Genomic DNA, 144,179 nt, shown 5'->3' on the forward strand with positions numbered 1-144,179 from the left:
CAAGGAGACTAACAAAATTAGTATGAGAACCAAGCATATTAAATTTAGCAAAGACCTTTCTAGCCTCTCTTGCTAGACCACCAAATTCTCTAAGAAGGGTTTCTAAAACAAAATCTTTCTTTTCCCCCTCTTCCAAATCACCAAGTGTAAGAAACATGTGTTGGATTATAGGATTGAGATTAACAAATTTAGTTTCCAACATGTGAACTAAAGCAGCGGCAGCAATTTCATAAGTGGGAGCAAGTTCTACCAAGTGTCTATCTTCAAAATCTTCAGTGGTACTGACATGAGTGAAAAATTCTTCTATATTGTTTCTCCCAATTATAGACCCGCGTCCTACCGGTATGTCTTTTGTGGTAAAATTAAAAGGAAACATGTTGCAATAAGTAAAATAAATGCAAGTAACTAATTTTTTGTGTGTTTTTGATATAGCAAACAAGACAATAAATAAAGTAAAACTAGCAACTAATTTTTTTTTGTGTTTTGATATAAGTGCAGCAAACAAAGTAGTAAATAAAATAAAGCAAGACAAAAACAAAGTAAAGAGATTGAGAAGTGGAGACTCCCCTTGCAGCGTGTCTTGATCTCCCCGGCAACGGCGCCGTGAAAATATGCTTGATGGCGTGTATTTCACACGTTCGTTGGGCAACCCCAAGAGGAAGGTATGATGCGCACAGCAGCAAGTTTTCCCTCAGAAAGAAACCAAGGTTTATCGAACCAGGAGGAGCCAAGAAGCACGTTGAAGGTTGATGGCGGCAAGATGTAGTGCGGCGCAACACCAGGGATTCCGGCGCCAACGTGGAACCTGCACAATACAACCAAAGTACTTTGCCCCAACGAAACAGTGAGGTTGTAGTGACCTCACCTGAAAAAGTGAGTCTCTGTGCAACCGTGCTAGTCCCTGGATCGAACTGCTAGCACACACAGTTTAAGATGAAATACCAAGTAGCAAAGGTCTTCATTACAACCTAAGATCCAGCGGAAATAAAATGGTTCGATACAAGTTGCATAGCTCTCAGGCTAGCACAATTTCAGAGTTTAAAGCAGACAAGGAAAACATAAAGCATGGAGCCATCTTCCTTCATGAAGCCACAGGCAGACATGTTGGGCAAAGACTCGTGAACCTAAACAATCATCTTCAACTAGAGAAGTAACCTGCAACATAAAACGTTACAGCCCGAAGGTCAATACATTTGGAATTGTATTGGCAAGATGACACTATGGTGGACACAAGTGGCAACCTAACACTTAAGTGCACATTTGGCTGGTAGAGCTCAGGCATATTTGCATAAAGCCAATTTTATCCTATCATTTGACAAAACATTTTCTTTCATACTAATTAAGCGGTACCATTGATAGACATCAATGAACCTGGACACCACCGATAGACATCGGTGAGCCACGACACCACCGATAGACATCGGTGAGCCTTCCTAGTTCATATGATCAACTTGGTTTGGGCGACCTACCCCTGCGAGACACGAGACCATAGACATGGCACAGGACCTGCTAGCCGATAGTCACTTTCACCAATTGACATATCCCTGTTCACCCATCAAATTTTATTTAAGAAATTGGAATGAGGAGACTTTCGAACAGGATCCTTGTCAGTTCGCTCAAATTGTCCGTAACCGGGGACACGGCTAAGTACTTAGTTTTACACTCTGCAGAGGTTGTACAAATTTACCCACATGACCTAGTCTGCTCTTCTTCCATGATGCACATTTTGCTCAAATGGACAGATGTTGACTAGGACAAGACTTTTCCGAAGTAATCCCCCAGACCATTCTCTACGGACCCGTACCAACCTACAATCCCCTACATCATCTGTCACGTAGGATCCGGGTTCTCACAACATACTCCATCAAGCCGAGCCCATATTAGCATGTGGCTGTACGGTAAGCTAATGAGCAAGGTTGTCTATTATCTCTTTGTTCCTGGGTGGCCGTCCACAAGTGCGATACACCGGCGGTTCAGAGGTTCGACGACATGACCCCAGGGAACCACTCAACATAACCCGAGCAATACCAATTCCACCCAGGTAATTCATTAAACTTAGTTGTTTTCCGTATCTCACTATCAAAATCATTTTATAGCATAGCTGAGCAACAACTAAATTTAATGGCGACAAAGAATTCAAGTAGGGGTAGCTAGACTACTGGGATTGCATAGCAAAGCATAAGACCCTACACATGTATACTACAAAAATCTCTACTGTGCATAGATAAAAACTGGGACTTTTGGTGTGTGTCACTTGCCTGGATAAGGGTGAGAGTTGGCACAATCTTCACAAGCACAACCGTTGCAGTCGGCACAATCACAATCTACAATCCGATAACATTGCACCATAAGCACAATGCAAGACATAAATGCACAAACATAGACATGAGATGCATATGCGGTTTACACAAGTGCACTCCATTTATTATTCTCTGGTTGTCACTATATGCATGATGCCATGGTCAAGTTTTACGGTTGGTTGAATTATTGTGAACCGTCTATGTCGCACTAGCGAAGGGCAACTACCATTAATTGCAAATGGTACTTTGGTACAGTAGAAAAATGATGGTTTTGGTGCTACTGGTCAGATAGTTCTATTTGCGAGCATACGCAAAAGGAATCACTCGAAAAGAGTATGTAGATCTCATTTTATGGACACGGTACTCTAGTTAGGCATTTAAATTTGAATGAAACTCAAACTACTGCAAGTCCGTATTTTACTGTTCCAAAATGTTCCTTATAGTTTTAGGATTCCAACGGTATATGATTTGTAATTTTTGGACCTACAGAACTCTGGTTATGATTTTTACGAAGCGCGGACTATCGAAATCCTGTTTAAACGAAACCTAGGGTGGTCACTAGACATGTGGCACTTTCTCATTGGTGGATACCTCTTCGTGCGGATCAGGCTCTACTAGCCGTTGGATCTACTTAACATGGACGGCTGAGATCCATTGGCTGGAATTAGAAAGAAGAAAAAGGTAAATAAGGGAATACCCAGTGGCGCCGACCGGACGCACGCGTGGCGGCGACGTGGCGGTGACGTGGCCGGCGGCGAGGTGGTCGATGGCGGCGCGGCTCAGATGGCGGACGGCGTCGTGTTCCCGGCGTCTCCTAGCCTAGCAGAATCGTGGACGAGCTCCGGCTCAGCGTGGCAGGGGCGCGGGTGGTGGTGGCGCCGGCTAATTCTCCCTCGGGCGCCCGTGGCGTGCGGCCGGAGGCGGCGGCGGCTGAGCTTGCTCCGGCGAGCAATCAGCGCAGCCTGGCGGCGTCTCGGGAGAGGGGGAGTAGTGGAATTGGAAGAGGAGGGACGGGGCTATAAGGGGGCGGCCTCAGACGGTTGGGGGAGGCGCGGGGAAGTGGGGGGAGGATGGGGAGGCGAGGTGGCCGGGGCCTCTGCGTGCCTGCGCGTGTGTGCGTGCGCGTCGTGGGGAGGAGCGGGGCGAGCGGCGGTTGGGGACGAAGGGGTGGGGCGCGTGCGGGGGCCTGGCCTGGCTGGGCCGGTCGGCCGTCTGGTCGGCCCAGTTGGGTCGGCCTCTCTTTTTTGTTTTTTTTTTCTTCTTCTATCTCTTTCTCTTATTTGAAAATGCATTTGAGTCACCAAAATTAATCGGAAAAATACAAATAAAATATCGTTGGAAACCTTGTGAAAAGGCCTTCACTATGAGACCACTTTTGAAGCAAAATAAAATCTTTTACAAAACCAAAAATTGGCATACATGCCTATGTGGCTATATTGCCATTTTGGGGTTCGGGGTTTTGAAACGAATTTGAATTTGGATTTTCCCTATAAATGCAATGATGACATGATGCTTATGAATGCAATGCATGATGTTTCGAAATTTTGAAATTTGGGATGTTACAAACCTACCCCCCTTAAGATGATTCTCGCCCTCGAGAATCGGAGTGGCTAGCAAATAGGTGTGGATGGTCTTCTCGAAGATCATCTTCTCGCTCCCAAGTAGCTTCTTCCTCAGTGTGGTGATTCCACTGGACTTTGCAGAACTTGATTGTCTTAGTACGAGTAGCTCTTTCTGCTGTCTCTAGTATCTTGATTGGTTTTTCTTCGTATGTGAGATCACTTTCCAACTGTACTTCCTCAAGTGGTACTGTATCTCTCAACGGAGTCTCTGCCATATCCGGATGGCACTTCTTCAATTGGCTTACATGGAACACACTGTGAACTGCAGCTAGAGATTCTGGCAGTTCCAATTCATATGCTACTTCACCTTTGTGAGCCAGGATCTTGAATGGTCCTACAAAGCGGGGTGCTAACTTTCCTTTGACTCCAAATCTCTTCACACCACGAAGTGGTGAGACTCTAAGGTATGCTCTATCACCTATCTCATAGGTCACTTCCCTACGCTTGGAGTCAGCGTAGCTCTTCTGTCTGGATTGGGCTATCTTCAATCTATCTCTGATTAGTCTGACCTTCTCTTCGGCATCCTTGATTAGGTCTGGGCCAAATAAACTCCTTTCTCCTACGCCACTCCATAACAGTGGGGTGGTGCATTTTCTTCCATATAGTGCTTCAAATGGAGCCATTCCAATGCTTGCTTGGTGACTATTGTTGTATGAAAATTCCGCGTATGGTAAATTTTCATCCCAGCTAGATCCATAATCCAACGCACAAGCTCTTAACATATCTTCCAAGATTTGGTTTACTCTCTCAGTCTGTCCATCAGTTTGTGGGTGAAATGCTGTGCTGAACTCAAGTCTAGTTCCCAAAGACTCATGTATTTGACGCCAAAAGTGAGAAGTGAATTGAGTACCTCTATCTGAAACAATGCTCTTGGGAACTCCATGCAAACAAATGATTCTGCTCATGTATATCTTAGCTAGCTTGGCACTTGTATAGGTGGTCTTCACCGGTATAAAGTGAGCTACTTTAGTCAGGCGGTCCACTACGACCCAAATTGAATCATATCCTGATCTAGTCTTTGGCAATCCGGTGATAAAGTCCATGCCAATATTTTCCCACTTCCACTCTGGTACTGGCAAGGGTTGCAACAATCCTGCTGGTTTTTGATGTTCTGCCTTGACTCTGCTACAAACGTCACACAGTGCAATATACTCGGCAATGTCTCTCTTCAAGTTAGTCCACCAGAACCTTTCCTTTACATCCATGTACATCTTAGTGTTACCAGGATGAATGGAGTATGGTGAATCGTGTGCTTCTTGAAGAATTAACTTCCTAAGTTCTGGGTCTTGAGGCACACAAATACGCTTCTCGAACCATATGGCTCCTTGCTCATCCTCATGAAATCCCTTTGCTTTGCCTTCACTCATATTGGCCTTGATTACTTCTATTTCCTTGTCTAACTTCTGAGCTTCTCTAATCTTATCCATTAGTGTTGGCTGAACTTCAAGCGATGCCAGATAACCTTCAGGCACAATCTCCAGTCGGAGATCTTTGAAATGTTCACATAACTCTTCAGGTAGTTCTCCGGCGGTGAGACCGTTTACATAGGTCTTACGACTCAGCGCGTCGGCTACAACATTAGCCTTTCCCGGGTGGTATTGCAAGTTCATATCATAATCCTTTATTAGTTCTAACCATCTTCTTTGCCTCATGTTCAGTTCCTTCTGAGTGAAAATGTACTTCAGGCTCTTATGGTCTGTGAACACATCACAATGCTTTCCCATCAGATAATGTCTCCATACCTTGAGAGTATGCACGACAGATGCTAGCTCTAAGTCATGAGTTGGATAGTTTCTCTCATGACGTTTGAGCTGCCGCGAAGCATAACTCACCACTTTTCCATCTTGCATTAGAACACCTCCAAGTCCTTGGCGAGAAGCATCGCAATACACTTGGAAATCCTTATTAATATCCGGCAAACATAGAACCGGTGCACTTACAAGGCGTTGCTTCAGCTCTTGAAAACTAGCTTCACACTCATCAGTCCATATGAATTTCTTATCCTTCTTCAACAGTTCTGTCATGGGCTTTGCAATCTTGGAGAAATTCTCAATAAATCTCCGGTAGTATCCAGCGAGTCCTAAGAAACTCCGAATCTCTCCTGCATTCTTGGGTGACTCCCATTCGGTCACAGCTGCAACCTTGCTTGGGTCTACTGCGACTCCTTCTGCTGAAACTATGTGTCCAAGGAATCCAACTCTGTCCAACCAGAACTCGCACTTGCTGAACTTGGCATACAACTTGTGCTCTCTGAGCTTTTCCATGATTAGGTGCAAATGTTTCTCGTGCTCGGCATCATCTTTTGAATATATCAATATATCATCGATGAATACCACCACGAACTTGTCTAAATATTCCATGAACACCTTGTTCATCATGGTCATGAAATATGCCGGAGCATTAGTTAGTCCAAAGGGCATAACAGTATACTCATACAGACCGTATCTAGTTGTGAATGCGGTCTTAGGTATATCCTCCTCCCGGATCTTCAATTGGAAGTAACCCGATCGAAGATCTATCTTGGAGAATACCTTTGCTCCCTTCAATTGGTCGAACAAGTCATTGATGTTCGGCAATGGGTACTTGTTTTTAATCGTCATCTCATTCAACGAACGGTAATCCATCACCAATCTTTTGCTAGAGTCTTTCTTCTCAACAAACAGTACAGGTGCTCCCCAAGATGATGAACTGGGTCGGATAAATCCTTTCTCGATTTGTTCCCTAAGCTGTTTCTTTAACTCCTTCAGTTCCTCAACATCCATTTTATAGGGTCTCTTGGCTATGGGTCCAGTTCCAGGCAAAAGTTCAATGAGAAACTCAACATCTCTATCAGGTGGCAATCCTGGCAACTCTTCCGGAAACACATCCGGGTATTCTCTCACAACTGGTACATCCTCTAGGCTAACCCCCTTAAGAGAGTTGACCTTACTACCTTTAAGCTCAAAGGTTGAGTTGAAACGGATTCGTTTCTTTTCTGGGGTTGTGAGTGTAACAGTTTTCTTTGTACAATCTATTATGCCTCCATAGGCGGTCATCCAATCCATTCCCAGGATTACATCTAAACCTTGGGATTCCAATATTATCAAGTCGACTGGGAACTTATGCTTTCCAATTTCTAGGGTCAGTCGTCTGCATCCAGCACTTACTAACATCTCTCCTCCTGGGGAGCTTACTCTAAGAGGGCACCCTATTGTTTCAGTGGGTATTTTATTCTTATCCACAAATGCTCTTGAAATGAATGAATGCGATGCACCAGTATCAAATAGGACAAGTGCTGAGGAGTTGTTAATCAGGAACATACCGATTACTGCGTCGGGTTCATCATATAGTTCCTCCACATTGACGTGGTTAACATGTCCCTTCCGGAATGGGTTCGGCTTCCTTGCCTCTTCGGCCTTCTTTGCTTCCTCAGACTCCTTCTCAGGACATTCATTGGCATAATGTCCCGTCTTCCTGCACTTGAAGCATTCAACCTGACTGATATCCTTCTTTACAAAGCGATGACCATTGTTGTTGTTGTGGCCATTGCCATTTCCATGATGGCTGCTATTACTCTTCCCAGAGTTGTTGTGGTGGTGATAGCTCTTATGGCCATTGTGATGGTGGCCATTTCCATTGCGGTGCTGATGCTTACTTCCTCCATCATTGTTCCCATACTTGTGATATCCAGAACCTCCACTGCCTTCACCATAAGAGCGCATCTTATGTGGTGGTCCTGAACCATGCTTGTCGTAGCCATGCTTTCTCTTCCTTTTCTCCACTTGCTTCATGGTGTTCTCCAGGGTTATAGCTTTGTCACACAGTGACTGGTAAGTAGGCACATAAACCACGCGACGGTTGAATCATCAACTCGTCATTCGGTCCCTTAAGAAACCTTTCCTTCCTCTTGGCATCCGTGTTGCTATCATCCGGTGCATAGCGTGCCAAGTTGCTGAACTCTTCTATGTATTCGGACACACTTGCGATGACCTTGTCTAAGATTGAGGAATTCAGTCCTCTTCAGGTCCATCACTCCAGAGGAAATGTGGGCGGTACGAAAACCTTCTTCAAAGATTGCCCAAGTCACCTCCGCTATTGGATGAGTGATTTGGAAATTCTCCCACCAACTAGCTGCGGGTCCTTCCAGGAGATGAGCAGCAAATCTGACCTTCTCAGCGTCAGTGCATCCTATGGTCACCAAGTCCTTGTTCACAGAACGTAGCCAATCATTGGCCACCATGGGTTCTGCTGCCCTTGAAAACTTCTCAGGGCGAAGCCTCAGGAACCTAGTCAGCATATCCACATGAGGTGGTGGTGGTGGCGGGGGTGGATTGTTGTTGTTGTTGTTGTTCTGCATGTTGTTGTTCAACTGGGTTATGGTTTGAGTCACTGCTTGCATCAGCTGAGCCTGCGCTTCCATCATTTGTTGAACATACGCTGGCACTTCAGGCTCTCGACGGGGCGGCATGCTGTGGGGTTTGAGAGGTAAGAATAGAATTCAGAAATAGAATCTAAGGGAAATAAAATCCTACCCTCACACAACACATGCACAAAACAACCTTAAACACACAAGCATTCACATATCAAATATTTAGTTTTGAAATACGTGAATCGCAAAACGTCTCGAAAATGGAAAATAAAACACACTAGCTTGCCTACCTCAGGTGGTCGGCAAACTCAACTCGAAAGCTAAGCAAAACGGAAATGGTGGTCACTCTATTTGTCTTGAGTGCTTCAAGTTTATCTTCCACTTCCTTGAGGTCTTCAAAGTATGGACGTCTAAAAGATGAAGATTTGTTTTGAAGATGAAATAGGTGAGAATACAAGAAAACCAATTTGCAAACATTTCTTTTCAATAGAAAATAGATTAGATAGATAAGATGGAATTTCATCCTAAGGTCTTCCTATTTCTAATCCAAACCTAGGGTTCACGAACCTATGGGCAACACAGTGCTCTGATACCATCTGTAGTGACCTCACCTGAAAAAGTGAGTCTCTGTGCAACCGTGCTAGTCCCTGGATCGAACTGCTAGCACACACAGTTTAAGATGAAATACCAAGTAGCAAAGGTCTTCATTACAACCTAAGATCCAGCGGAAATAAAATGGTTCGATACAAGTTGCATAGCTCTCAGGCTAGCACAATTTCAGAGTTTAAAGCAGCAAGGAAAACATAAAGCATGGAGCCATCTTCCTTCATGAAGCCACAGGCAGACATGTTGGGCAAAGACTCGTGAACCTAAACAATCATCTTCAACTAGAGAAGTAACCTGCAACATAAAACGTTACAGCCCGAAGGTCAATACATTTGGAATTGTATTGGCAAGATGACACTATGGTGGACACAAGTGGCAACCTAACACTTAAGTGCACATTTGGCTGGTAGAGCTCAGGCATATTTGCATAAAGCCAATTTTATCCTATCATTTGACAAAACATTTTCTTTCATACTAATTAAGCGGTACCATTGATAGACATCAATGAACCTGGACACCACCGATAGACATCAGTGAGCCCTGACACCACCGATAGACATCAGTGAGCCTTCCTAGTTCATATGATCAACTTGGTTTGGGCGACCTACCCCTGCAGACACAGACCATAGACATGGCACAGGACCTGCTAGCCGATAGTCACTTTCACCAATTGACATATCCCTGTTCACCCATCAAATTTTATTTAAGAAATTGGAATGAGGAGACTTTCGAACAGGATCCTTGTCAGTTCGCTCAAATTGTCCGTAACCGGGGACACGGCTAAGTACTTAGTTTTACACTCGCGAGAGGTTGTACAAATTTACCCACATGACCTAGTCTGCTCTTCTTCCATGATGCACATTTTGCTCAAATGGACGAGATGTTGACTAGGACAAGACTTTTCCGAAGTAATCCCCGAGACCATTCTCTACGGACCCGTACCAACCTACAATCCCCTACATCATCCGTCACGTAGGATCCGGGTTCTCACAACATACTCCATCAAGCCAGAGCCCATATTAGCATGTGGCTGTACGGTAAGCTAATGAGCAAGGTTGTCTATTATCTCTTTGTTCCTGGGTGGCCGTCCACAAGTGCGATACACCTGGCGGTTCAGAGGTTCGACGACATGACCCCAGGGAACCACTCAACATAACCCGAGCAATACCAATTCCACCCAGGTAATTCATTAAACTTAGTTGTTTTCCGTATCTCACTATCAAAATCATTTTATAGCATAGCTGAGCAACAACTAAATTTAATGGCGACAAGGAATTCAAGTAGGGGTAGCTAGACTACTGGGATTGCATAGCAAAGCATAAGACCCTACACATGTATACTACAAAAATCTCTACTGTGCATAGATAAAAACTGGGACTTTTGGTGTGTGTCACTTGCCTGGATAAGGTGGAGAGTTGGCACAATCTTCACAAGCACAACCGTTGCAGTCGGCACAATCACAATCTACAATCCGATAACATTGCACCATAAGCACAATGCAAGACATAAATGCACAAACATAGACATGAGATGCATATGCGGTTTACACAAGTGCACTCCATTTATTATTCTCTCGGTTGTCACTATATGCATGATGCCATGGTCAAGTTTTACGGTTGGTTGAATTATTGTGAACCGTCTATGTCGCACTAGCGAAGGGCAACTACCATTAATTGCAAATGGTACTTTGGTACAGTAGAAAAATGATGGTTTTGGTGCTACTGGTCAGATAGTTCTATTTGCGAGCATACGCAAAAGGAATCACTCGAAAAGAGTATGTAGATCTCATTTTATGGACACGGTACTCTAGTTAGGCATTTAAATTTGAATGAAACTCAAACTACTGCAAGTCCGTATTTTACTGTTCCAAAATGTTCCTTATAGTTTTAGGATTCCAACGGTATATGATTTGTAATTTTTGGACCTACGGAACTCTGGTTATGATTTTTACGAAGCGCGGACTATCGAAATCCTGTTTAAACGAAACCTAGGGTGGTCACTAGACATGTGGCACTTTCTCATTGGTGGATACCTCTTCGTGCGGATCAGGCTCTACTAGCCGTTGGATCTACTTAACATGGACGGCTGAGATCCATTGGCTGGAATTAGAAAGAAGAAAAAGGTAAATAAGGGAATACCCAGTGGCGCTGACTGGACGCACGCGTGGCGGCGACGTGGCGGTGACGTGGCCGGCGGCGAGGTGGTCGATGGCGGCGCGGCTCAGATGGCGGACGGCGTCGTGTTCCCGGCGTCTCCTAGCCTAGCAGAATCGTGGACGAGCTCCGGCTCAGCGTGGCAGGGGCGCGGGTGGTGGTGGCGCCGGCTAATTCTCCCTCGGGCGCCCGTGGCGTGCGGCCGGAGGCGGCGGCGGCCGAGCTTGCTCCGGCGAGCAATCAGCGCAGCCTGGCGGCGTCTCGGGAGAGGGGAGTAGTGGAATTGGAAGAGGAGGGACGGGGCTATAAGGGGGCGGCCTCGGACGGTTGGGGAGGCGCGGGGAAGTGGGGGGAGGATGGGGAGGCGAGGTGGCCGGGGCCTCGCGTGCCTGCGCGTGTGTGCGTGCGCGTCGTGGGGAGGAGCTGGGCGAGCGGCTGTTGGGGACGAAGGGGTGGGCGCTCGCGGGGGCTTGGCCTGGCGCGGCTGGGCCGGTCGGCCGTCTGGTCGGCCCAGTTGGGTCGGCCTCTCTTTTTTGTTTTTTTTTTCTTCTTCTATCTCTTTCTCTTATTTGAAAATGCATTTGAGTCACCAAAATTAATCGGAAAAATACAAATAAAATATCGTTGGAAACCTTGTGAAAAGGCCTTCACTATGAGACCACTTTTGAAGCAAAATAAAATCTTTTACAAAACCAAAAATTGGCATACATGCCTATGTGGCTATATTGCCATTTTGGGGTTCGGGGTTTTGAAACGAATTTGAATTTGGATTTTCCCTATAAATGCAATGATGACATGATGCTTATGAATGCAATGCATGATGTTTCGAAATTTTGAAATTTGGGATGTTACAGAGGTTGTCAATCTCACCGGCTTGCTGTAACAAAGGATTAACCGTATTGTGTGGAAGATGATTGTTTGCAGAGAAAATAGTAAAAACAAGTATTGCAGCAGATTTGTATTTCAGTATTAAAGAATGGACCGGGGTCCACAGTTCACTAGAGGTGTCTCTCCCATAAGATAAAAGCATGTTGGGTGAACAAATTACAGTCGGGCAATTGACAAATAAAGAGGGCATAACAATGCACATACATGACATGATAAGTATAGTGAGATTTAATTGGGCATTACGACAAAGTACATAGACCGCCATCCAACCGCATCTATGCCTAAAAAGTCCACCTTCGGGTTATCGTCCGAACCCCTTCCAGTATTAAGTTGCAAAGCAACGAGACAATTGCATTAAGTATGGTGCGTAATGTAATCAACAACTACATCCTCGGACATAGCGCCAATGTTTTATCCCTAGTGGCAACAAGCACAACACAACCTTAGAACTTTCTCGTCATCGTCCCGGTGTCAATGCGGGCATGAACCCACTATCGAGCATAAATACTCCCTCTTGGAGTTAAAAGCAAAAACTTGGCCAGAGCCTCTACTAGTAACGGAGAGCATGCAAGATCATAAACAACACATATGTAATAACTTGATAATTAACATGACATGGTATTCTCTATCCATCGGATACCGACAAACACAACATATAGAATTACAGATAGATGATCTTGATCATGTTAGGCAGCTCACAAGATCCAACAATGAAGCACAATGAGGAGAAGACAACCATCTAGCTACTGCTATGGACCCATAGTCCAGGGGTGAACTACTCACTCATCACTCCGGAGGCGACCATGGCGGTGTAGAGTCCTCCGGGAGATGAATGCCCTCTCCGGCAGGGTGCCGGAGGAGATCTCCAGAATCCCCCGAGATGGGATCGGCGGCGGCGGCGTCTCAGGAAGGTTTTCCGTATCGTGGTTTTTCGCATCGGGGGTTTCGCGACGAAGGCTTTAAGTAGGCGGAAGGGCAGAGTCGGGGCCCGACGAGGGGCCCACACCACGGGCGGCGCGGGCCCCCCTTGGCCGCGCCGCCATGTGGTTTGGCCACCTCGTGGCCCCACTTCGTATGCTCTTCGGTCTTCCGGAAGGTTCGTGGCAAAATAGGCCCCCGGGTCTTTGTTTCGTCCAATTCCGAGAATATTTCGTTACTAGGATTTCTGAAACCAAAAACAGCGTAAAACAGGAACCGGCACTTCGGCATCTTGTTAATAGGTTAGTTCCAGAAAATGCACGAATATGACATAAAGTGTGCATAAAACATGTAGGTATCATCAATAATATGGCATAGAACATAAGAAATTATCGATACGTCGGAGACGTATCAGATACACCCCCTATACTTGTGGGTCATCACCCCACAGTAGCTGCGGGAGCTTGGTGGCCTACAACCAGGTCCACGACCACAAGATTGCATGCCCGCACGCCCCTTGCGCTTGCACGGAGCCCGGCTGCGACTTCGTCGCCCCGCCAACAACGCTCGTCGCCCACTTCGCAGCGGCCCACTCGATCCAAGTGCACAAGCTCCCGCCGTACAACACGACCAAAGTGTTCCAGGTGCCGGTGCCGATGCCGGGTTCGCCGTGCCTGCGGATCATCGCTGAAGGGGAGGACGGCGCCGTGTTCGTCCTGATCATCGGCGTGCTCGGTTCGACTTCGACCACCATTGTGTCTACCGTGTGCGTTAGGGCGGCCGCGTGCGTGTGGCCTCTGTACACGACAAAGATGTGGGCGAAAGGGCCGGCGTCGTGCTCGTTGGCGCACGTGAGGAGCAGGGCGGACACCGTGAGTGTGTCTTTGGAGGCGTCGAGCTGCGCCTTGCCGGGCGACGTCGCGTTTGATGAACTCACGTCGTTCCTCTCGGTGCCGCCGCTGTACCTGGTGCTTGGTGGACCTTCCAAGCTGCTATGTTTCTACATTTGCATCGAGAAGGAGAACAATTAATCCTCAAAATAAGTACCCCTACTCCATATGATGATACGTACTAGTATAGTGCTAATCCGGATGTAACCTCTAGTAAAGTACTAACACTGTCTGAGTTGTACTATTATTTCAGTTTCGCTTATATTGTTGGGTAACATCATCAGGAACATAACTTGAACTTATTGGTTTCAAATCTGTGACAACAAAAGAAAAAGAACAAGAAAGGGAGTACTATGTAACTGTTTTTCGTCCTGCTAATGCAACCTTGAGGTGACAGGGACAACTTTGTACAAAGCATCGTGCTCATATAAATATACGTACAAAATCATCATCAGTACCTCGATAGGTGCCATGTCCATTGATAGACTAGGTCACTGGGAGATGGATATTACTACTGGATAGCTATCCTGACGTGATAGGATGCCTACATACACCCTACTCGACAGGTGACGATACCTTCCCAACGAAGGTATCCAGTCCCATCCATTGATTATTTTATTATAGACGGAGAGCATTCTAGAAGAGATGTCATGTCTTGGGGCAGAGGTTCGGCTTAATCATGGTTTAGATATGGCCACGACTTTTGTCATTTAAGGCACCACCTATGGGAACCAAAAGATTACTGAAACAACAACTACATTACTTGACGCTAATGTAGATGTATCTAGACATATTGTAGCTATAGATACTTCCATTTTAGCATCAAGTAATGTGGATCGGAGGGAGTAATACAATACAGTATACTCAGTATAAGGTTAACTTTGGCACACACTGGGACACACATATTTGTTAGAAGTACACACATGCAAGACAGAGCATAGAGTAAAATAATTACTATTTACTTAGAGCATCTCTAGTGGTTCCTCTAAATGAGGACCTCTATATCTCCATATAGATGACCATCTATAAAGATTCCCTTTTAGATGTTCTAAGTTTTTCAGTGGAACCTCTATATCTAGACCATCTATATTTTTGATATAGTCACTGTCAAGTGGACCTCTTGATCTCAGAGGTGTGTGGGGACGTGTGCGTGGGGAAGGGTTTTGCTTTGGATGGTCCTCGCTCCGTCCTCCAAATTGGAGGATGAGTAGAGGAAATGGATGGTCCTCTATATTTAGATGGCCATTTAGATGAGCCACTGGAAGCATTTTTTCAGCTCATGGTCATCTATACACATTTAGAGGATCATATAGAGGAGCCACTAGAGATGCTCTTATGGGCAACCAAAAGCTTGCACGTGTCCACTATATATATGGGCATGGACTACACTTATTTCTTGTGGATGAGGATAGCTGTTGTGGACAACACAGTGCATGCTGTTAGAGTGAAACGGCACACTTATTATGGATCGTAGGGAGTATGCAAGATTAAAAAAAGATCTACCATACATATTATTATTATATACTTTTTTTGCGAATCTTATTTTATACTTATCAGTTATGTACTCACGACACTGGGAGCATACACGCACGATCGTACATACTACAGTAGTACTGTACTACTTTTAACACTACTTGCAAGATAAAATATAGCTGGATGTACAGAACTACTTATCACTGGGTGCATACACACACGATCGTATACATACTAGTATTGTACTACTTTTAACACTAGGCTATCCTTTTCAGTGGTCTTCCTCTTCAGCTTCCACAGCCTGTACCATGCTGCTCTTCTTCTTCTTCTTACTCCCGCTGTCCTGGAATTCCGCCAATTTTTGTTGACCCTTCTCAAAGTTCACTATTCGCCTGTATACCTCATATGTCGCGTATGCTTCGATGCTTGCATACATGATATGCTTCATGGACAAGGGCACCTGCTTCCACAGCTTGTGTTCCTCGTGCGTAAGTTTTTTCATGATAGATTTGTACTGGCTGTCTATAATGGCCGCAGCATAGTCAGCCAACGAATCCTTATTGTTACTAGTGGAATCGGTAGGCTTCCACCTTTTCTGGATGTCCACGAAATTCGCCACTGAGAGGTTGCAACGCCCAAGCCTGGTAATGTCGTGCTGATGTCAACACCTGCAAATGTTACGTCAGGCCTGCCAAGAAAGTCAGCGAGTTTGGGGCATGGCTGGTTGGCCGAGGAAATCTGGTACAGGAGGCAGTCCGTGCCCATGCACAACTGTATGAGGGAAGCCCTCTGTTCAGGCCCATAGATGTACTCTACGTCTAGGCCAACAATTTTGTACGAGTCTTCTTTCTCCAAGATCAACTCGATTTTGTTGATGTGTTCCTCCACCTTAGACGCCATATTGGTATAGTCCGCCGTAATGGTGGTTTTTCCATGAGCGAGGAAAGAGTGCCCGTGGTAGAACGCTTCCATGGAGGGTAGCGAGAGGGGCACATCCGAGAGTGTCAGGGAGAAGACGAAATGAGGAAGACGAATGTTAACCGCCACGCCAGGGCCTGGAAACCGCTAGATGCATGCATTTGGACGGTTTTGAAGATGACGGGCCATAGGGCACGAATGCAGTTTCCCTGTTAAAATAATAATAACCGCCCACGTAGTTAATTAATTGAATGCTTATTTGTTTCTCGAGAGGAGCCTAGTTTTTTTCTACTACGAAACTCTGAAGATCTATTAAAAATCATCACCATTAGTACAAAGAGATTAAAAAGTAATATTACCTTCGTCTAAAAGGAGGTGTCTTAGTTTTGTCTAATACGGATGTATATAGACATATCTTAGTTGTAGAAATTACAAATATGTCTTCCTTGCACCACTTAGCTACCACTACAAACACTAACGCAAGGTAGATCAGCATCATGCAATGTAGACATTACAGTATTGTTGTACACATATTATACAATATCTAGTCTTCCCTGGTCTATGATTCAATATCTAGTATACTGTACTGCTTATACACCAGGGAGATTCAAAATACGAGTTGAGCGCCAAACCTCCCGCCTCCATACACATATTTCGAATTCCCATTCGACCCCTATTACCAATGACGCAATGGCAGACAAGTGAAGCCGACGTGGGTTGGGGTCTCGTTCGTAATTTACACATCCCCTCTGATATATATAGTCTACTGATGTCTACGGGTGCTTCTATTCTTGTAGACAGTGTTGGGCCTCCAAGAGCAGAGGTTTGTAGAACAGCAGCAAGTTTCCCTTAAGTGGATCACCCAAGGTTTATCGAACTCAGGGAGGAAGAGGTCAAAGATATCCCTCTCATGCAACCCTGCAACCACAAAGCAAGAAGTCTCTTGTGTCCCCAACACACCTAATAGGTGCACTAGTTCGGCGAAGAGATAGTGAAATACAGGTGGTATGAATAAGTATGAGCAGTAGTAACGCAGCGAGTAGTAACGCAATAGAAACAAGTAAACAAGCAGCGATAGCGATATTTAGGAACAAGGCCTAGGGATTAGACTTTCACTAGTGGACACTCTCAACTTTGATCACATAACAGAATAGATAAATGCATACTCTACACTCTCTTGTTGGATGATGAACACATTGCGTAGGATTACACGAACCCTCAATTCCGGAGTTAACAAGCTCCACAATTCAATGTTCATATTTAAATAACCTTAGAGTGCATGAAAGATCAACACGACTAAACCAAGTACTAACACAGACATGCACACTCGTCACCTTCACACTATGTAGGAGGAATAGATCACATCAATACCATCATAGCAATAGTTAACTTCATAATCTACAAGAGATCATAATCATAGCCTACGCCAAGTACTAACACGGATGCACACACTCGTCACCATTACACCGTGCGGGAGGAATAAACTACTTTAATAATATCACTAGAGTAGCACATGGATAAATTGTGATACAAAACACATTGCAATCATAAAGGGATATAAATAAGCACTTCACTATGCCATTCATAACGGTGAATAAGTATTCTGTGAAATATAGCCTAAGAGACCCACACGGTGCACACACTGTCACCTTTACACACGTGGGACAAGGAGTCTCCGGAGATCACATAAGTAAAACCCACTTGACTAGCATAATGACATCTAGATTACAAGCATCATCATATGAATCTCAATCATGTAAGGCAGCTCATGAGATTATTGTATTGAAGTACATAGGAGAGAGATGAACCACATACCTACCGGTACAGCCCCGAGCCTCGATGGAGAACTACTCCCTCCTCATGGGAGACAGCAGCGTTGATGAAGATGGCGGTGGTGTCGATGGAGGAGCCTTCCGGGGCACTTCCCCGTCCCGGCGGCGTGCCGGAACAGAGACTCCTGTCCCCCAGATCTTGGCTTCGCGATGGCGGCGGCTCTGGAAGGTTTCTCGTACCGTGGCTTTTTCGTCTCGAGGTTTTAGGTCAGGGACCTTTAAATAGGCGAAGAGGCGGAGTCGGAGGGGCGACGAGGCGGCGACACCATAGGGGGGCGCGGGCCACCCCCAGGCCGCGCCACCCTGGCGTCTGGTGGGCCTGTGCCCCCTCTCTGGCGGTTCTCGTGTGTTCTGGATGCTTCCGGGCAAAATAGGAACCTGGGCGTTGATTTCGTCCAATTCCGAGAATATTTCGTTACTAGGATTTCGAAACCAAAAACAGCAGAAAACGAGAACCGGCACTTCGGCATCTTGTTAATAGGTTAGTTCCAGAAAATGCACGAATATGACATAAAGTGTGCATATAACATGTAGAAATCATCAATAATGTGGCATGGAACACAAAAAATTATCGATACGTCGGAGACGTATCATCTACCGCCTTCCTTTCGTCTTCCCCATTTCCGCCAAAAATCTGTCGCAATACTCCAGGCCCATCATCTCTCACCCGCCGGACCACCGCACCGGAATATCCCAGCCGTACTTAGCCGGCCTACCACCTCACCTACCTTAGGTTACCGACTCCCTCGTCCGCAGCACCAGATCCGCTTCACCAACGCCGCCGTGTACTGCATCGGATCTGCTTCACCGACTGCTTCGTCCGCAGCACCAGATCCGCTTCACCAACGCCGCCGTGCACTGCACTATCTGAGTTCACCGACTCCCTCGTCTGCCGTACCTGATCCGCTTCACCAACGATGCCATGCACTGCACCGGATCTGCTTCACCGACTCCCTCATTTCAGATCTGCTTCCCCGAAACCATCATCGACCGCCCCAGATCTGCTTCCCCGACGCCGACGCCCACCGCAACCACAGCACCCCCGCCGTCGTCGACGTGACCCGCAAGGATGCTGAGTATGACTACATGAAGGCGCCGTCGAGGTAACCAGACCCCCTCCCCCCTACACGTTTTGGGCTGTTACCATATAAGGTTCAAGCATGTCTTGGTAAACTAGAATGTGTATATATACATCTGAATCTAGTCATAACTGAGATTTATATTAGCATGTAAGTATCTAGAATTGGTTTACTGTCATGCAATCCAATCTAGTTAAACCCGTGTCAATCTATATCTATACCTAATAATATCTATACCTAATAATAAAGAAAATAAGGTTTCTTGTTGGTCCGTTTTTTACTGCCCTTGGTTATTACCTGAAATTACAGAAGTTGCCACCGCTTTGTCAAAAGGAACATAACGGTTCGCTCCGGGCAATACATCACCACCGAAGACGCCATCTAGCTTCTCTTGCGGCGGCCAGATCCGCCGCCTCCCGGCCCTCTCTCTGTGCTTTCCCCTTGGTTTCTCTCCCAGATCAACCTTAGAGCATGTCTAATGGAACCCTTAAACCCTTATAGCTATAAGGGTCGAGAATTGGCAAAATTGGAGGGGTTGGAGGTGTGAGAAACAGGAGGCATTTAGTGGAACCCTTAAACCCGTAAAAAACGGTTACCTGTACAGGTTATGGTAGGGGTTGGCCCCTCCAACCCTTACATGTACAGGTCGGAGCACGGGTTGGGGCCTCGACCTCTAATTTTTTTTACAGATTTAGGGGTTTAGGGGTTCCACTAAATGGCATTTAAACCTTTAAATCCGTAAAAAAACGGTTGTATCTCTACTACTTATAAAGGAGCAAACATGAATTTCCCTAACTGCACCCCACAACGTACACGGATGCACTAAAACCCAACAATCAGGCCCACTAAACATACCAATTATAATCTCTACTACTTATAAAGGAGCAAACATGAATTTCCCTAACTGCACCCCACAACGTACACGGATGCACTAAAACCCAACAATCAGGCCCACTAAACATACCAATTATAATTAGCCTGATCAAATCTCTTTGGTCCACTTAGCAAATTAGGATGACGGACATACTCTGCCGCAGAGGAAAATACGAAACCACGCGCGCCCGTCCCTGATGATCGCTACACAAAAGGAAACTGATTAATTCCCACGATCCACGATCCCTTTCTCCCTCGACGTCGTCCTCCCTAATTTGACTCGCCACCGCCTCAGACGCCCCCGGCAGCACGCCCCTTTCTCCCTGGAGCTTTACCTCCCTGGACGGCGCGCTCGCTGCCACCGTGTCACACGCCGTCGGTTGCACCGTTGCCCTGGAGGGCGCTCTCGCTTCATAGGCTGCCGGCAGCACCGACAACGCCTCCCTCGACGGTGCCCTCGCTGGCACCGTAACCCACGCCGCTGCCTGGACCGCCGCTGCCTGGACCGCCACAGCCTCCCTATACATCGTCGTGCCTGCTGGAGTGCTGGCGGATCCCTTTCTCCCTGCCGTTCTCCCTGCTCACGCCGCCGGCAGCACGTCCCTTTCTTCGAGCTTTACCTCCCTGGACGGCGCGCTCACTGCCACTGTGTCACACGCCGTCGGCAGCACCGTTGCCGCCTCCCTCGACGGTGCCCTCGCTGCCACCGCAACACACGCCGCTGCCTGGACCGCCACATCCTTCCTGTACAGCGTCGTGCCTGCTGGAGTGCTGGCGGCAGCTATCACCTTCCTGCAAGTTCAGCCAGGTCAAAAATCATACCCCATTTACAAATACAATGAACTTCATCAATGCCAAAAAATGCAATCTCTAGCTTTTCTGCAATATCTTTGACGGTTTCATCATTTTGAGCATTGTAATAACATGCCAGCCATCCCTTTGCCCTCCACATGATACTCCTACTAGGTTAAGAAGACAACTATTTATCCTGGTACTGTCTATATGTAACATTATCCATGCGTTTGTCGATTTAGTTAATGGCATGCATATTCATATGAACAGTATTGTTGCTGTAGTACTCCTTGGGTAAGCTTTTGGGATGTCATCTCCTAATCATGATGTGGAACGCACCCCTCTTCAGGATATAAGCAACAAGAGGTCCTTGGGTAAGTATCGGCAATCAGTGTTGTGTCAGTGCTATCGTTCATGTGTTGCTAAATAATGGTATGTATGTACACAGATCCTAAAGAGTTGAAAAGACAGAGGGACAGAGAATATTATGCACGATATAAAGATGATATTCAGAAAAGACGACGTGAAGCCAGTGAAAAGAAAAAGGCTTCAACAGCCCTCATTACTGACGAGCAAACTACACCACATACACCTCTGTCCATGTCCCAAAGCAATGTACACCCTATGGAACAAAAGAGACAACGGGAGAGGGAACGGTATTCACAAAATAGGGATGGGATATTAAAGAGGCAACGTGAAGCTTACAGTCAGAAAAATGGGGCTTCTACTCCTGACGATATCAATGTCCAAGAAAATGAGACACAAACACCAGTATCTCTTGGTAATGACAAACAACAACTGCATACCCACCTACTTTTTTATTACTAATGAGCTTTTCTGCATCTATGCAGATCCTAAAGAGATAAAGAGGCAAAGGCAAAGGTTATATTATGCACAAAATAGAGAGGAAATATTAAAACGACAACGCCAATCACGTGAGCGAGAAGAAAAATGCATCTGCCCTCCTCAACGGAGGTGACACAGTACCTACAGGACAGTCAGCTGTCACCCAGCTACATAACAACTCATGTTCAGGTTCTGTAGTACCACACATTCTTGACTGCACATTGTTACCTTCCAAGTTGTTAAGCTTCCAAGATGTTAATTACTATATGCTATGCAATTTTCTTGCAGGCTTGTCAAATCTACAAAATTGTTCACGTTCACTTATAGGCATCCGACACGAAAAGGAGAATAATGCAACAGAGGAAGATGAGTCAGGTTGGTTGCACAGGAATAGTTCATACCAGATGCAACAAATTGCAGGAAGGATGCGACCTGTGGCGATGCCTCCTGGTCAGAAACTGCAAACAATTTCCACCATCGTAAGGGATATTACATATGGTAATGTCATTATGCTCAACAGTATACTGTTCCTATAAATAAAACTATTTGCAGCTTTACGGTGGATCTTACTATGGTTGTAACACAATGCAGATCCCATCACCCAAATGTCCGGTTTTCAAACACCCCAACTTGATACAGTTCTGAACCTAACTAACACAGGATGCACACTTGATGATGCTGGTTAGTACATTGGTTTATCTATTACTCCAAGATAAGAGCCATTGTTTATTTAACGATGATTCTCTTTCATTTATTCAGGTACAGAGCCTTTTATTGGCTCCAATCAACCTCAAAATACCCCAGCTAATTCTACGAGTCGAGAAATGGAAACATCCCTCAATGCTGGTCAAACCAATGAAAATCTAAAAAGTAATATTCACAACCGTACATCTACTATAATTCTGGTCTTTTTATGCTGTACTGATCTGATGATTTTCAGTAGCGGGCAACGACCAGCCGGATGATCCATATGGAATATTTGAGCCCATTGTTCACCAAACCAATTTGGAGGGTACATTTATATATTGTCTTGCACACTTCAAAATCTTCACCAAAACAATTATGTTTGAACAATATATTAACTCATATAATGCTTGGGGACGGTGCAAGGTGAACAAGCTGCATCCCATGAGTCTGATGAAGAAGCTAGATTATTTAGTGAACAAGGTATGTCCATTCTGTATTTTCAATTCAAATTGCACAATGTTGTACTATGAGTTTTAATTAAATATATTTCTCTTCTGTGCTAGATGTTCCATTTGAATCGTATCAGCTTGAAAGTCATCCTTCACGAGCAACAAATGTAGTAGATAATGACGAATTCATATACCGAAACTTACCTACAAAGCATCATGTGTTACGAAAAGTACCGGACTGCATACATTGCGGGGCATTACGGTTTCCATATGAGGGGCCTGCATTTTGCTGTAGAAAAGGAAAAGTCTCAATTGTTACTCCAGAGGTTCCAGAAGAGTTGAAACGGTTGTTTACAAGTCAAGAGGATGATGATGCTAAATATTTCAGAGAGAATATTCGGTATTTCAACTCGCACTTCTCCTTCACAAGTCTGGGAGTCACCCTTGATCGACGAGTCAGCACAGCTGCAAGAACTGGCGTATATACATTTCGGGTGAGTGCTGGTTTGTACCACGCTCTTAATAATCTGGTGGCAGCTGGTAATGGCCCTCGACATTTGCAGCTCTATATTTATGATACAGATGAAAACTTGATTCACAGGGCTAAGAGATCGCCAAATCTTAATATAGAGATCATACGGAGGATTTTGGGAATACTGGAGCGTAACCCTTATGCGCAGGTTTTCAAAAGCCTTGGGTCTGTCCCGAATCTAGATGAATATAGGATCTCACTAAACACAGATATCAAACTGGATCAACGAAGATACAATGCGCCCACGGCTTCTCAGGTGGCAGCGATATGGGTTGAAGGGAGTGACCCACAAAATTCCTTTGACAGGAGTGTTGTCGTGCATGCAAAAGGAGACCGACCCCTGTATATTAGAGCATACTATGGGTGCTACGACCCATTGTCATATCCTCTATTCTTCCCACATGGGGAGACTGGTTGGAATCGTTGGATGCCATTTGTTGGGCCTTCCGATGACACGACCCAACATTCATCTGATAATTCTGCACGACAAGTGAAACAAGCCTTTGATTTACCTAAAGGTATGGTGTGCATTATTAATTTATATACTTACTACTAATGAATGATTCAAAAGAAAACTTATGTTTCCTTCCATCTAGCAGATGATGACTTGATTAGAGAAGAACAATTTGTGAATTTTGCACCACTTAAAGACCATGATTTACCTCCAGGTATTGGTCCTCAATTATAATTTTGTTATTATTATGTGTCTATTGTTGGAATATTAATGCTGTTTAACAATATTCAGATGATAATACGATGCCAGAAACAGTTGTTACTGATGCACGATATGAAGACCATGACACTGATTTACCTGAAGGTATTGGTCATAAATGCTAGCTTAAAATTATTATGAGTCCAAAACAAATTTTAAATATTTATGTTTGACAAACTTTTAGATGACAATGAGGATAACCCAGATGAGGATTTTGGTGACAATGAGGAGAATGCAACACAATCCAGGAAATTTGTTAGTGCGAGAGAGTACTACTGCTTCAAACTGCAGGTCAGGAAGAAGCTTTTTAACATCATTTTGTTCGGGGGGGCGCCTTTTCCAGCAGTGGGCTGTTGACATGTATATCAAAATTGAGACTATGAGGCTTGACTGGTACTCAAAGCCGGCAAATCAGAAGATTATACGTGCCGACCTCTACCAGGTAGGGTGCTTCTGTTTCTTCGCATACATTATATAAATGTTGCATGCTTTTCTATAACCTTCTGTACTTTTATTATAGGGTCTTGTTGACACGGTCGTTGCTGGTGAGTCACGCGGTGATCGGATTGGCAAAAGAATCGTGCTTCCACGTAAATTTCCTGGTGGTGACCGCGACATGCAACGGAGGTTCCTGGATGCGATGGCAATAGTTCAGCGCTGGGGTAAACCAGACTATTTTGTCACGATGACTTGCAATCCCTATTGGGAGGAGATAACCGAGAAATTGTTTCCTGGGCAATTGCCACAAGACCGTCCAGACCTGGTGGCGAGAGTATTCAAGGCGAAACAACGAGATTTGATGGACTTACTAATTAAAGGTAAGCATTTCGGAGAAGTTGCAGCTTATGTACATGTCACAGAGTTTCAGAAAAGAGGTCTCCCGCATGAACATATACTTCTAATCATGAAAGCGAAAAGCAAGTTAGCGACCCCAGATGACTATGATCGGGTGATATCTGCAGAGATGCCTGAAAAAGAGAAATACCCTGTTCTGCATGATCTGGTCGTCAAACACATGTTGCACGGACCCTGCGGTGAGTTGAAGAAAAGTTGTCCTTGCATGATTGATGGACAATGCCGGTTTCATTACCCACGAGAATTTTGTGATGCCACACAGCAAGGGAAAGACTCATATCCCATCTATAGAAGGAGGGACAATGGGCGTGGAGTCAGGATCAGAGGAGCAGATTTGGATAACAGATGGGTCGTCCCTTACAACCCCTTTCTGCTTATGCGATACAACTGTCACATTAATGTTGAAGCATGCTCGAGCATCAAGGCAGTCAAGTACTTGTTCAAATACATCTATAAAGGGCATGACAAAGCATCCTTTGCATGCGAGCAGGATATCATCAATGATGGTGGAATCGTCAATGAAATTCGACAATATAGGGATGCACGCTTTGTATCTCCTCCAGATGCGATGTACCGGCTTTATGGTTATAAATTATTTGGTGTAAGTCCATCCGTATTGCAGCTCCAGCTTCATTTGCCAAACATGCATACAGTCGCATTTAAAGCGTGTGAAAATCTGGAAGATGTTGTCGCTCGACCATCTTCTTCCAAGTCAATGCTTACTGAGTACTTTGAGATGAACCGGAAGTTTCCGGCAGCACGGAAATGGTTATACAGAGAGTTTCCAGAACATTATAGGTGGATTGATGGAAATAAGAAATGGCAGAATAGAAAAAATAAGAGATCACAGATTGGAAGACTTGTGTACGCACATCCTGCTGACGGAGATAGGTACTACCTGCGTGTGCTCTTAAGTCATGTCCGAGGAGCCACTTCATTTGATGATTTAAAAACTGTAAATGGCAAGCTATGCGATTCCTTTAGGCAGGCATGTGAGCACTTAGGCCTCATTGAGCACGACAAAACCCTTGATGATTGCATGACTGAGGCAGCCACATTTCAGATGCCTTGTGCCCTAAGAAGGTTGTTTGCGACTATACTGGTATTCTGTGAGGCAACAGAAATCCGAAAAATGTGGGACAAACATCTAACATCAATGTCTGAGGATTACCGTCTTAATCAATCAAATGAGGCAGCAATAGAACAGATCGTTCTTAGAGATATCAAGGATATGTTGCAATCCATGGGAAAGGATATTACAAGCTATGGACTTCCGGATCTGGTTGAGAACGATAGTTCTTATGATGCAGAGTATAGAGAGGTAGTAGAGGAGAGACAAGTCAAAGTAGACAAAGAACATCTAGATCTATTTGGCAGTTTGAATGGTGAGCAGTTGGCTGGTTTCAATGATATAATGGATCATGTGACAAACAAAAAAGGTCAGATATTCTTCGTTGATGGTCCAGGAGGTACCGGAAAGACGTACTTATATAAGGCATTGCCTGCGAAGGTGCGTTCCATGGGTCTAATAGCGATTGCAACTGCTACATCAGGTATAGCAGCATCGATAATGCCTGGAGGCCGTACTGCACACTCCAGGTTCAAAATTCCAATCAAGCTCAAAGACAACAGCATGTGTAGTTTCACAAAGCAGAGTGGTACGGCGGAGTTGCTAAAACAGGCATCCTTGATAATTTGGGACGAAGTCGCTATGACCAAACGTCAAGCAGTTGAAACGCTTGATAGGTCGCTCCAAGATATAATGGAATGTCCTTTGCCGTTTGGCGGAAAGGTTGTCGTCTTTGGTGGGGATTTCAGGCAGGTTCTTCCCGTTGTGACACGTGGGACTAGAGCACAGATCACAGATGCTACACTTCTGAGATCCTATCTATGGGAGAAGACACGCAAGATACGCCTCACGCGGAATATGAGGGCACAGGCTGATCCTTGGTTCTCCGAATACCTTCTAAGGATCGGCAACGGAACAGAACATACAATTGGTGATGACTATGTGCGTCTCCCAGATGACATTGTGATCGGATATACTGAGGATGACAAAGCTATTAACACACTCATCGAAAGTGTCTTCCCATCGCTGCATGCAAACGCTAGATCGAGAGGATACATGAGCGCACGTGCAATCCTTTCAACCAAAAACGAGCATGTTGATGACCTGAATGACAAGATGATCTCCAGGTTTCCAGGTGAAGAAAGGTTATACCATAGCTTTGACTCAATCGAGGATGACTTGCAGAATAATTACACTATTGACTTTTTGAACTCGATCACACCAAATGGCCTGCCCCCGCATGTTTTGAGATTAAAGGTCAACTGCCCGGTCATTCTGCTCAGGAACCTCGACCCTCATAATGGCCTATGCAATGGAACACGGCTTATGATCAGAGCCTTCCAAGATAATGCAATCGACGCGGAGATTGTTGGTGGTCAGCATGCTGGAAAGAGGGTATTCATACCTAGGATCCCTATGTCGCCCTCAGAGGATATCTCACTTCCCTTCAAACTCAAGAGAAAACAGTTCCCCATCCGCCTGAGTTTTGCGATGACTATTAACAAGGCACAGGGCCAGACCATACCAAACGTCGGTATTTACCTTCCCGAGCCTGTATTCTCACATGGCCAGCTATATGTCGCATTGTCAAGGGGAGTGTCAAGAAAGACGACACGGATTTTGGCTAAGCCGAACAAGGAGGTTGATAAATCTGGGAAAAGCACCAAAAACATTGTATATAGAGACGTTTTAGAGGGGTGAGGCAGGTGTGTTATTCTTTCACGTTTTTTCATTCCAGCTGGTCTGAATTCAGCAACACTTTTTGCTTTCATATATATTTCTGAACTGGTTTCTTGTGCAGATCTGACCATGGCGGGTTGCTAATGATACTATTAGTTTCTATTTCATTATATGTGAATTTCCTTTGGTGAAGATAAAATGATTTCTACGGTCAGGTATGCTTCTACTTGGTAAGCTGTCAAATTCCCATTTATTGTATCACAGTGTTAGCTTTCTTCCTCGTGGTTATTTTTTCTGGCAAATAATGGCAGTTTATTATCACGAAAAAGATGGTGTTTTTAGTTATATACTATTTCTTTCCTTTGTTGCAGAAACAAAACATATTATTTCATTGAGACGATGCCCCAGTCTGTAGCTGCTCTATTTTGCACAGCTTGCAAAACATGGGAAATAAATGGATGAAATAAGCTTATACCTACAGTTCTGCTGATGTAGCCAAGAGTTCTCTGTACTCATTCGATGTAGTGCTTAAATTTGTGTCAATATGTGCCATGGACTTCATCTCTGAATAAATCTCATCTGCAACTTGTAATAGACAGCAGATAGTTCATATAGGTATTATGAAAATACTATCTACATAGAGGAATATTATAAGGCATGTAGTCACCTTGGATATATGTGGTGGCTTTCTGGTAATTATATATGGTCTCTCTCGGGCTTTTCTGTGCTCATGCTTCCTGGCAAAAATGAGTTAAGCCCCCCTTGTTCTTATATGGAGATAATTCTAGCAGTGTTGCAAAATTAAACATGCGAGCATATAAAGAAAATAAAAAATGATGCCCTGTTTCCTTTAGCATGGTATTATCTCATCTAACAGGAACAGCGGCAGGGTTACTTGGGAAGTTAAGACAAAATGGTGATGCCATATGTGAAGTGTGAATCAGATTGTGGGTAATCAGATTGAGAAACCGTTCTAAAAGAAAACCAGCCTGCTAAAGTACTCCTAGCCCGGTCACAGTACACACAGCTTGCCAACAAAATGCTCTCGATCTACATTGTGTAGTTCGTTTTATGTACATGAAATGCTCACAAAATCCAGCGGGCTGCTACATCCAAATCTTCCATCCAATGTGCTAGAATGTGTTAATGCCAAAATGCTAGATTTTCTAACACATCTAACGGATACGCACAACACCAACTCATCCTTTGCCATCTAAAGTTACTACAGATGCAACTCGGTTAAACTTGTTGTACCTAAATCTATATGCCAATCAGTCTACCGCCGAACTATTAAAACAAGTAAATGTTAGGCTGCATCTGGTAGTGCTACAGATCGAATCGAAATTAGTACTTCAACCAAAATTGAACAAAGAAATTCATGTAACATCTCCACCAGCATGTCTAGGTGTGCACCATTCTGCTACTACAACAAACCAGCCTGACGGCAGGACGATATTGAGGTACCTCTTCAAGCAGCAACACGAGTACGACGATGTGGATGACCTTCGTCGGCGCCCTGGCGAGCATGCCAAGATTAAGCGCCGCCTGCTCTCCAGTCTCCACAGGATGTCCACTGCCTCCTCGGGCTCTTTCATGACCGCAATCCACGACGAGGGCAAAGCAGAGAGCAGGGGATGCCGCCGGAGCGAGGAAAGGGCGGCAACAGCAGGGAGACAGGGGAGGGGGCTGGTCGTCGCGCGCGGCAGCGGTGAGGAGGAAGGGAAGGGGCGGAAACCGCTGCAGCGGTGGGATGCATGGGAGGAGGAGGTCCTGTCGCCGGCGGTGGGGACGTAAGGGAGGGGGCGGCCCTCGGCCCCGGCGGCCGGGATGCTGTGCCGATGAGGAGGGGACGGTCCACGCGGCTTGAGGATGAGGAGATGGAGACACTAGAGAGGAGCTTCAGAGTGGGGTATGTCCAGTTCGTATTTTCTTTTCGTTTTTTTAACAACTTTCTTTTTCGTAAGGCGTATCATTAGCGACAGCTTCTCTAAAAAAAAGCATTAGCGACACCTACCATCTATTTTCTTTTCAACTTATCCAAGTTTATTCGTCAACTTATACAGAGAAAAGTATGCATGACTATTAATATCAGGTTTTTGAAAGTAGACCAAGAGCAAAGATTTTTTCCGTTTTCAACTACACGGATTTTGGCTAAGCCGAACAAGGATGTTATCTAGATGCATCCAAATTTTTACAAATCTCAGACAACTTTCGTGGAACGGAGAGAGTATATTAATTTTCTCTTGAATTGGTGAGTTCGTAAGAACATGACAAATGAAAATGCAACATATATCCCTTGGATTTCAGCTCCCACGCTTACACCGGTGTAGGACATATTTAAGTGGCTCATTTAATCAAAACTACGACAAAAATCAACTCAATTTAAAACAAATGAAATGTAAAAGATATATTTTACTTAATTTAAGTAGATGGGAGTATTGTATTTTAAAGACGTGCGTTGCACGTGCAAGCTTACTGGTACAGATTTAAGGGTTCCATTAGACATGCTCTTAGGCTGTCCGGGTCGGCGCCATAGACCGTCCACTGCCGGCCCAGAAATACCGGCCGCCACCCATCCCCAAATCTTTATCCCCGCTCGTGAGCTTGAGTTTGGCGGTATGTGCGACCTCGACCCCGAATCTTCTTCCTGTGAAGCAGTTCTCCAGCCCACTCTCGCGTTGACCAGTGAAGCAGTTCTTTGTATTGGAGACAATCCTGCCCATGGCCGCGGCGGAGTGCTTTCGCCTTTCTGGGCTGTTTTTTCGGGTGAGATGGGCAGGAATTCTTCGGCGGCGCTGCCTATGGTCATGGGGCAGAGCAGGAGGGTGGCTGTCGTACTCATACCAGTTGTAAAGGGCTAGCGTTAGGTGCTAATTCGTGCCAGAAGGAAGATGGCTGCGATACTGCTGAAGTGCAGATAATTCTGCACATGCGGTTTGGGGACTGACGACACTATCCTGAATTTTACATTTTCCTCGTTGCACATGTAGGCCAATTGATCTATCATTTAGATTTAGCTAGGTTGCAAGATGGAGGAAAAAAAGGCAAATGAGAGACCGTACGTATATTAATGGACAAGGGGCCATCTTTCAGGGTGTGCCACTGGTCATTGGTTGCCAGGTTGAGCGCTGGGGAGAAAAGCGACAAGCAGACACCCCGCGTCGTCCTCCCTGGGCGGCTCGGGGGAACCCTAGCTAGCGCCGCCGCCGGCCCCCCTCCCCTGCTCCCTCCCTCCGCCGTTGGAGGAGTCCACCGGGCAAAGCCCGCGCTGGAGGATGGCGGCGGCGGGGTTCCTCTCGCGCGCGACGGTCTCGGTCTGCGGCGGGAGCCCGCGGTGGTGGGAGATGGCTCGGCCTCGGCGGCTCGCCGGCGTGGCGGCGGCCTAGCTCGGCCCCCCTCCGCCCCCCGGTGGTCCAAAGCAGCGTGGCGGGCGGAGCTCCGGCTCCTCCCAGATGTGGCGGCGACGGCGGCGGCTCCCCTGCTGCAGTCCGGCGAGGGTGGGCGGGGTGGCGGCCCCTCTCCCCTGCTTCTTCCTCTGCGGGTGGTGGTCGGCGGGTTGCTGCTGGTTGCTCGTCGCGGCGGCTTCCCGAGGTGCCGGATCCGACCGTGGCGGGCTCGGTTCGATCCGGCCCGTCGGTTCCCGCCGGCGGTGAGGTTGGTGGTCCTACGTGGTGTGGCGTCGTCGCCGCGTGGGAGGTGCTTGTGCCGGTGGTTCGCAGGCCGGCGGCGTTGTGGGTCTCCCTCATCTCCGTTCGGCAACGTGGGAGTGCGGAGGTTCGGCTGCTCCGAGCGAAAGCTGATGGCGCGGCAGCTGCGGATGTCGCTATCCTCTTGGGGGCCTTCATGGAGCCTTCGACCTCCTCCGCTCCCGGAGCATAGTTTTCGGGCGAAAGCCTAGGCCGTGTTGTGCAGGGCCGGACGACGGCGTCGATCCACGTCGCTTCCCTCTTGGGGGCGTCGTCTTGAAGACTTTGTTCCCCAGCGTGCTTTCCTGAGGCTGGACTCGCACGGCATCATGGCGGGTGGCCGGCGATGTGTGAGGTCCGTGTGGTGGCTTGTGTGGCAACGATGGCGGTGTTGAGCGATGGTTTGGTAGCGTCAAGACCTTGGCTTCGGCGAGCGTCCGAGTTTCTTCGTCTTGTGCTTCGCTTGCGGTGGAGTCGGAGCTGCTATGGTTTGTCGAGAGTCTTTATTTGTGCAGCGTACGATGACCTGCAGGGTGGCCCATTGGCGATGATCTTCCTCGGTGCAGGTCTTGCGCTTATCCTCTTCAGAGCTCGTCATCAGAGTCGGAGCTGTCTGTTGCTTCACGAGGAGTCGCTTGTTTGGCGTTGGCCGGCTTGAGCTTCACGGTGCCGCTTCGGCGAGGTCTTGGTGGTTGGTTCTTCGGTGAAGTCGGAGTCGCTGAAGAGTGATGACGATGACGTTGAAGGTCAACCACGATGACTTCTCGCTTCGGCGGCCTGTGTATCTTGTGTGGGTTGCCAGAGTGGCTCTGTGTCCCTGCGGCGGTCGTGCTCCATGACGGTCGACGGGGCACTTGTTTCGGTTTTCGGCCGGTTTTCCGCTAATAAACTGGCCAAATTCTGTACTTCTTCTTTATTAATGAAAATGGCAAGTCTTTTGCCTCGTTTCAAAAAAAATTAATGGACAAGGAAAAAAACATAGTGATATAGTGGAAGTATGTAATTCAGAAACTATCACTAACATAATTTTGCCTGGTCATGCACGATTTAAATATTTCCAGAAATATATCTATTTGTTTTTCTATTTTGCTATTCGGACACAACCTATGATTGGATTTATTTAGGAACTTTTTTTGTTACGGTTGATGCAATGGCTATCGAATTTTATTCAAATTTAAAATAAAGCAGCGAATGGAAGTACAATTTTCTCTTTCGGTTATTTTTACATGGAGGTCTGAACAGGTTTGTTTATAGTGAGGTATGGAGTAGAGACATGCTAATTTTAAAAAGATCATTAATTTTTAGTGGTAGCGAAATCTCCGATCTGAGGTCGTGGACGAGAAGAGATCATGCACGAGGCGACGGCGTTGTCACATTTGCCGCATTATCAAGGATGATTGCGTCGAAAATGACGCCCCACTCCCAAATATCATCCCTACATAGGTCATCGATTGCAACATGCAAGGTGCCGCTAGAGGAACCAGCTCCGCCGGCACCACCATGTCCGCAGAGCAGGATCTCGAGAGAGGTTAGACGATAGTTTCATCAAAGTGGAACATGACACTTTCCCACGAGATGTTGTTTGCCTTGTGTTTCCCGTTGCAACGCACGGGCAAATTTCTTTCTATCTATATCTATACCTAATAATAAAGGGAGAAACGTTTCCTTGGTTTGGTCCGTTTGGTCCGTCCGTCGCTTGGATCGTTCGTCCGTCCGTCCGTCGTGTGCGTCCTCAACTCTCCTTCGGTCGTTGTTAGGTAAGATCAGATAAGCTGAATTAAAGTCCAAATAGGAAACCAAATCCTCGCAGCACGTCTCAGGACAATAAAAAGCCGCCTGATTCGCTGGGCATCAGAAACTCTCAAACGAATCGATCCTAGCGGCAGAATCGGAACGCACTGTCGCCCCCGCCAGCTCGTTCGTCTGCGGAGTTGGAGAGTACCATCCCAGCGCTGCAAAAAGCACCGCCTTCGGCAGCTGTTCGATCGCCTCATCGCCTGCTAACCGAACTACCTTTTATCTCGGACGACCTCGATGACCACGTAACCTCTCGCCGACCGCACAAGCTTCCGTCATGCCTAGATATGTGACATCAGAGATTATGATACGTCAAGGAGTCGATGTCTAATCGCGACCAGGCGGCGTAGAAAGTCATCTTGCCGATGCCTGGACTCCTGATAGTGCGCCATGGAAGAGGCCGGCGAGCGCGGCGATGTGGAACCTGGGCTATATATGGTAGGAGGAGGCACGCGTCAAGACCTTCCGGCAGGGCTTCGTGCACGATTACTTGCCGACGAGCAAGGACCTCCGGCTCACCCATACGCCATACTCCACGCTTGTGGCCTCCGGGCAGATGAGCCAGGTCCTTGAACCGAGCAAGGGAGTCACGTGGGAGTTTCGCTAATGTCGGCGGCGGCGAGGATTACAGAGACCGGAATAATTGTCTCAGGGTCGTTGCCGGACATCACACTTTTTCGCAGCGCCGGCCGATACTTCCGCTTGACCGAGAAACTCAACACGGATCCCATAAAGACCGAGCACGATTCCTCCTTGATTTCCGTCTAATTTCTCGCCACTCGCCCTTAAAAATCTTCAAGGTCTGCATCGTCGGCTGTCACACCCAGGGTCTCCGGAAGCTCCGCCCAAGGCTCATCCTGTAGGATCAACCACGCGGCGTCATCTTCATGGCCTGCGCCGGCGGAGGCCTTGTCACATGTGTCAAGCGATGCAGCCTACAGACGGTTCCAAGGAAATTCTCGAGGACACCGCCACGGATGGCACCATCTCCTTCTCGCAGCTATCCAATCTCCCAACTGTGTGCAACGAGGAGTACTATGAGGTATCTTGTCATGGATTTCAGTTAATTTCCCGGTTACGCAAGGATGCCAGTCTACGAGATTGTCCTCAACTATTTCTGCTGGTAGAGATGGTTCAGAAGTACGACGAGGATTTCAGTTAATTTCCCGGTTACGCAAGATGCCAGTCTACGAGATTGTCCTCAACTATTTCTGCTGGTAGAGATGGTTCAGAAGTACGACGAGGCTTACGCCTTGAAGAAGGAATATAACCGATCGGTCGCACCAGCGCACGGAGACGACCGGCTATAATCTCCTCTGGATGACTTTCGTGAACTACTGTCCAACGATCTGGGCAGTGCCCAACCCTTTAGTGAGCGCGCGGCCGAAGTGGCTCTCCATTGGCGAGTAGGGCATCCAGCTAGGTCAGAAACGGCGTGGGGCCAGCTGGCGGCCACTAGGCGCGCTGCAGTGGCGCGGAGAGCCGCGAGGGAGCCAGCGGGTCGTATCACGTGAAGGATGAATGAAGAGATAAGTAAGGATGTTCATGATCTATGGTGACCAGGGAGCATTCGAGTAAAACTTGCCAACCCTTTAAGTAATTTAATTGTTCTTCCCAAATTTCTCATTTGGAAGGGAATCGATGCGACAAAAGAGATTGATAATCCATCGTGTTTGCTTTTCAGGAAGGGACGGAAATTGATCTTCCTCATTCATGAAGGTACCAGAATTGTGTTTTGCGAATTCCATATTCAGAAATTAAAATATGGTGATCAGGTTTTACTGGGTTGGCCTTAGTCACACTAACGCCTTCCACCAGACTGCCGAACTCCCTCAGATGTAATTGTCCCTCAGATGTAATTGTTGTTACTGCAGTAAGGCAACTCGCCACGTAGTACGTATAACATCATATTGGAATGTTTTTTTTTTCTTTATTTGCATATTTCACTAGCACATTACCAAGTGACCTTATATGAATACAAGAGGAAGGGGCTGCTCAATACATTAAAATTTATAATTTTGGGTAGTTTCATCCGCTGGATCTACAAGGTATAAGATTTGGGATTACATAGAAAAAGGTTTTCTCCACAAAACAAACTTGAATCTTTACGTTGCTGGTGAAAGTTATCAGTCGATTTTTTTTATTGATCCACACTATTGTTTCATCTCATCATGTTAGAATTTTAAGGTGCTTCCAAATTTGTCAATGATTTAAAGTGGCGGGCAGAGATGTAGACGCGCTAAACTAGGTTGGTTTATGCGACAAGCCACAACTGTACAAACTAAAACTTAATTTTATATGTCTCAGCAGAGCGTATTTTCACGATCTCCCGTTGCAACGCACGGGCATTTTTCCTAGTCTCTACTAATAAGTTACGAATCGGTGGCGTTGGTAGGTAAAAAAACCGGAACAAAATTTGGTACGTTAAAAAGTTTGATTCGTAAGTCAAAAAAACCGGGTGGAAGCTTCTTCTCGTTGGCTGTTCCGTATATTGGGTGGATTCGTTTTTGTCCGTCTGTCCAACAAAAACCAACCCACGCAACCACGCACACACGGCACGACTCCTCCACGTTCTAAGGACAAAAAAGAGACCAGTTGATCAACGCTCCCATGACTCCACCACAAAGACCACTCGATGCGTATGAGTTCCAAGATCCACATCGTATACGACAATGTCTAATCTTTCCATATACAACGATGCATCCTTCCCGACCTGAAGCAACAACACTTTGACTTTGTATCAGTTCCGGTCTCCAGCTGGTCAATGCTTGCTTGACCTATGCTATCGCTCTTATATATCCCCATCCACCGACGTCGTGGTGTTCAGAGAACCACAATTCCTCGTGTATGTAGATCGGTAACTACCACCGATTATCTCGCCTAGCGGCTCGTAACGCCCCAGTGGTGGTGCCAGCAAGAGAGCTCCCGACGCGAGCCTCCATGGCGTGCTCACCTCGGCTCCGCTTGTGACGAGCCTCCACGGCAGCAAAAAGCGATAACCCGAGGCCGGCGCCCAATACCGCTTCTACGGCGGTGGCGCCTAGCCTACAGAGGAAGAGAAGATCGATGACGAGGGAAGTTACACAACAGGAAGGATCTCGACGGCGGGCATGTCATGGCTGAATGTAGGACGCCAGGATCGTGTCCGAGATGGAGACCAGAAACTACGTGTGGTTGCTCGATAAGGAGGTCAGTTGTACGGCTCCACCACCTGGCCAGGGCGCCCGCTGCCGCCGGAGAGGAGGGCCAGTGCACAAGGAGATGAGACGGTTTCAGCTTGGCCCAGTATTCGTTAGCTCAGAGTTTTGACCTTCAAAGAACGAGTTCGTGATGCATGAATGAAACCGGTGCTGTTGCCTCGCCGGCAGCCCAGCACAGCGGCACGCTTTGACGCGGAATTCGGGAGATGATTTCTGTAACGAGAAGGATATGTATGATCTGAATTTTCTTTCGACATAGGATATGATGGTACGTACAGTACTAGCATTGGCATGTCAGTAACTGATGACTATTTTCTCTTCTAATGGGAGGAATTATGCGCCTGTTTTTCCATCGCAAAAGCTCTGAACAAAGTGTCTCCAAACTCCAAACCTTTGAACAAACATGACGGGCATCGATTCATGCATGTTGTGGTGCTGCAATAGTCCCCGGAGTTCACATAGAGGAAAGACGTCACTATTGGGGATAGATTTGGCTACTGGAAACCACCGGTGATTCCAGTTGTTCAGCTTTTCTAAATACTCCTTTTCCAGCTTTAATTTTAGAAAAGATATCCATAAGAGAAGATGGATTTTTAAAAGTTCAAGCAAGTTTTATGTTTGATTTTTTTGTAATTAGCTAAAACCAAAGGTTTTGCAAAGTTTTGAACACATTATTGTTATTTAATTTTTATTTTAAAACAAGAAAAAGGGCAAAAGAATTTGTACAACTGAGAAATAGTTTTTAGGGATTTTATTGTGAGACATGCACATAGAATTTGTGCCAAAAGTGGACATATAGAGGTAAATGTTTGGACTTCACCTGAGAAGAGAAGCCACCGCTCCTACTATGTCGACAGAGATAATATTGAATGGGCGAACTAATACTATGATCACGCACGCAGATCAATTTTGGCATCAGGTATTCTACGCGGCAACTGTAAAACAAAAATCAATACATATCATCGTGCATGCACCCATAACATAATCTACAAGGTCAAAAAGAAATTCCGCAGCAACGCGCGGGCATCACGCTAGTACCTAATAATAAAAGCAAAATAGCTTCTTGTTGGTCCGTTTTTTAATACCCTGATTTTCGGCTAAAATTACATGCTCCTGCCACCGCCAAGTTATATAACGTTTCGTTTTAGAAAAAAGTCAGGAATAAATATCCCGTCTTCTTCCCCCATCTCCTCGATCTTTCTCCCAACGCAGCTCACGCCGCTGCATCGGGCGGCGACGCTGGTGGCCAAAAAGGACGGGATCCTACGGCAGGCGGGCGCGCAGGCATCGGTCCGGAACGCGTTAGCGGGGGACTCCTTCGGACGCCTTCTCGCCGACACGCACAAGAAGTTGTCGTCACAGTTGCGCTCACCGGAATCCGTGCGCACGGACTCCCAACTTGCCGTCTACCAGATGCTGCTCGGCGGCTACTCGAGGACGCGCTAATCTTACACTGCTTCAAGGAGGCCGTGGGTTCGCTTCTTCTTCCCACCCCGACCAAACGAGCAGTTCTCCTAAAAAACAGAGCTCGATAGGATTCTCCATCCCGCGGCCACCAAATCGATCTCCAGAAAGCGGCGCCGCCTCCCTCATCCGGTGGGAGGAATGGAACCGCCCGCTTTGAAACCCCTGCCCATAAATCCGGGAGATCGTCCCTCAGTCCCTGTCACCGACGCCTGCGGATTTGATCTTGACCTGTGGTGCTAGATCGGATTTTGCCTGCCAGGAACGAACCCAACCACCACTGTGGCTTTTCTTCTGTGTTCTTTTTCGAATTTGTTTCTCCCTGGTCAAACGGCGGCGGCAGGCCCGAGCGCCGCAGTGTCTCATGCGCTGCTGCTCTTACCTACACATGTCCTACTGCTGCTACCGATCTGGACTCTGGTCTAGCGTTGAGGAGTCAAACATCAACGAGCCTCTGTTAGAGGTAGACCCAGTTCAGTCCGTCGGTCAGTTCTAATGCGAGCAAGATTAAAATCCGTAGTCCAAACTAGCTGATGTGAATGGAACATGTTTATTTACTTGGTACTGTTGCGCTATATGAATCTCAGATTATAGAGAGCGGAACTAGCTTAATTTCAATGGATCGTTTGTATTTAATTGGCGATGTTCGTGCTAGATGAATCTCAGTGTATAAAAGATTAACACTTTGTGCTTTGTGTACTTTTTGGGCATTTGCATAGGACAAATTGTGTGTTCTTTTTGCATTTCTATACACCAATATACATATAAACTAGAACATGAATTTAAACAATGTACTATTTGAAATGCGAAACTAAGTAATTGATTGAAAAAAAACCGCTCATATATTTGGTTATGAAATAATATGGTTTGAATGGAGGATTTTGTTGTTGTATTTTGTTTTCAGAATCCAAGAAATAGACATGTCTACCGATAAATATGGGAGGGCTCCATAAGTCGTAACAAATCAACAATATTTACATGTGGGAAAACACACATCCGAGCATGCTGTACAATTTGCTGGCACATCACAATAACAATCACATTTTTCGGATGATACTAGGTGAATTTTGTTTTCAGATGATGTTTTTTTAGTAGTTAAATTTTTCGTGATTTTTATTGCTAAACAGGGAACTAAGATCCCGGTGCAACGCACGGGCATATTTCCTAGTATAATAATAAAGAAACTAAGGCAAAATTTTCGTCCAACGCCCCCCCCCGCGAGTTAATACTGATTCGTCCGTCTAAAAAAGCATCGACAGAGAAGTCCCATAGATCCAGCTCCGCCCCGCTCTCAATGCGCGTGGCAGATGGCAGAAACCTGCGCATTTGCCCATGCCACTCCTCGAGCTCTCTGTCTTGATGTGCTTCACACACCTTGATGTGCTTCACACACAGGGCTTATAATACTAGGAAGCTTGTACATGACCCTTTAGATTGTTGCCATGTGCCAGAATCCAAACCCTATACCATACTTCTAGAATACTCTACAAACTCTAGATATTTCATACTACTCGTAAATATCTTACTCTAGAACATTCCCCATTCTACAATTCTCTCTACATACCTTGGATACTTCATGACTAAGCTAGCTACTTTACTAGCCAACCACATTGATAAGATTACTACTAACAATCTCCCCCATAATCTTTTCATATAAACTATCTTTACTACGTATTAAAGTTTAAACAGGTCGCGGTGGTTGGTGATGGTACGTCAAACGTGTATACAACTCACCCGAACATAAAAAGTAAGGTCAGCGTGACCGGCTCCATAAGGAGTTCTTATCAGGATTAGTTAGGTCACAACCAAAATCCAATCCGTAGCACTAGGTAGTAAAATCACTATCCCTTTCCTAATTCTAATCGGTAAAACAAGCATAGATCGGTTCAGCCACACATCTTTTTCGTTCGCTCTCCTTTTTATTCTCTAAGGAACCCTCTCCTTAACGAGCGTAGATTGATGGAGATGGCTTTTGTACCGGTCAATCTTTATATCGGCAGGTGATGAGTGTATGCATGTACATGTGAGCGTCTATGATTGTACTGTGTGTTGCAAAAAAGAGTATTAATTTTTATCTTGTTCATATTAAGACTAGCAAAGCGTTCCCTGCTCTATAAACTCTCAAGAAACACCCCTATAATATCTATCTAGTTCGTCCTAATGTTAGAACAGTAATTGCATGCTATGTAATTCATCTATTTTTTTTTAGGAAACCTACATGTTTGTTTTCTTTTCTTATGCGCAGGTGACAGGTTGTGTGCTGGGACCATAGCCGCTGTCTGTTTTGTTCGTTGCAAAATGTTGTTTTATATTCCGCCATTCTGTGCTCTTCTGTGTTCACAAGGTTTTACATTATAATTTCCATATGTTTTGTTGTAAACATTGACGGTAAATGCCAATTACTATTTCCTTTCTGCTATCCTTTTGCCATCCTGTAGTACATGTGTGAACTCATTGCTCTGGTACATTTAAATTCTTCATTGTTTTTGATCTTCAAGAGCTGTAACCCTAACTCTTTGCTGTAATTTCATGTTGCACTATCACATGGAACACAACAAATCGTGGAGTGAATCACTGATTGCGCGTAATTAACACGTCCGTTGGGAACCCCAAGAGGAAGGTATGATGCGCACAACAGCAAGTTTTCCCTCAGAAAGAAACCAAGGTTATCGAACCAGTAGGAGCCAAGAAGCACGTCGAAGGTTGATGGCGGCGGGATGTAGTGCAGCGCAACACCATGGATTCCGGCGCCAACGTGGAACCTGCACAACACAACCAAAGTACTTTGCCCCAACGAAACAGTGAGGTTGTCAATCTCACCGACTTGCTGTAACAAAGGATTAGATGTATAGTGTGGATGATGATTGTTTGCAGAAAACAGTAGAACAAGTATTGCAAGTAGATTGTATTCAATGTAAAAGAATGGACCGGGGTCCACAGCTCACTAGAGGTGTCTCTCCCATAAGATAAATAGCATGTTGGGTGAACAAATTACAGTTGGGCAATTGACAAATAGAGAGGGCATGACCATGCACATACATGATATGATGAGTATAGTGAGATTTAATTGGGCATTACGGCAAAGTACATAGACCGCTATCCAGCATGCATCTATGCCTAAAAAGTCCACCTTCAGGTTATCATCCGAACCCCTTCCAGTATTAAGTTGCAAACAACAGACAATTGCATTAAGTATGATGTGTAATGTAATCAATAACTACATCCTCGGACATAGCATCAATGTTTCATCCCTAGTGGCAACAGCACATCCACAACCTTAGAACTTTCTGTCACTGTCCCAGATTTAATGGAGGCATGAACCCACTATCGAGCATAAATACTCCCTCTTGGAGTTAAGAGTAAAAACTTGGCCGAGCCTCTACTAATAACGGAGAGCATGCAAGATCATAAACAACACATAGGTAATAGATTGATAATCAACATAACATAATATTCTCTATCCATCGGATCCCGACAAACACAACATATAGCATTACGGATAGATGATCTTGATCATGTTAGGCAGCTCACAAGATCCGACAATGAAGCACATAAGGAGAAGACGACCATCTAGCTACCGCTATGGACCCATAGTCCAGGGGTGAACTACTCACTCATCACTCCGGAGGCGACCATGGCGGTGAAGAGTCCTCCTCGGAGATGATTCCCTCTCCGGCGGGTGCCGGAGGCGATCTCCTGAATCCCCCGAGATGGGATTGGCGGCGGCGGCGTCTCTGGAAGGTTTTCCGTATCGTGGCTCTCGGTACTAGGGGTTTCGCGACGAAGACTATATGTAGGCGGAAGGGCAGGTCAGGGGGCCACACGAGGGCCCCACACGCCAGGGCCGCGCGGCCAGCACCTGGGCCGCGCCGCCCTGTTGTGGCGGCGCCTCGTGGCCCCACTTCGTAAGTCCTCCGGTCTTCTGGAAGCTTCGTGTAAAAATAGGCCCCTGGGCGTTGATTTCGTCCAATTCCAAGAATATTTCCTTACTAGGATTTCTAAAACCAAAAACAACAGAAAACAGCAACTGGCTCTTCGGCATCTCGTTAATAGGTTAGTGCCGGAAAATGCATAAATATGGCATAAAGTATGCATAAAACATGTAGATATCATCAATAATGTGGCATGGAACATAAGAAATTATCGATACGTCGGAGACGTATTGATACGCGTACAGCACGCGTCCGTTGGGAACCCCAAGAGGAAGGTGTGATGCGTACAGCGGCAAGTTTTCCCTCAGAAAGAAACCAAGGTTTATCGAACCAGGAGGAGCCAAGAAGCACGTTGAAGGTTGATGGCGGCGAGATGTAGTGCGGCGCAACACCGGGGATTCCGGCGCCAACGTGGAACCCGCACAACACAACCAAAGTACTTTGCCCCAATGAAACAGTGAGGTTGTCAATCTCACCGGCTTGCTGTAACAAAGGATTAGATGTATAGTGTGGATGATGATTGTTTGCAGAAAACAGTAGAACAAGTATTGCAGTAGATTGTATTCGATGTAAAGAATGGACCGGGGTCCACAGTTCACTAGAGGTGTCTCTCCCATAAGATAAATAGCATGTTGGGTGAACAAATTACAGTCGGGCAATTGACAAATAGAGAGGGCATGACCATGCACATACATGATATGATGAGTATTGTGAGATTTAATTGGGCATTACGACAAAGTACATAGACCGCTGTCCAAGCATGCATCTATGCCTAAAAAGTCCACCTTCAGAGTTATCATCCGAACCCCTTCCAGTATTAAGTTGTAAACAACGGACAATTGCATTAAGTATGGTGCATAATGTAATCAATAACTACATCCTTAGACATAGCATCAATGTTTTATCCCTAGTGGCAACAAGACATCCACAACCTTAGAACTTTCTCGTCATCGTCCCGCATTTAATGGAGGCATGAACCCACTATCGAGCATAAATACTCCCTCTTGGAGTTAAGAGCAAAAACTTGGCCGAGCCTCTACTAATAACGGAGAGCATGCAAGATCATAAACAACACATAGGTAATAGATTGATAATCAACATAACATAGTATTCTCTATCCATCGGATCCCGACAAACACAACATATAGCATTACGGATAGATGATCTTGATCATGTTAGGCAGCTCACAAGATCCGACAATGAAGCACATAAGGAGAAGACAACCATCTAGCTACCGCTATGGACCCATAGTCCAGGGGTGAACTACTCACTCATCACTCCGGAGGCGACCATGGCGGTGAAGAGTCCTCCGGGAGATGATTCCCCTCTCCGGCAGGGTGCCGGAGGCGATCTCCTGAATCCCCCGAGATGGGATTGGCGGCGGCGGCGTCTCTGGAAGGTTTTCCGTATCGTGGCTCTCGGTATTGGGGGTTTCGCGATGGAGGCTTTAAGTAGGCGGAAGGGCAACGCGGGGGGCCACACGAGGGCCCCACACACCAGGGCCGCGCGGCCAAGGGCCAGGCCGCGCCGCCCTGTGGTGTCGGCGCCTCGTGGCCCCACTTCTTTTCCCCCTCGGTCTTTTGGAAGCTTCGTGCAAAAATAGGCCCCTGGGCGTTGATTTCGTCCAATTCCGAGAATATTTCCTTACTAGGATTTCAGAAACCAAAAACAGCAGAAAACAGCAACTGGCTCTTCGGCATCTCGTTAATAGGTTAGTGCCGGAAAATGCATAAATACGACATATAATGTGTATAAAACATGTAGATATCATCAATAATGTGGCATGGAACATAAGAAATTATCGATACGTCGGAGACGTATCAGCATCCCCAACCTTAGTTCCTGCTTGTCCCGAGCAGGTAAACGATAACAAAGATAATTTCTGGAGTGACATGCCATCATAACCTTGATCATACTATTGTAAGCATATGTAATGAATGCAGCGATCGAAACAATGGTAATGACATGAGTAAACAAATAAATCATAAAGCAAAGACTTTTCATGAATAGTACTTCAAGACAAGCATCAATAAGTCTTGCATAAGAGTTAACTCATAAAGCAATAAATCAAATTAAAGGTATTGAAACAACACAAAAGAAGATTAAGTTTCAGCGGTTGCTATCAACTTATAACATGTATATCTCATGGATATTGTCAATGTAAAGTAATATAACAAGTGCAATATGCAAGTATGTAGGAATCAATGCACAGTTCACACAAGTGTTTGCTTCTTGAGGTGGAGAGAAATAGGTGAACTGACTCAACATAAAAGTAAAAGAAAGGTCCTTCAAAGAGGAAAGCATCGATTGCTATATTTGTGCTAGATCTTTGGTTTTGAAAACATGAAACAATTTTGTCAACGGTAGTAATAAAGCATATGTATAATGTAAATTATATCTTACAAGTTGCAAGCCTCATGCATAGTATACTAATAGTGCCCGCACCTTGTCCTAATTAGCTTGGATTACCGGGATTATCATCGCAATACACATGTTTTAACCAAGTGTCACAAAGGGGTACCTCTATGCCGCCTGTACAAAGGTCTAAGGAGATAGCTCGCATTTGGATTTCTCGCTTTTGATTGTTCTCAACTTAGACATCCATATCGGGACAACATAGACAACAGATAATGGACTCCTCTTGAATGCATAAGCATGTAGCAACAATTAATGTTCTCATATGAGATTGAGGATATATGTCCAAAACTGAAACTTCCACCATGATTCATGGCTTTAGTTAGCGGCCCAATGTTCTTCTCTAACAATATGCATGCTCTAACCATTTAATTAGTGGTAAATCTCCCTTACTTCAGACAAGACGGACATGCATAGCAACTCACATGATATTCAACAAAGAGTAGTTGATGGCGTCCCCAGAAACATGGTTATCGCACAACAAGCAACTTAATAAGAGATAAAGTGCATAAGTACATATTCAATCCCACAATAGTTTTTAAGGCTATTTTGTCCCATGAGCTATATATTGCAAAGGCGAATGATTGAAATTTTAAAGGTAGCACTCAAGCAATTTACTTTGGAATGGCGGAGAAATACCATGTAATAGGTAGGTATGGTGGACACAAATGGCATAGTGGTTGGCTCAAGGATTTTGGATGCATGAGAAGTATTCCCTCTCGATACAAGGTTTAGGCTAGCAAGGTTATTTGAAACAAACACAAGGATGAACCGGTGCAGCAAAACTCACATAAAAGACATATTGAAAACATTATAAGACTCTACACCTTTCTTCCTTGTTGTTCAAAACTCAATACTAGAAATTATCTAGACTTTAGAGAGACCAAATATGCAAACCAAATTTTAGCAAGCTCTATGTATTTCTTCATTAGTAGGTGCAAAGTATATGATGCAAGAGCTTAAACATGAGCACAACAATTGCCAAGTATCAAATTATTCAAGACATTTTAGAATTACTACATGTAGCATTTCCCGATTCCAACCATATAACAATTTAACGAAGAAGATTCAACCTTTGCCATGAATACTATGAGTAAAGACTAAGGACATATTTGTCCATATGCAACAGCGGAGCGTGTCTCTCTCCCAAACAATGAATGCTAGGATCCATTTTATTCAAACAAAAACAAAAACAAAAACAAACCGACGCTCCAAGCAAAGTACATAAGATGTGATGGAATAAAAATATAGTTTCGGGGAGGAACCCGATAATGTTGTCGATGAAGAAGGGGATGCCTTGGGAATACCCAAGCTTAGACGCTTGAGTCTTCTTAAAATATGCAGGGGTGAACCACCGGGGCATCCCCAAGCTTAGAGCTTTCACTCTCCTTGATCATAGTGTATCATCTCCCTCTCTTGATCCTTGAAAACTTCCTCCACACCAAACTCGAAACAACTCATTAGAGGGTTAGTGCACAATAAAAATTTACATGTTCAGAGGTGACATAATCATTCTTAACACTTCTGGACATTGCATAAAGCTACTGGACATTAATGGATCAAAGAAATTCATCCAACATAGCAAAAGAGGCAATGCGAAATAAAAGGCAGAATCTGTCAAAACAGAACAGTTCGTAAAGACGAATTTTAAAGTGGCACCAGACTTGCTCAAATGAAAATGCCCAAATTTAATGAAAGTTGCGTACATATATGAGGATCACGCACGTAAATTGGCATATTTTTCTGAGCTGCCTACAGAGAGGCAGGTCGAAATTCGTGACAGCAAAGAAATCTGTTTCTGCGCAGTAATCCAAATCTAGTATGAACCTTACTATCAAAGACTTTACTTGGCACAACAATGCATAAAAGTAAGATAAGGAGATGTTGCTACAGTAGTAAACAACTTCCAAGACTCAAATATAAAATAAAGTACTGTAGTAAAAACATTGGTTGTCTCCCATAAGCGCTTTTCTTTAACGCCTTTCAGCTAGGCGCAGAAAGTGTATATCAAGTGTTATCAAGAGATGAAGCATCAACATCATAACTTGTTCTAATAATAGAATCAAAAGGTAACTTCATTCTCTTTCTAGGGAAGTGTTCCATACCTTTCTTGAGAGGAAATTGATATTTAATATTACCTTCCTTCATATCAATGATAGCACCAACAGTTCATAGAAAAGGTCTTCCCAATATAATGGGACAAGATGCATTGCATTCAATATCCAAGACAACAAAATCAACGGGGACAAGGTTATTGTTAACCATAATACGAACATTATCAACTTTCCCCAAAGGTTTCTTTATAGCATTATCAACAAGATTAACATCCAAATAACAGTTTTTCAATGGTGGCAAGTCAAGCATATTATAAATCTTCTTAGGCATAACGGAAATACTTGCACCAAGATCACATAAAGCATTACAATCAAAGTCATTGACCTTCATCTTAATGATGGGCTCCCAACCATCTTCTAGCTTCCTAGGAATAGAAGCTTCACGTTCTAGTTTCTCTGCTCTAGCTTTTATGAGAGCATTTGTAATATGTTTTGTGAAAGCAAAGTTTATAGCACTAGCATTAGGACTCTTAGAATGTTTTTGCAAGAACTTTATAACTTCAGAGATATGGAAATCATCAAAATCCAAACCATTATGATCTACAGCAATAGGATCATCATCCCCAATGTTGGAAAAAATTTTAGCAGTTTTATCACAGGCAGTTTCAGCAGTATTAGCAGTTTCCGGCAGTTTTGCAGGCTTTGCATTAGAAGTGGAAACATTGCCAACACCAATTATTTTACCATTAATAGTAGGAGGTGCAGCAACATGTGGAACATTAGCATTGCTAGTGGTGGTAATAGTCCAAACTTTAGCTACATTATTCTCTTTAGCTAGTTTTTCATTTTCTTCTCTTTCCCACCTAGCATGCAATTCAGCCATCAATCTAATATTCTCATTAATTCTAACTTGGATGCCATTTGCTGTAGTAACAATTTTATTTTCAATATCCTTATTAGGCATAACTTTCGATTTCAAAAGATCAACATCAGAGGCAAGACTATCAACCTTAGAAGCGAGAATATCAATTTTATTGAGCTTTTCCTCAACAGATTTGTTAAAAGCAGTTTGTGTACTAATAAATTCTTTAAGCATAGCTTCAATTTCAGGGGGTGTGTTCCTATTATTGTTGTAGGAATTTTCATAAGAATTACCATAACCGTTACCATTATTATAAGGATATGGCCTATAGTTATTACTAGAATTGTTCCGATAAGCATTGTTGTTGAAATTATTATTTTTAATGTAGTTTACATCAACATGTTCTTCTTGGGCAACCAATGAAGCTAACGGAACATTATTAGGATCAACATTAGTCCTATCATTCACAAGCATAGACATAATAGCATCAATCTTATCACTCAAGGAAGAGGTTTCTTCGACAGAATTTACCTTCTTACCTTGTGGAGCTCTTTCCGTGTGCCATTCAGAGTAATTAATCATCATATTATCAAGAAGCTTTGTTGCTTCACCAAGAGTGATGGACATAAAGGTACCTCCAGCAGCTGAATCCAATAGGTTCCGCGAAGAAAAATTCAATCCTGCATAAAAGGTTTGGATGATCATCCAAGTAGTCAGTCCATGGGTTGGGCAAATTTTAACCAAAGATTTCATTCTTTCCCAAGCTTGAGCAACATGTTCATTATCCAATTGTTTAAAATTCATTATGCTACTTCTCAAAGATATAATTTTAGCAGGGGGATAATATCTACCAATAAAAGCATCCTTGCATTTAGTCCATGAATCAATACTATTCTTAGGCAGAGATAGCAACCAATCTTTAGCTCTTCCTCTTAATGAGAAAGGAAACAATTTTAATTTTATAATGTCACCATCTACATCTTTATACTTTTGAATTTCACACAATTCAACAAAATTATTGAGATGGGCAGCAGCATCATCAGAACTAACACCAGAAAATTGCTCTATCATAACAAGATTTAGTAAAGCAGGTTTAATTTCAAAGAATTCTGCTGATGTAGCAGGTGGAGCAATAGGTGTGCATAAGAAATCATTATTATTTGTGGTTGTGAAGTCACACAACTTAGTATTTTCAGGAGTGGCCATTTTAGCAGTAGTAAATAAAGCAAACTAGATAAAGTAAATGCAAGTAACTAATTTTTTTGTGTTTTTGATATAGAGTGCAAGACAGTAAATAAAGTAAAACTAGCAACTAATTTTTTTTGTGTTTTGATATAATGCAGCAAACAAAGTAGTAAATAAAATAAAGCAAGACAAAAACAAAGTAAAGAGATTGGATTGTGGAGACTCCCCTTGCAGCGTGTCTTGATCTCCCCGGCAACGGCGCCAGAAAAATGCTTGATACGCGTACAGCACGCGTCCGTTGGGAACCCCAAGAGGAAGGTGTGATACGTACAGCGGCAAGTTTTCCCTCAGAAAGAAACCAAGGTTTATCGAACCAGGAGGAGCCAAGAACTACGTTGAAGGTTGATGGCGGCGAGATGTAGTGCGGTGCAACACCAGGGATTCCAGCGCCAACGTGGAACCTGCACAACACAACCAAAGTACTTTGCCCCAACGAAACAGTGAGGTTGTCAATCTCACCGGCTTGCTGTAACAAAGGATTAGATGTATAGTGTGGATGATGATTGTTTGCAGAAAACAGTAGAACAAGTATTGCAATAGATTGTATTCGATGTAAAGAATGGACCGGGGTCCACAGTTCACTAGAGGTGTCTCTCCCATAAGATAAATAGCATGTTGGGTGAACAAATTACAGTCGGGCAATTGACAAATAGAGAGGGCATGACCATGCACATACATGATATGATGAGTATTGTGAGATTTAATTGGGCATTACGACAAAGTACATAGACCGCTGTCCAGCATGCATCTATGCCTAAAAAGTCCACCTTCAGGTTATCATCCGAACCCCTTCCAGTACTAAGTTGTAAACAACAGACAATTGCATTAAGTATGGTTCATAATGTAATCAATAAGTACATCCTTAGACATAGCATCAATGTTTTATCCCTAGTGGCAACAGCACATCCACAACCTTAGAACTTTCTGTCACTGTCCCAGATTTAATGGAGGCATGAACCCACTATCGAGCATAAATACTCCCTCTTGGAGTTAAGAGCAAAAACTTGGCCGAGCCTCTACTAATAACGGAGAGCATGCAAGATCATAAACAAAACATAGGTAATAGATTGATAATCAACATAACATAGTATTCTCTATCCATCGGATCCCGACAAACACAACATATAGCATTACGGATAGATGATCTTGATCATGTTAGGCAGCTCACAAGATCCGACAATGAAGCACATAAGGAGAAGACAACCATCTAGCTACTGCTATGGACCCATAGTCCAGGGGTGAACTACTCACTCATCACTCCGGAGGCGACCATGGCGGTGAAGAGTCCTCCGGGAGATGATTCCCCTCTCCGGCAGGGTGCCGGAGGCGATCTCCTGAATCTCCTGAGATGGGATTGGTGGCGGCGGCGTCTCTGGAAGGTTTTCCGTATCGTGGCTCTCGGTATTGGGGGTTTCGCGATGGAGGCTTTAAGTAGGCGGAAGGGCAACGCGGGGGGCCACACGAGGGCCCCACACACCAGGGCCGCGCGGCCAAGGGCCAGGCCGCGCCGCCCTGTGGTGTCGGCGCCTCGTGGCCCCACTTCTTTTCCCCTCGGTCTTCCGGAAGCTTCGTGCAAAAATAGGCCCCCGGGCGTTGATTTCGTCCAATTCCGAGAATATTTCCTTACTAGGATTTCGAAACCAAAAACAGCAGAAACAAAGAATCGGCTCTTCGGCATCTCGTTAATAGGTTAGTGCCGGAAAATGCATAAATACGACATATAATGTGTATAAAACATGTAGATATCATCAATAATGTGGCATGGAACATAAGAAATTATCGATACGTCGGAGACGTATCACGTATCAGCATCCCCAAGCTTAGTTCCTGCTCGTCCCGAGCAGGTAAACGATAACAAAGATAATTTCTGGAGTGACATGCCATCATAACCTTGATCATACTATTGTAAGCATATGTAATGAATGCAGCGACAAAAACAATGGTAATGACATGAGTAAACAAATTAATCATAAAGCAAAGACTTTTCATGACTAGTACTTTCAAGACAAGCATCAATAAGTCTTGCATAAGAGTTAACTCATAAAGCAATAAATCAAAGTAAAGGTATTGAAGCAACACAAAGGAAAATTGAGTTTCAGCGGTTGCTTTCAACTTATAACATGTATATCTCATGGATATTGTCAATGTAAAGTAATATGACACACTACTAGGAAAAGGCCTAGCCGTAAGACTGCCAGCAGTGGCGCACCATGACTGCCGTGCGCCACTACTACTTAGCAGTGGCGCACCACAAAACGGTGGGCCACTGTTACAAAAGTAGTAGTGGCGCACTACTTCTGAGGTGCGCCACCACTAAAAATCGGTCAGATCCCACCCCTCCTCTAAACTTAGCAGTGGCGCAGCTCTTACTGGTGCGCCACTGCTACATTAACTAGCAGTGGCGCACCTATAAGTGGTGCGTCATTAGTAAGTGTGGATCTATATTATAAATGAGATCAAGAGTTAGCAATAGCGAACCACATAAAGGTGCAAATAGGTGCGCCACTGCTACCTAAAATAGTAGTGGGGCACATACATGCGGTGCGCCACTGTGCTGTATGAAATTTGCACCGGCTGGCACCCACCAAGTCCCACGCCACGCGGCACTCCGTCCCCACCTACCGCAGATGGCCACATGCCTCCACACCCGACGCTCCTCTCCTCTCTCTCTCCAATAATTCCCCTCTCTCCTCACATGACCGCAGATGGTCGATCCTTTTTCCATCTGCTCTCCCATCTGCTCTCCCCTCTCTCCTCTCTCCACAAAACTGCCGACGGCGAGCGAACCACCGGGAAGCCGCGGGAGACTTGTCTCGGCGTTGCAGACGTGGGGTAGCTTCGGCGTTCCAGCCGCCGCGTTGGAGAGGCGGGGCAGTCGAGGTGGGGGTGGACGGTCTTGGAGGCGTCGGAGAGAGGGCATCAGAGGCGTGGTGCTGCGTCCAGAGCACGCCGTTCATCTGCCGCCCGCCAGGCTCCGTCGTTCCTCTTCGTCTGCCCCTTTCCTCTTCATCTGCGCCTCCGTCGCGTTGCGCCGCCCGCCGGGCTCCGCCGCCACCTAGTGCTCTCCCCCGCTGCCCGCCCCCTAGTGCTCTCCGTCCCAGACATGGTCGACGCCGGAGGGATGTGCTAGGTGCCCCTCAGCCGCGCCCCCCGCCCGCTCCGTCCATGGAGCTCCTGCGCCTCCCGTCAACTGCAAGGACGCCACGGTCGCCGCCATCGAGTCCTGCCTGGTGTCCGGCGGAGGAGCTGACCAGCAGCACGGCGTCGACCAGATCGATCTACGATGACCGCGTTGGGGGCAACCGTTCTTGATTGCGTTTTTTCATTTTGTTTAGGGACCTAGTTGCAAAGTTTGCCAGATGGAGACGTAGCTGATTTTGGTTGTATTTTTTAGTTCTGTAATAAATCCGATTGATAATAAAGATTTTGGTTGTATTTGTTTAGTTCTGTAATAAATCTGATTGATAATAAAGTAAAAAGTGTTTTTTATATACGTGGGACAAGATAGATTCTCTGCCTGCCACAACCAGATCATATGGCCTTTTTTATTTTTTACTTTACTAACCGAGCAGTGGCGCACCCTACAGGATGCCTAGTGGCGCACCCTTTAAATACGACAGTGGCGCATGTACACCTTAGTAGTAGTGCGCCATTACTACCTAGATTACCAGTGGAGCATCTAGAGGTGCGCCACTGCTAGCCTGTTAGCAGTGGCGCACCACTAGTACGCCATTAATGGCAAAAATTGGTGCGCCACTGATAGCCTGTTTTCTAGTAGTGACAAGTGCAATATGCAAGTATGTAGGAATCAATGCACAGTTCACACAAGTTTTTGCTTCTTGAGGTGGAGAGAGATAGGTGAACTGACTCAACATAAAAGTAAAAGAAAGGCCCTTCGCAGAGGGAAGCATTGATTGCTATATTTGTGCTAGAGCTTTGGTTTTGAAAACAAGAAACAATTTTGTCAACGGTAGTAATAAATCATATGTATCATGTAAATTATATCTTACAAGTTGCAAGCCTCATGCATAGTATACTAATAGTGCCCGCACCTTGTCCTAATTAGCTTGGATTACCGGGATTGTCATCGAAATATACATGTTTTAACCAAGTGTCACAAAGGGGTACCTCTATGCCGCTTGTACAAAGGTCTAAGGAGAAAGCTCGCATTTGGATTTCTCACTTTTGATTATTCTCAACTTAGACATCCATACCGGGACAACATAGACAACAGATAATGGACTCCTCTTTAATGCATAAGCATGTAGCAACAATTAATGTTCTCATATGAGATTGAGGATATATGTCCAAAACTGAAACTTCCACCATGGATCATGGCTTTAGTTAGTGGCCCAATGTTCTTCTCTAACATTATGCATGCTCTAACCATTAAATGAGTGGTAAATCTCCCTTACTTCAGACAAGACGGACATGCATAGCAACTCACATGATATTCAACAAAGAGTAGTTGATGGCGTCCCCAGGAACATGGTTATCGCACAACAAACAACTTAATAAGAGATAAAGTGCATAAGTACATATTCAATACCACAATAGTTTTTAAGCTATTTGTCCCATGAGCTATATATTGCAAACGTAAAGGATAGAAATTTTAAAGGTAGCACTCAAGCAATTTACTTTGGAATGGCGGAGAAATACCATGTAGTAGGTAGGTATGGTGGACACAAATGGCATAGTGCTTGGCTCAAGGATTTTGGATGCATGAGAAGTATTCCATCTCGATACAAGGTTTAGGCTAGCAAGGTTATTTGAAACAAACACAAGGATGAACCGGTGCAGCAAAACTCACATAAAAGACATATTGTAAACATTATAAGACTCTACACCGTCTTCCTTGTTGTTAAAACTCAATACTAGAAATTATCTAGACTTTAGAGAGACCAATTATGCAAACCAAATTTTAGCAAGCTCTATGTATTTCTTCATTAATAGGTGCAAAGTATATGATCCAAGAGCTTAAACATGAGCACAACAATTGCCAAGTATCAAATTATTCAAGACATTTTAGAATTACTACATGTAGCATTTCCCGATTCCAACCATATAACAATTTAACGAAGAAGATTCAACCTTCGCCATGAATACTATGAGTAAAGCCTAAGGACATATTTGTCCATATGCAACAGCGGAGCGTGTCTCTCTCCCACACAATGAATGCTAGGATCCATTTTATTCAAACAAAACAAAAACAAAAACAAACCGATGCTCCAAGCAAAGCACATAAGATGTGATGGAATAAAAATATAGTTTCGGGGAGGAACCCGATAATGTTGTCGATGAAGAAGGGGATGCCTTGGGCATCCCCAAGCTTAGACGCTTGAGTCTTCTTAAAATATGCAGGGGTGAACCACCGGGCATCCCCAAGCTTAGAGCTTTCACTCTCCTTGATCATATTGTATCATCTCCCTCTCTTGATCCTTGAAAACTTCCTCCACACCAAACTCAAAACAACTCATTAGAGGGTTAGTGCACAATTAAAATTTACATGTTCAGAGGTGACATAATCATTCTTAACACTTCTGGACATTGCACAAGGCTACTGAAAGTCAATGGAATAAAAAAATCCATCAAGCATAGCAAAACAGGCAATGCGAAATAAAAGGCAGAATCTGTCAAAACAGAACAGTTCGTAAAGACGAATTTTATTGAGGCACCAGACTTGATCAGATGAAAATGCTCAAATTGAATGAAAGTTGCGTACATATCTGAGGATCACTCACGTAAATTGGCATAATTTTCTGAGTTACCTACAGAGAATTAGGCCCAGATTCGTGACAGCAAAGAAATCTGTTTCTGCGCAGTAATCCAAATCTAGTATGAACCTTACTATCAACGACTTTTCTTAGCACAACAATGCACAAAACTAAGATAAGGAGAGGTTGCTACAATATTAACAACTTCCAAGGCTCAAATATAAAATAAAAGTACTGTAGTAAAAACATGGGTTGTCTCCCATAAGCGCTTTTCTTTAACGCCTTTCAGCTAGGTGCAGAAAGTGTATATCAAGTGTTATCAAGAGACGATGCATCGACAGCGGGGTTTGGAGTTTTCTCAACTATGCATTGTATCTTATCTATGTAAGTTTCAGAGGCTCCCTTTTCATTAGTCTTAGGCTTGCTATTTTCATCAAACAAATTTTCGGGAACAAACCAAGCATAATTATTTTCTAGTGCCTCGCATATTCCTAAAAGTTTGCACGATATTGAGGTTTTAATATCCCCCTCATAATTAACTTGATTAGTATACTTTTGTCTATCTTTTTCCATTTTTTCAAGGTTACTGGCAAAATTGGTATAAGAGCCTAGCATATTATATTTAGTGAAGACTTTTCTAGCTTCTCTTGCTATTCCCCCAAATTCTTTAAGAAGGGTTTCTAATACAAAATCTTTCTTTTCTCCTTCTTCCATATCACTAAGTGTAAGAAACATATGTTGAATTACGGGATTGAGATTAACAAATCTAGCTTCTAACGCGTGTACTAAAGAAGCAACATCAATTTCATAAGTAGGAGCAAGTTCTACCAAGTGTCTATCTTCAAAATCTTCAGCCGTACTAATATGAGTGAAAAATTCTTCTATATTATCTCTTCCAATTATAGACCCTTGTCCCACAGGTATATCTTTTACAGTAAAATTAAAAGGAAACATGTTGAAATAAGTAAAGCAAATGCAAGTAACTAATTTTTTTGTGTTTTTGATATAGAGTGCAAGACAAGTAAATAAAGTAAAGCTAGCAACTAATTTTTTTGTGTTTTGATATAATGCAGCAAACAAGAAAGTAAATAAAATAAAGCAAGACAAAAACAAAGTAAAGAGATTGGATTGTTGAGACTCCCCTTGCAGCGTGTCTTGATCTCCCCGACAACGGCGCCAGAAAAAGAGCTTGATTGCGCGTAATTAACACGTCCGTTGGGAACCCCAAGAGGAAGGTATGATGCGCACAGCAGCAAGTTTTCCCTCAGTAAGAAACCAAGGTTATCAAACCAGTAGGAGCCAAGAAGCACGTCGAAGGTTGATGGCGGCGGGATGTAGTGCGGCGCAACACCATGGATTCTGGCGCCAACGTGGAACCTGCACAACACAACCAAAGTACTTTGCCCCAACGAAACAGTGAGGTTGTCAATCTCACCGGCTTGCTGTAACAAAGTATTAGATGTATAGTGTGGATGATGATTGTTTGCAGACAACAGTAGAACAAGTATTGCGATAGATTGTATTCAATGTAAAAGAATGGATCGGGGTCCACAGTTCACTAGAGGTGTCTCTCCCATAAGATAAATAGCATGTTGGGTGAACAAATTACGGTTGGGAAATTGACAAATAGAGAGGGCATGACCATGCACATACATGATATGATGAGTATAGTGAGATTTAATTGGGAATTACGACAAAGTACATAGACCGCTATCCAGACATGCATCTATGCCTAAAAAGTCCACCTTCGGGTTATCATCCGAACCCCTTCCAGTATTAAGTTGCAAACAACAGACAATTGCATTAAGTATGGTGCGTAATGTAATCAATAACTACATCCTCGGACATAGCATCAATGTTTTATCCCTAGTGGCAACAACACATCCATAACCTTAGAACTTTCTGTCACTGTCCCAGATTTAATGGAGGCATGAACCCACTATCGAGCATAAATACTCCCTCTTGGAGTTAAGAGTAAAAACTTGGCCAGAGCCTCTACTAATAACGGAGAGCATGCAAGATCATAAACAACACATAGGTAATAGATTGATAATCAACATAACATAATATTCTCTATCCATCGGATCCCGACAAACACAACATATAGCATTACAGATAGATGATCTTGATCATGTTAGGCAGCTCACAAGATCCGACAATGAAGCACATAAGGAGAAGACGACTGATGTCTACGGGTGCTTCTATTCTTGTAGACAGTGTTGGGCCTCCAAGAGCAGAGGTTTGTAGAACAGCAGCAAGTTTCCCTTAAGTGGATCACCCAAGGTTTATCGAACTCAGGGAGGAAGAGGTCAAAGGTATCCCTCTCATGCAACCCCGCAACCACAAAGCAAGAAGTCTCTTGTGTCCCCAACACACCTAATAGGTGCACTAGTTCGGCGAAGAGATAGTGAAATACAAGTGGTATGAATGAATATGAGCAGTAGTAACGGCGCCGAGAAAAGTGCTTGTCTGGCGTGCAGTTGATGGTAGTAAAATTGCAGGAAGTATTGATACAGTAAAACAGTAAACAAGCAGCGATAGCCGTATTTAGGAACAAGGCCTAGGGATCATACTTTCACTAGTGGACACTCTCAACATTGATCACATAACAGAATAAATAGATAGATGCTAGACTCTACACCCTCTTGTTGGATGATGAACACCACTAACTGTGTAGGATTACGCGAACCCTCAATGCCGGAGTTAACAAGCTCCACAATATTCAATGTTCATATTTAAATAACCTTAGAGTGCATGACAGATCAACATAACCAAACCAAGTACTAACATAGCATGCACACTGTCACATTCACACTACGAAAGGAGGAATAGATCACATCAATACTATCATAGCAATAGTTAACTTCATAATCTACAAGAGATCACAATCATAGCCTACACCAAGTACTACACGATGCACACACTGTCACCATTACACCGTGCAGGAGGAATAAACTACTTTAATAACATCACTAGAGTAGCACACGGATATATTGTGATACAAAACACATTGCAATCATAAAGAGATATAAATAAGCACTTCACTATGCCATTCATAACAGTGAATAAGTATTCGTGAAATATAGCCTAAGAGACCCACACGGTGCACACACTCGTCACCTTTACACACGTGGGACAAGGAGTCTCCGGAGATCACATAAGTAAAACCCACTTGACTAGCATAATGACATCTAGATTACAAGCATCATCATATGAATCTCAATCATGTAAGGCAGCTCATGAGATTATTGTATTGAAGCACATAGGAGAGAGATTAACCACATAGCTACCGGTACAGCCCCGAGCCTCGATGGAGAACTACTCCCTCCTCATGGGAGACAGCAGCGTTGATGGAGATGGCGGTGGTGTCGATGGAGGAGCCTTCCGGGGGCACTTCCCCGTCCCGGCGGCGTGCCGGAACGAGACTCCTGTCCCCCGGATCTTGGCTTCGCGATGGCGGCGGCTGCGGAAGGTTTTCTCCGGTTTCGTCGAACGTGGTAGGGTTTTCACGACGGAGACCTTAAGTAGGCGGAAGGGCAGCCTCGGAGGGGGCCTGGTGGGCCCACACACTAGGGGGCGCGGCCCCCCTCTGGCCGCGCCAGGGTGGCGTGTGGGGCCCCCAGGGCTTCCCTCTGGCGGCTCTCGGGTGTTCTGGAAGCTTCGTCCAATTATAAGACTCTGGGCGTTGATTTCGTCCAATTCGATGAATATTTCCTTACTAGGATTTCTGAAACCAAAAACAGCAGAAAACAGGAACTGGCACTTCGGCATCTCGTCAATAGGTTAGTTCCGGAAAACGCATAATAACGACATATAATGTGCATAAAACATGTAGATATCATCAATAATGTGGCATGGAACATAAGAAATTATCGATACGTCGAAGACGTATCAGCATCCCCAAGCTTAGTTCCTGCTCGTCCCGAGCAGGTAAACGATAACAAAGATAATTTCTGGAGTGACATGCCATCATAACCTTGATCATACTATTGTAAGCATACGTAATGAATGCAACGATCAAAACAATGGTAATGACATGAGTAAACAACTGAATCATAAAGCAAAGACTTTTCATGAATAGTACTTTCAAGACAAGCATCAATAAGTCTTGCATAAGAGTTAACTCATAAAGCAATAAATTCATAGTAAAGGTATTGAAGCAACATAAAGGAAGATTAAGTTTCAGCGGTTGCTTTCAACTTGTAACATGTATATCTCATGGATAATTGTCAACATAGAGTAATATAACAAATGCAATATGCAAGTATGTAAGAATCAATGCACAGTTCACACAAGTGTTTGCTTCTTGAGGTGGAGAGAAATAGGTGAACTGACTCAACATAAAAGTAAAAGAAAGGCCCTTCGCAAAGGGAAGCATCGATTGCTATATTTGTGCTAGAGCTTTGGTTTTGAAAACATGAAACAATTTTGTCAACGGTAGTAATAAAGCATATGTATCATGTAAATTATATCTTACAAGTTGCAAGCCTCATGCATAGTGTACTAATAGTGCCCGCACCTTGTCCTAATTAGCTTGGATTACCGGGATTATCATCGCAATACACATGTTTTAACCAAGTGTCACAAAGGGGTACCTCTATGCCGCCTGTACAAAGGTCTAAGGAGAAAGCTCGCATTTGGATTTCTCGCTTTTGATTATTCTCAACTTAGACATCCATACCGGGACAACATAGACAACAGACAATGGACTCCTCTTTTATGCATAAGCATGTAGCAACAATTAATATTCTCATATGAGATTGAGGATATATGTCCAAAACTGAAACTTCCACCATGATTCATGGCTTTAGTTAGCGGCCCAATGTTCTTCTCTAACAATATGCATGCTCTAACCATTAAATGAGTGGTAAATCTCCCTTACTTCAGACGAGACGGACATGCATAGCAACTCACATGATATTCAACAAAGAGTTGATGGCGTCTGATGCGTGTAATTGACACGTCCGTTGGGAACCCCAAGAGGAAGGTGTGATGCGCACAGCGGCAAGTTTCCCTCAGTTAGAAACCAAGGTTTAATCGAACCAGTAGGAGTCAAGAAGCACGTTGAAGGTTGATGGCGGCGGGATGTAGTGCGGCGCAACACCGGAGATTCCGGCGCCAACGTGGAACCTGCACAACACAACCAAAGTACTTTGCCCCAACGAAACGAGTGAGGTTGTCAATCTCACCGGCTTGCTGTAACAAAGGGTTAACCGTATTGTGTGGAAGATGATTGTTTGCAGAGAAAACGAGTAAAACAAGTATTGCAGCAGATTTGTATTTCAGTATTAAAGAATGGACCGGGGTCCACAGTTCACTAGAGGTGTCTCTCCCATAAGATAAAAGCATGTTGGGTGAACAAATTACAATCGGGCAATTAACAAATAGAGAGGGCATAACAATGCGCATACATGGCATGATAAGTATAGTGAGATTTAATTGGGCATTACGACAAAGTACATAGACCGCCATCCAACTGCATCTATGCCTAAAAAGTCCACCTTCAGGTTATCGTCCGAACCCCTTCCAGTATTAAGTTGCAAAGCAACGGACAATTGCATTAAGTATGGTGCGTAATGTAATCAACAACTACATCCTCGGACATAGCGCCAATGTTTTATCCCTAGTGGCAACGAGCACAACACAACCTTAGAACTTTACGTCACTGTCCCACGTGTCAATGCAGGCATGAACCCACTATCGAGCATAAATACTCCCTCTTGGAGTTAAAAGCAAAAACTTGGCCAGAGCCTCTACTAGGAACGGAGAGCATGCAAGATCATAAACAACACATATGTAATAACTTGATAATTAACATAACATGGTATTCTCTATCCATCGGATCCCGACAAACACAACATAGAGTATTACAGATAGATGATCTTGATCATGTTAGGCAGCTCACAAGATCCGACAATGAAGCACAATGAGGAGAAGACAACCATCTAGCTACTGCTATGGACCCATAGTCCAGGGGTGAACTACTCACTCATCACTCTGGAGGCGACCATGGCGGTGTAGAGTCCTCCGGGAGATGAATCCCCTCTCCGGCAGGGTGCCGGAGGAGATCTCCGAATCCCCCGAGATGGGATCGGCGGCGGCGGCGTCTCGGTAAGGTTTTCCGTATCGTGGTTTTTCACATCGGGGGTTTCGCGACGGAGACTTTAAGTAGGCGGAAGGGCGAGTCGGGGGCTCGACGAGGGGCCCACACCACGGGCGGCGCGGGCCCCCTTGGCCGCGCCGCCATGTGGTTTGGCCACCTCGTGGCCCCACTTCGTTTGCTCTTCGGTCTTCCGGAAGGTTCGTGGCAAAATAGGCCCCCGGGTCTTTGTTTCGTCCAATTCCGAGAATATTTCGTTACTAGGATTTCTGAAACCAAAAACAGCAGAAAACGAGAACCGGCACTTCGGCATCTTGTTAATAGGTTAGTTCCGGAAAATGCACGAATATGACATAAAGTGTGCATAAAACATGTAGGTATCATCAATAATATGGCATAGAACATAAGAAATTATCGATACATCGGAGACGTATCAAGCATCCCCAAGCTTAGTTCTGCTCGTCCCGAGCGGGTAAAACGATAACAAAGGTAATTTCGAAGTGATATGCCATCATAACCTTGATCATACTATTTGTAAACATATGTAGTGAATGCAGCGATCAAAACAATGGTAATGACATGAGTAAACAAGTGAATCATAAAGCAAAGACTTTTCATGAATAGTACTTCAAGACAAGTATTAATAAGTCTTGCATAAGAGTTAACTCATAAAGCAATAAATCAAAGTAAAGGTATTGAAGCAACACAAAGGAAGATTAAGTTTCAGCGGTTGCTTTCAACTTGTAACATGTATATCTCATGGATAATTGTCAACATAGAGTAATATAACAAGCACAATATGCAAGTATGTAGGAATCAATGCACAGTTCACACAAGTGTTTGCTTCTTAAGGTGGAGAGAGATAGGTGAACTGACTCAACATAAAAGTAAAAAGAATGGTCCTTCAAAGAGGAAAGCATCGATTGCTATATTTGTGCTAGAGCTTTTATTTTGAAAACATGAAACAATTTTGTCAACGGTAGTAATAAAGCATATGAGTTATGTAAATTATATCTTACAAGTTGCAGGTCTCATGCATAGTATACTAATAGTGCCCGCACCTTGTCCTAATCAGCTTGGACTACCGGATCTTTGCAATGCACATGTTTTAACCAAGTGTCACAATGGGGTACCTCCATGCCGCCTGTACAAAGGTCTAAGGAGAAAGGTCACATTTTGGATTTCTCGCTTTTGATTATTCTCAACTTAGACATCCATACCGGGACAACATGGACAACAGATAATGGACTCCTCTTTAATGCATAAGCATGTGGCAACAATTATTATTCTCATATGAGATTGAGGATATATGTCCAAAACTGAAACTTCCACCATGAATCATGGCTTTAGTTAGCGGCCCAAAGTTCTTCTCTAACAATATACATGCTCCAACCATAAAGGTGGTAGATCTCTCTTACTTCAGACAAGACGGACATGCATAGCAACTCACATGATATTCAACAAAGAATAGTTGATGGCGTCCCAGAAACATGGTTATCGCACAACAAGCAACTTGATAAGAGATAAAGTGCATAAGTACATATTCAATACCACAATAGTTTTAAGCTATTTGTCCCATGAGCTATATATTGCAAAGGTGAATGATGGAATTTTAAAGGTAGCACTCAAGCAATTTACTTTGGAATGGCGGATAAATACCATGTAGTAGGTAGGTATGGTGGACACAAATGGCATAGTGGTTGGCTCAAGTATTTGGGATGCATGAGAAGTATTCCCTCTCGATACAAGGTTTAGGCTAGCAAGGTTATTTGAAACAAACACAAGGATGAACGGTATAGCAAAACTCACATAAAAGACATATGGTAAACATTATAAGACTCCATACCGTCTTCCTTGTTGTTCAAAACTCAATACTAGATATTATCTAGACTCTAGAGAAACTAAATATGCAAACCAAATTAGCAAGCTCTAAGTATTTCTTCATTAATGGGTGCAAAGTATATGATGCAAGAGCTTAAACATGAGCACAAAAATTGCCAAGTATCAAATTATCCAAGACATTTTAGAGTTACTACATGTAGCATTTTCCAATTCCAACCATATAACAATTTAACGAAGAAGAAACTTCGCCATGAATACTATGAGTAGAGCCTAAGGACATATTTGTCCATATGCTACAGCGGAGCGTGTCTCTCTCCCATAAAGTGAATGCTAGGATCCATTTTATTCAAACAAAACAAAAACAAAAACAAACTGACGCTCCAAGCAAAGTACATAAGATGTGACGGAATAAAAATATAGTTTCGGGGAGGAACTCGATAATGTTGTCGATGAAGAAGGGGATGCCTTGGGCATCCCCAAGCTTAGACGCTTGAGTCTTCTTAGAATATGCAGGGGTGAACCACCGGGGCATCCCCAAGCTTAGAGCTTTCACTCTCCTTGATCATATTGCATCATACTCCTCTCTTGATCCTTGAAAACTTCCTCCACACCAAACTCGAAACAACTCATTAGAGGGTTAGTGCATAATAAAAATTCACATGTTCAGAGGTGACACAATCATTCTTAACACTTCTGGACATTGCATAAAGCTACTTGGACATTAATGGATCAAAGAAATTCATCCAACATAGCAAAAGAGGCAATGCGAAATAAAAGACAGAATCTGTCAAAACAGAACAGTCCGTAAAGATGGATTTTATTAGGCCACCAGACTTGCTCAAAAGAAAATGCTCAAATTGAATGAAAGTTGCGTACATATCCGAGGATCATGCTCGTAAATTGGCTTAATTTTCTGAGCTACCTACGAGGAGATAGACCCAGATTCGTGACGAGCAAAGAAATCAGTAATCGTGCGAGTAATCCAAATCTAGTACTTACTTTTCTATCAAAGACTTTACTTTGCACAACAAAACATAAAACTAAGATAAGGAGAGGTTGCTACAGTAGTAAACAACTTCCAAGACACAAATATAAAACAAAAATACTGTAGTAAAAACATGGGTTGTCTCCCATAAGCGCTTTTCTTTAACGCCTTTCAGCTAGGCGCAGAAAGTGTATCTCAAGTAACATCAAGAGATGAAGCATTGATATCATAAGCTCCCCCATTTGCAGTGGTACTAGGGGCTTTGTCAATTTTAGGCCTATAATAATATTTCTTTGGTTTAGGCACTTTAGAGGCATACATAAACTTTTGCTCCTTTCCCACATAAGCTTTCTCTCTAAACGGTAAAGATGAAAAGGTTGAACCCAAAGTTCCCATAACTTTTTCAAGTTCGCCAATCCTATTAATTTGATTGTCGTGATCAACACAAGTTCCTAGGACACTAATTCTTTCATCAATTCCTCCTAAGGATTTATCAAGTTTAACAGTTTTAACAAGTAACATCTCCAACTTAGTTTCAACACTAAAAATTTTCTCTATGGTTTCCAATTTTTTCATAACATCCTCAAGGGAGGTTTCAATTTTAATTTCATTAACAGGTGGTGTTCCAAATAAACTCTCAATAATGCAGCTAGCCTCTAAAGCGGGAGCACCTAAGAAGTTACCCCCCGCAAGACAATCAAGAACATATCTATTCCAGCTAGAGATACCAACATAAAAATTCCTGAGTAGGATAGTGGTGGAGTGTTTCTTAGTGCACCTATTATGGGCATCACTAATTCTATACCAAGCATCTTTTAAACATTCTCCTCCTTGTTGCTTAAATGAACGAACTTCAACTTCAGGATTACTCATTTTAGCAGTAGTAAATAAAGCAAACTAGATAAAGTAAATGCAAGTAAACTAATTTTTTTGTGTTTTTGATATAGCAAACAAGACGAGTAAATAAAGTAAAACTAGCAACTAATTTTTTTGTGTTTTGATATAAGTGCAGCAAACAAAATAGTAAATAAAATAAAGCAAGACAAAAACAAAGTAAAGAGATTGAGAAGTGGAGACTCCCCTTGCAGCGTGTCTTGATCTCCCCGGCAACGGCGCCAGAAATTTGCTTGCTGTCCACAACTGGCGCGTGGTTGACGAGGGAGGAAATCCCTGTGTAGAAGCTTTTCGTTCCCCGGCAACGGCGCCAGAAATTTGCTTGATGCGTGTAATTGACAGGTCCGTTGGGAACCCCAAGAGGAAGGTGTGATGCGCACAGCGGCAAGTTTCCCTCAGTTAGAAACCAAGGTTTAATCGAACCAGTAGGAGTCAAGAAGCACGTTGAAGGTTGATGGCGGCGGGATGTAGTGCGGCGCAACACCGGAGATTCCGGCGCCAACGTGGAACCTGCACAACACAACCAAAGTACTTTGCCCCAACGAAACGAGTGAGGTTGTCAATCTCACCGGCTTGCTTGTAACAAAGGGTTAACCGTATTGTGTGGAAGATGATTGTTTGCGAGAGAAAACGAGTAAAACAAGTATTGCAGCAGATTTGTATTTCAGTATTAAAGAATGGACCGGGGTCCACAGTTCACTAGAGGTGTCTCTCCCATAAGATAAAAGCATGTTGGGTGAACAAATTACAGTCGGGCAATTGACAAATAGAGAGGGAATAACAATGCGCATACATGGCATGATAAGTATAGTGAGATTTAATTGGGCATTACGACAAAGTACATAGACCGCCATCCAACTGCATCTATGCCTAAAAAGTCCACCTTCAGGTTATCGTTCGAACCCCTTCCAGTATTAAGTTGCAAAGCACCAGACAATTGCATTAAGTATGGTGCGTAATGTAATCAACAACTACATCCTCGGACATAGCACCAATGTTTTATCCCTAGTGGCAACAGCACAACACAACCTTAGAACTTTACGTCACTTGTCCCGGTGTCAATGCGGGCATGAACCCACTATCGAGCATAAATACTCCCTCTTGGAGTTAAAAGCAAAAACTTGGCCGAGCCTCTACTAGTAACGGAGAGCATGCAAGATCATAAACAACACATATGTAATAACTTGATAATTAACATAACATGGTATTCTCTATCCATCGGATCCCGACAAACACAACATAGAGTATTACAGATAGATGATCTTGATCATGTTAGGCAGCTCACAAGATCCGACAATGAAGCACAACGAGGAGAAGACAACCATCTAGCTACTGCTATGGACCCATAGTCCAGGGGTGAACTACTCACTCATCACTCCGGAGGCGACCATGGCGGTGTAGAGTCCTCCGGGAGATGAATCCCCTCTCCGGCAGGGTGCCGGAGGAGATCTCCGTAATCCCCCGAGATGGGATCGGCGGCGGCGGCGTCTCAGTAAGGTTTTCCGTATCGTGGTTTTTCACATCAGGGGTTTCGCGACGGAGACTTTAAGTAGGCGGAAGGGCAGAGTCGGGGGCCTGACGAGGGGCCCACACCACAGGGCAGCGCGGGCCCCCCCTTGGCCGCGCCGCCATGTGGTTTGGCCACCTCGTGGCCCCACTTCGTATGCTCTTCGGTCTTCTGGAAGGTTCGTGGCAAAATAGGCCCCTGGGTCTTTGTTTCGTCCAATTCCGAGAATATTTCGTTACTAGGATTTACGAAACCAAAAACAGCAGAAAACGAGAACCGGCACTTCGGCATCTTGTTAATAGGTTAGTTCCAGAAAATGCACGAATATGACATAAAGTGTGCATAAAACATGTAGGTATCATCAATAATATGGCATAGAACATAAGAAATTATCGATATGTCGGAGACGTATCAGCGTCCCTAGGAACATGGTTATCGCACAACAAACAACTTAATAAGAGATAAAGTGCATAAGTACATATTCAATACCACAATAGTTTTTAAGGCTATTTTGTCCCATGAGCTATATATTGAAAAGGCGACTGATGGAAATTTTAAAGGTAGCACTCAAGCAATTTACTTTGGAATGGCGGAGAAATACCATGTAGTAGGTAGGTATGGTGGACACAAATGGCATAGTGGTTGGCTCAAGGATTTTGGATGCATGAGAAGTATTCCCTCTCGATACAAGGCTTAGGCTAGCAAGGTTATTTGAAACAAACACAAGGATGAACCGGTGCAGCAAAACTCACATAAAAGACATATTGTAAACATTATAAGACTCTACACCGTCTTCCTTGTTGTTCAAACTCAATACTAGAAATTATCTAGACCTTAGAGAGACCAATTATGCAAACCAAATTTTAGCAAGCTCTATGTATTTCTTCATTAATGGGTGCAAAGTATATGATGCAAGAGCTTAAACATGAGCACAACAATTGCCAAGTATCAAATTATCCAAGACATTTTATCAATTACTACATGTAGCATTTCCCGTTTCCAACCATATAACAATTAATGAAGCAGTTTCAACCTTCGCCATGAACTTTAAAATCTAAGAACACATGTGTTCATATGAACCAGCGGAGCGTGTCTCTCTCCCACACAAGCATTTATTCAAAAAAAAACAAAAACAAAAACAAAAACAAAAACAAACAGACTCTCCAAGTAAAGTACATAAGATGTGACGGAATAAAAATATAGTTTGAAGGGAGGAACCTGATGAAGAAGGGGATGCCTTGGGCATCCCCAAGCTTAGATGCTTGAGTCTTATTGAAATATGCAGGGATGAACCACGGGGGCATCCCCAAGTTTAGACTCTTCACTCTTCTTGATCATTGTATATCATCCTCCTCTCTTGACCCTTCAAAACTTCCTCCACACCAAACTCGAAACAACTCATTAGAGGGTTAGTGCATAATCAAAAATTCACATGTTCAGAGGTGACACAATCATTCTTAACACTTCTGGACATTGCACAAAGCTACTTGGACATTAATGAAACAAAGAAATCCATCCAATATAGCAAAAGAGGCAATGCGAAATAAAAGGCAGAATCTGTCAAAACAGAACGATCCGTAAAGACGAATTTTAAAGAGGCACCAGACTTGCTCAGATGAAAATGCTCAAATTTAATGAAAGTTGCGTACATATCTGAGGATCATGCACGTAAATTGGCAGATTTTTCTGAGTTACCTACAGAGAGGTGGATCGAAATTCGTGACAGCAAGAAATCTGTTTCTACGCAGTAATCCAAATCTAGTTTCAACCTTACTATCAAAGACTTTACTTGGATCAACAAATGCAATAAAATAAGATAAGGAGAGGTTGCTACAGTAGTAACAACTTCCAAGACACAAATTTAAAATAAAAGTACTGTACCAAAATAAACACATGGGTTATCTCCCAAGAAGTGCTTTCTTTATAGCCATTAAGATGGGCTCAGCAGTTTTAATGATGCACTCGCAAGAAATAGTAGTTGAAGCAAAAGAGAGCATCAAAAGGCAAATTCAAAACAAATTTAAGCCTAACATGCTTCCTATGCATAGGAATCTTGTAAATAAACAAGTTCATGAAGCATGATGCAACAAGCATAGAAAGATAAAACAAGTGTAACTTCAAAAATTTCAGCATATAGAGAGGTGTTTTAGTAACATGAAAACTTCTACAACCATATTTTCCTCTCTCATAATAACTTTCAGTAGCATCATGAGCAAACTCAACAATATAACTATCAAATGAAACATTCTTATCATGAGTCTCATGCATAAAATTATTACTCTCCACATAAGCATAATCAATTTTATTAGTTGTAGTGGGAGCAAATTCAACAAAGTAGCTATCATTATTATTCTCATCATCAAATATAGGAGTCGTATTGTAACCATAATCAAATTTATCCTCCATAACAGGCGGTACTAAAAGACCAATATCATTATAATCATCATAAATAGGAGGCAAAGTATCATCAAAGTAAATTTTCTCCTCAATGCTTGGGGGACTAAAAATATCATGCTCATCAAAGCCAGCTTCCCCAAGCTTGGAATTTTCCATATCATTAGCAACAATGGTGTTCAAAGCGTTCATACTAATATGTTCCATAGGTTTTTTAATTTTTGCATCAAACCATCCATGTATTAAATCAGGAAATAGAATAAGAAGCTCATTGTTGTCCATTATGCCTAACTAGTGTAAACAAGAAACAAAAAGATGCAATTGCAGGATCTAAAGGAAATAGCCTCGAGCACACACACAACGGCAACAGAAAAGTGCTTTACCTGGGACCGGAGTATGAGTGCCTTTTACCTTTCCTCCCCGGCAACGGCGCCAAAAAATAGCTTGATGTCTACGGGTGCTTCTATTCTTGTAGACAGTGTTGGGCCTCCAAGAGCAGAGGTTTGTAGAACAGCAGCAAGTTTCCCTTAAGTGGATCACCCAAGGTTTATCGAACTCGGGGAGGAAGAGGTCAAAGGTATCCCTCTCATGCAACCCTGCAACCACAAAGCAAGAAGTCTCTTGTGTCCCCAACACACCTAATAGGTGCACTAGTTCGGCGAAGCGATAGTGAAATACAAGTGGTATGAATGAATATGAGCAGTAGTAACGGCGCCAGAAAAGTGCTTGCTGGCGTGCAGTTGATGGTAGTAAAATTGCAGGAAGTATAGATACAGTAAAACAGTAAAAAAGTAGCGATAGCAGTATTTAGGAACAAGGCCTAGGGATCATACTTTCACTAGTGGACACTCTCAACATTTATCACATAACAGAATAAATAGATAGATGCTAGACTCTACACCCTCTTGTTGGATGATGAACACCACTAACTGTGTAGGATTACGCGAACCCTCAATGCCGGAGTTAACAAGCTCCACAGTATTCAATGTTCATATTTAAATAACCTTAGAGTGCATGACATATCAACATAACCAAACCAAGTACTAACATAGCATGCACACTGTCACCTTCACACTACGAAAGGAGGAATAGATCACATCAATACTATCATAGCAATAGTTAACTTCATAATCTACAAGAGATCACAATCATAGCCTACGCCAAGTACTACACGATGCACACACTCGTCACCATTACACCGTGCGGGAGGAATAAACTACTTTAATAACATCACTAGAGTAGCACACGGATATATTGTGATACAAAACACATTGCAATCATAAAGAGATATAAATAAGCACTTCACTATGCCATTCATAACAGTGAATAAGTATTCTGTGAAATATAGCCTAAGAGACCCACACGGTGCACACACTATCACCTTTACACACTTGGGACAAGGAGTCTCCGGAGATCACATAAGTAAAACCCACTTGACTAGCATAATGACATCTAGATTACAAGCATCATCATATGAATCTCAATCATGTAAGGCAGCTCATGAGATTATTGTATTGAAGCACATAGGAGAGAGATTGACCACATAGCTACCGGTACAGCCCCGAGCCTCGATGGAGAACTACTCCCTCCTCATGGGAGACAGCAGCGTTGATGGAGATGGCGGTGGTGTCGATGGAGGAGCCTTCCGGGGGCACTTCCCCATCCTGGCGGCGTGCCGGAACAGAGACTCCTGTCCCCCAGATCTTGGCTTCGCGATGGCGGCGGCTCTGGAAGGTTTTCTCTGGTTTCGTCGAACGTGGTAGGGTTTTCACGACGGAGACCTTAAGTAGGCGGAAGGGCAGCCTCGGAGGGGGCCTGGTGGGCCCACACACTAGGGGGCGCGGCCCCCCCTCTGGCCGCGGCAGGGTGGCGTGTGGGGCCCCCAGGGATTCCCTCTGGCGGCTCTCGGGTGTTCTGGAAGCTTCGTCCAATTATAAGACTCTGCGCGTTGATTTCGTCCAATTCCGAGAATATTTCCTTACTAGGATTTCTGAAACCAAAAACAACAGAAAACAGGAACTGGCACTTCGGCATCTCGTCAATAGGTTAGTTCCGGAAAACGCATAATAATGACATGTAATGTGCATAAAACATGTAGATATCATCAATAATGTGGCATGGAACATAAGAAATTATCGATACGTCGGAGACGTATCAACGACCATCTAGCTACTGCTATGGACCCATAGTCCAGGGGTGAACTACTCACTCATCACTCCGGAGGCGACCATGGCGGTGAAGAGTCCTCCGAGAGATGATTCCCCTCTCCGGCAGGGTGCCGGAGGCGATCTCCTGAATCCCCCGAGATGGGATTGGCGGCGGCGGTGTCTCTGGAAGGTTTTCCGTATCGTGGCTCTCGGTACTGGGGGTTTCGCGACGAATACTATATGTAGGCGGAAGGGCAGGTCAGGGGGCCACACGAGGGCCCCACACGCCAGGGCCGCGCGGCCAGCACCTGGGCCGCGTCGCCCTATTGTGGCGGCGCCTCGTGGCCCCACTTCGTAAGTCCTCCGGTCTTCTGGAAGCTTCGTGTAAAAATAGGCCCCTGGGCGTTGATTTCGTCCAATTCCGAGAATATTTCTTTACTAGGATTTCTGAAACCAAAAACAGCAGAAAACAGCAACTGGCTCTTCGGCATCTCGTTAATAGGTTAGTTCCGGAAAATGCATAAATATGACATAAAGTATGCATAAAACATGTAGATATCATCAATAATGTGGCATGGAACATAAGAAATTATCGATACGTCGGAGACGTATCAATCACCCCTATAATCCAGTAAGTACCTTTCATTTTTGTATTGATATGCTTATCGTGCTGGGAAACAGTTTGTGTTTAACACATTTACTCTCCATATAGATAGGATAACTGGTTTGAAATAAATCATGCTATTTATATGACTGCACGTCTTCGTTCATTTTCCTGCTAGCTTCTCAAACTTCTTCTATTGCATGTCTAATCATTTTTTGTTTGATCATGATCCAATTTAATTGTTCTTCTTAACTTAAATGATCTGGCATTTTATTCCAGCCACATAATGTTTGATTGCTCATGCACTTCCTCATACTATTATGTTTTCTGGATTTCATCCATACATGATAAGAATGTTTTGCTTCGTGAATATGAGTCAGATGATGATTCAATTGGTTATTAGTCCTTGATTCATTGAGTTGACTGATGATTAAAACATATAAACCTTGCCACTTTCTGGCATGCTTGTTGTGGGATATAATGAGCATATTTGTTTTTTGTAAGATTTTCTGATTTCACTGTTGATTAAACCAATGCCACCTTCTGTAGTAGGAAATCCACCTTCAGTGGGTATCATAAATAAGATATGTTGTTTCTTTTTGGCTGACCCATCTTTTATTTTTAGGCACAAAATGGTTCATTTGTTTGTTTCTCCTTCCCTTATATTGGGCTCATGGGTTAAACATTGAAATAATATGTCAGTTTATATGAATCCCAGAATGGCTGCTGTCTAATGTTTCTTAATTGGTCCTGCTCGTTTATATTTGGCACCAAATGGATATATTTCTCGTTTATCTGAGGCATTCCCATGGCTGGCCGATGATTAAAATAATGAAATTTAGGGGGTTGGAGATTCTCCAACTGCACATGTCTGGCTAGTTTTGTCCACATGACCACTTTTGTGGAACTTAAGGGATCTGAAGCACCCCTTCCAAGTGTCAATTTTAATTGACAGACTTCTGTTATGCAATTTCCTGGCTTATTTTATTAGGCACAGACTATCTAGTTACTTGATTTATTTTGTTCATATTTGCCATCCGGTTGCTGTGCCTATTGCAATGGGGTTGATAGCTTGCTTTGTTATATTATGCCTTATGCTTTGTGAAAATCTGCCATCTGTTTTAATGCTTTGCAAAAATCTGTGACAACTAATATGGTTGTTTTCTCAAATTGTATGGTTCTGTAACCTGCACTGTCTTGTATTCAGCCCCTGAATAGAGCAAGGAAGGCAGATGGCAGGGCATGTACATGAAGTGTCCAGGTCTTTCCACAGCACAGCTGTGACAATGCCAATTCATCTGATAGTCAGATGGTATCTACTATCCCAGCCATTCCAGCGCAAACAATCGCTGCCTTTGCACATGAATCAATTGATATAATTCAGCAGCAAAGAGATGAAAGAGATTCAAATATTGACATAACAGTCAATGAGATACATGAATTGAAAAATAGGCAAGCTTGGATTGAGCAGATCCTTAATAATCTACTCTGCAGATCTAATGGAAAGCCAACTGTTACTTGCACTCCGATGAATTGTACCTAAAAGAAATGCAGTTTTGCCGATGATGCCATTTGTATGGCTTGTATCATTTGAGTTATTTCGACTTGTTGTGGTATTTGAGAATTTTTTCTGTTAATGTAACACTTGAGCTTTTTTCCTATTATTGCTATAGTTTGCAATAATTGTAACAAATTTTCAATGTAATGGTTATTTGATCTTGAGCTTTTTTCCTGTTATTGCTATAGTTTGCAATCATTTTAACAAATTTTCAATGTAATGATTATTTGATCTTGCACTCGGCCTTAAACAAAACTACTAGTATGGTCTCACAATTTTTATCATTATACTTTGCAAGATTTAGCGGATGCCCCAAATTCAGAGCATCTCCACCGGCGGCCCCGATAGCGATTTGGGGGCCTGCGTCGTTTTAGGGCTCGCACCGGTGCGCTCCCAACAGCGCCCTCCATTTGGTCGAGCCCAATAGAATCGCCGTCATCCCATGTCGGCCCCTTCGACAAGGGCGCGAATTGGGCACCCCGACTGCCTCGCGGAACGACGGTTTTCTCTGGTGGGGGCGCCTTGTCCACGAGAGGACGGGACGGTTCGCATCGGCCGCGACACGGAAAGGTTGGTCGTCGGCGTTTAAGGTCATGTAAGAGGTAGTTATATGTGATTTTGGTGATGTGGATGAAAAAGAATGAGGAGAGAGAAGGACTATGTGGTGCCGATTCAAAGAAACCGGATCAAGCAGTACAATTGGGACCCATCAGAAATATGACATGCATATTTTACTTACTCCATTGCTGTGTGAACAGGGTATCCTAAAGCAAGTGGCCCACTTCACCAAGCCATGCACATTAAATTATCAATTTCCATCACAGATGAGTCGAACCAAATTGTTGGTTCGCTTTTCCTGTCAGAACCTATGCATCGATGCTCTGTTATGCGTGGAACCGATTCAATGGACATTTTGGTTCGCTTTTTATACACATAGTGCATGGTCTAAAGTTACAGACAGTCTGTAGGCTTCTTACAAACAGCTTACAGACACCATTTTTGTTGTTGTATGAAGGGTGTCTATAACTTATACTCATATATAGCTATGACTAAAAATAGATAACTTACAGATAGACTGTTGTATACACTGTCTATAGCATTGTCTATAGATGACATGGAGTAGTATTACAGACAACATCCGTCTAAATCAATGTACATGCCCTAATGGCCTCCCGCGTGGAAACCGAGGCAGCGACTGGCCACGAGGGCAGCGACTGGCCATGCGGCGTCCAGTCGCCTTAAATGTGGGCAGTTGCTACCGCTAGATAGGACGTACGCCGTCCACCACCGCCGCTCCATTCTCTACTCTCCACATCAAGATGACCGCCGTCTGAAGACCACCTACTCGATGCTTGGCCTCAACGGCCGCGCGCTGCCTCCACCACCACCGGAGCCGCAGCCGGAGCCGCAGGCCGACGACGAGCACAGCTCCGACGAGGACGAGGCCCCACGGTTCGAGGCGTGGCACGATGTCTATGTAGCAGAAGCGGAAGCAGAGGTGGCGGAGGAGGCACCGCAGTAGGGCGAGCCGCCGCAGGCCCCCGCCGACCCGGAGCAGGCGGCGATCCTCGCGTCGCTGAACGCACAACGATACCAGCAGTTCAGGGAGGAGGAGCGCGAGTTCTTCAACGACGTGAACCTCGAGCACGTCCTCGAGATATCGCGCCAGCGAGCGGCCACGGAGGAGGCGGGACGCCACCTCATGGAGGCAGAGCGACAAAAGCTCGCAGAGCTCAACGCTCATCGCAACTACGACGCGTTCGCTCGCCAGCAGGCGAGGCGCGCAGAGATCGAAGCTTCTCGGGAAAGGCTGGAAGCGCGGGGACAGCGCCGCCGGCAAGCCCCTGCGACGCCGGCCGCCATGCTCCACCGCCAGATGCGCGAAGCAACGGAGGAGAAGCGGGCATGGACACAGGCGGCAATGGCGAAAAACAACGACGTGGCAGGGCCGTCGAGCGCCCCAACCGACGGCCAGTAGACCAGGATTAAGTTTATGTTTAGTTATGTTTAAATTCGAACTACTTTGGTATAAATTTCGTATGAATTTGGGTTTTTAGATGTCAATTTAAATTTTAAAATCTATCGGGGCTGCCGTTTTGGGGCCGCCGGTGTGGGAGCAGCGTCCCCAAGGATGTTGTGCCGGTGGAGATGCTCTTATAGATAGATCATGATCATGGTAACAGAAAAAATCGTCAACGTGATGATGATTTGATGTTGCACTCGACCTTGAACATAAGTACTAGTACGGTCTCACAATTTTTTTAATCATTATACTTTGCAACATTTAGCAGGTGCGCTAAATTCAGACATAGATCATGATCATGGTAAAAAAATTTCAACATGATGATGATTTGATGTTGCACTCGGGCTTGAACAGAAGTACTAGTACGGTCACTCAAAATTTTAGCACTATACTTTGCAACGGATGCACCAATTTCAGAGATAGATCATGATCATGGTAACAAATTTTCAACGTGATGATGGTTTGATGTTGCACTCGGCCTTGAACTGAAATACTAGTTCTCACAATTTTTTATCATTATAATTTGCAAGATCTAGCGGATGAGCCAATTTCAGAGATAGATGATGATATTGGTAGTAACCGGTATTTAATGTGATGATGATTTGATTTTGCACTCGGCCTTGAACAGAGGTACTAGTACGGTCTCACCATTTTTTATCATTATAGTTGGACCTTAGCCAAATTCAAAATCTCATGGCGGCAAAACTTCCCGCCCACAAAATACAAAAATTTCACACGCTTCCAAATTCCCATTCTACCCCTGTGGAGATGACAGCAAAGTCGGTTGGTGGGGGGGTATGCCCGTCATTTTTTCGATCACCACCTCCCTAGCCCGGAAACCCTCCCAAAAAAAATTCATTTCCCTCAGACCACCCATCGGAACTTCCCAAGTCCCTCTCTCTCCCACCTCCACGACCACCGGACTGGAACATCCCCGCCGGACTTCCCTCGCCTACCCGAGGCCTCGCGATCCTCGTCATCCGGCTGCCTGCCGGAGCCACTTCATCGACGCCGTCATCAACCGGACCGGATCATCCCCGCCGAACCTCGAAACCATATGCTCATCCAGCAGTCTACCGCAGTCGCTTCAGCTGCGGTATCGTCCACCCCACCGGAGCCGCTTCGCCGGATCCGTCTTCCACCGCATCGGATCTTGCTCACCGACACCGCTGTGCATGAACCGGATCTGCTTCACCGGCGTCGTGCATGATCTAAACTCTTCTACTGTCACTTTTCTATTGCTTTCCTGCAAGTTTTTGTTTAATCTTGCGGGAACCTGTTTGTGCTAATGACGCGCCGTTACGTTTTTGCAGATGAGATGAGTAACCATGAAGTGTAATGGCCGTCTCTCCAACCCCAAGTAGCACATGTAGCGTACTTCATCACCGGATCTATCAACCCCAGGAAGATCTGATGTGACTCCCACAAGTGCTTCTCCTAATGTAAGTCCCTTGTTTTAGCGCCATGTTCTGGGTTCAGATGCTTGTTTGTCTGAAGCTCTTTTAGTTCATTCCTAGATATGACCGTAACACCTTGCTATTTTCTAGTTCATTGCTAACTTTATGCGATTGAACATTTTCGTTTGCATTCCCTGCTCTGTAGATGTAGCCATCATAACTTCTATCTTGCTCAGTCGTTGTTACAAAAATTATAGGCTGCTACTATTTTGTTCATGCCAATCTTGTTCTCCCTGAACATGTTGGTTTGCATTCCCTGTACTACAGGTGATGCCATTGTTATTTCTATCTACTTTGTCGTAAGCTAACAAAGTAACTGCCTGCTATTAGTTCCTGCATCGTAACTTTTATATTTGGTTTACATTCCCTGCTCTATAGCTTTTGGCATCGTAACTTCTATATTTGGTTTACATTCCCTGCTCTATAGATCTAGCCATCATAACTTTTTCTTGCTCAGTCGTTGTTAAAAATTATGGCCTGCTACTATGTTGTTTGTGCCAATTTTTTACTCCATGAACATGTTGGCTTGCATTCCATGTACTACAGGTGATGTCATTGTTTTGTATCTAGTTCATTGTAAGCTAACAAAGTAAGAACTTAGTTTGGCATGATATCACTATGCTATCTAGCCTGTAGTACAAATAAACTTGTCATACTACTAGATAATAATTTTGTGTGCCATCTTGTTCTTCAAAAGCTACATTATTGACTTGTTTCTCTGACTTGGCATGACGCTCACATATGGAATGTTGAACATATTGGTTTGCATTCCCTCTTATACAAGTTCACAGGTGATCCCACTATATTTTGTATCTGGTCCATCCTAAGCTCCAGCATTAACTATCCTCTATGTGTTGCTCATTACAAGTTTATATCCCGAAACATCTTGATTTGCATCCCCTTCACTATAAGTTCGGGAGTATTATTTAGTTCACGGCCAATTTGAAGTAATTGCACTTGGCACATGTTGGTTCACATTCCCTCCTCTTTAGCTTTTGCCATCGTAACTTCTATTTTTGGTTTACATTCCCTGCTCTGTAGATGTAGCCATCATAACTTCATCTTGCTCAGTCGTTGTTACAAAATTTATAGCCTGCTACTATGTTGTTCATGCCAATTTTGTACTCCCTGAACATGTTGGTTTGCATTGGACTCAACAGTAGTAAGTCTGCTGTTTCATTTTAACGTGCTCTATTATATTGGCTGTTGGTATGCGGCATGCACCCTTTGTTTGCTTATTGTGCGCATTACAATGATCTTGTTATAACGATGAAATGATGAGTTCCAAATTCTTTGGCAAACAATATTGTAGTGTCTTTGCCTTTCCATTGTTGCTGTCTTAACTTGTAATGTCTTTGTTTCAGATATAGGTGGTGCATGGACAACTTAAAAGATCGCCGAATGGCTTCATTGAATTGCTAAGTTTAATTACCATTCAATTTCTCTGGGTTCTGTAATATTTTTTCAAAGCCTTGCAGCTGATGTAATATTTAGTTAGTTTTTATAGTTCTTTCGCGCATTTTTTCTATGGTGCTCGTGGTAAGTGAGGCTATCCGACAGAAATCATGTGCTGCGTAAATATTCTCAGTATCTAAATCACAAATTCCCATCCCTTAAACGCCCCAATTAAGCGAAATCACATATGTGCCGACACGCAAAATCCTAAAGCGCCTATTATGCCGGCATATAAACAACAACTAAACGGGCTGGCCCACTACTTATTGGGCCAGCCCACTTGATTTATGGTGGACCCCACCCTCTAATGGGCCGGCCTTGTAACAGAAAAGTGGGCCCCACAGGCTTATTGGGCCGGCCTGCTAATTCGTCGGGCCAGCCCACCTGATTTACAGTGGACCCCACATACTAATTGGGCCGGCCCGTTAGCACGATATTGGCCCCACAAGCTTATTGGGCCGGCCCACTAACTTGTTGGGCCAGCCCAATAGCTTTTGTGGTGGACCCCACATACTAAATGGGCCGGCCCTTTAACAGGGAAGTGGGACCCACCTGTGTTTTTGGCCTGACCCACTATCTTGCTGGGCCGACCCACTTGATATAAGGTGGACCCCACATACTAAATGGACCGGCCCTTCAACAGGAAAGTGGAACCCACCTATGTTTTTGGCCCGACCCACTTGCTATATGGTGGACCCCACATACTAAATGGGCCGGACCTTTAACAGGGATGTGGGACCCACCTGTGTTTTTGGCCCGACCCACTTTCTTGTTGGGCCAGCCCACTTGCTATATGGTGGACCCCACATACTAAATGGGCCGGCCCTTTAACAGGAAAGTGGGACCCACCTGTGTTTTTGGCCCGGCCCACTATCTTGTTGGGCCGGCCCACTTGCTACATGGTGGACCCCACGTACTAAATGGGTCAGCCCTTTAACATTAATGTGGGACCCACCTGTGTTTTTGGCCCGGCCCACTGGCTTGTTGGGCCAGCCCATTTGATCTATTGTGGACCCCACGTACTAAATGGGCCGGCCCGATAGCAGGATAGTGGGACCCACATGCTAATTGGGCCGGCCCAATAACTTCTTGGGCCGGCCCACTTGCTTTAAGGTGGACCCCACTTGGTAAATGGGCCAGCCCGATAATAGGAAAGTGGGTCCCGCATGTCTTGTGGGCCGGCCCTTTTCCCTGTTGACCGGTCAAACGAGTGCTTTCGGCCCGGCCCACATGCTTAGTGGGCCGGCCCATTAAAGTTTTGACCGATCAACCTTAGAGGTTAGGCCCGGCCCACGTAACTAATGGACCAGCCCGGCTATATAGTTGACCGGTCAAACTAAGTCAGCTGGCCCGGCCCGCAAACTTAATGGGCCGGCCCGCTTAAGACGTGGCAGGCCTCGTGTGGGCCTACCATCTACCACGGGGTTTCAGCCGGTTAACGCCGTTAACTGCCAGTTAACGGCGTCTGCCACGTGTTAGTTTGCATGACGTCAGCAGTCAACGGGCTCCCGGAAACACTTCTGCAACGGTCCGATTTTCCGTGGCGGAAGGGTGCCCAAGCGCGACGGACCGAAAAAATCATCATAGGACTTTGCCTGACGCAGTTTCGACAACAGAACCCATATCGTCGGGTTAGGCCCATAGGCGGCGAAAAATACCCATTAGCGGACGATTTTGGGACGTTGTCTATCAGAACTTTTCTTGTAGTGTTAAGCGGCAGCGCGCAAGCACTAAAAACCTATAGAGACACTCTACAACATTCGTCTAATCAGAGAAGATGAGAGAGCGCATAAACTAACAGTTCTATACTCTGCAAACATAACACAGCCAATGTGTTCCCCTTCGCAAAGAAGTACTGGCAAAGGCACCCACATTGTTGACAAGTTTTAACCAGGTATTATTTAAGTTGTTTTATCTTACTATGCAAGTTATTAGTATTGAAACAACAGGTGTAAGTTGTCTATGGTCGAGTCATACAGCTCCAAGTCGTCCATAACCGCGGACACGGCTTATCGATAAGATTGTAACCCTGTAGGGGGGCCCAAATGTGCCCACACGCACGATCAACCCACTTACGACAGGTGGGTATCACGACACGCACTCTCCTTCACTACAACAATGTCCAGGAAGCCACCTAACTAAGTTAGCCCGTTTCAGAGCCCGATCAAAACTCTGAGGCGGACCTAGCTGTTGCGAGAACGGCTAAGAGGATCAGAGCCAACTAGAGGATGACCTCTTAACAATACGTGCCGCACCTACGGACGTGCAAGAGACAACGGGAATACAAGGCACACATGGCTTCCCCAAAAGTAATAGCATATCATCTGATTACAAAGAAACAAGCTCGGACGCCCGAGAGAAAGAAAGCATTCAAACTAATTGTGGCCACTGGACAAAGCTGTAGATTCCGGCAGTGGTCGAGGGGAGACCCGGTAAGCATACCCACGTGTGGTTAGAGCGCTCAGTCTCGGAACGGATAACAAGAACTCGGGGTCCTAAGATATTTAGGAAACACAAGTGAGCCGTCACAAAACGATCAGCTGACCCACCGATGTCTCCGCTAAACAATTTTCAACAACTAAAGTAACCATGATTCTTCCCAACATATAAATCGAGAAGATAACAATAACGGTAACGAGATAAAACAGCACTAGCATGCACTACGACTCGCAAGTCAGACCCGATAACCAAACAATAGCTGTAGGAGGTGGTGGTGGCAATATGGGCTGCTTGAGATAACATGTGGATAGGACACGTGACAAGAACGCAACTTAAGGCTAGCATGAGGGAGAAGGCAAAATAAAAATAGGTGAGCGACTCCTGCAGGGACAAGAGTATAGGGGAAATGCTTGCCTGTTAAAGCTTGCCGAGGAACATCCGGAGAACTCATCGGAGAACTCGTCGTATCTCACATCAACACTTCGTGATCCTATCCGGGAAGAAGCAGATGCTGGAACACACACAATGTATGCAAGTCTTACTACTACGGATAAAGAAGATCCAGCATGATCAAGATGATATGCATGACCTGGCAAAGATGATGCGATGCAATTTATCCATTTAAGCGGAACCGGAATCCCGACACACAAATTAGGTTGGAGTTGCATTTTCTACCGACAAAGTTAAGTGTTGATTAGCATGGCATAACATGTCAGGGGTGCTCTACTCAAAATTAAATGGAACCGGGACGAAATATTAATCCCGCACAATTCCATATTTAGCCATAGGTGTATCGCTATTTATCCGAACCCACATATGCTATGTGACGCAACATGATATGATTGATGTTGATGCACAAGATAGATGCAACAAGTTATATGGGCATTTATAAAATAGGTTGGTTAGGCTTGGGGGCTCACGGTAACAAGGATGGTCGCCGGATTCGGATTCGGAGAGGAAGAAGATGAAGCGAGGTCTCGGACTTTGAATCCGTGAAGGAGAACCTGGATTGTCGGTGGCGAACTTGGTTTGGCGCCTTGGGGTTTTCGTCTTCAACAGTCGGTGTCGAACTTGACATGGAGCCGAACCGAGCGAAGGTGGCGGTCTTGGTTTCGCGAGAAGAGCTCGATCATTTTCACACAACATCTTCACCTCAGCACCCAAGAGCATCATGCGATCAGCTGCGTCGGAAGAACTTGGCTGCGTGCACAGATTGAACCACATCACTCACTTGAACAAGAACATCACCAACTTCAACACGATTATCTCAACAGCACACGTGCACCAACATCTCCACAGCACAACACCAAAACCATCGAGTTACAAGGTGGGGTCGACCGGGAGCTGCCGTGTGCACGCGGGCGAGGTCGAACAGCGGAGCCAAGCAGCCGGCGCTGAGGTGGTTGACGGGGGCAGGGGCGGCCACTCGCGCACGGGAAGATCTTGGGCGTCCCTCCGCTACGTTGGGGACGCGGGTCGAGGGAGGATGAGTGAAGGGGAGGGAGCAGGGCGAACGCGAGGAGGCGCCTGGCACGAGGGTGCAGCGTAGAGGAGGAGCTCGCAGAGGCAGGGAGGTGGCGCCGTTGTGGTCCCTGGCGGTGTAGAAGGAGGAGGCCGCGGCGCGGCGCGGCGGCGTCGTGGCCCTTGGCGGCGCCGGAGCTCGGGGATGCGGCGTCGAAGAGGAGCGGCGAGGCGCGCTCGACGCGGGCGGGCGGCGGCCAGAGGAGGATGGGGCGGCGCGACGCGCTTGAGGAGGCAGAGGGGTGCGTGGCCGGAGTGGTGAGAGGTGGCGCGTCGGGCGCGGCACGCAAGCGAGGAAGCTCGGGGTCGAGGAGAGGGAGGGGAGAGGAAGAGAGGAGCGTGCGGCGATGGGATGGTTGGTGGAGGGACCGGAGGGAGAAAAAAGAAGGAGGAGGGGTTTCTTTGCAAAACGGCTAGGTCCGGCGGCGGGGGTATGGCGTGCAAAAGTGCCAGGACACCGGTTGGGAAGGTTAGGGTTTGGGGATAGGTGGCCTTGGGCCGCCTGGGAGGCACCCGGCTGGGCCTTGGTTTGGCCTAGCCGTTGGGAGGCTTCTCCCTCTTTTTTTATTTTATTTATTGAAACAATTTTCTGGTTTTTTATTTCTTAGTTGTTTTAATACCATTTTAAAATAGTTTAGGACCACATGAAATACCATAAACATATAGTTTTAGTTTGAGGATAAAGAGGGAATAATTTTGACAATAAAATAATGTTTTAATAAAATAATTTTGTAGGCAAAATATGCATGGTGACATGAGGATGCATAAAAGAAAAGTGTAAGGGTATTTTACCCTTATCCATTATTTTGGTAACAATGACACCATGCTAGAGTACTTGGCCTAATATGTTTATAAGGATAATCTCAGGTATTAGGCAAAGAGGCACAAATGGTGTATCAAAGGAACAAGAAGGCTAAAGGAGACCCCCCACTTCAACAACAATGGAAAAGGGGTCTACAGCAGAAATCCGGTCTGCTGCCCGGTCAAACCGGCCCAGCGACCGGCCAGTCCGGCGTGCTGCTCAGTCAACCGGTCGCCAACCGGGGCGAGTCCGGCACACGGCCCGGTCGACCGGTCGCCAACCGGGCCCCAAACAAGGACATAGAAGATCCGGTTGCCGACCGGTCAGCCGGCCTACAGACCGGAGAGTCCGGCGTGCGGCCCGGTCGACCGGTCGCCAACCGGGTGCCAACCGGCCGCCAACCGGAGGAGCTCCAGGACGACGCGAAGTGAATCCGGTCTCTGGTCCGGTCCGACTGGACTCTGCACCGGGCAATCCGGTCTGTGGTCCGGTTGACCGGGTTTGTCGAGAGAAAGCTGAGGTGGCAAGTGACCAACGGCCATATTTTGAAGAACACTATAAATAGGCCTTCTCCTACCTCTGAACAGTTAGGCACTACACTACAAGCTGTTCTTGAGCTCTCTCTCTCTCTTACTCCATTGCTAGAAACACCAAAGCCTCAGATCTCCCTCCTCCTCCACCCAAACTCAAATCCCTCCGGGGAATCGTTAGAGGAGGACCTGATCTACCTTTCTACCAAGCCAAATCTCATTCCCCCTTGTATTCATCGAGAAGCTTGCTTCCTACGGTTCCTTGGAAAACCTAGGTGGACAAGAGGAGTCCGGAAGCATCCGGGCTGTGGATTTGCTCCGGGCAAGATTGTGAAGGTTTGGAGGCTACCTCAAAGTCTACCACAAGTGAGTGAGCTATTCCTTCGTGGGATAGGCTCCGGAGAATAGGGTGAGCCTTCGTGGCGTGGGGAATCTTTCGTGGGATCTCCACCCCTCCAAATGTGACGTACCTTGTTGCAAAGCAAGGGAACACGGGAATCCATCCTCGTCTCCGTGTGCTATCGGTTATCTCTAACCGAACTCCTTACTTGTGATTTAACTGCCTGTGAGAGCCTTCGTGCTCGAGTTAGTTGTATCCTCATATAGGTTGCTTCACCTAGTTTGCATTAGGCTCACCTTTATATTCCGCAAAGCCTAATATTGCAAAGAAAGAATTAAAACTTGTAGAAACCTATTCACCCCCCTCTAGGTTTACCATCTCTATACTTTCAATTGGTATCAGAGCATGGACTCTTATTAAGGGCTTCACCGCCTTAAGAGTGAGATGGTAAACTCTTCGAGGGTCTAGATGACGACTCTAACCTTTCGGTTAAAGAGATGAAATCTAGACTCTTGGCATATGATGCCGAGAAGAAGAAGAAGGAGGATGAGCTACAAAACCAAATGACAGAAATGTCTGCCATGCTTAAGAACTTGACTAGTGGACCTCCTCCTAGTGCGGCTTCGGCCTCTCTAGGGAATTTCCATGAAGTTAATCATGACTATCCCAAAAACACTTCACCCATGCCTCATATAAACCATAGTGGGAATGTTCCCCATTTTGATGGAACTCACTTTCCTTTTTGGAAATCTTCTATGGAATCTCATATTCGCAGCTGAAGTGTGGAGTTATGGGAGATCATTGTTCATGGATACCGGGAGCCACAAGATCCCATTCGGTTGACCTCCACCGAATTCTACAACTGTCAACTCAATGCCTCCGCACGTGACAAGATTAGAAGTGGCATCAACCGCAAGATTCTTGATCAAGTCAATGACATCGACTCCGCTAAGGAGTTGTGGGATCGGATCGTAGTACTCCAAGAGGGAACCGATTTGATCCAATCAGCTCTTTATGAGACCGCAAAGCAAGAGGCTCACCAGTTCATGATTCGAGATGGAGAATCCGTGGCCGATGCCTATGCTAGGCTTGGTGCTCTTAGAGTAAGAGTCAAGGGACTTGGTGTTGAGAAGTACAATGATGGCTTCGAGATGAATGAAGCATTCATAAAGTCCAAGGTCATTGCTATGATTGCCGTCAAGCAAGAAGACACCAACCTTGCACTCAACTTGCGAATCATGACCAAGAGTGCCGATCTCAACTCCGATGATCTAGTCTCCTATGTGGCCGCCAATGAAAACATGGCCAAAGCGGGAAAGAGGCTCATGGCAATGAACCGTGTTGATGAAGCCTCACACAACCATGAAGCGTCACACAACCTTGCTCTCAAAGCTAGGGCCGATCATGGAAGCAAAGAAGACTATGAAATTGAAGAAGAAGAAGAAGAGATGACTTCAACTAGTGACATTGCTACCGACTTTGCTTTCTTTGCCAAGAAATACAAGGCAAAGTTCCCAATGCTCCTCAATGACAAGAAGACGAAGAGAACTTGCTACAATTGTGATGAAGATAGCCACTTTGCAAATGAGTGCCCTTATGAGAAAAGGGTAGACAAGCCAAGATTCATCAAAGGGGTCAAGCCAAGATTGAAGCCAAACCCAATCAACGATCGATACAAGAAGAACAAGGGAAGAGCCTTTGTTGGGGCCGAGTACTTGTCCGATGATGAAGAGGAAGATGAGGAGAAGGAGGCCGGGGTGGCCGGCTTGGCTTTCTCTAAGCCCGGGTCACTCTTCACATATGACTACTCCGAGGACTACTCCACGGAGAATGATGTTGGTTCTTCCTTCATGGCTAGAACAACTCAAGATGATGACTCCGATGACTCTCCCTCCTCTACAATCGTTGGGTCGTGTATTATGGGAAGGGAAACCAAGGTAATGGAACCTCCACATTCCCTATCTAGTGTTCTTGATGATGAAAACGAAAATCAAGAAGAATTAATTGTGCTTAAGGAACTCTATGATGTTAGATGCACCCTTCGTGGTGAAGCTCTTGTCAAGTTTGATTTCTTGATGGACTCACTCAAGGAAAAGGATGAGTCCATTGAGGAATTAGAATATCATTTGAATGATAAGGAACGGAGATTCAATCTCCTAAGACAAGAGCTAAAAACCGAAAGGTGCATATCTCAAGGTCTTAAGCAACAAATTGAAACTTATGAACTTGATAAAATTAAGGACCTAGAAACTATTGATAGGGCTCAATCTTTGACTCAAGTGCTCCATACCTCAAAGGAGGAACTTGAAGTTGCTCATGCTTCTCTCACTATGGATCTTGACCACCTTGAAAGCGCTAACAAGCTTGTTAAGGATGAGCTCAAGAAACTTGGAGAGAACCATGACCTACTCCAAGAAACCTACACAAAAGCACTTGAATCAATGAAGGATGCCATTGTTGTTGAAAAGCATGCTAGTTCCCCTACCTCTTTTACTAGTGAGCATGCTAAGCTTGTTGAGGAACATGTTCGTTTACAAGAGGAACTCTCTTTGCATGTTGAGACCAATGCATATCTTGAATCCTTGGTGACTAAATATGGTCTCGACTATCATCCTAATGAATCCTCTTGTGAGCATGCATCTATTCTTGAGGAAAATGTTAGGTTAACAAAGGAACTTGCAAAGTTCACCACCACCAAGAACAAGATGGGATTGGATGACCTCTTGAGTAAGCAAAGGTCAAACAATCAAAAGTTTGGACTTGGATATGTTCCCAAGTCTCACAAGAAGAAGAACTACAACAAGGAGAAACCCGCTCAAGATAAGAACAAGAAGGTCACTAATAATGGCAAAGCCTCAAAGGGCAAAGCCACTAGTGGTGACCGCACGGAGCAAACGATCACTATTCATTATTTGTTGATTATTATGGTGATGTATATGCTAACTATGTTGGCCCTCCTAATGGCTATGCTTATAGAGGGTACTCAATTTGGGTACCAAAAGATATTGTTTCCATTGCAAAGGAACCCATTAATCGATGGGTTCCTAAATCCTCTATTTGATTTTGTAGGGGTATTCCTCCGGTGGTCCAAAATGGGTGTTTGATAGTGGATGCACAAATCATATGACCGGAGGAAGAGGTGTGCTTGATCAATTCATTGAAGATATCAACAAGAAGTCAAGCATTACCTTTGGTGATAACTCAAAGGGAAAGGTACTTGGGTATGGCAAGGTAGCAATCTCTAAGGACTTGTGCCTTGAGACGGTTATGCTTGTTGAATCCCTTGGCTAGAACTTACTCTCTATATATCATCTTGCCGATGTCGGTTACAATTCATATTTTACTAGTTATTGTGTGAAAGTCTTTAGGAGTGGCAATCTCAAATTGGTCCTCGTTGGATATGTGGAGAACAACCTTTATGTGGTTGACCTCTCGAAAGAGAGCTCCTCTCACTCCACATGTCTAATGGCGACCAAGCATGACGAAGGTTGGTTGTGGCATCGCCGCCTTGGTCATTTCAACATGAGGAATCTCAAACAACTCCTAAAGGGTGAACACATTGTGGGACTAACCGGCATTTCTTTTGAGGAAGATCGTGTTTGCAGTGCATGTGCAGCCGGAAAGCAACTCAAGAAGAGACATCCTATCAAGAGTGTCGTCACCACATCTAGGCCTTTGGAGCTCCTCCATTTGGATCTCTTTGGGCCATCACATTATGATACTCTTGGTGGGAGCAAGTATGGACTTGTCATTGTTGATGACTACTCAAGATACTCTTGGGTCTTCCTCCTTAAGTCTAAGGATGAGACCCATAGGGAGTTCATCATCTTCGCCAAGAAAGCTCAACGTATGTATGAATCCGAGATCAAGGCGATAAGAACCGACAATGGCACCGAGTTCAAGAACTACACCATGCGAGAGTTTGTCGATGATGAGGGCATCAAGCATGAGTTTTCGGCGCCATACACCCCTCAACAAAATGGTGTTGTTGAAAGGAAGAACCGGACTATCATTGAGATGGAAGAACCATGTTGAGTGAATTCAACTCACCCCACAACTTTTGGGGAGAAGCCATCTCTATGGCCGTCCACTACTCCAACCGGCTCTTCCTCCGTCCCCTCCACAACAAAACTCCATACGAGCTTCTTACCGGTAACAAGCCTAATGTCATGTACATTCGTGTCTTTGGATGCAAATGCCTTGTTAAGAACAACAAAGGAAAGCTCGGTAAATTTGAAACTAGAACCATAGAGGGCATATTTGTTGGTTATGCGGAGAACTCTCACGCCTATAGATACTACAACCGGTCCACCGGGACTATTGAAGTATCTTTTGACGTGGAGTTCTTGGAGGATAATGGCTCCCAAGTGGAGCAATTTGTTCCATGTGTTGCAGGGAATGATGATGATCCATCTAGTGCCATCAAGCATATGGGCATTGGACACATTCGGCCCATGGAAATTCATAATGATGATCAAGATGATGGAATAGAAGTATCAAGCACGACTCAAGTGGAGCCTAGCTCAACTCAAGCCGAACCATCAAGTGCAACTCAAGAACCATCCTCCACTCAAGATGAGGCACATTCCGAAGAACAAGAAGAAAGTCCTCATTCCACGGAGCAAGACCATGATGATGATCAAGAAACATCCTCAACTCATGATCAAGCTCAAGTGGTCCCTCATGATCAAGCACTAGCGAGAGATGAATTCATTCATCATGAAGGAACCATTCGGAAGATCAAGGCCGCTACAAGGGCAAGTGACATGAAAGTAGATCATGTCCTTGGTAGCATCTCAAGGGGAGTGGTAACTCGTAAACACCATGCATTACTTATCACTTATTGTCAACACCATGCTTTTGTGTCTAGTTTTGAACCACTCAAGGTACATGAAGCCTTGGTTGATCCGGATTGGGTAATTGCCATGCAAGAAGAATTGGAGTGTTTCACTCGTAATGAAGTGTGGTCTCTAGTTGAGAGACCCAAAGATCATCGCATCAATGTTATTGGGACCAAATGGGTATTCAAGAACAAGCAAGATGAGAATGGCATTGTCATACGAAACAAAGCAAGGTTAGTGGCGCAAGGGTTTGCCCAAATAGAAGGTATGGATTTTGAGGATACCTTTGCGCCAGTAGCCCGTCTTGAAGCTATTCGTATTTTGCTTGCATTTGCATCTTTCCACAATTTCAAACTATATCAAATGGATGTGAAAAGTGCATTTTTGAATGGTCCCCTAAAAGAAACCGCATATGTGGCTCAACCCCCGGGTTTCGAAGACCCATGCCGACCCAACCACGTGTATTTACTCCATAAGGCACTCTACGGTCTCAAGCAAGCTCCACGTGCTTGGCATGAGTTCCTTAGGGATTTCTTACTACATGATGGGTTTTGCATGGGCACGGTCGATTCCACCCTTTTCACCAAACGGGTTAAAGGGGGTGGCCTATTTATATGTCAAATATATGTTGATGATATTATCTTTGGTGGAACTAACCCCAATCATAACAAAGCTTTTGAGCTATTGATGACTAGGATATTTGAGATGTCCATGATGGGAGAGTTGAAGTTCTTCCTTGGCTTCCAAGTGAGGCAACTTGCAAAAGGCACCTTCATCTCTCAAGAAAAGTATGTGAAGGACATGCTCAAGAAATTCAACATGACCAATGCAAGCCCAATGAAGACACCCATGCCCGTAAAGGGGCAACTTGGCTCATGTGACGGTGAGAAGGATGTGGACATAAAGGTATACCGCTCCATGATAGGATCCTTGCTCTACCTTTGTGCCTCTAGGCCGGATATCATGCTAAGTGTAGGGATGTGTGCTTGTTTTCAATCCGCTCCCAAGGAGAGCCATTTAATGGAGGTCAAACAGATTCTAAGATACCTTGTTCTCACTCCTACTCTCGGGCTATGGAATCCAAAGGGGTCAAACTTTGAACTCATTGGCTATTCGGATTCCGATTGGGCCGGTGATAAGGTTGACCGGAAGTCTACCTCCGGGGCTTGCCAATTTATTGTTCGGTCATTGGTGAGTTGGTCATCCAAGAAACAAAACTCCACCGCTTTATCCACTGCCGAAGCCGAATACATATCCGCGGCATCTTGTTGCATTCAATTGTTATGGATGAAGCAAACCTTGAAAGACTATGGTGTGTCTCTTGGTACGGTGCCTCTTCTTTGTGACAATGAAAGTGCAATTAAGATCGCCAATAACCCGGTTCAACATTGTTGCACCAAACATATTGACATTCGCCATCACTTCCTACATGATCATGTTGCCAATAAGGATATTCATCTCACTCATGTGGGAACAACCTACCAATTGGCGGATATTTTCACTAAGCCTTTGGATGAAGCCCGCTTTGTTAACTTGAGAGGAGAACTTGGTATTCTTGATCCTAAAAACTTGGATTGATTAACTTCTTGCACTATATTCTTGCATTTATCTTGCTATCTAGCTTAGAGGAATAGCACATATGGGGATAGTCATCCCACCATGTCTTGGTATGATGCATACCTATGTGTGCAACATAAATAGACCCAACGTCATTATATGGACCCAAGCATGTCTCTTCGAGGTCTCATGACATTTGCGCTTTCACATAGGGGGAGTAATCCCCCGCCCCTCATTGAGCCTTCATTACAACTTGATTTGACTATATAAGGCCAAATGATCTTATTGCAAAAAAAATATTTAAAAAATGACTTATGATTCTTGATATATATTTCGAATCATGCCCATTGTTGCTATTTACATCTTGTTTGGATTTTCTCTCCAATGGGTATGCCTAGAGAACTTTGTGTTTCCAACCCCATGTCTATGCTTATCTCATCATCATCTATCTATCTATATGTACATGTCATCATCTGAGCATTCACACACATTTACACAAAGCATAGGGGCACAACGAGGCAAAAACGAGACAAAACTGGGTGGCCGGCCTCTGGGCCGGATCAGCCGGCGCCAGGTCCGATCGACCGGGCGCCCGACCGGCCGTGCGGCTTATATGTGTGGGAGAGGATACCCCTTGGGGGTCTTCTTCCTCATTACCCCCCAACCTCCACACCTCCATTGCCGCCGCCCCCATCACCTCCACCATGCTCTAGGGCCTTCCCACCACAAGAAATCTCTCAAACTCCACCAAACCATAGATCGGGGCCCTTGGAGCAACTCCACCAAAGGATTTGGTCCCTCTCAAGCTATTTTGGGAAATCTTGGAGTTCTTGGGTTTCAAGCCCTACCTAGTGTTCTTCTTGCTCTCTTGATCAAGAAGGACCATGTCTTCGGGTAATGTGATCTTCCTTTCTCCCTATTCTCTAGTCCTCATCACACATTGCAAATTCTTGGCAAAGATTTGGGGAAATTTTAGGGTTAGGGTTAGGGTTTGTAAGTCCTCATGCCTTTAGAGTGTCTCAAAACACAATGCACTTAATCCGCTCTATTGCTATAGTCTATATTCAAGTTTATGAGTTTTTGCATGATTTTGTGGTACAAAATCTGGGCACAACTTCACAATTCGACAGATCCGTTCACCAGCCCGGTCAACCGGCCGCTCAACCGGCCGGCCCGGCGTGCGGCCCGGTCAACCGGTCGCCAACCGGCTCGTCCGGTCTGCAGCCCGGTTGGACCGGCCTGTGCGCCGGATCGCCCAGTTTTCACACAATCTCATCAATACACTTGGATATATGCTATGTTTTTTTGGCTTCCCTCTTATTGATGACATGTACACTTACCCCACTACTATCATCGCTCTATTTTCTCATTCACAGGTAGTTGGAGTGGTGAGGCACGTGGCAATGTTGCCAAGAGAGGACGGACTACTGACAATCCTCCCCGCCGTTCTAGTGGTCGCGTACCCCCTCAAGCTCATCAGGGTACTGACATTGGCAGCTCGGCTGGGGGTAGAAGCAAGTCAGTTGGTGGCAAGAAAAAGGATAAGCATGCCGCCCAAGAGGATGATGAAATAGTGCCAAATTTCAATGTTGCAAATGCAAACCGTGTTGAGTGGCAGGAAATGAGGACGGTGAATCCGTATCGCTTTGAGCAACGGACTTACACTCGTGGGGACAAGTTCTTCTGGACCAAGACACAAGCAACCCTATGGGATGGTTTCTATGATTCTCACGAGTCTATGAAGAATGGTGAAGTTGTGATGCCCAAGGCCATCAATCCTGACGAGCTTGCCTTGCATGAAGCCACAAAGTACCGCTTTGTGGTTGAAACCTTGAAGGGTATGGGATTATATGACCTTGTGTGCCTAAAGCCCGATGATGAACAAGAGGATCCTACCTTTTGTCCCCTCCTAGTCCGTCAGTTCCACTGTACCGTTTTCTTCCATGATGATGAGGACCGCACCATCACCTGGATGACTGGCAGGGAGAAGTACTCATGCATCTACTCTCAGTTCCGTGCAGCCATGGGTTGTGGTGGTGACAGTGCTCCAGGGTACAAGATTCATTCACGGTCTAAGCTTACTAAGGGTGACATCTCCTTCTGCTATCCTGCGAACCCTACACCTGGACCTCCCACTATCTCTGGGATGTACTACTCATATCTTGTCCTTGCCAAGATGTTCCGTGAGAGCCTCATCAGCAAGTCTGGCGACACCAGTGAAGTCAGGAACTATCACCTAAATCTGATGTACTATTGCCATCCTGATAGGGTAACGAAGATTGATGGTTGTGATCTTATCCACTGTGAACTGAAGCGTGAAGTTATGGACCGCATGACTCCCAACTATGCTCAGTATGTTCAGCGGCTCATCAACTACATTGTTCCCGCTCCTCTCAACACTCTTGGTGAAAGAGTCATCATGGACCCATTCAGGATACCCACTCAGGAGGCCACTCGTCCGGACGTTCCCTCCATGATGCCCTCCACTGAGCGCCGTTCCAAGGAACACCATGATCATGATGCTAGCTCCAGCTACTCTCGGCGCTCCAAGCATGGTGCCGCTCGCTTCTTCTCCAGCATGTGGCAAATGTGCAAGAACACCAATGATGTTGCACATCAGAGCCTTACTGTGAACCAGGAGACACGGAGGCAACAGAATGAGTTCATGGCCTCACGGAACCACCCTGTTCCTCCTAATGGACCGGAGATGGAGCCTGTGGTTGCACCTCAGTGGGAGATGCCTCTCCTTACCGACGAGATGATCCAGAATTTCGACTTCTCCATGTATGCTCATGGTGGCCTTCCTCCTAGGACTGCTCGTGCTCCTACCCCTGGTGATGATGATGGTGATGAGGATGAAGGTGATGCGGATGCACACTGTGATGGCGAGAGCTCCTACTCCTCCGGGCATCAGTTCTATTGATGGGTGCGATAGCATCTCTTCTCTTTTCCTCGCCTTTTTGGTGTTCCGATGCCAAAGGGGGAGAAGAGAGTAGAGTCTAGGACCACGGGGTTCTTTGATTGCCACAAGCCATGGGAGTTGCCTTATTTGGATTTTATATTGCTTGTGCTTATTTGCTTTGATTTTTCAAGAACCATTTGCTACTTCCAATAATTCGTGTATGGATGTGTATGGACGACTATTATGTGTGCTACTCTATGTTAGGATGATTATGTGTGCTATGCTTATATATCTTGATATGCACATCTCCATACCATGCTTGTTTCCTAAAGATATTGGGGGAGCTTCTCATGTTCCACAAATGGTGCACTTTGCATTCAAACGCAAATTCTCCAAGTGCACACATTATGGGGGAGCTGTCGTAATATCTTATATGGAATCAAGGTTTAGAGCTTATCATAATATCTATTTGTGACTCTAGCTCGGTTTGTCATCGTATACCAAAAAGGGGGAGATTGTAAGGGTATTTTACCCTTATCCATTATTTTGGTAACAATGACACCGTGCTAGAGTACTTGGCCTAATGTGTTTATAAGGATAATATCAGGTATTAGGCAAAGAGGCACAAATGCTGTATCAAAGGAACAAGAAGGCTAAAGGAGACCCCCCACTTCAACAACAATCGAAAAGGGGTCTACAGCAGAAATCCGGTCTGCCGCCCGGTCCAACCGGCCCAGCGACCGGCTAGTCCGGCATGCTGCTCAGTCAACCGGTCGCCAACCGGGGTGAGTCCGGCGCACGGCCCGGTCGACCGGTCGCCAACCGGGCCCCAAACGAGGACATAGAAGATCCGGTTGCCGACCGGTCAGCCGGCCTACAGACCAGAGAGTCCGGCGTGCGGCCCGGTCGACCGGTCGCCAACCGGGCGCCAACCGGCCGCCAACCGGAGGAGCTCCAGGACGACGAGAAGTGAATCCGGTCTCTGGTCCGGTCCGACCGGACTCTGCACCGGGCAATCCGGTCTGTGGTCCGGTTGACCGGGTTTGTCGAGAGAAAAGCTGAGGTGGCAAGTGACCAACGGCCATATTTCGAAGAACACTACAATAGGCCTTCTCCTACCTCTGAACAGTTAGGCACTAAACTACAAGCTGTTCTTGAGCTCTCTCTCTCTCTCTCTTACTCCACTGCTAGAAACACCAAAAGCCTCAGATCTCCCTCCTCCTCCACCCAAACTCAAGTCCCTCTGGGGAATCGTTAGAGGAGGACCCGATCTACCGTTCTCACAAGCCAAATCTCATTCCCCCTTGTATTCATCGAGAATCTTGCTTCCTAGGGTTCCTTGGAAACGCTAGGTGGGCAAGAGGAGTCCGAAAGCATCCGGGCTGTGGATTTGCTCCGGGCAAGATTGTGAAGGTTTGGAGGCTACCTCAAAGTCTACCACAAGTGAGTGAGCTATTCCTTCGTGGGATAGGCTCCGGAGAATAGGGTGAGCCTTCGTGGCGTGGGGAATCCTTCGTGGGACCTCCACCCCTCCAAACATGACGTACCTTGTTGCAAAGCAAGGGAACACGGGAATACATCCTCGTCTCCGCGTGCTATCGGTTATCTCTAACCGAACTCCTTACTTGTGATTTACTTGCCTGTGAGAGCCTTCGTGCTCGAGTTTGTTGTATCCTCATATAGGTTGCTTCACCTAGTTTGCATTAGGCTCACCTTTATATTCCGCAAAGCCTAATATTGCAAAGAAAGAATTAAAACTTGTAGAAACCTATTCACCCCCCCTCTAGGTTTACCATCTCTATACTTTCAAAAAGCAACGACGAAAAACTAATAGGGGTATTACCGAGGCCGTTACAGTTCTCCCCTCGTATGCACCGTTGCTACAGTTCGTCATTTTGAAGAATCTCGTGATGATCGGATGTGATAGATTCTACGTTCACATACAACGGGTGTAAGCCATGTTGCACGCGCAGAAATACTTGGGTTTACTTGACGAGCCTAGCATGTACACACATGGCCTCGGAACACAGGAAAACGAAAGGTTGAACACGAGTCATATGGGTGATATGATCAACATGTTGATGTTCACCATTGAAGCTACATCATCTCAGGTGATGATAGGTTTTGGTGTAGTGGATATGGATCGTGTGCCACTAAACAACTATGAGGGATGTCATATTAAGTGGGAGTTCATTAGTAATTAGATTAAAACATGAACTAATTATCATGAACATATTCTAAATAGTATTTTGAATTAAAATTTGTAGAATTGGCATCCGTTTTCTACCATGCGCTAGTCTTGTAATTGAGATAGAAATACTGTTAAGTCTGACAAGTAACTTTACAGACTGGTACCGTATTGTTAAAGAATCAAGAAATGATTAAGTCCTATTGCAAACTTTTAGTAAACCTCGCATTGCTGATTCGAAGAACATTGGTTTCAATTAGTACCTAAAATCATCTTGTCTCCGTGAAACTTGAAGTTCAAATCTATTTGAAAAGTAAGGAGCTGGAATTTTTTTCCAGAAATAAGCTAGTTATGAGATATATGTGATATCTAAGACCTTATTGCAAGATGATAGAATATAATCTAGTGAGACTACATAAACTCATAAGTTTTATGGGGATGTACGAAGGTTGAAGACGCCAGGCGTCCCAATCCTCCAACTAGTTGGGCACTAACGATATTCACATATCCATGAAGTGATCGTCCCTAGTATGCACCGTTGCTAAGACTCGTCGTTTCGAAGCATCACGTGATGATCGAGTGTTATAGATTCTACGTGTGCATACAACGGGTGCAAGCCAGATTTGCACATACGAGTACTAAGGTTAAACTTTACGAGCCTAGCATGTACATACATGGTCTCGGAAAGTCGTCATGATTTGATGGATAAAAATTATGAGTGAAATTGTTCATCACATTAAAAGGTTACTAATAGTGAAATCTGGAACATTTGTCATGTGATGATCAACTTCAAAGTAAGAACCTCAAGGTTATTAGTATTTGACCAATGGACCTAGAAGTTATTGAAGGTGAAGTGTTTTTTGGGAATGAGGAAAGCTAAAAGAGAAACTACAAAAGATTTTGGCAGAAAGAAAGAAAAGAGTAGAAAGTCTAGATCAGGTGTATATAGATGATATACATGTTATGAATGTATTCCTTGTTTGGTCACACAATGAAATTCTTGGATATAAGTACCATATTGGTTGGTATGAGATGTCATACAACACAACGCAATACAAGAATACAATGGCCTAAGTGACTGATAAGGAATGTGGTAATAATGCATGTCTGGACAAAATAAAGTGTTATTATGTTCGTCGTTGGCATTCTATCTAGCCCTTCAGATTTATAATAAAGAACTTCATAATTGTTGTTTTTGTTCTGGTAAAATAAAAACAATGAGTTGTTCAAAGTTATGATCGTACTCCATGTACGATGGATAAGTTATTATAAATCTTTATGGTAAAACACACATGCATAACACTGACGCTAAAATTCCATAAGGCAAATGATTTGAATTCCACTTATTTGTGGACCCGCCATTTAGGTCATGTTAGAAAGGAACGCATGAAGAAACTCCATGCAAATGGATTTTTGGAGTCATTTGATTTTTGAATCGTTTGGCGCTTGCAAATCTTTTCTAAAGAGAATGACTGGAATACCGTTCATAGGCCAAGAGTTGAACGGGCAACTAACTTAGTGGAAACATACATGATGATGCATGTGGTTCACTGGGCATAGTTGTGTGTGGGAGATTCTTCTACTTCATGAAAACTTCCAACAATGAATTGAGTATATATATATATGTGTGGATATATTCGATAAGGAAAAATTTGAAACATTTGAATGGATTCAAATAAATTTCATAATGAAGTGGAAATCATCGTAATAGAAAAGTCAAATATCTATGATTGGATTATGATAGAAATATTTGAATTACGAGTTTTAGCGAACATCTAAGAGAGTTATGAAATTGTTCTACAACTCACGTTTCTTGGAGTATCATAGTAATGATGGAGTATCCGAAACACGTATCCAAACCTTGTTGAATTAATGATGAGATAAAATAAAATGACGCCATTATATTTTGTGGATTATGCTTTAGAGACTACCGCTTTTACACTAAATAGAGTATCATCATAATCCGTTGAAATGACACCATACAAGTTATGGCATGGGTATAAACCCTAATAGTCCTTTCTTAAGTTATGGTATGCATAGCATAAGTAAATAAGTTTACACCAAAATTGAATAAATGTCTTTGTTGGTTATCCCAGAGAATTGATTGGGAATTCATTCCACTATGGAGACAAAGACAAAAGTGTTTGTCGATGTTTCTACTTATTTCCAAGAAATTGTTTCTAGCGAAGTATTTGAGTGGGAGGACAATAGAACTTGATAAGGTTGATGAACCTGAGCATGATGATTAGAGTAGCACAGCATCAGAAATGGTTCTGGAAGCGGCCACGATGATCATGGCTCCCATGTCTACAAAGTGTTATAGTCATGAAGATCGAAGTACCTGTTGAACCTTGTAGGTATGGTTTACTTTGTGACCAAATAAATGATTTGTGAACAAAGGATTGATTTTGAACAATGATAAACCAACTACATACAAAGAAGCTATGATGGGCCCTGACTCCGTTAAAATGGTTATGAGCCATGAAATCCAAGATAGGTGAATACTTTTTGAAAGTAAATGGATCTATAAAATTGACGGATTTGGATGGGATATCCTTAAAGAAGCTCGACTTGTCGAAAAGTTGTTTACGACAAAGTTCAAAGAGTTGAGTACGATAAGATTAGATCTTCCGTAGCGATGCTTATAGTCTATGTGGATTATTCTAGTAATCGCTACATATTTCTTTTATGGGATATGCTAGTAGGATGGCAAAATACATTACTTAATAGAAGTATGTATTACAGATGTATACAAGATACAAACAAGAGTTTTGTTGGTCCGTGGAATACTAGATAGGTATACGAACTTCAATTGGATGAAGTGAGTATCGCGGAGTTGGAATCTTCACCGGATGAAATAGTCAAAGAGTTTTTGATTTCATCAGAAACGATGAAGGATCTTGCATTTGCAAGAAATTAAGTGGGAGCGCTGAGACATATTTATAATACTTTATGTAGATGACATATATTTGATTATAAATGATGTAATTATATACTTGATTAAAAAGGTTTCATTGAGAATTAACTTCAATGAAAGGATATGAACTGAAACATATTTAGTGTCAATATCTATGAAGATAGATTGAAACATATAATAAGTTTAAAGTACATAGAATGATTATTGAAGTAGTTCAATATAAAAATATTAAGAAGGTGTTCTTTTCCATGTGAAGGTTTAACAAGACTTGAGTGTATTTGACACTCGATGATTAAAACCACATTAGTGATTTTAGATCACGAATAAAATGTACAAAATTAGATGTCTGATACGTCTCAAACGTATCTATAATTTCTTATGTTCCATGCTACTTTATTGATGATACTCACATGTTTTATACACATTATATGTCATTATTATTCATTTTCTGGCACTAACCTATTGACGAGATGCCGAAGAGCCGATTGCTTGTTTTCTGCTGTTTTTGGTTTCAGAAATCCTAGTAAGGAAATATTCTCGGAATTGGACGAAATCAACGCCCAGGGTCCTATTTTTGCATGAAGCTTCCAGAAGTCTGAGGGAGAGACGAAGTGGGGCCACGAGGCGCCTCCACAACAGGGCGGCGCGGCCAGCAAGGGGCCCGCGCGGCCCTGTTGTGTGGGGCCCCCGTGACGCCCCCTAACCTGCCCTTCCGCCTACTTAAAGCCTTCGTCGCGAAACCCCCAGTACCGAGAGCCACGATACGGAAAACCTTCCAGAGACGCCGCCGCCGCCAATCCCATCTTGGGGGATTCAGGAGATTGCCTCCGGCACCCTGCCGGAGAGGGGAATCATCTCCCGGAGCTCTCTTCATCGTCATGATCGCCTCCGGATCGATGTGTGAGTAGTTCACCCCTGGACTATGGGTCCATAGCAGTAGCTAGATGGTCGTCTTCTCCTCATTGTGCTATCATGTTAGATCTTGTGAGCTGCCTATCATGATCAAGATCATCTATCTATAATCCTTCATGTTGTGTTTGTTGGGATCCGATGAATATTGAATACTATGTCAAGTTGATTATCAATCTATCATATATGTTATTTATGTTCTTGCATGCTCTCCGTTGCTAGTAGAGGCTCTGGCCAAGTTGATACTTGTGACTCCAAGAGGGAGTATTTATGCTCGATAGTGGGTTCATGCCTCCATTAAATGCGGGACGATGACGAGAAAGTTCTAAGGTTGTGGATGTGCTGTTGCGACTAGGGATAAAACATCGATGCTTTGTCTAAGGATATTTGTGTTGATTACATTACACACCATACTTAATGCAATTGTTTGTTTTTTACAACTTAATACTGGAGGGGGTTCGGATGATAACCTAAAAGTGGACTTTTTAGGCATAGATGCATGCTGGATAGCGGTCTATGTACTTTGTCGTAATGCCCTGATTAAATCTCATAGTACTCATCATGATATATGTATGTGCATTGTTATGACTTCTTTATTTGTCAATTGCCCAACTGTAATTTGTTCACCCAACATCTGCTATCTTATGGGAGAGACACCACTAGTGATCTGTGGACCCCGGTCCTATTCTTTACATCTGAAATACAATCTACTGCAATTGTTCTTTACTTTTCTTCGCAAACAATCATCATCATCCACACTATACATCTAATCCTTTGTTTACGAGCAAGCCGGTGAGATTGACAACCTCACTGTTACGTTGGGGCAAAGTTCTGTGATTGTGTTGTGCAGGTTCCACGTTGCGCCGGAATCCCTGGTGTTGCGCCGCACTACACTCCTCCGCCATCAACCTTCAACGTGCTTCTTGGCTCCTCCTGGTTCGATAAACCTTGGTTTCTTTCTGAGGGAAAACTTGCTGCTGTGCGCATCACATCTTCCTCTTGGGGTTCCCAACAAACGTGTCAACTACACGCATCAAGCATTTTTTTCTGGCGCCATTGCCGGGGAGATCAAGACACGCTGCAAGGGGAGTTTCCACTTCCAATCTCTTTACTTTGTTTTTGTCTTGCTTTATTTTGTTTACTGCTTTGTTAGCTTCTTATATCAAAAACACAAAAAAATTAGTTGCTATCTTTACTTTATTTACTGTCTTGTTCTCTATATCAAAAACACAAAAAAACTAGTTACTTGCATTTACTTTATTTACCTTTACTTTATTTCACCATGTTTCCTCCTAAGTTCACTCTGAAAGACATACCGGTAGGACGAGGGTCTATAATTGGGAGAGATAATATAGAAGATTTTTTCACTCATGTTAGTACCGTTGAAGATTTTGAAGATAGACACTTGGTAGAACTTGCTCCTACTTATGAAATTGTTGTTGCTTCTTTAGTACACATGTTGGAAATTAAATTTGTTAATCTCAATCCTATAATCCAACACATGTTTCTTACACTCGGTGATATGGAAGAGGGAGAAAAGAAAGATTTCGTCTTAGAAACCCTTCTTAAAGAATTTGGTGGTGTAGCAAGAGAGGCTAGAAAGGTCTTTATTAAATATAAGATGCTTGGCTCTTATACCAACTTTGCTAGTGTCCTTGAAAATATGGACATGGAGAGAATAAGGTACACTAATAATATTAATGATGGTGGGGAGATTAAGACAACAATACCTTGTAAGCTCCTAGGAATGAATGACGCTCTAGAAAATAACTATGGTTGGCTTGTACCTGAAAATTTGTTTAACGAGGATAGCAAACCTAAGAATAATGAAAAGGGAGCCTCTGAAACTCACATAGATAAGATAAAATGCATAGTTGAGAAAACTCCCAACACCTATGTTGATGCTTCGTCTCTTGATGTTACTTGATACACACTTTCTGCGCCTAGCTGAAAGGCGTTAAAGAAAAGCGCTTATGGGAGACAACCCATTATTTTACTTCTGCACTTTATTTTATATTTGAGTCTTGGAAGTTGTTTACTACTGTAGCAACCTCTCCTTACAGAAACTCAATTCGGCTCCCGGGTCCGTATGATCCCTCAACCATAAAAACATATTTCCAAGTGTTAAAAAATGTTGATAAAAAAATTTACATGTACATCTCCATAATATATGTGTATTCGTCAAGTTTCACGAAAAAATGATATTTTTTATAGTCTAAATGAAAAAGAGAAAATTTATCTTGTGATAAGTCTTTGTTTCAGCACCGAATTTTCTCTTTTTTACACACGCCACATGACATGTTGATTTTTCATGAAACGACTTTGTGAGCGCGTAGCACATGAAGATGTACGTGCAAAATTTTTGTTTCAATTTTTTGACATTTTAAAATGTGTCTAACCTTATCTTTATTTTATTGCATTGTTGTGCCAAGTAAAGTCTTTGATAGTAAAGCCAATACTAGATTTGGATTACTGCGCAGGAACAGATTTCTTGCTGTCACGAATTTGAGCAGTAGTCCCTGTCGAAAAATCAAAAAATCTGCCAATTTACATGTGTGATCCTCAGATATGTACGCAACTTTCATTCAGTTTTGGAATTTTCATCTGAGCAAGTCTGGTGCCACTTTAAAATTCGTCTTTACGGACTGTTCTATTTTGACAGATTCTGCCTTTTATTTCGCATTGCCTGTTTTGCTGTGTTGGATGGATTTCTTTGTTCCATTAACATCCAGTAGCTTTGTGCAATGTCCAAAAGTGTTAAGAATGATTATGTCACCTCTGAACATGTGAATTTTTGAATTATGCACTGACCCTTTAATGAGTTTGTTTCGAGTTTGGTGTGGAGGAAGTTTTCAAGGGTCAAGAGAGGAGGATGATACAATATGATCAAGAAGAGTGAAAAGTCAAAGCTTGGGGATGCCCCCGTGGTTCATCCCTGCATATTTTAAGAAGAGTCAAGCGTCTAAGCTTGGGGATGCCCAAGGCATCCCTTCTTCATCGACAACTTATCAGGTTCCTCTAGTAAAACTATATTTTTATTCCGTCACATCTTATGTGATTTACTTGGAGCGTCTGTTTGTTTTTGTTTTTGATTTTGTTTGAATAAAATAGGATCCTAGCATTCTTTGTTTGGGAGAGAGACACGCTCCGCTGTTTCGTATGAACAAATATGTTCTTAGCTTTATCTTTAATGTTCATTGCGAAATTTGAACTACTTCATTCATTGTTATACGGTTGGAAACGGAAAATGCCGCATGTGGTAAATGGTTTAATGTCTTGAATAATGTGATACTTGGCAATTGTTGTCCTCATATAGATCTTGTTTAAGCTCTTGCATCATGTACCTTGTACTCATTAATGAATAACTACATAGAGCTTGTTAAAATTTGGTTTGCATGATTGATCTCTAGAGTCTAGATATTTTCTGGTTGAGGTGTTTGAACAACAAGGAGACAACATAAAGTCTTATAATGCTTACAATATGTTCATATGTGAGCTTTGCTGCACCTTTTATACTTGAGTTTGCTTCAAACAACCTTGCTAGCCTAGCCTTGTATTGAGAGGAATTCTTCTCGTGCATCCAAATCCTTGAGCCAACCACTATGCCATTTGTGTCCACCATACCTACCTACTACATGGTATTTCTCCGCCATTCCAAAGTAAATTACTTGAGTGGTACCTTTAAATTTCTATTCTTTGCCTTTGCAATATATAGCTCATGGGACAAATAGTCTTAAAAACTATCGTGGTGAAGAATATGTACTTATGTGTCTTATTTCTTAATAAGTTGCTTGTTGAGCGGTAACCATGTTTCTGGGGATGCCATCAACTCTTTTACCTTTGTTGAATATCATGTGAGTTGCTATGCACGTTCGTCTTGTCTGAAGTAAGAGAGATTTTCATGATCAAATGGTTTGAGTATGCATATTGTTAGAGAAGAACATTGGGCCGCTAACTAAAGCCATGATTCATGGTGGAAGTTTCAGTTTGTACAATCAATCCTCAATCTCTTATGAGAATTTTAATTGTTGTTGAATGCTTATGCATTAAAGAGGAGTCCATTATCTGTTGTCTATGTTGTCCCGGTATGGATGTCTAAGTTGAGAATAATCAAAAGCGAGAAATCCAATGCGAGCTTTCTCCTTAGACCTTTGTACATGCGGCATAGAGGTACCCCTTTGTGACACTTGGTTGAAACATATGCTATGCAATGATAATCCGTGTTAATCCAAGCTAATTAGGACAAGGTGCGAGCACTATTAGTATACTATGCATGAGGCTTGCAACTTATAGGATATATTATACATAACACATATGCTTTATTACTACCGTTGACAAAATTGTTTCTTGTTTTCAAAATGAAAATCTCTAGCACAAATATAGTAATCAATGCTTCCCTTTGCGAAGGGCCTATCTTCTACTTTATTGTTGAGTCAGTTTGCCTATTCCTTCTATCCCAGAAGCAAACACTTGTATCAATTGTGTGCATTGATTCTTACATGTTTACTTATTGCACTTGTTATATTGCTTTGTGTTGACAATTATCCATGAGATATATATGTTGAAGTTGAAAGCAACCACTGAAACTTTATCTTCCTTTGTGTTGCTTCAATACTTTTACTTTGAATTTATTGCTTTATGAGTAACTCTTATGCAAGTCTTATTGATGCTTGTCTTGAAAGTATTATTCATGAAAAGTCTTTGCTATATGATTCATTTGTTTACTCATTATCTTCATCATTGCTTCGAATCGCTGCATTCATCTCATATGCTTTACAATAGTATGATCAAGATTATGATAGCATGTCACTTCAGAAATTATCTTTGTTATCGTTTACCTACTCGAGGGTGAGTAGGAACTAAGCTTGGGGATGCTTGATACGTCTCAAACGTATCTATAATTTCTTATGTTCCATGCCACTTTATTGATGATACACACATGTTTTATACACATTATATGTCATTATTATGCATTTTCCGGCACTAACCTATTGACGAGATGCCGAAGAGCCGATTCTTTGTTTTTTGCTGTTTTTGGTTTCAGAAATCCTAGTAAGGAAATATTCTCGGAATTGGACGAAATCAACGCCCAGGGCCCTATTTTTGCACGAAGCTTCCAGAAGTCCGAGGGAGAGACGAAGTGGGGCCACGAGGCGCCGCCACAACAGGGTGGCGCGGCCAGCAAGGGGCCCGCGCGGCCCTGTTGTGTGGGGCCCCCGTGACGCCCCCTGACCCGCCCTTCTGCCTACTTAAAGCCTTCGTTGCGAAACCCCCAGTACCAAGAGCCACGATGCGGAAAACCTTCCAAAGACGCCGCCGCTGCCAATCCCATCTCGGGGGATTCAGGAGATCGCCTCCGGCACCCTGCCGGAGAGGGGAATCATCTCCAGGAGGTCTCTTCATCGCCATGATCGCCTCCGGATCGATGTGTGAGTAGTTCACCCCTGGACTATGGGTCCATAGCAGTAGCTAGATGGTCGTCTTCTCCTCATTGTGCTATCATGTTAGATCTTGTGAGCTGCCTATCATGATCAAGATCATCTATCTGTAATCCTTCATGTTGTGTTTGTTGGGATCCGATGAATATTGAATACTATGTCAAGTTGATTATCAATCTATCATATATGTTATTTATGTTCTTGCATGCTTTCCGTTGCTAGTAGAGGCTCGGCCAAGTTGATACTTGTGACTCCAAGAGGGAGTATTTATTCTCGATAGTGGGTTCATGCCTCCATTAAATGCAGGACGAGTGACGGAAAGTTCTAAGGTTGTGGATGTGCTTGTTGCCACTAGGGATAAAACATCGATGCTTTGTCTAAGGATATTTGTGTTGATTACATTACGCACCATACTTAATGCAATTGTACTGTTGTTTACAACTTAATACTGGAGGGGTTCGGATGATAACTCGAAAGTGGACTTTTTAGGCATAGATGCATGCTGGACAGCGGTCTATGTACTTTGTCATAATGCCCTGATTAAATCTCATAGTACTCATCATGATATATGTATGTGCATTGTTATGCCTTCTTTATTTGTCAATTGCCCAACTGTAATTTGTTCACCCAACATCTGCTATCTTATGGGAGAGACACCACTAGTGATTTGTGGAGCCCGGTCCTATTCTTTACATCTGAAATACAATCTACTGCAATTCTTCTTTACTGTTCTTCGCAAACAATCATCATCATCCACACTATACATCTAATCCTTTGTTTACAGCAAGCCGGCGAGATTGACAACCTCACTGTTACGTTGGGGCAAAGTTCTGTGATTGTGTTGTGCAGGTTCCACGTTGGCGCCGGAATCCCTGGTGTTGCGCCGCACTATACTCCTCCGCCATCAACCTTCAACGTGCTTCGTGGCTCCTCCTGGTTCGATAAACCTTGGTTTCTTTCTGAGGGAAAACTTGCTGCTGTGCGCATCACACCTTCCTCTTGGGGTTCCCAACGGACGTGTCAACTACACGCATCAATGTCCTGTGCTCTAAAGTGTTACGAGCATATACTAGAATGATTCATGTAATGATCATTGGACAATAGTAAGAATATCCCTGAGTGCTTTAGAAGAACCAAGGATATATATATATATATATATAGTTTTGTATGGGGTAATGACAAACAAATCGCTGTAAGGTGTTGCACCGATATAGTTTGGTCACATATAAAAATAAATTTCAATCTCAATTAGGCTAAGTGTTGTTTAAAAGGTAGCACAATGAGCTAGAAGAAGTCTATGCTAGATTTAGATGAGTTCTAAATATTATGACGGATTCTACAAGCGAAGGCAGAGTATGTCATTGTTTTGACAATGTCTGAGGATGTTTAAGTCGAGGAGTTCTTTGAGAACTTGGTGTAGTTCCGATAGTGTCAGAACTTTGAAGCGATATTGTGTGTGACAATATTAGTGTCATATTTCAGACCGCGGAATTAAGGTTCTACCATAAAACTGAACGTATATGATTAATGCCGACTCATTTGGAAAATGAGTGATGCATGGAGACGCAAATGAATTGCAAAATACATACGTTTCTGAGTGTGTCAGATTCGTTGACTGAAACCTCTTCCGTGAGCAAAACATGGTAAGCACCAGAAGGCCAAGGTGTTATATCTTTACAAATGTAAACTAGATTATTGACTCTAGTGCAAGTGGGAGACTGTTGGAGATATAGGGGAGAGGGTCAAATGAATTGCAAAATACATACGTTTACGAGTGTGTCGGATTCGTTGACTGAAACCTCTTCCGTGAGCAAAACATGGTAAGCACCAGAAGGCCAAGGTGTTATATCTTTACAAATGTAAACTAGATTATTGACTCTAGTGCAAGTGGGAGACTGTTGGAGATATAGGGGAGAGGGTCAAATGAATTGCAAAATACATACGTTTCTGAGTGTGTCAGATTCGTTGACTGAAACCTCTTCCGTGAGCAAAACATGGTAAGCACCAGAAGGCCAAGGTGTTATATCTTTACAAATGTAAACTAGATTATTGACTCTAGTGCAAGTGGGAGACCGTTGGAGATATGCCCGAGAGGCAATAATAAATTGGTTATTGTTATATCTTAGTGTTCATGATATATGTTTACACTCCATGCTATAATGGTATTAACCGGAAACATTAATACATGTGTGTTGTGTAAACAACAAGAGTCCCTAGTAAGCCTCTCATTTAACTAGCTTGTTGATTAATAGATGATCATGGTTTCCTGATCATGAACATCGGATGTTATTAATAACAAGATCATATCATTAGGTGAATGATGTGATGGACACACCCATAGTAAGCATAGCATGAGATCAAGTCATTAAGTTCAACTTGCTATAAGCTTTCGATACATAGTTACCTAGTCCTTCGACCATGAGATCATGTAAATCACTTACGCTGGAAGGATGCTTTGATTACATCAAACGCCATTGCGTAAATGGGTGGTTATAAATATGGGATTAAGTATTCGGAAAGTGTGAGTTGAGGCATATGGATCAAGAGTGGGATTTGTCCATCCCGATAACGGATAGATATAATATGGGCCCTCTCGGTGGAATGTCGTCTGATTAGCTTGCAAACATGTGACTAGGTCACAAGAGATGACATACCAAAGTACGAGTAAAGAGTACTTGTCGGTAACGAGGTTGAACTAGGTATGGAGATACCGATGATCGAACCTCGGACAAGTAAAGTATCGCATGACAAAGGGAATCGGTATCGTATGTAAATGGTTCAATCGATCACTAAGTTATCGTTGAATATGTGGGAGCCATTATGGATCTCCAGATCCCGCTATTGGTTATTGGTCGGAGAGGAGTCTCAACCATGTCTACAAAGTTCACGAACCGTAGGGTGACACACTTAAGGTTTCATGTCGTTTTAAGTAGATATGGAATATGGAATGGAGTTCGAATTTTGTTCGGAGTCTCGGATGGGATCCAGGACATCACGAGGAGGTCCGGAATGGTTCGGAGAATAAGATTCATATATAGGAAGTCACTTTCCAAGTTTGGAAATGATCCGGTGCATTTATGGAAGGCGCTAGAATGTTCTAGAACTTTTCGGAAGAAATCACCATGGAAGGTGGAGTCCCGGTTGGACTCCACCAACCCTCACCAGCCAACCAAGTGGGAGGGTGGAGTCCATGGTGGACTCCACCACCTTGGCCGGCCAAGAAAAGGGGGAAAGGGAGAGTCCCTGTCCCTCTAGGTTTCGTCCATATGGAAGTTCTTGAATTGGGGTCTTATTCGAACACTTTGGGAAAACCCTAGGGATTCCACCTATATAAAGAGGAGGAGAGGGAGGGGGCCGGCCACACCAATCCAGCCGCACCCCCCAGGGCTCCCAGGCCGGCGCCCCCCTCTCCCAAACCCTAGTCTCCTCCCTCCTCCCATCTCTCCCGTAGAGCTTAGGCGAAGCCCTGCCGGAGATCTCCACCACCACCGACATCACGCCGTCATGCTGTCGGGATTCCGAGGAGGATCTACTACTTCCGATGCCCGCTGAAACGGGGAGAAGGACGTCGTCATCAACACCGAACGTGTGACCGAGTACGGAGGTGCTGCCCGACTCTGGCACCGTCAAGATCTTCTACGCGCTTTTGAAAGCGGCAAGTGATCGACTATAGCAACAACGAGATCTAATCTCGTAGGCTTTGGAAATCTTCGAGGGTTAGTCTCATGATCTTCTCGTTTCTACCATTTTGTAGATTGGATCTTGGCTTGTTATTCATTCTTGCGGTAGGAAAATTTTTGTTTCCTATGCTACGAATCCCATCAGGATGAGCTTCCATTAAAGAATTGACACCTTGCTGATAGTAATAGCATATCAACCCTATTAACCCTTCGACCATGACGTCACACCTCTTTATTTTGAATTCCAAACAATTACTTAAGTAAACAACAATTAATATATAAGTAATAATGATATTGAAATCAAATAACAATAAAATGATTTTATTTTTTGGTCTTTTTTCTATTTAATATGGAATAATTAATATATTTAAATCGGAAAATCAAAATTCCACAAATAATATGTCTAAATCAATCAAAAAAATGAGAGGAATCTAAATATGACATCCATATCATCTTTTGAACCTAAAAATTAGAGGAATACAAATATGACGTCCAGTTCGCCATCTGGCCAAAACGGTCCCCCCTCGGGAGATGCGAAATGGCCGTACCGGGCACGCTGGTGCACCGTTCACCAACACGCTAAACGGACAAAAATTAGCACACAAAATGACACCATGCGGCTCCGCAGGATTTTCTAACTTCGTTTAAATTGCCATCTAGCCAAAATGGACCCCCACGGAGATGCGGTATGGCCGTACCGGGCTCGCTGGTGCACCCGTTCACCATCGCGTTAAACGGAAAAAATTTAGCAGATGAAATGATGTGTCGTAGACCTGAAAACATTTTTTCCGAAATTTATTGAGCGACGGAAAGTGTACCCCTAGTTCAAATCTGTAAAGTATCCAGCGGATTCGGTGGGACACCGCAGGAAGCCACATGGATTCCTAGATAGCTAGCATGCACATATGGCATGTGATAGGTGGTGCGGAGGCGGTCTCCTACCACTACACGGAGGTCTCGCGCACATATGCCTCGTTCTAACAAACTATGAGGTGTCACAGGACGTTTCCTACTCATTTCCGCTAAAATCCATAGAACTTCGGACCTGATAGCCCTGTTCGTGAAGGGTTTTCTAAAATAATTGTCGTATCCCAATTTCGTCTTTTGGAGCGGTTAGTAGGACACATAAAATGACGCCATGCGGCTCCGCGGGATTTTCTGACCTCGTTTAAATTGTCATCTGGCCAAAACAGGAACCCGAGAACATATAAGAAAGTGTTTGAATTGTTACTATGTTAACATGGCACTGCACATGATTCAAATATGCATGATTTTGACATAAACGGATAGAGGATGTTTTTCTGAACATTCCGCATTTTCTGACATCTGAATTAGTTATGATTTTTACAAAATTAGACAAATTTGAATGATGGCCTACTCCGAGGGTGGCCGTCGGCGTAGCCCTGTCTACGCCTAGGGCCAAAGGTATGCCATTGGCTGCCCTCATTGTAGACCTCGCTACACCGACGGCAACACTACGCCGAGGGTATGATTGGCAGGCTAGCCTGGCCGGGCCATATGCCGACGGCCCCGACTTATGGCCGTCGGGGTATAAAAGGTTCTCGGTGTATCGCGCCATTCCTGTAGTGCCTCGGTAGTGGATGACAACACTCCCGCTGCGGTTCCTCAGATTCAATGCCGGGGACTCCTGAGATTGAGCTCAGTGAAGGACATTCAGTATCTATGGCTCAGTCCTCCCCTACCTCAGGTGCAGACGCCAGATAGACCGTCGGGAGAGCCACCCGCGGGACATCAACTGGTATGGAACATAGAGGCCCTTGAAGACTGCATTTGTGGCACTTTCGGATCCGAGTTGTAAAGGGATGGGTGATCGCCGTGTGGTTCCTTTAGTATTCGGTGTCGGCATGATGTGTTATCGTCTTCTCTATTTGGGTTGTGCTTTCAAGTTTGGTTGTATCTTACTCTATTCTCAGTAGCAGTGATGTACTACGATCGCTTGTGTCAAGGGGGTCTGGGCTCACCCAAATTGCTTAGATCACCCATCATGGTGATGGTGGGCGCAGGGAAGAAGGTGTCTTTCCTGGTACTCGATCTACGCTGCAGGTACCTCAGGCTGCTGATTCTCGGAGCTCCTTAGCAGTGGATTCGCGGCGGCCATGCTGTCTTGCCACTGCATCTTCAAGCCAAAGGGCGGCCTTCCATAGCCACAAGACGGTGGCTTTTCTACCTCCAGGCTTCAGGCCAGTGCGGAGGCTCTTCGACTCCGTCCGAGCGCTTCACAGCGGCGCCGCCCCAAGTGGCTTTGTCCCCGGCAACGGCATCGTCTGTTCGGGCGTTGACGTCATCTCGTTGCTTCAGTGGAGAAGGGCTCGATTGCATTCTATAGTTTATCTTCAGGGTCCTTTTTGTAAAAGTGCAGGTCCTGGTTCTATTTTCGTTTTGTTTCTGGACCGTCATGTAAGTTGTATGCCCACCGCTGAAAGTTAATGAGCAGCTTCTGGGTCCTTCGGGATACAGCTGCTGGTTTCACAACTTCTAATGCTGCAGTAGCAAGTTTATGCTCTGAAGCATTGACAGTTTAGGTTTGGTGTTCCAAAATTCAGAGAAAGGAGACTATAACCTTTGCATGTTACACTGTCTGGCATATCTAGAAAGAAGGAGGGCCAGAACCGGTCCAGACTCGACGACGCACTAGGTGGTCTAGTTCAAGATGCAGGTAGTCCGGTTCGGCCCTGTGGGTCGCTGGACCAACCTCTAGTAGTTAGGCAAAAGTACATGTCTCCCAAACTTCATCTATCACATGGAGGTCGACTTCTGTTTGGAGGTCGTAGCGGGCGGAGACATCCTAGTACGATGAACCTCATTAAGCATCGGGACTCAGACATTGCCCGACGACATCTTGAAGACTGATCTCCCTGAGATGAAGAACAAGGTTTTGGATAACTAGAGAATATTTCATGATTAATTTTATAATATTAAACATGACATAAAAAACCACTATAACGTATAACTCAAACATACTAGATGTATTCGACAGCATGATGAACATAAACCTGTAGCAGCTATTGCGGTCTTGCGGATCATGTTAAAATGTAAAGAGGATCACCGCGCACGTAGCGATTGATTGTAGGTGCAGCAGCAACAAAAACAGAAAGTTGACGACGAAATCGCAACCTAGCCACAACGAAAAGTTGAAGATGAGCCAGATGAAGAACGTGAGTAGGCGCGCATAGTGTTTTCTAAAAACCTATTGTGGCCTCTCCTGTACATGCGATTGGTTCTGGAGACCCGCTCGTCTGTTCATAGATGCATGCCGACGGGTGGGATCGAGTGACTACGGTAGCGACGCAAGCAGAGATAGATGGAAAACCCCTAACATGTGTATAAGTTGCATGTGTGGTGGCAGCTCTGCATGACATTATATAGAGCACTCAGAAAACCCTAGGCAATGCCACGTCTCACATTCGACTCGGTTACAATAGCCGACAATCCGGAAGCGACCCAAATCGATTAGATGTGACATGACCATCAAAGTCTCGATTTTCCTGAGCAACACAAGTAAAGCTCGGCTCCGAGCTGCATCATGATGAGGCGAGCGGAGGAGGAGAGGGAGCATGCATGTACCACTCCTTTTCTCGCGCTCTTACCAAGTGGCGAAACAACCTCCTTATAAGGTGGATTAACTTCATGCAAACTTTCTACGTGAGACTAAATTTAGGACCCCATTTCTTGCCTTGAGCTGCCACAAAGATGGGCTTTGAGATTTAGGAGAAATCTAAAATCTGCATGGGCCAATTAGCTTTGGCCCACACATGGGTTACTCAACTAGCCCATTATTTCTAACGCAAAGGACGTTGATGGCTAAGGTGGTGGATAATTAAGATGATAATGACATGTGGGCCGATTAGTGACTTCGCTTGAAGGAGTTCATCACCACCTACAATTTCATGGAGTCGTTGACGGTTGAAGTCATTGGAAAAGTTGCGGCTGGTGTTGATCATCATGACTTTTGTTATGAAGGGGTATCGGGTAATGGAGAAGTTATTGTGTTTGAGTTTGCTGAGTTTGGAGGGAGGGGTGCAAAGTAAAAGTAGATGCTTGATTTTTTTTTTGCATATGTGAAAGGACTTGCATTACAAATCTTGCAGTATCTCCATTCTCACTCAGCATGAGGGGAGAATTACTCAGCACTTGTAGGGTGAACACATGTGCATTGGATCACGTAAGGACAGCCCACGAATGGAGCTTTACTTTTCGTGAACATACCTCTAGTGTCAGACAGAAAAAAACAAGGCATCAATATCATGTCGCCCGCATGTTTAAACATCGAATATTTCGTAATATGCTTTGATCCTATAAGCAAGTGGCTTATAATTAAGCTGTTGCCACCCGACCAGGATGACTTATGATCTCCAATAAGGGAAGAAACGACTGTCTATTCCCAGAAGGAAAAAAAAAGGTCTACTCAATTATGCATCTCCTAGCACCCATGTTCAGATGCGATTATGCAATGCATATTATGCATTGCCTAGTTTCCCACTCACTAGCTAGTTTTATGCGCTGGTGCACGCCCACATGGCCATGAAAAGACTAAGAAGTTAACATTCCGAGTCTTGGTCCTTTTATGCTCGATCTCTAAACCATGTACCTTACCCCAAAATCCACGTAGCAGATCAAACGTGCAAGTCCAATATATTCTGGATCCCCATCTTCACACCAAACTATAGAAGTTCAAGAAAAGGCGGGGAGCAAAAACGGGAAAGCAGAAGCCAGAAGGGATTATTTCTTGCCACCCCGGCTCTGTTCTCAAGCGATGGGCTGTCAGCGCACATGCACTGCAGGAAACCCTAATTAAACAATCCCTGAGATCAGAGCGTCACTCCGTTTAATTACTGCCTACAATAGAATCTTCTGCCACCTAGGTAGGTTCTTGTGTGCACGAGCAGGACACCTGGACACCGTGCTCTGTGCTGGAAGAGGATGAGAACGATAGCAGGCTAGCATGGTAAGGATGGGGGGAATTGCATAGAATCCCTCTTATAGGTGGGATTGTAGGATCAACTCATTTGAAATTGCAAAAAAAAAAATCTGAAACTTATATACAACATATCTATGACTGTTTCTACAACTTCAAGAAATTTCAGCTCAAATGTCAATATGTGCTAGTTTTGGGTGAATATAGATCACATTATTCACACCCAAGTTTATGTCTTTATCTCTCTAAGTGTAGATCGAATTCATGATACATATATGTTTCAAGTTCTTCCAGAATATTTTAACATATATTTCCTTTTATAAACAAAATGATCTCATAGATCCTATCTGAAATTGAATCCTACCCAAATTGCCTTGCCAGTCAAGTCACACGGTCTAGGGTTAGGGCTTATGGCGACGCCGACGCGATCGGCCGCCGCCACCCAAACCATGGACACGGGAGCGCTACGGTTTTGAGAGATTTGCGAGTCTACGACGATGGGTAAGCGTCCAGGAGGATCACATTGGTGGTCGGAAAGGAGTATGGCCGTGTCCACCAAGAAGTCTCCTCAGATTGGATCGCCAAGACACGAGATATAAAATTGACCCAGGGCGGACGAGTTCCAGACCTAGTCAAGATCTTCGACAACCAATCGGCCAGCTACGATCCAGGTGCGAACCTCATTGCTGTTTCGCCGGTAAGCATGTCCCTGGTTGGCGGTGGGGGTGATCATGGGGGTACCGGTGAGGTTCCTACCCACCCGAAGCCGTCGACTGGTGCCATCCTTGCGGTGGAGCAGTCGGAGAAGCGCTTGGCAATCATAAGCACCGCGTATGATCTGGAAAGCAACTGGGACAGAGCTGTGATGAAGGAGAAGAACTCGGGGCCAGAGGCGATGCTGTCAGGAGGTGCGAACTTGGACGATGAGTTCTGTATGGAGGAGGAAGATGAAGAGGAGACCCTGCCAGCGACACCCACGGTTTGGCGTATGCTGGCGCGGTACTACTCCCTCAAGGCGGCGAACTTCAACGTGATTCACAAACACTTTACGGAGGTCTGGCGTATCCGTGGTAAGATGATTTTCAAGCCCCTGAAGGACAATTTCTTCATCATCACTTTCAGTAGAGAGGGAGACTACAAGTTTGTTAACCAAGGAGGTCCATGGATCCATCTAGGAGTAGCATGTCTGATTGCTCCGTTTGTTGATAGTGCACAACCTTCAGAAGCGGTGCTTGATATAGTCCAGCTCTGGGTACGGTTCTATGATGTTCTATGGAAGAAACAGACAAAGGAATACGGAGAGTTTCTTGGGTCAAAGTTTGGGAAGGTTGTCACGGTTGATGTGGATGCAGAAGGCTTGGAGTTGAGTGAGTACTTGCGGGTTCATATTGCTTGGCCACTGAACCCGCGACTGCTTGCGCGCTTTAAAATCACCAAGGGGCAGCAAAATTCGATGATCTATCACATGAGATATGAGCGACTACATTATTATTGCTTTCACTATGGTTTCATTGGACACAACGAGGAGCAATGTGAGAGAAGGATAATGGGAATTCAGTCGCTGCAATATATGATGCTACACTCCGATGCTCGCCAAAACGAAAGTTCCAGAGCCGAGCGGTGTCTACACCGGATGAGCCTGCCGTAACGAAATTCCTGAATTTCAACTCGCCGGAGGGAAGTGTAAACTCATCCTCCCTGGGCATGCCGCCGACTATGGGACGCCAAGTACAAACAGGGAAGGGGGACGTGGCCACAGACATCCCACCAGCTATCAATGCACATGATGGTTTTGAAGAAGAGGAGCGCCGGATAGGGGAGGAGGAAGAAGCTACCTTGGCAAACAATGTCAACAAACTTCAACTGAAACCAAGCAAGGGTACAGGAGATGGAGCCGGTGCAGTATAGGGAGTGGATGTGATGAAAGGACAGGCTACCCTTGTGAAGGGAGGAGGAAGTGGCAAGACAGTGGTTGTCCTGGCGCCAAATACCATACAGATCATGCAATCTATGATGGGGCCAAACCAGGGCAGTCGCGGTTCTGAGATAGGACTTTCGCATGATAGCGGGTCTGATGTGTCCATGACGGAAGCTGTTTCAATCTTGGGGAAGAGGATGGCGGCTGAGGATGGTGCAGCTGAAGCTTCTGGTCAGAAACAAGACTTGTCACCAATCCTCAACTACAGTGCACCTGTGGGCGGGAAACCAAAGAAAGGGAGAAAGGCGGGTGCAACAGCAGGGCCAAGGGAGCAGAAGGAGACATCGGAGGATAGTGTAGCAACAAGAACAAGGAGGAAGATCGCGACGGGACATGTGGCGCCCGGTACCCTGACGAGGTCAAATGGAGGACCTCGTCAGGAGAAATGAATTGTCTATCGTTCAACTGTCGGGGGGCGGGAATAACCCGACGTGCGTGAACTTGCTACAATTTCCCAAGCTTGGAGTTCGCGTTTGTTTTTCATTTGTGAAACTAGGCGAAGTACGAATAAGATGCGTCGCTTGCGTCATAGGTTAGGTTTAAAAGGTTTTAATGGTATTAGTAGTGATGGTCTTAGTAGTGGTTTGGATCTTTTCTGGCATGATCAAATAAGTGTAGAAATCCAAGATATTAATGAAAGATATATTGATGCGTATGTGCATGACTCTCCAAATGGGCCTCAATGGCGTATCACTTGTGTATATGGTGAACCTCGGGTAGAGGATCATCATCTTATGTGGGACAAACTCCGAAATCTTAAAATAGGCTCAAATCTTCCGTGGCTTGTCTTGGGTGATTTTAATGAGGCGCTCTGGCAGGAGGAGCACTTATCCTGTGCCCTTAGACCAGTTAACCAAATCAATGCCTTCCCGTGAGGTTTTGTATGAATGCAATCTAACTGATCTTGGTTTTTCAGGTGTGCCGTATACACATGATAATAAAAGTATCGGGAGAGCAAATGTCCGGGTCCGCCTTGATAGAGCTGTGGCTTGTCCGGAGTGGCGAGATCGTTATGCAGATACAAGGGTACTACATCTCACATCACCTGGATCATTGTCCCATCCTTGTGCAAATGGAGCAAGAGGTGCGCATGCCGCAAAGACAGGCCAAGCGTCAGTATGAAATATTATGGGAAAGAGAGTCAGACTTAGGAAAGAGAATAGCAACGGCATGGGGTGAAGCGGGGGCATAAGAATGATTTGGCTGATATTATGCAGGGCCTGGACCGGGTGATGTCTACCTTGCAAACTTGGAGCAAGAACAAATTCGGCAATATATTGAAGGAGTTGGACAAATCAAGAAAACGACTAGAGGCTTTGAAGATTGCAAATGCAGATCAACATGAAATACATCAAGCCACGGATCGAATGAACGAACTCTTGTACAAAGAAGAGATGCTCTGGCTCCAGCGCTCCCGAGTAACTTGGTTAAAGGAGGGAGATAGGAACACAAAATTCTTTCGTCAGAAGGCGATCTGGCGGGCGCGTAAAAATAAAATCAAACGGCTCAAGGACAGCGAAGGTGTTTGGAAAGATGCACCGTCTGACATGGAAAGGATGGCTACCTCATATTTTAAAGAATTGTTCACTCGTGACCCTTCGCTAAATTCTGATAATCTTATTGCCTTAACCAAAGAAATGGTGACTGATACGTCTCCAACGTATCTATAATTTCTTATGTTCCATGCTAGTTTTATGACAATACATACATGTTTTATTCATACTTTATATCATTTTGATGAATTTTCCGGTACTAACCTATTAACAAGATGCCGAAGCGCCAGTTCATGTTTTCTGCTGTTTTTGGTTTTAGAAATCCTATACAGGAAATATTCTCGGAATTGGACGAAACAAAAGTCAAACCTCCTATTTTTCCAGAAGGGCAAGCCAGGGGGAGGCCCACGGCCTCCACACCATAGGCCGGCGCGGCCGAGAGGGGGGGCGCCGCCATATGGGGTGGGCCCCTCGGGCACCCCCTCGCGCCGCCCTTTCGCCTATATATTCCTTCCGTCGTGAAAACCCTAAAATAACAAGTCATATTCCATGAAGAGTTCCGTAGCCGCCGCCATCACAAAGACAAGTTTCGGGGGACAAAATCTCTGTTCCGACACGCCGCCGGGACGGGGAATTGCCCCCGGAGTCATCTCCATCGACACCACCGCCATCTTCATCGCCGTTGTTGTCTCCCATGATGAGGAGGGAGTAGTTCTCCCCCGAGGCTGAGGGCTCTACCGGTAGCTATGTGGTTCATCTCTCTCTCCCATGGTGTGATCTTTATGTTATCATGAGCTTTGTGATCTAGTTGAATATGTAGATGTTACTCTTGTCTATTATGCACTCTAGAGGTTACTTTAATATGAACTCCGGATTCACTCTCCACGGTGTGATGGTGACAGTGTGCGCATCGTGTGTGATTCCTTTATGACGTTGTGGAGCTTGTTTACTCCGGCTTGAGGTGTGCTTTTGTAGCCCTACACAATGAATGGTGTTTGTTATCCAACAAGAGAGTGTTTGAGAGTAGTTTATTCAATTATGTGATCATTGTTGAGAGTGTCCACTAGTGAAAGTATGATCCCTAGGCCTTCTTTCTAAGCATTGAAACACCGTTTCCAACAAATTCTGTTACATGTTAGCTTGCTGCCATTTTTATTTCAGATTGCAATTACTACTTATAATCATCCATATTACTTGTATTTCACTATCTCTTCACTGAACTAGTGCACCTATACATCTGAAAAGTGTATTAGGTGTGTTGGGGACACAAGAGACTTCTTGTATCTTAATTCCAGGGTTGCTTGAGAAGGATATCTTTGACCTCTACCTCCCTGAGTTTGATAAACCTTTGGTGATTCACTTAAGGGAAACTTGCTGATGTTCTACAAACCTCTGCTCTTGGAGGCCCAACACTGTCTACAGGAATAGAAGCGTGCGTAGACATCAAGCTATTTTCTGGCGCCATTGCCGGGGAGGTAAGGTAAAATGTATTCACATCCTCCGACTACTAAGCTATTTCCTAGCAATGTTGCTGGTGTGTGAGTGCTCGAAACTATTTCCTTCAGATTCTGCAATTGCATCTTTTTGTTTCTTGTTTTTATTTTTCACTAGTTAGGCATAATGGAAAACAACAACAAAATTAGTGAGCTTTTTAATCTTTTTCCTGAGCTAAGACATGGATGGTTTGATGCGAAAATTAAAAAACCTATGGAACCTTATTTGCATGCTAGTAGCAATGTTATTAGTATGAACGCAATTACTGCTAATCCTATGGAAAAGTCTAAGCTTGGGGAAGCTAGTTTTTATGATCTTTTTAGCTTCCCAGCTTTAGGGGGGAAATTTGCTCTGATAATACTTTATCTCCCATATGCGATAACTCTATTGATGCTTGTGATATTTCAAATCCACCTACTGAAAGTATTCCTTCAAGGTACCTATGAAAATTGTTGAACTTGCTATGAACAATTGCTATTTTGGAGATGGGACTGTCCATCCTAGTGATCATTTACTCTTTATACATGAATTATGCGAGTTGTTCGAGAGTGCAGGTATTTCAAAGGACCAAGCTAAGAGGAAGCTATTCTCTATATCTCTGAAGGGCATAGCCGCGGAATGGTATATGATGCTAAAGAATGGTCGATCTATTGGTTGGGAGGAAATTGTACCTCTCTTTTATTCTAAATTTTATCCTCCTCATGAAGTGCATGTTGATAGGAATTACATTTATAACTTTTATCCTCATGATGGATGATGCGTGTAGTTGACACGTCCGTTGGGAACCCCAAGAGGAAGGTGTGATGCGCACAGCGGCAAGTTTCCCTCAGTTAGAAACCAAGGTTTAATCGAACCAGTAGGAGTCAAGAAGCACGTTGAAGGTTGATGGCGGCGGGATGTAGTGCGGCGCAACACCGGAGATTCCGGCGCCAACGTGGAACCTGCACAACACAACCAAAGTACTTTTCCCCAACGAAACAGATGAGGTTGTCAATCTCACCGGCTTGCTCGTAACAAAGGATTAACCGTATTGTGTGGAAGATGATTGTTTGCAGAGAAAACGAGTAAAACAAGTATTGCTGCAGATTTGTATTTCAGTATTAAAAGAATGGACCGGGGTCCACAGTTCACTAGAGGTGTCTCTCCCATAAGATACAAGCATGTTGGGTGAACAAATTACGGTCGGGCAATTGACAAATAGAGAGGGCATAACAATGCACATACATGACATGATAAGTATAGTGAGATTTAATTGGGCATTACGACAAAGTACATAGACCGCCATCCAACCGCATCTATGCCTAAAAAGTCCACCTTCAGGTTATCATCCGAACCCCTTCCAGTATTAAGTTGCAAAGCAACAGACAATTGCATTAAGTATGGTGCGTAATGTAATCAACAACTACATCCTCGGACATAGCGCCAATGTTTTATCCCTAGTGGCAACAAGCACAACACAACCTTAGGGGTTTCTGTCACTCCCCAGGTGTCAATGCAGGCATGAACCCACTATCGAGCATAAGTACTCCCTCTTGGAGTTAAAAGTAAAAACTTGGCCAGAGCCTCTACTAAAAACGGAGAGCATGCAAGATCATAAACAACACATGTATAATAACTTTATAATTAACATGACATGGTATTCTCTATCCATCGGATCCCGACAAACACAACATATAGAATTACAGTATAGATGATCTTGATCATGTTAGGCAGCTCACAAGATCCAACAATGAAGCACAATGAGGAGAAGACAACCATCTAGCTACTGCTATGGACCCATAGTCCAGGGGTGAACTACTCACTCATCACTCCGGAGGCGACCATGGCGGTGTAGAGTCCTCCGGGAGATGAATCCCCTCTCCGGCAGGGTGCCGGAGGAGATCTCCGTAATCCCCCGAGATGGGATCGGCGGCGGCGGCGTCTCAGTAAGGTTTTCCGTATCATGGTTTTTTCGCCTCAGGGGTTTCGCGACGGAGGCTTTAAGTAGGCGGAAGGGCAGAGTCGGGGGCCAGACGAGGGGGCCACACCATAGGGCGGCGCGGGCCCCCCCTGGGCCGCGCCGCCTTGTGGTGTCGCCACCTCGTGGCCCCACTTCGTGTGTTCTTCGGTCTTATGGAAGCTCCGTGGAAAAATTGGACCCTGGGTCTTCGTTTCGTCCAATTCCGAGAATATTTCGTTACTAGGATTTCTGAAACCAAAAACAGCAGAAAACAGGAACTGGCACTTCGGCATCTTGTTAATAGGTTAGTTCCAGAAAATGCACGAATATGACATAAAGTGTGCATAAAACATGTAGGTATCATCAATAATATGGCATAGAACATAAGAAATTATCGATACGTCGGAGACGTATCAATGGAGAGAGTATTTCCCAAGCATGGGGGAGATTGAAGTCACTAATGCTCAAATTTCCCATTCATGAGCTCCCCCGTAATGTTATTATTAATAATTTTTATGCAAGGCTTTCAGGACACCACAAGGACTATCTAGATGCCTGTTTGGAGGGATCTTTCACAAGCAAGGAGGTTGAAGCTAGATGGGATCTTCTTGAAAGAATTCAAAGGAATACTGAAGATTGGGAAAACGACAAAGGTAAAGAATCAGGTATAAACTACGAGTATGATTGCATTAAGTATTTCGCTCAAACCGCTGATTTTCAAGAGCTTAGTGCTAAATATGGTCTTGATCCTCAAATTATGGTCGATTGCTATAGAGCCTTTGCTTCTCATATTAATGTTCCTAAAGAAAATTGGTACATGTATCATGAACCTTTTAAAGACATCAGCATGAAGGATGAAACTGTTATTAATGATTGCAATGAACATGCTCAAACTTCTGAAAATTCTATTTCCTATAAGCATGTTAATTTTTGTGGAGTTCATAGACCTTGTGAAAAGAATAAAATTGAAGAAGAATATTATATCCATCACAGGAATGAAAAAAAACTAGAAAGTGATCTAGGGCTCTAGATGATCTTGGTGAAAAAGTTTGTGCCCTCTATCCTTTTATTTGTGAACTTTGCCATAGAGTGGGTCATTTTAATTTTCAATGCTCCTCCAATGATAATTCGAACCTCATGAGTGCTGCAAATTTGTATTGTGATGATGAAATCACTCCTAATCAGCATGATGAACTTACATTATTTTTGGAGTGTGAAGAGTTATTGAGAAAAACTTCTTTGGTGGATATGAGTGCTCTTGATATTAATAGTGTCCTGCATGGGTGTGTTTCTTATTGCATTGATAATTGCCATACAAATACTTACATACAAAATATTATAGAAGATGACACTTTGCCAAAATATGATAGGACTGCTGTGTGTTTTGAACTTATTAATGAAAGAGAGGTATCCTCCCAAGTTTCTTCTATTGTTTCTAATAATAAACCAGGTTATGTGGAGAAGCTTCCTTTCAAGCCTCTCCCTCCTAAAGGGGAAAAGAAGAAGAAGAAGGGAACGAACAAAAAGAAGAAGAGGGGGAATAAAAAGAAAGAGGTAACGGCATATCCCCGCGTGTATGAGATAACGATAGGTAACCGTAAGTATGTTGCTCCTAATGATTATTATGATAATGAATCTGAGTACAATGTTCTTCCTATGCCCTTTACTTATATTAGTGATTATGATTTGGAAGAGGACACTACTTTTGATACTGAAAATCTCTTTGGTACCGATTATGAAAGTAATGATGTTAGCACTATCCATGTTCCCTCAAATGATGATATTATATCTTCGGGCTTAGATAATCGTTATAGAGATGGCTATGACACAGGTTATAATTATCCTTATGAAACTTGTCATAGTTATGATGGGATTGCCAAAAACCATTCCCTTAGTAAGAAACTTGTTTACCATGTTCAAATTCTTGATAATGATCCTGCTCCAATTACTATTAATGAGAAGAGTTTTTCCTATGCCAAAAATAATGATACTCTTATGCATATGAACCATGATATTTTTAGTCCCCCAAGCATGGAGGAGAAAATTTACTTTGTTGATACTTTACCTCCTATATATAATGATTACAATGATGACTATCATATTTTCAGTCCACCTACTATTGAGGAGAAAATTAATTATGATTACAATATGCCTCCTATATATGATGATTATGGTGATGAGAATAATAATGATAGCTATTTTATTGAATTTGCTCCCATTACAATTAATAGTAATGACTATGCTTATGTGGAAATTAATAATTTTATGCATGTAGCTCATGATAAGAATGTTTAATGTGATAGTTATATTGTTGAGTTTGTTCATGATGCTACTAAAAATCTTTATGAGAGAGGACAATATGGTTAGGGATTTTCATGTTACTAAAACACCTCTCTTTTTGCTGAAAATCTTGAAGTTGCGTTTGTCTTGTTTTCCTATGCTTATTGCATTATGCTTACATGACTTGTTTATTTACAAGATTCCTTTTCATAGGAAGTGGGTTAGACTTAAAAGTGTTTCTTATTTGCTTTTGATGCTCTCTTTTGCTTCAACTCTTATTTCTTGCGAGAGCATCATTAAAATTACTGAGCCCATCTTAATGGCTATTAAAAAGCACTTCTTGGGAGATAACCCATGTTTTTATTTTGCTACTGTTTTGTTGTATCTTGGAAGTTTTTACTACTGTACCAACCTCTCCTTATCATGTTTATTTCGTTTTTGTGCCAAGTAAAGTCTTTGATAGAAGGTTGATACTAGATTTGGATTTCTGCGCAGAAATAGATTTTCAGCTGTCACGAATTTGAGATGTTCTCTCTGTAGGAGAATCTAAAAATTCTGCAACAATTCATGAGTAATCCTCAGATATGTATGCAACTTTCATTCAATTTGAGCTTTTTCATCTCAGCATTTTAAGTGCCTCGAAAAAAATCGTCTTTACGGACTGTTCTGTTTTGACAGATTCATTTCACATTGCCTCCTTTACTGTGTTTGAGTGGATTTCTTTGCTCCATTAAATTTCAGTAGCCTTGGGTAATGTCCAGAAGTGTTGGGAATGATTGTGTCCTTGCTGAACATGTGAATTTTTGATTATGCACTAACCCCCTAATGAGATTGTTTTGAGTTTGGTGTGAAGGAAGTTTTCAAGAATATAGAGAGGAGGATGATATAATATCATCAAGAAGAGTGAAAAGTCTAAGCTTGGGGATGCCCCCGTGGTTCATCCCTGCATATTTCAAGAAGACTCAAGCGTCTAAGCTTGGGATGCCCAAGGCATCCCCTTCTTCATCAATAACTTATCAGTTCACCTCCAGTGAAACTATATTTTTATTTCGTTACATCTTATGTGCTTTACTTGGAGCGTCTGTGTGTTTTATTTTCGTTTTGTTATTTTCATTCTCAGAATAAAATCAGATCCTAACATGCTTGTGTGGGAGAGAGACACGCTCCGCTTGTTCATGTGAACACTGGTGTTCTTAGTTTTACTATTAATGTTCATGGCGAAGGTTGAAAGCCGCTTCATTGCTATTTGGTTGGAAACAGAAATTGCTTCATGCGGTAATTGGTATATTGTCTTGAATAATTTGATACTTGGCAACTGTTTTGAGCTCTCAAGTAGATCATGTTTAAGCTCTTGCATCATGTAGTTTAAACCTATTAGTGGAGAACTACCATAGAGCTTGTTGAAATTTGGTTTGCATGATTGGTCTCTCTAACGTCTAGATATTTTCTGGTAAAAGTGTTTGAACAAAAAGGAAGACAGTGTAGAGTCTTATAATTCTTGCAATATGTTCTTATGTAAGTTTTGATGTACCGGTTCATACTTGCGTTTGCTTCAAACAACCTTGCTAGCCAAAGCCTTGTACTGAGAGGGAATGCTTCTCGTGCATCCAAAACCTTGAGCCAAAATTTATGCCATTTGTGTCCACCATAACTACCTACTATGTGGTATTTTTCTGCCATTCCAAAGTAAATTTCTTGCGTGCTACCTTTGAAAATTTCATTCCTTGTCTTTGCAATACATAGATCATGGGAAAGTAGCCTAAAAAACTATTGTAGTAAAGAATATGTCGCTTATGTATCTTAGTTCTTATAAGTTGCTTGTTGAGCGGTAACCATGTGTCAACACCCGGATTTTTAGGTCCAGATGCCTATTATGTCATTCATCGCAATCCCAGGATAATGTTGTTGCGAGGCATAATAGTCGAATATCACAGTCATTATTTATTACAAGCCATAATGTCTTACAATCTTGAATCACATGATTCATATTACACAAATAGTTGATCTCACAATCAACAACATACATAAGTTCATACATAGCGGAAGCGTAATAGTAACGGGACTCTCTAGTCCACAGGCCAACATTTTGACGTCAGAAACCCCTAGTTGTCGTAGGCGTCCTGCTGGTCATCCTCGTGATAGTTCTGTTCCTCCTCGTACTCTGGCCATTTGAATAGCCAGGGACAAAGCCGTAAGTACTTCAAGTACTTGCAAACTAATACTATTGTAAAATGCCCATTTAAGAAACTAAGCTCTAATTTAACTTGCATAAGCCATATTTTAGTTCACAAGCTTGGATCATGTACTAACTAACTTAAGTGGGAACATTAGTGTCATTCCCACATCATTGGTTCAATACCCAAAGAGTCACCAAGTCACCATTCATATTTACTAAAGCTTTCAAAAATCTGACACCGGAAACTGTATGGCCCTTCCAACCGTCCGTAACCGTGGACACGGCTATTCGAATAGATTTACACTCTGCAGAGGTTGCACACTTGTGCCACAACATTTGATTTCATCCGTCGGGATTTCCCCGAATCATCGTAACACAGTACGCGGATCATCAACCATAACCTTTCACTTATAAATCCTAGTATGAGCACCTCTCCCCATGAGCTTGGCCTCCCAGTGAAAACCAACTGTTAACCTGGGAACTGCACAGGGCTTGGCCGTACAATTTCACCTCAATTCACATCCTTTCTCAACAACGGAGGCAGCCTCGGCATAACCCCTATGATGTGTGTTCAGAGGGAACTCATACTAAAATCTATAAACTTCCAGTTAAGCCCTACCCATAATCAGGTATTGTGGGGGTACTCAATAATTGGAAAGGTATCGCATTCAAACCAATATCAGGTTTTTATCAAAAATCACCATCTTCTCTTGTTCACATTCAACTTCAAACTCTTCAATGGAATGCTTCATCATTCCAAGGTTTCAAAATCAACCATTCACATGCTCCCATCTAATATAGTCAAATTTTAGTATTTTAGCACTAGCACTAATCATGAAGGGTGCTACTTTGCTTTGCTATCTCTTCTCATCTAGTAATCTTGTTCTCTATCCCAATTTTAGTTCATCCTTGGAAAACACAACAAGTAGAGCTTGTATGGTGTACACATAAGATAGGCTTGTATAAAGAGAAGTAAGAATCATGGTGCCTTGCTCAAGGTGAGCTTTGCACTTTGCAAGAGTATTATCTTGCCTTGGTAGTTCTCTAGGTTTTCTCCTTCTTCTTCCGGGTAGAATTCTCCTTCCTCTTGATAATCTCCGGTGCTAGCGTCTAAATTTGAATACGAAGTATAATCACCAAACAAGCTCAAAGGCTATTCTACACACATTATTACTTCACACAAACTATACTAAGCACACACATAAAATAAGTAAGTGTATTGGTGGGTGACTTGAGGTAAATGATTTCCTCTTATTCATATGTGAGAAGTAATGTTCATATAGTGTTTGGGGAATAAATTCCTCTCATTGAATCTTCTTAAGATTTAATTTCTCCACAGCAATACATGAATCCTATGTTGACCCAAGTCAACCATTCATCATCATTATTGGAGGAAATGATTTAAATGAGGTAGACCACCTCATACTATTTAAATAACACTACATTTGATTTAAATCTCAAGTAATTCATATAAGAGAGTTGGGACCAGGGGTCCAAACATCATATGAATTCATTTGAGACAAAGATTTAAATGAAGTAAAAATACTTCATAAGATTTACATAATAGTTTTGGACAATATCACTTACTAAACTAGCCATATTGTCCATTAATTAAACTAGGGTATGATCATGCAAAGTGACCACACCATTTTCTTGCAGAAACAATTAGTGTAAGTGAAATGTGAGCTATAGGAGTTGGAATTAACTTAGTATCTATTTTGGTTGATTTTTAATAATTATTTGAATATGTAAAAGTCCCTGTCTTGTTATTTTTATCACATTTATTCTACCAAGAATCTGACCATGGGGCCAGTGGCATTGGTTAGATCTTTTTCTTAGCTTTCCAACAACATAAAGTTCATCAAATTTGGTTTAGCCAATTTCAATCTATTGAATTTCAAAGTTGGAACCAGTATTGAAATTAAATTGATTTGGATAAATCGAATTTGAATTACTTGGGCTACGCGGGAAAGCTAAGTGGGCCGAAACGTTTAAAAACGGCCCAAGGCCAGCCCACCACGCATCTGTGCACGCGCGGGCCGCCTGACAGTGGGCTCCACCCGTCAGCGACTCATAATAGCCGAAACGGTATGTTTTAAAGTGGATCGTTGGATTAGAATGAGATCGGACGGCACTGGGCCATCGTCGTCTCCGGCGAGATGGGTTCACTGGCACGGCGGCGGTAGGGGGTCGGAGGCTCACCGTGGCTCCAGCTAGGGTTGGGCAGTGTGCTCGACGAGGTTGTGGATGACGGCGAAGCAGCCTGTAGCAGCGGCGTCGTCAGGGGCGGCCTCCTTCTCCGGCGATTGCTGCAGGGCTTCCGCGGCAGTGAGGTGTCGATTGGCCTTGCTCCGGCGACGATTGGAGTGGCTACTGGTGCTAGACGAAGCGGTGGTGAGAGGTGGTCATGGTGGTGTGCTTGGATCATCAAGGGAGGTCTCCTTTTATAGGGCGTGAGGGGTGCCGTGGGTGCTGCGGCAAGTCGACAAGGGCGCGGCGTCTCCGGTGAGCTAGGGGGCTAAGCGACGACGGGGTCGTGTTCACCACGTCAAGGCGGTACTGCGAGCGTCAACGGCGCGGCAAATGGGGGCGTACGACGGTCGGGCGCGTCCGTGTACTGCCGCGGCCGTGGCGGAAGGAAGCTTCCTCTCCGGCGGCGGTAGACGCTAGGGGGTGACGTGAGCTTGTCCGGCGAGCTCCGCGTGGCGAGAGAGGTACTACGGCGCGCGGATATGGTCGGGTACGGCGAGATCTGGCGAGCGCCGCGTGGACGTGTCCGTGCACTGGGTGACGTCGCCATGGCGTTGGCGGCGTACCTGGGGCGTCCTGGGCGCGCGTCGTCCGGGGCTTGTCGGCGTCTCCTCGACCAACGGCGGGTACAGGCGATCTCCTGGGATCATGGGCGACGCGTTGGACACGGTGGCCGTGGCGATGGTGAAGAGAAAGAGAGGGAGGCGTGTCGTGGGCGACGTGGCCGGCATGGCCATGGCTAGGCCATGTTTGGTCGTGTCCAGGGGGTGCCAAGGCATGGGCTGGTTAGGGTTAGGTCTTGTGGTCAATGCTAGGTCAAGTAGTGAGCAAGTGGTGGCCTGGTTTGATCACATTTCAAAAATGGAGATTGTTACATATGTTTCAAAGTCTCATCTTGGCATGCTTCTATCTCTTGATCCATGATGAATTTGATATGGTGATCTTTACAGAAGTTGTTCACCTTGTTGAGTACTTGGATGACATGCCAAGAGTTGGATTTGTTTGGTTTGGAAAAATTGAAATAGAGAGGCTCAAAGTAGGTACCGAGACTATAAAAGTCAGAAATGACCATGATCATATGTGATCATGTTTTCAATTTTGAAAATGGTTTGAAAAGTAAATCCTTGATTCTCAAAGTTGTATTCACTCTTTAATAACATAGCACAATTATTGGTGAAGATCAAATGGGTCTAAGATCAAATTTACAAAAATGACATAGACCTCATATTTGGGTTTTTAGGGTTTTTGTGATATTTGAATTCTTTCTCTTTTTGAGATATTTAATTTATGAAGATCACTTGATCACTCTAGGGTGTTAGAGTTCATCACAAACACAAAGTAACAAACCTCATGGCATAGCACTCAAAATGCACAAGTCCTATGCAGGGTACTATATGCAAGTAAAAGTTTTTGTTGGTTCTAAATTTTTGGATAATTGAAATTGTTCTTCTTCCTTTATTTGAAATTTGGGATGTTACAAACCCTTCCCCCTTACAAAAGATCTCGTCCCGAGATCTTAAAGAAATTAGGTACTAAAGAGATCTGGGTACTCCTTCTTCATATCTTCCTCGCGCTCCCAGGTGGCTTCATCTTCGGTATGATTGCTCCACTGTATCTTCAGAAACTTGATGCTTCGGGTGCGGGTGGTTCGGTATGCTTCTTCCAAGATGCGAATCGGCACTTCGCGGTATGTCAGGTCTTGGTTGATATCTACCGAACGGTGATCGATGTTCTTGAACACTTCCGTCTTCTCGGGGACTTCCAGGCACTTCCGAAGGAGTGAGATGTGAAACACATCGTGCACAGCCGACATTTCTTCGGGTAACTCCAATTGATAGGATACTTCGCCTCGGCGACTCAGAACTTTGAAGGGTCCGACATATCGGGGTGCAAGCTTTCCTTTCAGCTGAAATCTCTGCATTCCTTTCAGGGGGGATACCTTGAGATAGACAAAATCTCCGATCTCGAAGGTCATCTCTCGGCGTCTCTTGTCGGCATAACTCTTCTGCCTTGACTGCGCCGTCTTGAGGTACTCGCGGATTTTGTGCACTTTCTCTTCGGCTTCACGAAGAACATCAGGTCCAAAGACTTGGCTTTCTCCGACTTCCGACCAGTTCAGGGGGGTTCGGCACTTCCTTCCGTACAAAGCTTCAAAGGGGGCCATCTGTAGGCTGGCTTGGTAACTGTTGTTGTAGGAGAATTCGGCGTAAGGCAGGCAATCTTCCCACTTGGATCCGTACTCCAGTACGCATGCTCTCAACATATCCTCTAAAATCTGATTGACTCTCTCGGTCTGTCCATCGGTCTGCGGGTGATAGGAGGTGCTGAAATTCAGACGGGTTCCTAGTCCTTCATGCACTTTCTGCCAAAATCGTGAGGTGAACTGTGATCCTCTATCTGACACTATCGACTTTGGGGTTCCGTGCAGGGCGACTATTCTGGAGATGTACAGCTCAGCTAACTTTGGTCCTTGGTAGGTGGTCTTGACGGCGATGAAATGGGCTACTTTGGTCAATCTATCCACCACTACCCATATAGAGTCGTTGCCTTTGCTGGATTTGGGCAAACCTGTGATAAAGTCCATTCCTACCGAGTCCCACTTCCATTCCGGAATCTGCAAGGGTTGCAGCAGTCCTGCGGGTCGCTGATGTTCTGCCTTGACTCGCTGACAGATATCACACTTGGCGATGTAGCTTCCGATCTCCCTCTTCATTCCATGCCACCAAAATTGTTCCTTCAAATCCTGGTACATCTTGGTACCTCCGGGGTGAATAGAGTATAGGGTGTCATGGGCTTCCTTCAGAATGACTTGCTTCAGGTCTGAATCCGATGGTACGCAGAGACGTCCTTTGTACCAAAGAACTCCGGCTTCATCAACGGTGAATCCTGGTGCTTTTCCTGCGACTATCTGGGTCTTGATCCCGTCAATGCTGGCATTTCCCTTCTGAGCTTCCTTGATCTGTCCCATCAAGGTAGGTTGTAGCTCCATGCTGGCTAAGAATCCTTCACTGACTAACTCCATTCTGAACTGTTCAAACTCCTGGTATAAACTGGGTTGTTCTTCTGCTATCATTGAGTTTAACTGACACGGCAGTCTGCTCAACGCATCAGCTACCACATTGGCCTTGCCGGGGTGGTAGTGGATCTCCATATCATAATCCTTAATCAGTTCTAACCATCTTCTTTGTCTCATGTTCAGCTCCTTCTGGGTAAAGATATACTTCAGGCTCTTGTGATCCGAATAGATCTCGCAGCGATTACCCATGAGGTAATGACGCCACACCTTTAGTGCTAAAACTACGGCTGCGAGCTCGAGGTCATGGGTGGGGTAGTTCTGCTCATGCTGCTTCAGTTGCCGGGACAAATAAGAGATCACTTTGCCTTCTTGCATAAGCACACATCCGAGACCAATCTTGGATGCATCGCAGTAAACATCAAAGGGTTTGGTGATATCCGGCATGATCAGAATTGGGGCTGAGGTTAGTCTAAGCTTGAGTTGTTGGAAACTCTCCTCACATTTGTCCGTCCATTCGAACTTCTTATCTTTCTTCAGCAATTGGGTCATTGGTCGAGCGATACTCGAAAAGCCTTCTACAAATCTGCGGTAATATCCGGCTAATCCAAGAAAAGCGCGGACCTCGGTGCGGGTGGTTGGGGCTTTCCATTCTGCAACGGTCTTGATCTTGGCGGGATCTACGGCAATTCCTCCTGCAGACAAGATATGTCCCAGGAATCCAACTTCCTTTAACCAAAACTCACATTTGCTGAACTTAGCATACAGCTTATGCTCTCTCAGGGTCTCTAGGACAGCTTCTAGGTGTTGTTCATGCTCTTCCTCAGACTTGGAATAGATTAGAATGTCGTCGATGAAAACGACAACAAACTTATCCAAAAAGTTCATGAAGATTTTATTCATGAGATTCATGAAATAAGCGAGGGCATTGGTCAATCCAAATGACATGACATTGTACTCGTACAATCCATATCTGGTGGTAAAGGCAGTTTTGGGAATGTCCGATGCTCGAATCTTCAGCTGGTGGTATCCAGTCCTGAGGTCAATCTTTGAGAACACTATGGCTCCGGTCAGCTGATCAAACAGATCTTCTATCTTGGGCAACGGATATTTGTTCTTGATGGTGACATCGTTAAGCTTACGATAGTCCGTACATAAACGACTGGCACCATCCTTCTTATCCACAAACAAAACAGGTGATCTCCAAGGTGACGCACTTGGTCTAATCAGACCTTTGGCTAACAGTTCATCCAGTTGCTTCTTCAGCTCCACAAGCTCTGCTGGGTTCATACTGTAGGCTCTCTGGGCTATAGGTCCGGTTCCGGGAATTAACTCGATGATAAACTCGATATCCCGGTCCGGGGGCATACCGGGTAAACCATCCGGGAACACATCAGGATATCGACAAACGACCCCGATTTGATCCAGAGTTGGCTTGGCTACGCTGCGGTTGCAGGTAAACTTTCTAGGTAAGAGTTCAGAGACATGTTCCACTAAGATACCGGTGCTACTGGTCATGGTGATGGCTTTCTTGGCACAATCAATCATTCCATGGTGTTTCGCCATCCAATCCATTCCCAGTACTACTTCCAAACCTTTGGTTCCCAAAATTATCAAATTGGCATAGAACTCTACTTCATGAATTCTGATGGGTACATTTTTACAAAATTTTCTCGCTTTAGTGGTTGATCCGGGAATTTGAACTATCATGACATGTTTCAAACTGAGGGGTTGAATTTTACTTGTTGATGCAAAGTCTTCGGTGACAAAAGAATGAGATGCTCCGGAATCAAACAACACTCTGGCAGGTACTGAGTTGACAGGAAACATACCCAGTACAACATCTGGTGCTTCCTGGGCTTCTTCGGCATTCATGTGGAAAAGACGGCCGTTGCGGTTATTGGGGTTGTTGGGGGCGAACTTCTTTCCGGTGGAAACGCGGCGTTGCTGCTGAGCAGGTGCAGCGGTGTTGCCGGCGAGCTTGGCGAGTCTCTTGGGGCACTCATTGGAGTAATGCCCCACCACTCCGCACTCATAGCAAGTGATAGTGGACTTGTCCTTGGTTGCGACCGGAATGGCGTTGCTTCCAGTCCTTGGAGCGGTGTTGGTGTTGTTGTTGTTGTTGGGAGCTCTGGGCGGAGCGCGGTTGAAGTTGTTGTTGTTGTTGTAGTTGTTGGTGTGGCCTCCTGGCCTGGAGTTTCCTCCACTCCGGTTCTGATAACCGGGCGCGAGTTCTGCATAGGGGGCTTGTTGTTGTTCCTCGGAGTGAAACCTCCGCTTGAGCTGGGACGATACTTCGGGGCATTGCTAGGCCCACTCTGGTGCATCATGCGACGTTTGCGGTTCTCATTGGCTTGGTTCAGCTTGCCCTCCATCTGGATGGCGGAGTCAACAAGGGCTTCGAGGTCAGCGAAGGGATGTTGACGAGAACAGTCTGCATCTCATCATGCAGTCCGTTCAGGAATCTCTCCTGCCTCTTCTCGGTGGTGTCGGTTTCATCGGGGGCGTACCTTGACAGGGTAAGGAACCTGTCGCGGTATTCTACCACCGTCATGCGACCTTGCTTCAGTTCACGGAACTCATCCCTCATCTTCTTGATAAGACCCGGGGGTACATGGTACTTGCTAAACTTGAGCTTGAAGTCTGCCCAAGTCATGAACTGACCTCCATTCATGGCACGTGTGCTAATCCACCAGGCTCGGGCAGGTCCTGCGAGGTAATGAGTGGCAAACAGAACCATCTCGTTGGGTTCCACTCCCGCTACCTCCAAGTTGTTCTCCATGGTCTGAAGCCAGTCATCGGCATCGAGGGGTTCCTCCGTCTTGCTGAACACCGGAGGGTTGGTATTCTGAAAGTTCTTGAGCTTGGATCCGGGATGATCATGATTCCCATGGCCTTGGTTTGCGAGGTTTTGCAGTGCGGTGATGTTGGCTTGACGTTCAGCCCTTTCAGTCTCCCTGTCTGCCAGCAGGGTTTGCAGCAGTTGCATCATAGCATCGTTGTTGTTGCGATTGGGAGGGGCCATCTGAATATACATTAGATTATAAGATAAGAGGGAAATTCTATGGTTTATTTTGAATAAGTTCAAAAACTTGTAAAAACTTGAATGCTTTGGATGACACACACAAACATTCATTCATTCATACCACATAACACATTACAAACTAACATTTCCACACTCCAATGGTTTTAAGAACCATTTCACATGCTACGATACAAAGGTCGGGATACAACTCATGCCTACATCAGTGCTCAAGTGCAGCTACCCTCGTCCTCCACATCTATAGGAACGACGTCATCAGGACCCGGCTCCAGAAAAGCGTAGTCCTCCTCCTCAGTGAACTCGTCCTCCTCGAAGTCGTCATCGTCACTCAGGAAGGCTCCTCCTCCCTGAATATCGATACCGGCTTCGTCTTCTTCCATCTCCTGGATCTGCTCCTCCTGAGCCTTCACCGTGGCCTCAAGTGACGCTATCTGAGCGCGAAGGCGTGTGATGGTGGCATCCTTCTTCGCGCACCTTAGGCGAAGCTTGTTGCGGTCTCTCGGATAGCATCTTGATAGCATCTCCATGGGTGGCCGGGCGATGTGCGTGCGGTTCGCGTACACCCGGGCGTTGTCTAGATCCTGCTGTGTATGATACAGCATAAAATCTAGGTGCTCGGCGTGGTGTCGCAGCTCTGGGTGCGACTGCAGAGTCATGGGTGCTCCTGAGGCATCACGCCTCACTAGGTGAGCAAAGCGGGACGCAAGCAGGCGTACCACATTCCTGTCCGCGAGGCGTGCCAATGCCTCTCGAAGAGCTCTCGCTAGTCCGTCGAGCCAGTTGCTCTCACGGAATGAGAACAGAATCCTCTCCTGGTTAGGAGACTCCATCGTGCCTCGCACATCCGCGGTGATAATCCACTGGAGTTCTCCACCGGGCTGATCGTTCACCTGAATTCCGTGGAACTCAGGGGGAAGTCGACCAAGGAAAGCAGCGACAGCGGTGAGGTCATGTTCGAACACGAGGCTCCCACCGTTCCCGAGCTGATAGAACTTCGCGTTGATGGGTTCATTGGGCTCCATCTGAAAGCGAAAAGGTTGAGTAAGTTAGAGAGTGAACAAGTGTGGCAAAATTTTAAGTAGATTCAATTTAGAAGAGCACATTATTCATCAAATTTCGAAATAGTCTCAAAGGCAAGAATGCGAGTAAATTTTCATAAATATTTACTTCATTTGATTTCAAAGTTAAGTTTTCATGAACGTCCATTCTAACTAGGGTCTTCTAAGGTCAAATAATGGCTCGATACCAACTTGTCAACACCCGGATTTTTAGGTCCGGATGCCTATTATGTCATTCATCGCAATCCCAGGATAATGTTGTTGCGAGGCATAATAGTCGAATATCACGATCATTATTTATTACAAGCCATAATGTCTTACAATCTTGAATCACATGATTCATATTACACAAATAGTTGATCTCACAATCAACAACATACATAAGTTCATACATAGCGGAAGCGTAATAGTAACGGGACTCTCTAGTCCACAGGCCAACATTTTGACGTCAGAAACCCCTAGTTGTCGTAGGCGTCCTGCTGGTCATCCTCGTGATAGTTCTGTTCCTCCTCGTACTCTGGCCATTTGAATAGCCAGGGACAAAGCCGTAAGTACTTCAAGTACTTGCAAACTAATACTATTGTAAAATTCCCATTTAAGAAACTAAGCTCTAATTTAACTTGCATAAGCCATATTTTAGTTCACAAGCTTGGATCATGTACTAACTAACTTAAGTGGGAACATTAGTGTCATTCCCACATCATTGGTTCAATACCCAAAGAGTCACCAAGTCACCATTCATATTTACTAAAGCTTTCAAAAATCGACACCGGAAAGCTGTATGGCCCTTCCAACCGTCCGTAACCGTGGACACGGCTATTCGAATAGATTTACACTCTGCGAGAGGTTGCACACTTGTGCCACAACATTTGATTTCATCCGTCGGGATTTCCCCGAATCATCGTAACACGATACGCGGATCATCAACCATAACCTTTCACTTATAAATCCTAGTATGAGCACCTCTCCCCATGAGCTTGGCCTCCCGGTGAAAACCAACTGTTAACCCGGGAACCGCACGGGGCTTGGCCGTACAATTTCACCTCAATTCACATCCTTTCTCAACAACGGAGGCAGCCTCGGCATAACCCCTATGATGTGTGTTCAGAGGGAACTCATACTAAAATCTATAAACTTCCAGTTAAGCCCTACCCATAATCAGGTATTGTGGGGGTACTCAATAATTGGAAAGGTATCGCATTCAAACCAATATCAGGTTTTTATCAAAAATCACCATCTTCTCTTGTTCACATTCAACTTAAAACTCTTCAATGGAATGCTTCATCATTCCAAGGTTTCAAAATCAACCATTCACATGCTCCCATCTAATATAGTCAAATTTTAGTATTTTAGCACTAGCACTAATCATGAAGGGTGCTACTTTGCTTTGCTATCTCTTCTCATCTAGTAATCTTGTTCTCTATCCCAATTTTAGTTCATCCTTGGAAAACACAACAAGTAGAGCTTGTATGGTGTACACATAAGATAGGCTTGTATAAAGAGAAGTAAGAATCATGGTGCCTTGCTCAAGGTGAGCTTTGCACTTTGCAAGAGTATTATCTTGCCTTGGTAGTTATCTAGGTTTTCTCCTTCTTCTTCAGGGTAGAATTCTCCTTCCTCTTGATAATCTCCGGTGCTAGCGTCTAAATTTGAATACGAAGTATAATCACCAAACAAGCTCAAAGGCTATTCTACACACATTATTACTTCACACAAACTATACTAAGCACACACATAAAATAAGTAAGTGTATTGGTGGGTGACTTGAGGAAAATGATTTCCTCTTATTCATATGTGAGAAGTAATGTTCATATAGTGTTTGGGGAATAAATTCCTCTCATTGAATCTTCTTAAGATTTAATTTCTCCACAGCAATACATGAATCCTATGTTGACCCAAGTCAACCATTCATCATCATTATTGGAGGAAATGATTTAAATGAGGTAGACCACCTCATACTATTTAAATAACACTACATTTGATTTAAATCTCAAGTAATTCATATAAGAGAGTTGGGACCAGGGGTCCAAACATCATATGAATTCATTTGAGACAAAGATTTAAATGAAGTAAAAATACTTCATAAGATTTACATAATAGTTTTGGACAATATCACTTACTAAACTAGCCATATTGTCCATTAATTAAACTAGGGTATGATCATGCAAAGTGACCACACCATTTTCTTGCAGAAACAATTAGTGTAAGTGAAATGTGAGCTATAGGAGTTGGAATTAACTTAGTATCTATTTTGGTTGATTTTTAATAATTATTTGAATATGTAAAAGTCCCTGTCTTGTTATTTTTATCACATTTATTCTACCAAGAATCTGACCATGGGGCCAGTGGCATTGGTTAGATCTTTTTCTTAGCTTTCCAACAACATAAAGTTCATCAAATTTGGTTTAGCCAATTTCAATCTATTGAATTTCAAAGTTGGAACCAGTATTGAAATTAAATTGATTTGGATAAATCGAATTTGAATTACTGGGCTACGCGGGAAAGCTAAGTGGGCCGAAACGTTTAAAAACGGCCCAAGGCCAGCCCACCACGCATCTGTGCACGCGCGGGCCGCCTGACAGTGGGCTCCACCCGTCAGCGACTCATAATAGCCGAAACGGTATGTTTTAAAGTGGATCGTTGGATTAGAATGAGATCGGACGGCATCTGGGCCATCGTCGTCTCCGGCGAGATGGGTTCAACGGCACGGCGGCGGTAGGGGGTCGGAGGCTCACCGTGGCTCCGGCTAGGGTTGGGCAGTGTGCTCGACGAGGTTGTGGACGACGGCGAAGCGGCTCGTAGCGGCGGCGTCGTCGGGGCGGCCTCCTTCTCCGGCGATTGCTGCGGGGCTTCCGCGGCGGTGAGGCGGCGATTGGCCTTGCTCCGGCGACGATTGGAGTGGCTGCTGGTGCTAGACGAAGCGGTGGTGAGAGGTGGTCATGGTGGTGTGCTTGGATCATCAAGGGGAGGTCTCCTTTTATAGGGCGTGAGGGGTGCCGTGGGTGCTGCGGCAAGTCGACAAGGGCGCGGCGTCTCCGGTGAGCTAGGGGGCTAAGCGACGACGGGGTCGTGTTCACCACGTCAAGGCGGTGCTCGCGAGCGTCAACGGCGCGGAAAATGGGGGCGTACGACGGTCGGGCGCGTCCGTGTACTGCCGCGGCCGTGGCGGAAGGAAGCTTCCTCTCCGGCGGCGGTAGACGCTAGGGGGTGACGTGAGCTTGTCCGGCGAGCTCCGCGTGGCGAGAGAGGTACTACGGCGCGCGGATATGGTCGGGTACGGCGAGATGCGGCGAGCGCCGCGTGGACGTGTCCGTGCACCGGGTGACGTCGCCATGCCGTTGGCGGCGTACACAGGGCGTCCTGGGCGCGCGTCGTCCGGGGCTTGTCGGCGTCTCCTCGACCAACGGCGGGTACGGGCGATCTCCTGGGATCATGGGCGACGCGTTGGACACGGTGGCCGTGGCGATGGTGAAGAGAAGAGAGGGAGGCGTGTCGTGGGCGACGTGGCCGGCATGGCCATGGCTAGGCCATGTTTGGTCGTGTCCAGGGGGTGCCAAGGCATGGGCTGGTTAGGGTTAGGTCTTGTGGTCAATGCTAGGTCAAGTAGTGAGCAAGTGGTGGCCTGGTTTGATCACATTTCAAAAATGGAGATTGTTACATATGTTTCAAAGTCTCATCTTGGCATGCTTCTATCTCTTGATCCATGATGAATTTGATATGGTGATCTTTACAGAAGTTGTTCACCTTGTTGAGTACTTGGATGACATGCCAAGAGTTGGATTTGTTTGGTTTGGAAAAATTGAAATAGAGAGGCTCAAAGTAGGTACCAGACTATAAAAGTCAGAAATGACCATGATCATATGTGATCATGTTTTCAATTTTGAAAATGGTTTGAAAAGTAAATCCTTGATTCTCAAAGTTGTATTCACTCTTTAATAACATAGCACAATTATTGGTGAAGATCAAATGGGTCTAAGATCAAATTTACAAAAATGACATAGACCTCATATTTGGGTTTTTAGGGTTTTTGTGATATTTGAATTCTTTCTCTTTTTGAGATATTTAATTTATGAAGATCACTTGATCACTCTAGGGTGTTAGAGTTCATCACAAACACAAAGTAACAAACCTCATGGCATAGCACTCAAAATGCACAAGTCCTATGCAGGGTACTATATGCAAGTAAAAGTTTTTGTTGGTTCTAAATTTTTGGATAATTGAAATTGTTCTTCTTCCTTTATTTGAAATTTGGGATGTTACACCATGTTATCTGGGGACGCCATAAACCTGTCACAGCTTTGTTGAATATCATGTGAGTTTCTATGCATGTTCGTCTTGTCTGAAGTAAGGGAGATTTGCCATGAGTTAAATGGTTTGAGTATGCATATTGTTAGAGAAGAACATTGGGCCGCCAACCAAAGCCATGTATCATGGTGGAAGTTTCAGCTTGGACATTAATCCTCAAATCTCTTATGAGAATATTATCTATTGTTGAATGCTTAAAGCATTAAAGAGGAGTTCATCATCTGTTTTCTATGTTGTCCCGGTATGGATGTCCTCAAGTTGAGATCTATCAAAATCGAGAAATCAAATGCGATCTATCTCCTTGGACCTTTGTACAGGTGGCATAGAGGTACCCCTTTGTGACACTTGGTTGAAACATATGTAATGCAATGATAATCCATGGAAGTCCGAGCTAATTAGGACAAGGAGCGGGCACTATTAGTATTCGATGCATGAGGCTTGCAACTTATAGGAGGTTTTATGCATAACACATATGAATTATTACTACCGTTGACAAAATTGTTTCCATGTTTTCAAAATAAAAAGCTCTAGCACATGAGTAATCCCTGCTTCCCTCTGCGAATGGCCTTTCTTTTACTTTATGTTGAGTCAGTTTACCTACTTCTTTCTATCTCAGAAGCAAACACTTGTGTCAACTGTGTGCATTGATTCTTACATACTTGCTTATTGCACCCATCATATTACTTTGTGTTGACAATTATCCATGAGATATACATGTTGAAAGTTGAAAGCAATTGCTGAAACTTAAATCTTCCTTTGTGTTGCTTCAAAAACTTCTATTAAGAATCTATTGCTTTATGAGTTAACTCTTATGCAAGGCTTTTTGATGCTTGTCTTGAAAGTACTATTCATGAAAAGTTTTTGCTATATGATTCATTTGCTTAGTCATTATCTTTTTGTTAGCAAACTATAGACCATTGCTTTGAGTCACTTCATTCATCTCATATGCTTTACAATAGTATTGATCAAGATTATGTTGGTAGCATGTCACTTCAGAAATTATTCTCTTTATCGTTTACCTACTCGAGGGCGAGTAGGAACTATGCTTGGGGATGCTTGATACGTCTCCAACGTATCTATAATTTCTTATGTTCCATGCTAGGTTTATGGCAATACCTACATGTTTTATTCATACTTTATATCATTTTGATGCATTTTCTGGTACTAACCTATTAACACGATGCCGAAGCGCCAGTTCCTGTTTTCGGCTGTTTTTGGTTTCACAAATCCTACACAGGAAATATTCTCGGAATTGGACGAAACAAAAGCCAAAACTCCTATTTTTCCGAGGGACACACGGAGCCAGAAGGGCAAGCCAGGGGGAGGCCCACGGCCTCCACACCATAGGCCGGCGTGGCCGAGAGGGGGGCGCACCGCCATATGGGGTGGGCCCCTCGGGCACCCCCTCGCGCCGCCCTTTCGCCTATATATTCCTTCCGTCGCGAAAACACGAAAATAACAAGTCATATTCCACGAAAAGTTTCGTAGCCGCCGCCATCGCGAAGACAAGTTTCGGGGGACAGAATCTCTATTCCGGCACACCGCCGGGACGGGGAATTGCCCCCGGAGTCATCTCCATCGACACCACCGCCATCTTCATCGCCGTTGCTGTCTCCCATGATGAGGAGGGAGTAGTTCTCCCCCGAGGCTGAGGGCTCTACCGGTAGCTATGTGGTTCTTCTCTCTCTCCCATGGTGTGATCTTTATGTGATCATGAGCTTTGTGATCTAGTTGAATATGTAGATGTTACTCTTGTCTATTATGCACTCTAGAGGTTACTTTAATATGAACTCTGGATTCATTCTCCACGGTGTGATGGTGACAGTGTGCGCATCGTGTGTGATTCCTTTATGACGTTGTGGAGCTTGTTTACTCTGGCTTGAGGTGTGCTTTTGTAGCCCTACACAATGAATGGTGTTTGTTATCCAACAAGAGAGTGTTTGAGAGTAGTTTATTCAATTATGTGATCATTGTTGAGAGTGTCCACTAGTGAAAGTATGATCTCTAGGCCTTGTTTCTAAGCATTGAAACACCGTTTCCAACAAGTTCTGCTACATGTTCGCTTGCTGCCATTTTTATTTCAGATTGCAATTACTACTTATAATCATCCATATTACTTGTATTTCACTATCTCTTCGCCGAACTAGTGCACCTATACATCTGACAAATGTATTAGGTGTGTTGGGGACACAAGAGACTTCTTGTATCTTAATTGCAGGGTTGTCTGATAGGGATATCTTTGACCTCTACCTCCCTGAGTTCGATAAACCTTGGGTGATTCACTTAAGGGAAATTTGCTGCTGTTCTACAAACCTCTGCTCTTGGAGGCCCAACACTGTCTACAGGAATACAAGCGTGCGTAGACATCAGTGACTAATGAAATGAATGATGTTTTATGCAGAGACTTTACAGATAAAGAGATTGGTGACGCATTATTCCAAATTGGTCCTTTGAAAGCACTAGGGTGTATGGATTCCCGACCAGATTTTACCAATGGAATTGGGCCACTATAAAAGAACAGGTCATAAACGCTGTCAAGTTATTCTTTGTTACTGGACATATGCCAGATGGTGTCAATGATACTGCTATTGTTTTAATTCCGAAGATTGATCAGCCATAAACCTTGAAGAATTTCCGTCCTATAAGTCTCTGTGCAGTTATATACAAGGTTATTGCGAAATGTATGGTCAACAGGATTGTCAACACCCGGATTTTTAAGTCCAGATGCCTATTATGCCATACATCGCAATCCCAGGAAGATTGTTTTTGTGAGACATAATAAGTTCATATCATAGCACATCATTCATTACAACACCATAATAGTCTTACATCAAAAAGGATGACATGATCCAGTCTCATTACAACACTTGATCTAAGGATCAAATACATAACACATAGCGGGAGTACGTAGTAGAGTCCATCTATTCCACAGGCAATGCTTGACGTCAGGAGATGATCCTAGTTGTCATAGACATCCTGCTGTCCGTCCTCCTGATACTGCTGCTCTTCTTCATATTCTGGCCATTTGAATAGCCAGGGACACAGCCATGAGTACTTTAAAGTACTCGCAAACTAATACTAGTGTAAGTACTAACAGTTTTAGTGAGAGGGTTCTATGCTCTAGGTTCATTTGCATAAAGCCAGCTTTATTTTATAAGCATCAAGTAATCAAAGACTCTTCATTTTCCTAACTTAACTCAAGTGGGAACATTAGTGTCATTCCCAAAACTCTGTTGTGATCAAGTCAAATTCACCTTTCAATTCACCATTCACTTTTAGAAATCATCTGACAATGGAACAGTATGGCCAACCAACCGTCCATAACCGCGGACACGGCTATTCGAATAGGTTTACACTCTGCAGAGGTTGCACACTTGTGCCACAACATTTGATTACATCCGTCAGGGATAACCCAGAATAATCATAACTCAGTATGTCGGATCATCAACCATTAACCCTTCACTTACACATCCTAGTATAGGCATCTCCCCCATGAGTTTGGCCTCCCAGTGATAACAATCTGCTATCCTGGGAACTGCACAGGGCTTGGGTAATACATTCAACTCTTTCACGTCATTTCACTTTCAACGGAGGCAGCCTCGGCATAACCTCTATGACGCTTGTTGATACGTCTCCGACGTATCGAAAATTTCTTATGTTCCATGCCACATTATTGATGATATCTACATGTTTTATGCATACTTTATGTCATATTTATGCGTTTTCCGGAACTAACCTATTGACGAGATGCCGAAGTGCCAGTTCCTGTTTTCTGCTGTTTTTGGTTTCAGAAATCCTAGTAACGAAATATTCTCGGAATTGGACGAAATCAACGCCCAGGTTCCTATTTTGCCCGGAAACATCCAGAACACCCGAGAGTCGCCAGAGGGGGGCCACAGGGGCCCCAGACGACAGGATGGCGCGGCCCAGGCCTTGGCCGCGCCCCCTATGGTGTCACCGCCTCGTCGCCCCTCCGACTCCGCCTCTTCGCCTATATAAAGGTCCCAGACCTAAAACCTCGAGACGGAAAAGCCACGGTACGAGAAACCTTCCAGAGCCGCCACCATCGCGAAGCCAAGATCCGGGGACGGGAGTCTCCGTTACGGCACGCTGCCGGGACGGGGAAGTGCCCCGGAAGGCTCCTCCATCGACACCACCGCCATCTTCATCAACGCTGCTGTCTCCCATGAGGAGGGAGTAGTTCTCCATCGAGGCTCGGGGCTGTACCGGTAGCTATGTGGTTAATCTCTCTCCTATGTGCTTCAATACAATAATCTCATGAGCTGCCTTACATGATTGAGATTCATATGATGATGCTTGTAATCTAGATGTCACTATGCTAGTCAAGTGAGTTTTACTTACGTGATCTCCGGAGACTCCTTGTCCCACGTGTGTAAAGGTGACAGTGTGTGCACCGTGTGGGTCTCTTAGGCTATATTTCACGAATACTTATTCACTGTTATGAATGGCGTAGTGAAGTGCTTATTTATATCTCTTTATGATTGCAATGTGTTTTGTATCACAATTTATCTATGTGCTACTCTAGTGATGTTATTAAAGTAGTTTATTCCTCCTGCACGGTGTAATGGTGACAGTGTGTGCATCTGTGTTAGTACTTGGCGTAGGCTATGATTGTGATCTCTTGTAGAATATGAAGTTAACTATTGCTATGATAGTATTGATGTGATCTATTCCTCCTACATAGTGTGAAGGTGACAGTGTGCATGCTGTGTTAGTACTTGGTTTAGTTGTGTTGATCTGTCTTACAATCTAAGGTTATTTAAATATGAACATTGAATTGTGGAGCTTGTTAACTCCGGCATTGAGGGTTCGTGTAATCCTACGCAATGTGTTCATCATCCAACAAGAGAGTGTAGAGTATATATTTATCTATTCTGTTATGTGATCAAAGTTGAGAGTGTCCACTAGTGAAAGTCTAATCCCTATGCCTTGTTCCTAAATACTGGTATCGCTGCTTGTTTACTGTTTTACTGCGTTACTACTGCTACCATATTACCACCATCAACTACACGCCAGCAAGCTATTTTCTCGGCGCCGTTACTACTGCTCATATTCATTCATACCACCTGTATTTCACTATCTCTTCGCCGAACTAGTGCACCTATTAGGTGTGTTGGGGACACAAGAGACTTCTTGCTTTGTGGTTGCGGGGTTGCATGAGAGGGATATCTTTGACCTCTTCCTCCCTGAGTTCGATAAACCTTGGGTGATCCACTTAAGGGAAAACTGCTGCTGTTCTACAAACCTCTGCTCTTGGAGGCCCAACACTGTCTACAAGAATAGAAGCACCCGTAGACATCACTTGTTCAGAGGGAACCTATACTAAGACACATAAATTTCCAACTAAAGCCTTACCCATAATCAGGTATTGTGGGGGTACACAGAAATTGGAATGGTATCGCATCTGAACCCAGTCATCAATTTTTATCAAATTCACCGTGTCATTCAAGTCACTTTCACCTTCAAAATCTTTCAATAGAATGACTCATCATTCCAAGGTTTTCAAAGTCAAAGATTCACATGTTCCCAGCTAGAGTAGTCACTTTTAGTTTTAGCACTAGCAACTAGTCATGATGGGTGCTAACTAGCTTGTAACTCTCTAGGCTAACTTTGATGTTCTTGTACCACTCCATAACTAGACTCAAGTTAGTTATAAAAGTAAACCTTGATAATCAAAAGAAAAGCTTTGTAGGGTAAAAACTGGGACTTGGAAAGTAAACAAAGTAGTAAGGTATTGGTGCCTTGCTCAAGTTGAGCTTGCACTTGGGTAACTTGCAAGAGTATAGCTTGCCTTGATTGGTACAGTGATCAAAGCTTTCTTCTTCCTCTTGGTAGAAGACCTCCTCCTCCTGGTAGTCCTCGGTACTAGCGTCTATAAACGGATAGAGGTATACAATCACCACACAATGCTTAAGTACTAGACTTAACACACAAATGGTTCACACAAGCTATCCTATCATCACATATTAAATCACAAGGTGGTTGGCTTTTTTTTCTTTTAGGAAAACTTGTAAGAAGAATAAATTCCTCTCACTGAATCTTATTAAGATTTAATTTCCTCAATTAATAAGTGTGGGATTATGTTGACCAAGGTCAACACTTCACATTTATCATTTGAGAAAAATGATTTAAATGAGGTATTACACCTCATGCAATTTAAACACTAATATGGAACAATTTAATATCTCAAAGTAATCAAGTATGAGGTTCTAAAGCTAAGATCATTTCCTCATATTGAATCACTTGAGACAATGATTTAAATGACAGGAAAGCTCTCATACTATTTAATAAATAATTTTGGTTAATTTAAATGGACTAGAAATGGCCACATAGCCATTATTTTGCTCTAGCCCATGATCATGTGAACAACTATGCTATGTTTTTACATATTCATGTACAGTACGTGAAATGTGATTTATGAGAGTTGGAATCAACTCAAAATCACTTATGGTTGATTTTTAATAATTGTTTGAATTTGAAATGTTCTTTTTACTACACAATTTGCACAACAGATCTAGGGTTGAGACTAGTGTAGTTGGTTAGAGTTTTTCCTAAGCTTTCCAACAATATCAAGTTCATAAAATTTGGCTCAGTAGATCTCTCTAATTTTTAATTTGAACTAAACACCAGTATTGAATTCGAACTCAACTGATTAATCAGAATTTGAATTGCTGGGCTTGCCCGGGAAAGGTTAACGGGCCTGTGAGAGAAACAGAAAGATAGGCCGGCCCAGTTGCGTGTCTCGCAAGAGCGGGCCACCTGACGATGGGGTCCACTCGTCAGTGAGTCATAACTTCCGAAACGGTATGTTTTAAACAGAGCCGCAGGATAAGATGGCGATCCAACGGCCCTCGTGCGTCGTCATCGACGACGAGCACGGGCTCACTGGCGGCGAGCACCAGGGGGTCGGAGGGCTAACCAGGGTCCGGCGATCGTCGGCGTGGATGCAGGGCGGCGTTGTCGACGACGGCGGTCCTCCTGGTACAAGTGGCAGCTCCGGGGGCGGCTCCTAGCTCCAGCAATCTTGAGGCAGTACTGGCGGAGCTCCGGCGGTCGATTGGTGGTCTACAGATGGAATTGGGAAGCGGCGGTGCTCGAGGAGGGTCAGGGAGAAGAGAGGAGGCGAATGGTGTGGAGATTTGGAGCAGGGGAATGCTCCTTTTATAGCGGCAACAAGGTCTGCGGCTCACGGGGCAAGTCGCTCATGGCGTCGTGGCTACAGGAGCGGAGAGAGCTGGGCGACAGTGCAGCAGTGTTGGCGACGTCGTGGCG

This window comes from Lolium rigidum, chromosome 1 (genome assembly GCF_022539505.1).
Source record: "Lolium rigidum isolate FL_2022 chromosome 1, APGP_CSIRO_Lrig_0.1, whole genome shotgun sequence".
Lineage (NCBI taxonomy): Eukaryota > Viridiplantae > Streptophyta > Magnoliopsida > Poales > Poaceae > Lolium > Lolium rigidum.